General features: G+C 42.3%; 5 protein-coding genes across 7 annotated transcripts in view; 1 reads left to right on the forward strand and 4 right to left on the reverse strand.

The window, feature by feature from the left end:
* The window catches only part of ULK3 (unc-51 like kinase 3), an 11100-nt gene extending 7765 nt beyond the window's left edge, over nt 1–3335 (reverse strand). The window contains exons 1-3 of the mRNA XM_063445890.1: nt 3129–3335; nt 1188–1328; nt 107–227 (exon numbers count right to left, since the gene is read on the reverse strand). Coding sequence (XP_063301960.1) covers nt 107–227; nt 1188–1328; nt 3129–3230 — 364 coding nt within the window. The 5' untranslated portion in view covers nt 3231–3335. The remainder of the gene's footprint in view (nt 1–106; nt 228–1187; nt 1329–3128) is intronic.
* A 2668-nt stretch (nt 3336–6003) lies between these two features.
* On the reverse strand, nt 6004–33035 carry SCAMP2 (secretory carrier membrane protein 2). The gene is made up of 9 exons (XM_063449312.1): nt 32831–33035; nt 16967–17047; nt 14558–14647; nt 13613–13724; nt 11770–11898; nt 10265–10424; nt 8144–8245; nt 7944–8061; nt 6004–7196 (listed from the first exon to the last, which is right to left on the reverse strand). Exons 1-9 carry the CDS (start codon nt 32885–32887, stop codon nt 7050–7052), a joined length of 996 nt encoding a protein of 331 aa, XP_063305382.1. The 5' UTR covers nt 32888–33035; the 3' UTR covers nt 6004–7049.
* Nucleotides 33036–33477: 442 nt separating this feature from the next.
* MPI (mannose phosphate isomerase) lies at nt 33478–51319 on the forward strand. 2 transcript variants are annotated; one of them, XM_063449313.1, is made up of 8 exons: nt 33478–33598; nt 42080–42207; nt 42495–42695; nt 42970–43111; nt 43197–43382; nt 45809–45982; nt 47831–48039; nt 49259–51319. In XM_063449313.1, the coding sequence occupies exons 1-8, from the start codon at nt 33583–33585 to the stop codon at nt 49469–49471; spliced, it is 1269 nt and encodes a 422-aa protein (XP_063305383.1). In that variant the 5' UTR covers nt 33478–33582; the 3' UTR covers nt 49472–51319. The 2 variants fall into 2 exon arrangements, with proteins under 2 accessions (XP_063305383.1, XP_063305384.1); XM_063449314.1 differs by lacking the exon at nt 33478–33598 and adding an exon at nt 35818–35875.
* A 5494-nt stretch (nt 51320–56813) lies between these two features.
* Nucleotides 56814–69152, reverse strand: FAM219B (family with sequence similarity 219 member B). 2 transcript variants are annotated; one of them, XR_010090408.1, is made up of 7 exons: nt 69065–69152; nt 66021–66108; nt 60552–60636; nt 60395–60472; nt 59411–59459; nt 57379–58867; nt 56814–56880 (listed from the first exon to the last, which is right to left on the reverse strand). XR_010090408.1 is itself a non-coding variant. In XM_063445891.1 (6 exons), the coding sequence occupies exons 1-6, from the start codon at nt 69122–69124 to the stop codon at nt 58709–58711; spliced, it is 519 nt and encodes a 172-aa protein (XP_063301961.1). In that variant the 5' UTR covers nt 69125–69152; the 3' UTR covers nt 57370–58708. The 2 variants fall into 2 exon arrangements, 1 of the variants encoding a protein (XP_063301961.1); XM_063445891.1 differs by lacking the exon at nt 56814–56880 and having other exon boundaries at nt 57370–58867.
* Nucleotides 69153–78137: 8985 nt separating this feature from the next.
* LOC134601412 (cytochrome c oxidase subunit 5A, mitochondrial) lies at nt 78138–103767 on the reverse strand. The gene is made up of 5 exons (XM_063445892.1): nt 103499–103767; nt 91090–91206; nt 89997–90118; nt 78828–78950; nt 78138–78314 (listed from the first exon to the last, which is right to left on the reverse strand). Exons 1-4 carry the CDS (start codon nt 103590–103592, stop codon nt 78837–78839), a joined length of 447 nt encoding a protein of 148 aa, XP_063301962.1. The 5' UTR covers nt 103593–103767; the 3' UTR covers nt 78138–78314; nt 78828–78836.
* Nucleotides 103768–144179: the final 40412 nt, after the last annotated feature.

The raw sequence follows: 144179 nt of genomic DNA on the forward strand, positions 1-144179 counted from the left end.
TTGTGGGAGAAGGTGAGAAATGGTTTTCCAACACAGTAACAGAGATTACCAGTGAGTAATGTTTGTGTGGGTAAATAAAACAAAGTGATAATGATGGCATATCTACCAAGCTGCTGAAGGAAGATTTGTGTCGTCTTTTCGGGAAGAATCCTACGAGTTCTGATAAAGTGAGACAGATCTCCGCCAGGACAGTACTCTGTGATTATAAATATGTAATCCCGGTCCCACTGCAAAATAGAAAGCATGCAGGAGAGGCAATGAGTCTAAGGACGGGACGAGAATATGGAAAAAATACTTAGATTACAAGAAATGAGAGCGAGGGAGGAGGTAAAAGCACAAACCAGGGTTATTAGCTAAATTGGCAACTTGCCCCCGGCACATAAGATCAAATTACTCAAGGTGTGCAGTGTTACAGCTTGAAACACTGCACATCCAGACGTTTACCACCATAACCACCTCAAAAAGCAGTAGTGGTCATGATGGTTGGAGTAACGCTTTGAATGGAGGCCTTAGTCTTACTGTATTTTAGAGAATAATGCGCTACATCTGCAGCAGGCGTTATTCAGAGAATAAAATATTAAGGCACATGGGATGTCCATTTAAAGTGGCACTGTTTTTAAAACAGAAGCTTAACTCCAAATATATTTTATATAATATTTTATATTCCTAAACAGATCGGCTGCATTGATCAACAGGACAGGACAGCTGCTGCAGTTTTCAGTTAACTGTTAACTAAAATGATACTATCAAACCCATAAACAATGAAGAATAGCTGAAAAGTTGCTGTACGTGACAGGTTAAGTCATAAAAGTGTAACGTGATCACAAGACGATGGATTCCATTTATAGTAACCTCCCATGTGACTACTCAAGAAAACAAATTTGCTGAAGGAGCTGACGTGCCCTGTGGATTTAGGGTTAGGGGACAGTGTAACCATGCAGGTTGGTGGCTGAACACCTGCACTCAAGATGCTCTGAATGGCAACTTCTATTATTCTGAGCCTGGCTGAGAGTGGTGAGAGTAACAAATCACAGAACATCCTGTGCCTACCTTAGGGTAACACTGTAATAGGCATGGTATTAGGACTGGAGCTGTAATAACCACTACATTTTAATGAATGATGTATTATTTTTAGTTTGTTATTTTTATAATGCTGGAATAATAATTAATCAGGTCTGATTACATACCTGAAAGTCCTTCAACTCAAGAATATGTGGGTGATGAACCGTCTTCAAGATCTCAATCTCCGTCAGAAGGTTTTCCACTGATGCTTTGTTGAGACTTTTTTTGCTGACGCATTTGATGGCCACCACTTCACGAGCATTTCGCTAGTAGACCCAAAATATAAAGGAAAAAGGACAAGTTTGCAAACAGCAGATTTTTGTTTTATATATAAAACAGTGAGTAATGATCACAAAATAATTTTTACACTATTCAATACTGTTGATTATCCAATCGCTAAAACGGTACATAACTGTGCTATGTGCACCTCATAAACTTTATATCATATCTGACTCACTATACACATCAAGATTGATTTAGGAGAACAGAAAGTAAAGGAGCCCCACGAGGGAAATGCTCACGAGAATCTAAAAGGAAGTTATGAACAGTTATTGATGAATTGTGCCAAGCAGTAAGGAAACAGTACTCTATGGGGATTTCATTATCCTTACCTATATGACCCTAATCCATCCCACAGGTGTACAGTGACAGTTTCAGATCATGCCAGCAATAATTAATATTTTCACATCAGATACACTAATCACAGTATGCAATGCTACTTCCACAATAGATTATTATTAAATATATAGGTACAATGCTACGTCCACAATAGATTATTATTAAATATATAGGTACAATGCTACGTCCACAATAGATTATTATTATTAAATATATAGGTACAATGCTACTTCCACAATAGATTATTATTATTATTAAATATCTAGGCACAATGCTACGTCCACAATAGATTATTATTATTAAATATATAGGTACAATGCTACGTCCACAATAGATTATTATTATTAAATATATAGGTACAATGCTACGTCCACAATAGATTATTATTATTAAATATATAGGTACAATGCTACGTCCACAATAGATTATTATTATTATTATTAAATATATAGGTACAATGCTACATCCACAATAGATTATTATTATATAGGTACAATGCTACTTCCACAATAGATTATTATTAAATATATAGGTACAATGCTACGTCCACAATAGATTATTATTAAATATATAGGCACAATGCTACTTCCACAATAGATTATTATTAAATATATAGGTACAATGCTACGTCCACAATAGATTATTATTATTAAATATATAGGCACAATGCTACTTCCACAATAGATTATTATTAAATATATAGGCACAATGCTACTTCCACAATAGATTATTATTATTAAATATATAGGTACAATGCTACTTCCACAATAGATTATTATTAAATATATAGGTACAATGCTACTTCCACAATAGATTATTATTATTAAATATATAGGTACAATGCTACGTCCACAATAGATTATTATTATTATTATTAAATATATAGGTACAATGCTACATCCACAATAGATTATTATTATATAGGTACAATGCTACTTCCACAATAGATTATTATTAAATATATAGGTACAATGCTACGTCCACAATAGATTATTATTAAATATATAGGCACAATGCTACTTCCACAATAGATTATTATTAAATATATAGGTACAATGCTACGTCCACAATAGATTATTATTATTAAATATATAGGCACAATGCTACTTCCACAATAGATTATTATTAAATATATAGGCACAATGCTACTTCCACAATAGATTATTATTATTAAATATATAGGTACAATGCTACTTCCACAATAGATTATTATTAAATATATAGGTACAATGCTACTTCCACAATAGATTATTATTAAATATATAGGCACAGTCATTTTTTAGAAGAAAAAAAGAAAGAATCTGGGCATAGTTTTCAAAGTGAAGCAACCATTCCTGGTTTCCATGGTGATTGCAGCACTTTGACATATGTGCTGAATAATTGCGCTTGATACATGAGCCGCACAATATCACAATATTTCACTCCCCACCCAGGCCTGCTCCTATTACCTTCCTGTAAGCCTTGTACACTGTGGCATAGGTCCCGCTCCCCAGCTTGTCAGTGAGTATGAAGTCCTCCAGGCGAGGTGGGGCCCAGCTTGCCGAGGCCATGGTCCCCCCTGGCTGGGCTACCGGTGCGGTGGGGGGCACATGCTGATCCTATATGGATGTGTCAGGTTGCTCTGCACTTCCGGGTTTCAGTTAAAGGGACATGTGAGCTGCACAGGGAGACTGGCGCCACCTAATGGCGTAAGTGAGAGACACAGACTGCTCTTCCTTTGCATTCAGGGTAAGGCACCCCCTCACATTGTAGGGGTGTGTGATATCCAACTCTTAGTTCAGGCTGGCTGAGCATTTTGGGAGTGGCAGCATTGTGGTATGTCAGTAAGATAACCTGTGCCTTTTTGTCTATATGCAATAAATTTCCTAAACAATTGTAGTAAATTATATATTGAATAGCCAAGTGTAGGTTAAGGTTTAAAAAATATATGTATATCTATAGCGATGGCTTGGATACGTTAAACCAAGTTTTGTAGTTTATATTTTACTTCACCAGATGTTGGAGTTTAGTGAATAAACCCAATTATCCCTTAAAGCAGGAGAAATTCCATTTTAATGTGGTTCTGAAGTGGAAAGTATGGTGTTATCAATGTAATGAATACAGAGACTGAATCCCCTTCATGATAGTCAGTCACACAACATAATGATGAAGCCATGCTACAATGGGCAGGCTTCTAATCAGAAACACTAGGGACTCTCAAGACTATTCCGTAAACTGCATCTATTGATCCAAAGTGAATTTCAAATTTTAGACCAATCAGACAAATTAAAAAATGAACAGATTTGTAGCATATTACACATTTCTCTATTTTGTTCTAAAATTTACTAAATTTGGCAATTTTCTAATTTACTCAAATTTGGTACTTGGTGAATAAACCTAATTAACTCTCCTAAACCCTGTTTTAGGAAAAGCCATTTAATTTTTATTTCTGGCATCTACATATAGTCTATATAGTCCTTAGGTTCCCGCTAGGCTGAAGGGATTAAAACCCCTTCAGCCACTTTCCTTAGTCCAGCGCAAGGCTCCCCCTCCGATGTCAGCTCCCAAGTGGAACCGAATCAAATGCGCGGCATTACTCAATGCTTTCCTATGGATGTTCTGCGTGCTCAATGCGATTTTCCACTAGAGGCTGGATTAACCCTGTAATGTAAACATAGCAGTTTTACAGCTGCAGGGTTAAAACCTGGCACCCAGACCACTTCATTGAGCCGAAGTGGTCTGGGTGACTATAGTGGTCCTTTAAAGCCGAAGAAGCCACTGCTAATACAAGCTTACAATCTGAGGATTTGAGGTAGGCAGATATCATTAGATGTTTGGAAGAACCGGTGCTGTACTTAGCCATTCCGAATGCAAAATCCAGACACTGTTCACACTATTAAACAACGTCCACATTTTGCACACAAGGCTCTAAAGGAGACTGAATTTGGTCCAGATTTCATCTGGTTTTAGCTGGGTGCCTAAAACCTGGACTAGGATTGTTAAAATCCAGTGCTAGCAGGCAGTGACCAAATAGTTAAATAACTCTTGGAAATGTAAGGGTGACTGCGGCAGCTGACTTTCGCTTGCTAGCCAGCTGCCACATCAAAAAAGTAAAAACTGGGCAGCCATGTGGCTGTAGCCTGTAAAATACCAGGGGCGACAGTTTTACCCGTGCCACCACCCATGGAGACAGGATGCATTCGGATCTCATTCATTTATTTTCTTTAAAAATTGTTCTTTTTGAATCCTATACTTTGTATATATTTAGCAAATACAAGTAGTGTTTACCGATGATTCTCAAGCCTCAATTATATCAGACCATACAATGTTGCCGTATTCCTCCTCCCCAGGTACCCTACTCTTCCTGATGGCATCGAGACTGTCTACCCCCAATATCAAGGTAAATGAAGAAAAGTGCAATTCAGTCCCCCGAGGAGAGGATGCGTAATTAATTATAATATTACAATTTAAAAAAAATTGTGATGAATCATACTTCACTATCTAGAAGTCTAATGGAAGAATCAGGATGAGGTGGATGCCTGGAGAACACCACCAACAGAAATGCATAGTGCCTACTGTACAGTTTGGAAGAGGAGGGATAACGGGGTTGGTTTTCAGGGTTTGGGTTTCCGCAGTTCCATTGAAGGGTCATCTTAATTTTGCAGGATATGAAGACTTTTAGACAATTGGGTGCTTTTCCAACCGTGGCAACAGTTTGGGGAAAGCCCTTTCCTGTTTTGGCAGGCCTGTGTCCCTGTGCACAAAGTGAGGTTCATGAAGATATGGCTTGATAAGTTTGATGTGAAGGAACTCAAGTGGCATGCACAGAAACCTGACTTCAACCCCCACTGGACACCTTCGGGATGAACAAGAATGCAGACACAATCCAAAATCTTGTGGAAAGCCTTCCCAGAAGAGCGGCAGCTGTTATAGCCACAAAGCTATCTTCCATATTTTTGGAATGGAATGTCCAACAAGCTTATGTAGATGTGATGTCCACCCTGGAGTGTATGTGTAAAGTGACTCAATATAAAGTGGTTAATGTGCATACATGTTTCAGGAATTTTCACCATGCCAGTGATTCTCCTAAGGGAAATACATTAAATGTTCTAGATCTACAGTGAACTTTCTTGATACAGAAGCACCAGGATTTTGTTAAACCCCGGCAAGTTTACCATGATTGACTCTGGAATGAATGAGCAGCTCTAGACGATTTAGAGGCCAGTTGTAGAATTCTTGGCATGACAATCCAGCAAGTGTTTTTCAAATAGATGTAAGGGTTATAAGACTTGCATCCAATATAATCCTAAGAGGAGGTTTGATTTAAACTACAAAAATCCAGACTTATTGTAGAAAATATTTATTCAGATTTTCACTCATAGTCCGCACAGGGCACTGAAATCATACAAAGCTGGTGCAGTTATGCCAGATCACAGCATTAATTTGTAAATCCCCCCTCCCCTTCCACCAGACGACATCTTTAGTTCATGGCTTCCTAATATCCCAAGTAAACAAGTAGGATGCTGACTGCAGTAAACCAACCTCTCGAAGATTTCCTGCTTCAAATACCGAAATGTTTTAAATGGCAGCAGTATTTTATTTCTAAAACTTCACACTGCTGCAATTGGAATCCTCCATTTAATGTGTTTAAACTGATCTGCGCATCTCAATCTTCAAAAATAGTGGCTTCATATATACAAAAATAAAATAATAATTCCACATTGAGTGAGCTCTGTTTAAAACAAATTTGAAAAATTATATTTCTACATTGATAAAGATACAAGTGGTATTTAAAAATGGCTTCTGCAGCTCACAGATCTAGTAGACACTAAATAGACATGGCAAGTTTTGCAAGAGGGGATTAGAGAATCTACATATATTACACGTTCGGTATTGATCCAAATATAGTTGTTTTACAGTATCAGGCAAATGCAGTATAGTACATTACTGCACAGACAACACAGATGCATTAATCCATTTCACATATCTGAAAATATAGCAGTTTAAATAGATTTTTAATGTGAAAAATCGCTCAATCTGTTCTCATTTTGTTGCCACGACCCCATATAGACAATCTAAAGTTGGGTGAAAACATACATAAGAAAGGTGCCATTCAGCCCCACATAACAAGTCAAGAAAAGCAGCACGTAAATTAGTTCATTGCGGTTGAATATTTATATGTACATATATATTTATAAAGAATTCTAGCATGTCTTTTTTTCCTTCTTGACGGAAAGGGCATGTGGTGGAGTGCTGGGATCTGCATGAGGGAGGCATGGATTGTTCCAGGCAGGAGAGCCAGCCTCCTCTCCAGTAAGATCTGAAGAATGGAATATGGGAAGGGCGGGGAGAGATGGAGGTTGGTGGTAAAACAATAGGAACGCTCAGGTTCAGTTTCCTTGGAAGGCTCCTCTAGCTGCAGCAGTAGCGGCACCAGCGGCTGCATTCTGTACGTTGCGGTTAGTTAAAACTCCTTGTGAAAACTCCTCCTGCGCTCTCTGAAAACTGGCGCCCGTTCTACGATACAGCGAGTGAACCTGGTGGGTAGAAAAAGCCATAGGCTGAATAAATGGCATATTATACAGTCAAAATACACCATTAAATAATTAAAGGGATAATTGGCTATATTGCAATGTATTGTGGAACATTCAACACCTTAAAGATCACATTATTAACCACCTAAAGGGACACTGGTCACGAGAAGCACTACAGCTTGATGTAGTGGTTCTGGTGTCTATAGCCTGTCCCGGCAGTGTTAGCACGGTAAACCGTGCCTTTTCAATTGTTGGCTAGTAACAACTCTATCGGCAGTCACTCAGATGGCCACTATGAATGCTTCCGTTGTGCAGCACTGACATTTAGCATCTCCACGTTCTGCATGAAGTGTGGCTGAGATCATCAAGGTTGACCACAACTGTGATTTTAGTAAAGGAAGGCTCTCTATTTCGTTACTAGCTTGCTTTCGCCTAACTGTATGACCTACAATGCTCTACGTGACACTTTATTACGGTTATAGTGCATATATGTTCTATATTTACAGGTTTAAACTTACATGATTGGGCGAATAGTACAGTGAATTGACAAAACTGAATCTTGTATAAAGGCTTCATCTGCAGGAAATGTGTGTTTTGTGTAAAAAAACTAAATAAAATACAATTTACTAAAAAAAAAAAACCAAAAAAAAAAACCACACCCAAACAAGCATGGATTACAGGTAGTCATTGTGTGCTGATTTAGCAGTGTTCAATAACCGACAAGTGTTAACAGGTTCGGTTAGCACTTACCTTTTTAAGCATAATAAGGGAGAACACGCTTATAAATGTGAAGAATGAAGCCACCACCATCATTATCACAGCGACAGCGAGGTGCTCTTTAACCATTGTTAGAGCCATTATCCATCCACTGCAAAAGACAGAATAAGAATAAGCAACGTAATATTTCAGAAGACCGTGGAGAGTGAAACAGTAAGTAGCACGATTCTCACCTGTCTCCCCAGCCAGGGATTCCAACAGACTGAATGATGTAAATCGCAATCTGGCAGAAGAAGATGATGAAGAATGCAAAGAAGTTGAAAGAGCTATCAGTCCTGTAGAAATAAAGACAATAGCAACATGATCTATTTGGTTGAAATGTATGGTTTTCTTCTATGGATTTCAATGATGCCAGAGCAGAGTAATGAAGACCTACAATCTCACCCTCTAGGGAGCCTTTACAAATGCATATTTCATAAGATATACATTAAGATTTCTCTCGTTTTCAAGTGTGTCCTGGGCATACAAACATTGCATTGTTACAGTAATCTTTTCTTTATTTTCGGAAAAGTGAAGGGAACAGCCGACATACGCACCTTCCCTGTCATCCCTCAAACGAATACTATGTTACAAAGGCTAATCTGATAAAATACAGTGGGAGATTGACATAGTTTCGTAGGCTGAAAAGAAACGTGTCCATCAAGTTCAGCCTTCCTCAAATGTTTTTTTGCGGTTGATCCAAAAGAAGGCAAAAAAATCCAGTTTGAAGCACTTCCAATTTTGTACAGAAGCGGTTTTATCAGAGTCCATACAGATGTTTAAAACAGCAACTAGATGCATACTTGCAAAAACAGAATATTCAAGGATATTATTTTTCAATGTAGGTTAAATGCTTTTTGATCCAAGAATTAATCTGACTGCCATTCTGGGGTCAAGAGCGAATTTTCCTTTGCCTTAGACAAAATCTTCTTTCTTCCAGTCTAAACGCATGACCTCGTGTCCTATGTAAAGTCCTGTTTGTGAATAGATTTCCACACAATGGTTTGTATTGGCCACGAATATATATTTGTATAATGTTATCATATCCCCTCTGAGGTGACTTTTTCTAAACTAAAGAGGTTTACATGTGTTAACCTTTCTTCATAGCTGAAATGTTCTATTCTTTTATTAATTTTGTAGCCAGTCTCTGCACTTTTTCTAGTGCCATAATATCCTTTACAAGGTGCCCAAAATTGCACAGCATATTCAAGATGTGGATATAGATTTAGAAAGAGGCAAAATATTATTCTCATCCCGAGAATTCATGCATGACAATATCTTACTGGCCTTAGCCACTGCTGATTGACATTGCACATTGTTGCATAGTTTGTGGTCTATAACAATTCCAAAGTCCTTCTCATGTGTGGATCTCTAATTCGCTTCCATTAAGGTTATAAGTTGCTTGTGCATGCTTTACCCCGAAGTGCATAACTTTGCATTTTTCTACATTAAATTGAATCTGCCATTTAAGTGCCCAGTCACCCAGACTATCTAAATCCCTCTGCAGCAAAGTAATATCTTGCTCACATTGTATTACTTCACAGAGTTTTGTGTCATCTGCAAACACTGAAACATGACTTTAATGTTTTTTTTCAAGATCATTTATAAACAAAGATTGATACTTTATATTTCACTGTTCTAAACTTTTGGTTATTTATTTAGATACAATTATCCCTGGCACATCAGATTATTAACCCTATATATGGGCGGACCTTTATAATATAATTGAATAGGAAACCCCCTTTTTCCTTCCCCCTTCTCCTCTGTTTTTTTCATTATAGGATCGTACGTCTATCACTATGCCAGAAAGAACCTTTAAACTTGTAGTTTTTGAGCTTATACTAATTTACTGGAAATATAGGATATGTTTTTAACCCTCCAGCTTATTGGGAGGGTTCTCTATATACATCCTTGTTTTGGATAATTTTAATTGTTACAATAAAAGTTATATTTTATATATTAATATTTGGGTCTTTCACCATATCTAAATGGTTTGGTTACAGTAGTGCACAATATAATATTACTAAGAAATAAAATACAATATATAAAAAAAATAATACTATATATATATATATATATATATATATATATATATATATATATATATATATATATATATATATATATATATATATATACACACACACATACATACACACATACATACATACATACATACATTACATACACATATATATACACACACATGAGCAGGGTTCAGCAGTTTGAGAAAGCTGTAAGAGGGCTGTGTGGGACTAACTTTACCAGCTTCACAAACTTTAGCTTGGGAGAGAAATTTAATGTGCCCAACGAACCTGAAGGCTTTATAGATTGGCCGATACCAACAAACGAAGGCGCAGGGTGTAAATAGGAAAAACCACAGGATAGACAACCCGAAATCCACTCCTCCACTTGAATTCGCAATGAAGTACGCCAAGCAGGCCAGCAGATTTAGGAGAAGAGTGAATGAATGTACTGGAGGAAAAAGAATGGATTAATGAGAAAATGTATTACTATAGGATTATAAAAATATAGACAGAGCACCTGCTAATGGACACACTGCTTGGCCATCGAAGGGTGAGAGGGAGTGAGTGAGTGTGTTTGTGTGTCCCCCCAGAACCTTATCAAAAGGGGAAAAAGACTGTAACCAACAGCAGCCCAACCATACAAGAGTCTGCACCTGCCACTGTGTGTCTGCATGTTCGATTCCACAGCGTGTGAAAAAAAAAGAAAAAAAAGGAGCGACGGGTGACACTGTGACCTGCTATGTCAGGTGAGAAACAACAGGGAGGTGGGCCATATATCTATAGGGCAGAGCAGAGCCGGCGCTACCGTCACCTCGGGCACCGGCTCTGTGAGAGAAAGTGTGAGAGATAAGAATGGATGGAGAGAGAGAGAGTCATGGAAGGGAGGGAGCGATGCGGCGGAGAGTCATGGAAGGGAGGGAGCGATGCGGCGGAGAGTCATGGAAGGGAGGGAGCGATGCGGCGGAGAGTCATGGAAGGGAGGGAGCGATGCGGCGGAGAGTCATGGAAGGGAGGGAGCGATGCGGCGGAGAGTCATGGAAGGGAGGGAGCGATGCGGCGGAGAGTCATGGAAGGGAGGGAGCGATGCGGCGGAGAGTCATGGAAGGGAGGGAGCGATGCGGCGGAGAGTCATGGAAGGGAGGGAGCGATGCGGCGGAGAGTCATGGAAGGGAGGGAGCGATGCGGCGGAGAGTCATGGAAGGGAGGGAGCGATGCGGCGGAGAGTCATGGAAGGGAGGGAGCGATGCGGCGGAGAGTCATGGAAGGGAGGGAGAGATGCGGCGGAGAGTCATGGAAGGGAGGGAGAGATGTGTTCTACCTACCTGGCTGAGACTGCAATTTGCAGAGGGACTGAGGGAGCGAGCAGAGCAGACACTCCAGACAGTGGCATTACTACTGAGATAGTAAGTAACTTGAGGTGAAGCTTTTGAGTGAATTATATCTATGTTCCCAGGATTACATATTATTTGCATGAGAATGATACAAATAATTTGAGTTAGTGTTGGTCTAGGTCGGAAGCTTTTTGTTTTATTTTTTTATTTTTGGGCCCACAAACTAAAGGCCGTGTTTATTTGGCCAGAATTAGCCTTTGATGTTGACATTCTTGCTATACATTATACTACAAAAAGATGCAGGGCAGAAGATGCTCACAAAAAAAAAAAAAAATAACTACCTTCTGCTTTGTGGAGCCCTATGTAAACACAGAGACTACCATACTTCTACACCACTAGCCGTTACTGTAAATTAGTGCATGATTAGGTGCACAAACTATATGAAACTGGTCATATACTCACACATCCATAAGTAGTAGAGCATTTTGCATACACGCTGGTAATCTGCAGGGATATCTGCAGCAAAGTCCTGGTAGAAGCAGGGCTTGATGGGGCAAAATGATGGAAGGGGAGGCCAGTTATTTTGTCTCACTAGAGGAGGAGAAATAAAAAATAAAAAAACAAGATTAACATACAAATTCTTATTCTGAAAAAGACAGAAAGGGGAAAAAAAACAAACCCAAAAACTCACAAAAAAAAATAAAAATAAAATAACCAACCAATTTTAAGAGTGAGAACATCATTATTCAAACAAATAAATAGGAAAACTATTCCAAAGTGGCTTTGCTGCACATTTTTACTGCACTATAAAAACACTACATCAAATGCATTTTCTAATACATCAGAATGGTAACTCAGCATCTTCGCTACCAGGAACTGACAGTACACACACACACTGTACCACTGCCGTATTCCTTAACTGGCTAACAGCACTGTGCGTACCCTCACTACTATTCCCCTACTTCTTACCTGGCTGAGAATGCATGCACAAGGCATCGATCCTTTATTCCCTGCCTGGCTGGCTGAGAGTGCTGTGAGCATGCATGCAGACAGTACTTTTCCCCAATTCCTTGTCTGGCTGTAAGTGCTGTGAGCATGCATGCACAGAGCAACGTGCCTCTATTCCCAGCCTGATGAGAGTGGTGTTCACACATATCCTTTGGCAACTGGTTTCTGAGAATATTATTGGAATACATTTTTAAGGCATAATATAATGTGGTAAAGGAAAAAAGTAAATAATAAAAAGTGGATTTTTTTTTTTTATCAAGTTATTTCTTACTGCACAGTTTCTGCAGATGCTGATTAATGGGAGCATTAAACGTGCACACAGTGAGACCATCAAATGATAATGTAGCTATTGTGGTTACTGGCCTGGAGTGTCCTTTCAAAAGGTGCATTGTAAGTATTGTAAGCACTAAAAAACCCAGACAGACTAAATCTATACCCATCTGAAGGTGAACAGACTTTGGGAGTAGTGAGGGACAGGGTGGGGAGAGGGGGGACAGGCACGCTTTAAATGGAATACAACTGGCATTGCCACCACATTTACTATAATGCAGGCACTGCTGTACATGGAATCCAAAAACATGGATGTCCACAACTGCAGGTGTGCTATAGGCATGTAACAGGTTTATATTTGGACGTAAAATATCCACGACATATCAAAGGCTAATTAGAACAGAGAACTAAGTGATTTAACAAGCATACGTCCAATAGGTTATTTATTAAAGAGGGTTGTCAGAGTGAATTTCAAATTCAAAGCCCACGTAACTGAACTGGACGCATAGCTGCCATGCAGAGTTATTTAATAAAGTGAGAATTTAAAGTGACTTACATTTAAGGCCAGGCTAGCCGTACTGAAAACATAGCTGCCTTAGAGATTTTTTTCCAGTTTAACGATTTTGACGTTAGAGGGGCACTATAGTCTCAAGGAACACAAACGCGTATTCCTGACACTATAGTTCCTCTTACTCACCTTTTCCCACTGCTACACAGGGCTCTTCACACCTGGCCCCGACCCACCTTATTGGCTGACCTCAACAAGTCACAATGCTTTCCCATAGGAAAACATTGGATTGGCTGAGATCATCAATTATGATGATCTCAGCCAAGGGGGGTTTGGGGGCAAAGCCAAACGTCACCTTGGCCAATCAGCATCTTGTCAGAGAGATGCATTGAATCAATGCAGAGCATGGAGACACTGAATGTCCGTGCTGCACATTATTAATGGTTATTTTGCATGCATTGACCATTTTACATTACAATGTGTTCAAAAGGTTAATCCTGCCATTTACTGGGTACGTACAGTTTATGTTAACATTTCTCATTTCCTGCTCCTTCCGGTCCAATTCGGCAGCCTTCCTGTCCAGTTCTTCTTGCTGCTGGAGAAGCCCAGCTTGTGCTGCTATCGCCACAGACTGGGGAAAACAAAAATAATAAAAAAATATAATAGAGTTTTTGAAGCAAAATGGGTTCTCTATTGCATTCCATGAACTACATTGGAAGCTCAGAGAGGTAAGTGCCTAAGAAACTATTGTAGGATTGTTGGGGGGAAGGGGGTGTACAAATCCAACACAGATGTTAAACATTTTCTTTCAACAGATTGCTAGAATGAGATTAAAGAAACACTCTAGACACAAAGCATTTCAGTTTGCCCAAAGCCAATGTTTTACAGCTTGAGAAGCATCGGAAAGCAGAGACTGCAGGTCTACGTGGTGGGAAGAAGGGAGGACTTGGGATGCTTGCAGACAGCAGATCTATAGTCTATACAAGCTGTTTTATTTACATACCCCATAGAAAACATGCATGTTTGCCTTGTGGGTAGATCTACTAAACAGTTAAAATAAAAATGGAGTGTTCCTTCAAAGAATTAAAAAGTAAATCAATGTCTCAGTTTATGATCTGTTTATCTCAAGGAGAAATGTCAAAGATACGCGGGTCATGGGGCATTCCTATTTATGTTTGTCTAACTGTGTATATAACACATATTGAGAGTCTAAACTTTACATGCTGCAATAACCATTAATGGGTTAATTGAAGAGGTAAAAAAGTGAAAGTTTTTTTGTTTAATCACAGACGACATTGCTGGCATAACAAATAGGGCAGATAACAACAGGCAAGGAAGCAAGACTAGTTTGGTTAGATTTAAAGATGGGGTTTATTAGAAATATTTTTTTGTCTGTTTCTTACTTCCACAAACATTTTATGCAATGCTCATACATTGAAAATAACACATTCAGCCCAAAATTACCTGCGGAGTCTGTTCTACTGACGGCTGGAGAACAGCAGGCTGGGATGGTGCCACTGGCTGTACCGGGACAGTTTTCTGGTTTGGATTGGTCTAAAAGAAAATCAAAAGGAAAATAGAGATTTAATGGGTGTGACGAAGTGCCCTTCGCCACTTGTGCCTAGAGAGGACTAATTACCAGCCTCTTGCCGTATGACTATGGTCCCTGGGAGATTTTGCCAGTTAGAAACACCATTTGGACTTATTGGTGTTTTAAAAGACCGTTCTGGCCCTTTAAATGGTACTGGCACAGTTCTGCAACTTCCAATAACTGTTATATTCAAACACTGTCTGACCCAATAACTGTCATATATTCAAACACTGTCTGACCCAATAACTGTTATATTCAACCACTGACTGACCTTATAACTGGTATATTCAAACACTGTCTGACCTTACAACGGCTATATTCAAACACTGACTGACCCAATAACTGTTATATTCAAACACTGTCTGACCCAATAACTGTTATATTCAAACACTGACTGACCCAATAACTGTTATATTCAAACACTGACTGACCCAATAACTGTTATATTCAAACACTGACTGACCCAATAACTGTTATATTCAAACACTGACTGACCCAATAACTGTTATATTCAAACACTGACTGACCCAATAACTGTTATATTCAAACACTGACTGACCCAATAACTGTTATATTCAAACACTGACTGACCCAATAACTGTTATATTCAAACACTGACTGACCCAATAACTGTTATATTCAAACACTGACTGACCCAATAACTGTTATATTCAAACACTGACTGACCCAATAACTGTTATATTCAAACACTGACTGACCCAATAACTGTTATATTCAAACACTGACTGACCCAATAACTGTTATATTCAAACACTGACTTCGCCACTTGTGCCTGGAGAGGACTAATTACCAGCCTCTTGCCGTATGACTATGGTCCCTGGGAGATTTTGCCAGTTAGAAACACCATTTGGACTTATTGGTGTTTTAAAAGACCGTTCTGGCCCTTTAAATGGTACTGGCACAGTTCTGCAACTTCAAATAACTGTCATATATTCAACCACTGTCTGACCTTATTTGTCATTTTGTTTTCCTCTGAGGAGTTGTTTTGCTGCATGAGTGCCAGCGGGTCTGTCACAATGGGCATTAATGAAAAAATGCTGTTCCTAAAATGGTTCTGATGGAGACTTTACTTGCCCCAGCATGTCCATTCATGTTTTTGATCAATGAAACTATGCATGCAGATCTAAAAGTCAAACATCGACATTTATATAGGGAATGTAGCATTCTCCTACAGCAAGATAAGAGGACAGCGAGAATGGCCAAGAGAACAAGGAAACACTTCCTGGATTAAGAGAAAAGCATTGTAGAAGCAGCAGATCCCAAGGACTTCCTACAAATTAGAAGCACGAAGAAGTGAATACCTAAAAACTGAGGTTTTATTTTTACGCATTATCTCAGCAATAATAAAAATAAATAAGTTATTTAGCAACCAATCTGGCCGTGCAGGCGTTTATACAGTTAGAGAAGGCCTGGACGTGGGTAAAACGTTAAATTGCTTATTAGACTGAGATCATCATGTGCTGGTCAGAGAATCGCTCTGGTCCATTACCATTTATTACCCAACATCATGGTTTGCACTGTATGTAGCACGGCTGGGCTGCATCGACCTTAGCACGCTTGTTGTGAGTGACAGGCAGAGATCGGAGTTTGTGTTAATTCACCATTTAGTGAATAAATCCAGCTATACCCATATCTTATGTGCACACAGAGAGAGATCAGTAGATAATTTGATAATTTCATGCCAGAACAGGAAACAAATTGGCTTCTGGATACTGTGATACAAAGATCACTGTTCTTTGAAATGGTCATCACATAGGATATGGTTTAACAAGTATTCCAGGATTTAACTACAGGGTAGGGTCTAGTTTGCAAAGCCCTAAACAGAACATGGTACAAATATCCAGACATTCCTGAGGGACCTGTATCTAACTAGGGACAGGGGCATTATAGCATTAGGAACACAGGTTTGTATAGCCAAAACTATAGTGTTCCTTTAACCCCTTAATGACACAACTTCTGGAATAAAAGGGAGCCATGACGGACTATTTCCGTCATGTGTCCTTAAGGGGTTAAACACAATGTGCAAAAAGGAGGAAAAAAATAAAAACACTTTTTCCAGAAAGGGTGTAAATCTCAGCCAGGGGACGTGGGACTACAGCTGTATAAACAAAATGATTTAACTCTTAAATGTCACAGAATAGAGCAATGAGACAGCAAGGGTATTCTGTATACACCAAAACTACTTTAAGTGATATTTATTTTGATTATTTCCTTTGAGCGGCTTCTTTCACGTTTGACAAATGATTTATGTTGACACTTACCAGGCTTGATTTTTCTGTAAATGGGTTAAATTCTTCCAGATTCCCATGGCTGGTTGTGGTTATCTGTGTTACAGAGGGGTCCTGTATAGAGGGAGGGAGGGGGGAAATATATATATTTTATTCCCAAATAATTTTCTTTTAATGGAAAATGTTAATTAAGGAGAAATGCAGAGTTTTGCGAATTCGACAATACATATTGTGGCAAATATAGGCAATATATTTGTCAACCTTTCCATTCATGTCCATTTTTAAGAATAATTATTCAATCATAAATACAACACAAAGAAAATTGGTTCTATACGTGTGCCTCTGAAGCCAATCAACCCCCAACTCTATATTTTCTCCTTCCACCCAAAAGGGAAAGTGGGTTATTAAATGTAAAATATGTAAGGGGGATGTTTGATCCCAAATGTTTGCGTACTTTGGAGATCAGGCAAGTCGAGCAGGCCGAGAGGGTGGCGTTCAGGCATGATCTAGACCCAGTCCAGTCATGGAAATGTGAGCATCAAACTACAAGACTAAAGAACAAACAAGATTCTAAACTAAACCAACCAACACCTAGGGCAGGGATAGGCAACCTTTGGCACTCCAGATGTTGTGGACTACATCCCCCGTAATGCTCTTACACCCATAATGCTGGTAAAGCATCATGGGAGGTGTAGTCCAAAATATCTAGAGTGCCGAAGGTTGCCTATGCCCGATTTAGGTATTGCATAGAAGTACAGGTAATTAAAGTCTATCTGGAAATAGTGTGTAATGGGTCAAGACCCATCATCCTCTGTTGAAAACCATGCCGTGTAATCCAGGGTGTTCTCACCTTGGACCTAAAAAAAATAATGCACTTTTAAGAGAGAAAAAAAAACAAAAATCTCAACACAACTGATATATGTTTTCAGATGATCATTTATACTTCAATTTTGCTAAATTCCATTAGATAAAAAAAAAGAAAAAAAAAAAAGACATGGTACATTAATTTTATAAGCTCAAATATTCAACATGCATTAGGACCCAAGGATAATGGTAATGGTGGAAAACCAAATCTCTTAAAAGCATTCTGTGTTGTATTAAATAGATTATATTCCAAAGGTTACTCCACATGAAATAAGGATTAGTTAATTAGTTATGTAGTATGAGGTTGTATATTCATGAAATATTTACACTTTTGGTAATTGAATGACACTAATCCAAGTTAATTGAACTTGTGTCTGCAGAGGTAACATGCACTTTTTCCAAAGCAAAAAAATGTTATCAAATAAACATACAAAGTCTAGAAAAAGACATTAATCCTATTGTTACTCTACAAATCTAGGTACACATGATGAACAGCTATAAAGGAACAAATATGTATTCCTGACCCTATAGTGCTAAAAAAACAAACATAAAAAAAAAAAAACCATCTAGCCCCCCCCTAAATAAAGTAACATTTTACTTTTATTCCAGTCTGCTGCTGGCTCTACCTCTGATCTGCCTGCTTGGCTGACATCATCAGAAGAATTTAATGCCAATTACAATGTCTCCCCATAGGATTGGCTGAGAGGGTCAAGGAGGCAGATCAGAGGTTGAGCCAGCACAAGCCATACACAGCCCTGGCCAATCAGCATCTCCTTATAGAGGTGCATTGAATCAAAAACTGGAAAGTCCAGTGTCTCTGTGACAAATGCCCGTTACCCTGGAGGTTTGACACAAACTCCTGGAGGAGTGTGGAAGCTAGGCTCCTGCCCACTGACTATGGTCCATATACTTTGTGACAAACTCAACATCTTTCCCTTCGGTTCACAAGACATTGCCCTGGTCTGTTTTATAGTTTTCAGAACAGAAACACTTTCCCTGCGTTCGGTAGATAAATCTAACTCGACCGCATAAATCTACTGAACAACGACCACCCCCCTGGCTCATTAACTACTGAGAAACCACTGGATTAAGTGCTCTCTGTGTGGCCGCCGTTCGTATAAACAAATGCCACGTGCTAGAGAAAACGGCGGCAGCAGGACTTGGTCGTCGAGTATCTGGAACTCTAAGTCAGACACTCGACCGCGTGAACACCGGTGAAACCATAAGAACGCCTGCTTCTTTCTGAGACAAGCCAGGAGAGCGCTGTTCGGTTGGTTTGTTCGTACAAACAAGACGAACAAAAGCTACCGATGAGCCAGGGGAACCATTCGTCTTTTTGGAACTCCTGAAATCGACCAACCGCTACCACTAAAACTCTGGAACAGTTTTGGGCAGATGCCTCCTGAGCGGTCGGTCAAAACTTTAGCCTGGTTGCGATTCGGCTGTGCAACTTGGGCACTCAGATCCAGGCTATCCAGGGATATAACATTTGTGAGGGTTCATATATGTTTATTATGTATTTTTATGGGTTTACATATTTTGTCATTTATGCCTAGTCATGCTGACACTGTAATTTGTAGCCATTTTGTGGGAGTATTCTGGGCATGTTTTCCAGCTTCCTGATTTTGTATATAAGTAAGCCAGTTGGCCAGATTAAACACATTTGTTTCTATCCTTCATCAAGTCTAGGCTGATGTTAGGGAAACTTGGGCTATAATCACTACTGCACTTGGGACTCGGAAGATTTATAACGGTCAGCCGGAGTACATGAGATCCGTTACAGTCTCCATGCAGAGGGTGGAGACACTGCGGCATATTGTGCAGCACTGCCCCAGGAAATAGCCATCTGAGGAGTGGCTAGTGGAGTTATCCCTAGGCTGTAATGTAAACACTGCATTTTCTCTGAAAACACAGTGTTTACTGCAAAATGCCTGTAAGGAATGATTATACTCAGAACAAATACAATATGCTGTAATTCTGGTGACTATAGTGTCCCTTTAAGTTGTTCTCCAAATAAGAGTGATTCACCTATTACACTGTTATAACTTTATTGAAAACAAAAAAGGTACCTATCAAAAGGTATTTACTCTTCTTGAGAAGGACTAGATTCCAGTAGACCCACTATGCATGCATGCACACACATAAGATTTAACCCTTCCACAACGTCATTAAAAAAAATAAAAAATCACTAGATTAAGTCTATGAGAAGCGATGGGTTAAATCTTGCTACTGACTTCTGGAAAAACCCCAGTAATGGACAGAAACAAACATGTATCTCATTTTGTTGTTTGTAAACAAAATGATTTGGAAGAATTTACAACAGGTATCCGGTTCTAAGGTTGAGTGCTCTTTTACTATTGCTGGGACATTATCAGATATGACTCAAGCAGTCAGAGTTAGCCTGAGAAACAACACAGCACAGTTCAATGAAGGGTCATTCACTTAGGCTATGAAAGGTGTTTGTAGATGCCATTTTATTTTTGGGGCATTACGCATGAAATATAGGTTTGGTCTCAAATTAATTTCAGCCAGGATTCAATACATTAATTGCACCTCCTAGGGAAAGGAAATATATATATATATTACAATGTTAAACAAAAATCTGCACACCAGTCAAGCCATAAGACTTTTTCCCGCAGAAATCACAAATTTGCAGTGATGTTACTACCGCAAATTACATGCAAATTAGTTTAACAAAAAATGGTGTGCAAATTTTTGTTTAACATTGTATTAACTATTTGCAGACTTCGGGTGGAAGGGGTTTTCAATCACAATTTCCCCCCTCACAACAACCTTTTTGAGAGATAGATATATATATATATATATATATATATATATATATATATATATATATATATATATATATATATATATATATATATATATATATATATATATATATATATATATATATATATACTTAAAAGCTTTACTTCAAGTTACTTACTATGCCCCCCCAATCGAATACATAGCCTCCCGCTGCCACACTCTAATTTAATACACTGCACCCCCCACCACTAATACACTGCTTCTTCCCCCAATTTAATACCCGACCCTCTCCCTCCCTTCCCCCAATTTAATACATTGCCCTCCCGCTCATGTGCACAGCCCCTTCTTTCCTCCTATTTAATACACTGCCCCACCTGCATCCCCCCAATTTAATACACTGCCCCCCACCCCCATTAAATATACTACACTTGAGGAAGACGTCTCCCAGTCCAGCTCTGCATGATCTGACCACACTCTGCGAGCAGCAGGGAAGGGGTAGTGGCTGGCCTGCTCTGCACGCAGCCAGCCACTCTGTGCACTATAGCACTGCTGAGCAGCCGCCGGATATGACCCCATACGCTGTATGCGCATATGCAGAGGGTCACAGATCTCTGAGCATCACTAGGGCATGCAGCCTACTGGGAAATTTCCCGGTATCCCTGTAGGCTTGTCCGGCCCTGGGCCAGAAAGATACTCATTGTGGGCCGCATGTTTGACATGCTTGACCTAAAACCTGACATGAACCAAAAAGTTTGCATAATTGTAATGAAACCCCAAGAAGCTTTGTAATCCACTTGGAGAGTCATTTCGAATTAGCAATGGATTTCCTTATCAGAGCTCACTTGGTACTTCGCTAGTACAGGGAGTATTCAGGTTTTTCCAGTATATTTTGTCTGTTTGCTTGCAATATCTGTATGCACTATGGCAATCTTTTGTTCATAATAAATATTCCTTAATCAAGTTTTCTGCCTCTGGTATAAGAATCACTTTACCGAAAAGACCCATGTAATAGCACTGTGGTTTCATAGATGGTTTGGCTAAATTGTGTTTTTTGTTGTGTTTTATACGAATCTTTAAATTATCCTAGTGGTTGGAGCTTTTATACTAAAATAAGTGTGGCTTGTGTTAGGAGGGATGTTTTATCATCATTTTTGGTTTAGTGCAGACAGATTGTCATGTTTTACCCTTTCACCCACAGAAGCAAGCCATGTGACATACAGTGTGTCCCAAAAAGTTTCAAATAGAGGACTGCTCTTTACCACAGCTCCACGCCATAACACTTTACAATAAGACATACAAAAACCACAATTTTAAAATTTCTGGGAAGTCAGAAAATAGTTCAAGAAACAAAAACGCTTATGAGAATTGCACAGATGAAGAAACTGCATTTTTGCATGCTAGACACAAGCACGTGGGAATCTGGAGTTAAAGGGAATTTTTCCTCTCTCTTTTTAAAAAAAAAAAAACTTTTCCCGTAATAGTGGTTAATATTTGCACATATTTTGTTTCTGTGCGCCATGTTTGAGGATCATGTTTTATAGCGACAGTACTTGTATGGGTTGTGTGATATATACACCTGCCAATCCTATAGCTTCTATGCAACACCTGCACAATAAGAACAATATTAATAACTGGTGCAAACCTACATTGGATCTCAAAAATCTGCAGATTTATTAGCATTAATCCTGGCTTCCATTTAATTGCAAATTATATTTAATTAGAATTGCAGTCTAAGGTCAAAGCCAGTAAAAATAACTGTTGCCTGCATGTGACAGTCTTGGTCACAGGATGATAAAGCACGTTCCCCCAACTTCACTTATTTACGTCATTCGGCATTTCCTTGTTTTTTTCTTTTAGACTTTAAGCCCTATTATAACTGTTCACATGATTCAAGGTGCCATGTCAAGTTCCACAACTGTATTATCTGCACCACAATCAGCCACTCCCTTCAAAACAAACATGTCTGATTCATGACTCACAGCAGTGACATACACTACACAGTACATAAAACTACAAGAATGGCCGTCCATATAGAAGCAGGCTGACACCTACAGGTCCTTGGTGGCACCAATATGGTTCAGGATCACACCTACGTTTACTAGAAATCTGTATTATTGACATTTATATAGCGCCAACAGATTCCGTAGCGCTTAACAATATTATTAGAGGGGGGATTGAACTATAAATAGGACAATTCCAAGAAAACGTACAGGAACGATAGGTTGAAGCGGACACTGCTCAAACAAGCTAACAGTCTATAGGAGGTGGGGTATAAAACACATTAGGACAGGAAATAGCAATCAAATAAGGTGGGAGTGAAGCAGAGCTGGAGGAGAGAGTAGAGTGCTGCCCTTTATGAGAGAGAAAGAGACAGGTATGTGAGGCAGAGGTTACTCTGGGAGGCCATAAGCTTTCCTAAAGAGATGGGTTTTAAGACTTTTCTTAAACAATTGAAGACAAGGGAAGAGTCTTATGGCGGTAGGCAGGCTATTCCATAAGTAAGAGCCGCCCGCGAGAAGTCCTGCAAGCGTGAGTTGGCCATACGGGTGTGAGCAGCGGACATGAGCTGGTAACAGGCAGAGTGGATTGACTAAGAAGGGGCATACCTATGGATCAGTGCTTTATAGGTATGGGTTAGCACTTTGAATTGACTCCTATAGGATACAGGAAGCCAATGTAAGGACTGAGAGGGGAGAGGTGTGTATGGTCTATACTGTGCCAATATGTTATTTTCCCATATAGATAATCACATTCTAAACAAGCTATGGTAAGTTCTCAAACATACAGGCAGGTGCCTAGATGCAGTCCTTACAATTTATCACATCTTGATTGTCTGGAAAATCTTTATTATTGCCCTACAACTAGAGGAAGGATGTGTGTTCATCAAAAGAAAATCGATTTCCATAAAACAACCTCCAATTAATTAATTCTGTAGCTTTAATATTCATGGCGATTACACTGCTCATCTTTGTAGTATGTTAAGAGACTTCAACTGATCAACTGTTAAATATAGAGGTCTTGTTTCACGTCCCTTACTGGATTTGTTCATAATGGCTGCACTGCTAACAATTTCCAGGATAACTGAACAGAATGATGTCTCCATGTCTCCCCACAAACTGTCCATGTCCTGCCCTTTGCCTCCAGGTAGAGAAACCTCTCGAAGACCACCAACTGTCCCACCAGTGAAAATAGAAATGATTGGATTCTATGTGTTTATATTTTTAAAGTCATGAAGAAGAGAGACAATAAATAAGACACAACTATTGCAAAGCAGCAGGTAGACAAAGTTTGGTCAGCTGGTGATTGCCAAAACATCTGTAAAACAAACAAACACATAACATGCCATATGTTGAGAATAATGGTAGCCAACTATTTAAAGCGGCAGTGTCATCTGTTTTTCAGAAAATAGTATCTCTAGACATATAAATAAAATATATTTACAATTGCAGCAGGGATTCATTTTACGCCTGCCTTGTTCTTTCATATAGATTGTCTTAAGTTCTTGGCGAAAGCAAGATACATATTTTCACAGATCCTGTAGCGTATCAGGATCTTTCATTGATCACTCACCCCATTTTTTTATTTTTTTTAAGTTCGCATGCATTTTTTTTTATGGTGTATACACATTAAAATAGGTCAGCTCGAGCCAGCAGTGTCCCTTTAAATCAATACTAGGTGGCCGAGCAATCAGAGCCACTTATCCGCTGCTGAATCTTTACCTTTGCCTTGTAAGACCACATATTTTCGTTAAATTATTTCGCCATTGATGTTTTTTGAGTAAATAGTCTCAGTATTCCGGATCCACAATATTGTGAACTAGGAATTTAAAGTTTTCAGAAATCTCTCTGTTTTATCACTAGTTCAGTGGCCCTATGTAGGTTTCTTTAAATGATCTCACTGTAGCATCTGATTCTTTACTTTGGGATGGGCAGGAATGAGAGATCCGTAGACACTCCCTTCACAAACCTGACGGCTAGCGTTTGGGTGGGGTCTAGCCAAGCCAGGGGTGACAAGATGTGTGTAATTACAGGGATATGTCCAAGAACAGGAAAACTAGACTTCACAGCAAAGAGCAGGAAACAGGAATATACAAAAATATAGAATCTCTTGCTTATTTTTAATATCAGAAAGTAGAAACAATGGGGTAGTTTAAATATTAATATATTTTTAAGTATAGAAAATAAATCAATCCGCCAATTTGCTATATAATGTAAAATCTAATAACCCCCTTTGAGATTTAGTTTATCTTCAAGTTGTCTGTACAAATCCAGACGAGAGCAGCTTGGAGAGCTATTCCATGTTACATTTCTCAATTCACATCAAATTGCTAGGCAGGGCATTGAAAGGTTAATGAAAAGCTGAAATACCACATGTATTTGGGAAATGTACTGCTGTCCTCCTATAAAACATTTAGGGCCTGGGTTGTGCTGCTGGAATTTTAATTAACCACTTGCTCTGCTTTGACCTTACATAGAAGGTTGAGTATGAACAAATAATCAGTAGGCCATTTAGCACATTTTAGGATGATTTAATCCAGCAAAGGTTCAGTGCGGTCATCTCTGGGGAGGAAAAAAAATAAATACAAAACAAGCAAACATTTAGAGACAACTCTTTGGAATAATATGGGTATGAATAGGAGGTTTTTGAAAAAGAAATCTGTGAGTGAAATAAGAGTGAAGTGGATGAGACAGGAGAATTCTCCCTATTACTAACTGGCTACAACATATTCTACACCAAGCATGTCAAACTGTCTTTCATTGCGACTCAGATAAATCGGGGGGGGTGCAAAAATCACATCAGACTGACACGTGATTTTTGCGCCTGCCTGGACCTGCGTTTCCTCCGCCCACAGCCAGCGTGCGGCTCCATAAGGGAACCGCACGCACAGTACACTGGGAGGGGAAGCGCCACCCCCTCCCACTCTGCGTAGGAGCGCCGGATGTCACGTGACTACCCGTCGCTCAGTCTGACAGAATGGGCCAAGAAGCCCCCACTCTCCTATGTCAGGTGAGAAACAGCAGGGAGGGAGCCATCTATCAATAGGGCAGAGCAAAGTCGGCACTTCAAACACCTCGGGCACTGGCTCTGTGAGGGAGTTTGAATGGAAGGGGTAGGAGTGAGACAGGGATGGAAGGGCGGGAGAAGAGACAGGGATGGAAGGGCGGGAGAAGCGACAGGGATGGAAGGGCGGGAGAAGCGACAGGGATGGAAGGGCGGGAGAAGCGACAGGGATGGAAGGGCGGGAGAAGCGACAGGGATGGAAGGGCGGGAGAAGCGACAGGGATGGAAGGGCGGGAGAAGCGACAGGGATGGAAGGGCGGGAGAAGCGACAGGGATGGAAGGGCGGGAGAAGCGACAGGGATGGAAGGGCGGGAGAAGCGACAGGGATGGAAGGGCGGGAGAAGCGACAGGGATGGAAGGGCGGGAGAAGCGACAGGGATGGAAGGGCGGGAGAAGCGACAGGGATGGAAGGGCGGGAGAAGCGACAGGGATGGAAGGGCGGGAGAAGCGACAGGGATGGAAGGGCGGGAGAAGCGACAGGGATGGAAGGGCGGGAGAAGCGACAGGGATGGAAGGGCGGGAGAAGCGACAGGGATGGAAGGGCGGGAGAAGCGACAGGGATGGAAGGGCGGGAGAAGCGACAGGGATGGAAGGGCGGGAGAAGCGACAGGGATGGAAGGGCGGGAGAAGCGACACGGATGGAAGGGCGGGAGAAGCGACACGGATGGAAGGGCGGGAGAAGCGACACGGATGGAAGGGCGGGAGAAGCGACACGGATGGAAGGGCGGGAGAAGCGACACGGATGGAAGGGCGGGAGAAGCGACACGGATGGAAGGGCGGGAGAAGCGAGGGGAGTGTGCAGCCACACATTACTATGCCGGAAGATTGCAGAGGGACTGAGGGAGTGAGCAGAGCGGACACTGCAGACAGTGGCATTACTACTGAGATAGCAAGTAGCTTGAGGTGAAGCTTTTGAGTGAATTATATTTCTGTTCCCAGGATTACATATTGTTTGCATGAGAATGATACAAGTAATTTTAGTTTGTGTTGGTCTATATCAAACTGTGTGTGTGTGTGTGTGTGTGTGTGTGTGTGTGTGTGTGTGTGTGTGTGTGTGTGTGTGTGTCGCACAAACTAAAGCCTTGTTTATTTGGCCCGAGTTAGCCTTTGAGTTTGACATGCTTGTTCTACACTGTTCCTTACATGGGACAGAGTGATTCTAAAGGACGGGGTTAAAACTACAAGGAATGTAAACCTGAGAAAGGTGTGCTGTGTACCTATTGAGGCCCCATATACAGGAAAATACTATAGTAATAATCTGCAGGCAAAAACCAAGAACCTTCACCCAGAGGCGTAACTAAAACCACTGGGGCTCGGTGCGTAAATTGCCCTGGCTACACACCATGACTGGTAGGAGGGGAGCAGCACAGCGTTTCCTCTCCTGACGGTCACCCAGCAACTACGGGCCAGTGTGGTAGTGCAATGGCCCTGCAGTTATGCCGACAGCCCGACCATGGTAGGTACGCCACTGCCTTCACCATATCACCACAAGAACACAAGTTAGTGTCACTGTGAATGTATTGTGGTTTTTGATTCTTGCATCACTTGGATTTATGTTAGAAAACCTCATGCAATAATCTTTTGTCATCCGTGTAAGATTACAAAACCTCAGTACTTTGAAATTTTGTACAACATCAGTGTCATGACCGCTTCCAAGCTGAAATCACCAATTTCATTTTAGAATTATATTTAGGAGTTAGGATTACACCTGCACTCAACAATCACTAAGATCAAGGTAATAAAACAAAACAAAAAAGCACCTTTATAATTAATGCTTTAAAGAATTTGAAAGAGCTATGTTTCAAATGTTCCTGAAAGGAACAAAACTTGTACCTGAACTACTAGTTACATACCATTGTTCTAAAATGTGCTCATCAAACAGTCTATGGTGAGCTCTGCGTAAAGTATGGAATAGTCCCGACAATCAGGAACCTCTCCCTCTGTTTAAACCTCTGTAGAACTTCTCAATGTTGCTCATGCTATGGTTAAAGAAAGCTCTCAACGCTGTTGCGGAGGGAGGAAGAGACACCCTCGAGGCAGAGTCTTTGGCTGCGACCATAACTGTCTTGCTAAAACCCAGAAAAGACCCGTTGAACTGTAGCAGCTATCGCCCGATCTCACTGCTGAATGTGGACACCAAGCTGTTCATGAAGGTTATGGCATCTAGACTCCAGTCTTTGCCATCTTTGATACACACTGACCAGACGAGGTTTATTCCAGTGCGAGAGGCATGAGATAGCACACTACAGCTGTTCTCAATTCAACACCACGTGAGGAAGTCACGGCAACGCCTCCTATTACTCTCAACCAACGCCGAGAAGGCGTTTGACTGTTTGAACTGGTCTTATATGTTAGTCACCTTGAGGAAAATGGGATTTAAACAGAGACTCCTTGCCTGGATCACTGCCTTGTATAGCAAACCATGTGCCGCGGTAAGGGTCAAAGGGGCCCTGACAGCCAACTTTGGGATCAACAACGGAACAAGGCAGGGGTGCCCCTTATCCCCACTGTTGTTCGCTATGTCCCTGAAACCTCTGCTCCATGCACTTTGCCGGCACCCAGATAGTCGGGGTTACACCCGGCAGGGGGTGGAACATAAGGTCGCCGCCTATGCGGACATGGAGGGGGTTTCGTGGGTCACATTTGAGTACCACGGTCTGTGATATGTGGGGGTTCCTGGTGCCGGGGCCGCGACTTCTCCTTGCAATGATCACACCATCTTCTTACCTACTTGCTGCTACTATACTTAGATTCTTTCTACTTTCTCACACCACAGACTCATTCCCCTGTCAACTGAGGACAGATGAATGGTAGAGCTGAAGGAGGGAATTATGCTTTTGAAGTAACGTATACTTTCTGATTGAACAAGGAGGTTCCGCAATTTAACTTGCAATGTTCTCATTCCTCAACTATGTCTATTGTAAGCAATCATAATAGCGAAGCTGACAATTATTGGAATGTTTACCAAAGAATTTGTAAGCACATATCGACCAAACTAAATGTTGCGAGGCCTGCGCGCTTGCTCTCCTGCCTTACTGCCTAAATACTCATTTATGTTTTACTCTTCTGCAAAACTACTGTACAAATAAAGATTCTCAAAAAACAAAAAATCATTCCTATTTCCTACGGTAGAAGACAAACTTTATTTTAGCTGCTCCCCATTTCTCGATTCCCCTTCTACACAGATTTACAGCTGCAGAGGGCAGAGCTTGTAACAAAGATTGACAGGGAGCCAGCATAACAATGTTCAGTTCCAGGATAAAAAGGTAAATATACTGGTGTAGATTTTGATATTTAAAGTTCTGTCATGTCACCCTCAGAAAAATACAGTATTTCATAAAGATAAACACACTAATTGTTTAAATATATTAAATACTGCATAGAAAATAATTTGCAAAAAAAACTATTGTGAAAATAACACGCTGTACAGCAGCCATCCTTCCTGATACTGACAAATTCCCACAGAGAAATGGCACAATTGCAGGATGCCTGGATCCTCATGTTTGGGTTTTAAAGGGCGTCCACAGGGTAACACAGCAAAAACAACAATATTTCTAAAACAACTGAAGCAAAAACAAGAAAAAGCAAACCTTCACCCCAAGGTATCAGTTAATGTGAGACTGACATCTATATAATTTTTGTACAAGCCAATAGCTAATTAGGTTGTTTTTTTGGTTTTTTTTTTAATTTGCATTGCAGGACTGTCTTAAAATCGCCAAAAAGGGAAATCAAAATGTCTTTAATGTGCAATGTGCCTGGCACACAGGCGTACATGTGGAACTATGGAAGGAATGCCAAGATGTGCATGTGTGCCCAGTAGACCTCAGGTAAGACCTCAAACAGTTTGATTCTTTACAATTGGGGTGCCAGTGCTGTAATGGTTAGGATACTTAGGGTGTTCCTTTCTTAAAGTAGATCTGTAACACTTCATTATTTCAGAAAGATATGACTACGTTGGAATCCAATTGAAATTCCACCTCAACCCAAAGATAGCATGAGACAAAATTGGTTCTACTTTATCTCGTATTAAATCCTGGGGTTGAAAAAAAAGTTGACAAAAAAAAAGACAGAACCCCGTCATCAACTTTTGTGCAATCCCATCAGTAATCACAAATGATCTTTAGAGGTTCCTGCGGTCTTCTTTATGGGATCCTCGATAGACTTCAGTGTTGTACTCTGGTGAAGAGCCAAGAGTCAAAGAGGACCATGTGTCAAGATGATGGCCAGTGCCAAGTAAAACTCACCAACCCCCCTTAACCATATCAGCAAGAACCAGGGTGTTTTGCAAAATGTGTACTGGACAACAGTCCAATAAACTGTGTATTACAGAAAAACAGTTTGACTACGCATGTTGCCAATCCAGGGATACAGTACCACAAGTATAAAAAAAAAAAACACACCCTTTTACAGCATCTGATAACAAGTACACGTAAGGAACAAGCAAGGAGATCATTACAGCAGTTATAAATGGTTATGCAATTACCTAAAACAGTTGTATAATAGTTAACTGTTTGGAGAGAACATACATATACATATATACATATACACACACACATATACATATACACACACACACACACTTTATTTTTTACTACTGTGATTTTAAAATGTAAGTAATTATAAATGTTTTAAACATTTAAATATGTTTAAGTGGAACTCTCTCACGTGGGGCGACATCCTGGGGATGTAGAACATCAAAAAGGATGCTCCAAACACCATAACTGCTACGCCTCGTTGCATTGTTCATGGTGAAAAGATTTTATGGGAGCAGTCTGTGGTAATGGCTATTCGGCCAATTAACATGCTGCTATCTTGCACAAAGATCTTTAACACAACATGATGAAGGTGTGAGCTCATCATATGATGTCCCAGGCTGTTCAGAGCAGGCTTTGTGCGCCAGAGATTCTTCTAATTTTTGTCAGACCAATTTTAAATTGTTCGACAAAGTCAGGGGGAATGCACCCAAAGTTTCCTTGCTCCATAGCCAACACAATAGGCTGTGAGAAACCCTCCTTCCTTGATGCCATTATCTTCAGCTCCTGGCAGATGAGACCATCATTACGCATAAGGCTACATAATAGGGGTCTACAGAAGATCACTATGAGATGCAATAGGTATCTCTTGTACAAGAAGATGCCTGTTCCCAGCAGCCATCATTAAAGCGGATGAGAGAATGACAAGGTGAAGCAAGCTTAAGCTGTTGGAAGTCGTTCCTACTTGACTTTATAATATCTCTTGATTGCGTAGCTACATTTATAAGCAACTATTTGCACGGAGACAGAGCTCACCTTGCACTATAATCTGTGCAAAGAGTAGAAAGTCGGTGCCTTAAACTTTTTATGAAAGGGAAAAAAAAAATAACAGACTAAGAACAAAACATGATCTCGTATGTTATATTAGAACCAAATCATCCTATGTATATGCAAACTACCAAATAGGAAGTAACCTAATGAATGTTTTTTTGTTTTTTACCCACCAAAAGTTGACATGTTGACCACTATAATCAACACATGATGGTGGTTACGGTGCAAAGAGTCTGTAGTAATTTCCCCTTTCCAGATTTGTGTCATACTATTTTTGTACGCTTCAAGACAAGACAGAACTTTCACATAGACTCAGTCCAGACTGACTGCCACACAGCTAATGGAGATTGGGATTTGTGAACATTAGCCCCTATAATTGACACAAACTGGGGACAGTTTCCATGCACTTTAACCACTACAATGAGCAGTGGTAGTTATGGTACTTAGAGAGCCACTCTAATATCAAATAATTCAAAAGAACAGACTGCAAATTTAGGAGTATGTCCCCTGGACAAACAGGGAGAAATGCCAAGGTAATTGTTCTTATACTTCTTGATAATCACATCTAACTGTCAATACAAACTTGACTGTCACAGTTAAAGAAACAATCTAACCAACATAACTACTACTCAACATTGATTATACAGCTAATAGTCTGAACGCTGGGCCACAGTTATGTGACAAACTGTTAGACATGCGACAACATTGGTGCTCTCCCCAGCACCCAGAGACCATCCCCTCTCATTGATAATGCAAAAGTATAAACACCACATTAAGATTTAATTCTGTCAAACTAGAAAGGCAATAATATACTGAAAGTGCTGGACAAACCCACCCCGGCAGTGACTCTCAGCCAATCATTCACGCTGGACAAAATATTGATTAAGGGACAGCGCAAAAATAAAAAAGTTTACATCTTATAAGGCTACTTCAAATCATCTCTCTCTGCAAACAATTGGGATTCAGTCCCACCATTTGGCCATATTGTGTTATGCCCACCACTACTTTACAATACCCCAATATCAATGGCTCTTACACTAGAGTGACTAGACAAATTAAATAGTGCTAAATAAGCTAGTGGACATTCATGCTGGACAAAACTGACATGTTGCTGAGGGGGCGGAGTGGTTGTCAGGTATCATGTTGCTTACACTGTCCATTTAACTCTAATTACTGGTTGTCATCTCAACACTTGAGATCTACGTCTACATGCACGTGCGACCCTTGCCTTTATTTTGCCGCCATGACACCTCAAGAATATGTCATTGGGTAACCTAGCAGCTGGGTGAACCAATTTCTATCACCCACAGCCAGTCCCATATTGGCTTTTAACCAGGTGTCTTGCACCAAGGCCCATGATGTATCAGTATGAACAAGTACAATTCTAGGGGCAAAATAGCAATTATTTAAAGACAGTCTATCAGTTTCCATGGTGACTGCTCCTTGCTCATCACTGGGCTGCAAAACAGTATCTCCATGTCAGTTAACCCATTACACTACTGTTTGCAGCCATATGCACAGCAGCTGTAGAGGACTCGCCTTCCCATGATGCTCAGGGAGTGAGGGGCCCTTGTAGAGCATCATGGGTAATGCCCACAACAGAGGACTTTGCTAAAGCACCATACTGTGCTATAATATCCCTGTATTGCTGTGACCTCCTATTAACCCCTTATGGACAAAACTTCTAGAATAAAAGGGAATCATAACATGTCACATGTCCTTAAAGGGTTAAAGCAGCTCAGTCACGTGATCAGAGTTCACACCTCTCCCTGGCTATGCGGGATCACGTGAGCTGCAGGTTAGCCCCGCCCACCTGCTGTGCCGCGCGTTCTGATTGGCTAAGCGGCGGTGCGGGCTTTCACCTGTCCTGCAGGTTAATGTTAATGAACGTCTTCCTCACCTGGAACGGGTTGACGTCCACGGGGTCCGCGAACGGGTTGGTGTCGTAGCTGGCCATGGCCGGTGAAGGGCTGAGCTCGCGCTGTGTGTCTGTGTGGAGCCTCCCGCCGGGGACTCCTCTTCGGCTGGGAATCTTCCGGGATGTGACGGGGCAGACGATCCTGGGCGGGGTTACAGCGTGGCCAGGAGGGCGGGGCGTGTTATTCATCGCGGCCAATCACAGCCTTGGGAAGGAAGAGGCCGGGCTCGGCGTCCAATCAGGCAGCGAGCAGCTCGGAGAAAGGGGCGGGGCTTGGCTGACAGGGCTCGCGTACTTCCTGCTCGACCAGGGGTGTGGTCAGCGGCTGAGGGCGGAGCTACGCACCTGCCCAATCCCCTCTCAGCAAGCTCAGGCGGGAGGCGGGATTTGCTCTGTTGGCAGGTGAGGGTGTGAGCCATAGTGTGAGAGAGCAGGTGAAACGTGCTGACGTAACACGAGACACTTGGAGTTACAAGCCTTCTTGTAGTTATAAGAAGTAACGTATGACGCGGCTGTCACCATGGTAACCGCCAGTGTCAGGGCTCGGTGCATGCTGGGAGTGGCAGTCCTGTGATGCCATCACCCGGCTGGCTGAGCAGTTAATATCCGACAGTGTGTCGGACGGCTGGCAGGGTGCCCTGCTGACGTCATCGTGCGGCGCGGACTACAAGTCCCGGCATTCCCCGCGGGCGGTGCGCTCAGTCTGACAGGGAGCGGAGGTGAAGGTGGGAGCGATGGCCGAGCCCCGAGGTGGGTAGAGCGGCTCGCGGGTGATACCTGGCTGGGAGCGGGGCGGAGAGCAAGGGGGGGCCAATACTGAGGGAGTGACAGCCCAGCAACCTGACCGAATGGCCCCCTCGGACACACCGGGAGAGCTGGGGGCGTCACGGCGCACGGGCATGCTGGGATATGTAGTCCAGCTCTGCCAGGGGTTATTCAATAAAGGAGGGGAGTGTCAGCAATGCGGGTGGAAGAAATAAATAGAATGGCAACATTGAGGCAGAAATGTCTCCACCCTGGCTGTAGTTATAGTTACAGCTTAATAAACTCTATCTGGATAAAATAGCCAGGGTACAGATCTCAGCTATTTTAACCCAAATTTTAACTTTTGGATTTCAGGTTACTAGACTTTTGTTAATAATTTATTTTCTTTCTTTTTTTTTTTTTTTTGTCTAACTGTAACAATTCCGTTTCCAGTTCAGTATTGGTGAATACAACTTCAGCTGATTGAAGCGGTTATTGGGACCATAGTGTCCGGGTGCTGGCTTTCAGGGGTTCAACTATTCTCCAACTTTTTACCCCAATTAATTTGTCCCCCAGTGTCCCGTGCCATTGTCCCGTAGCTTCCTTCTAGCCTGCACAGTATGAGAATGGGTTTGCTGGGTGGATGATGAAAAAGTGACTGCAACTTAGGAAGTTAGAAAGCCAGGAGATAGTGATGCTAGAACCCAAATATTTGGAGTTAGACCATGGTAAAACTGTTAAATCCAGCACCTGGACATTCCTGCCCCATAAAATGGTATGGGGTTGGGAGTTGCTTTAATACGGCAATTAACTGAAGAATTAAAAAAATAACCGTGTTAAAGGAACTACTAAGCACCATGACTATGCAACCTACTGTAATGGTTGTAGTGGTCGGAGTGCCTTGGCTCCATCCCTGTAGGATCCCGGTAGGATGTAAAACTATAGTAGCATGGTTTGACAACTTACCTGGGTCCTGTCGGTCGGTATCTGTTCCACATCCAGTCTACTCTTGCAGGAGAAGCCAGATGCCACTTTAGAGCAAAGCAGGTTTACAATCATTGGCTGAAAATGTCAGCAGCGCCCTCTCATTAAATGAGTGCAGTCCTTTACTCTAAAGTGACATCTGACTACCGTGGGCTTTGGAGTGTCCCTTAAGCACCACCACAGTAAGATGCTTTGGTACAGTCACAGAGGACAATGTCTTGACCTTCTAATCTCCGAGCCCACCCACTTCATGTTATTCCTTTGCATCTTTTCCTTTCCCTCACTCCTGTTCTAAGACCTAGTTTAAGGCATCTTTATCATTTTCCTTTTCATAGGCACGTTCCCCGCTTCTTACAAACATGCGCTCATCACCCTAATTATAAAATAAGCTCTCTTCTTCAGCCAACTATTACCCGATATATCTCATGCCACTCTCTTTGGTCTGTCATTTCGAAAATCCAGCATCCATCTGCTTCAAATAGTATTCCAAGCATCATGACCACTTCAGTTTTTTGAAGTTATGGGGCAAGAATTACTTGCCCCATAACAACTTAGTATATGCAGTGTTTTAGCTGGGTTGGCTGAAATAAAAAAAAACACTCATAAAGAAACAAAAATTAGGTCCAAAGAAAATATGAATGTAATCTGTTGTGCGTGTACTTTTGAGAGTACAGTATATGAAATCTTGGCTAGCAATCGCTACTGCACACCCTCCCCTTCTTCCCCAGCACAGATTTCCTGTGAGTGTCCAGACACAGACTTAATAGGTTGTAGTACAGCTCAATGAGAAGTCTTTGCAAGGCAGGTGTTCTAGGCAATCACCTGCATCTTCAGCTCTGTGTGAACACACACCTACAACCACACTACATATAAATACTCTCTTAAATTAACATTTGTAGCCTATAATTGCCACCAAAGAATGGATGAATAATGTGTAAGTTAACATCTGCGTTGTGTGAGTATTTATTATTAATATATATATATATATATATATATATATATATATATATATGCGCCAAGTTCCACAGTGCTGTACAATGGGTGGATTAACAGGCGAGGAATTGTAGCCAGATAAGTTGGACGCACAAGAACAGAGGGATTGAGGGCCGGGCTCAATGAGCTCACATGCTAGAGGGAGGTGGGTAATATGACACAAAAGGTAAGGGCAGGGTAGAAAAGTATGTTGCTAGGATATTATTCACTGAGGGCTAGGTGTTGCTTTGATTACAGTTGGAGAAGAGGAATCAGGGTGCTGGGAGAGAAAGTTGTTCAGCTTAATTGATACGCTTTCCTAAAGAAGTAAGTTTTCAAAGATTTTTTTGAAGAAGTGGAGACTGGGTGAAAGTATAACAGAGAGGGGAAGGGCATTCCATAAGAACAGTGCAGCTCTAGAGAAGTCTTTAAGGCGAGCAACAGATATAGGAGTATCAGGATCTTAAATTGAGTCCTGTATCTTATGGGAAGCCAATGTAGGGACTGACAGAGGGGGGAGGTGAGGGCGGACAGGAAGATGAGTCTCGCCGCCGCATTCATTATAGACATAACGGGAAAGTTGTTTGGCAAGGAGCCAGGCTTTAACTCCTTAAGGACTGTGGACATATTAGGTACGTCCAACAAAAAACGGTTCTAAAGGAAATCTAGTGTACCTAGTATCTCTGCGGCAAATATTTTACTTACCCGATCACCGCCGTTCCCTTGCCGGTGATCAGTGTTGCTCCCGGTCTGGGGGGACTGCCTGACAGCCCAGACAGTCCCCCCTAGGCAAAATAGACCCCCGCGGGCCATGTGATCACTCTGAAAGAGCGGTCACATGGCTGCAATAGGCGTCCATAGTGCTGCCTGCAGAGGGACTGCTTAAACTGTCTCCCTGCATCTGTAAAATAAAATAAAAAAGTTATTAAATAAAAAAATGTGTGTGTGTGTGTATATATATATATATATATATATATATATATATATATAAAACGTCATACTAGGTGTATTTTTTTTTTTTTAATAATATATACATATATTAATATAAAAATACACTTAGAGTAAAATTACACGTGTGTGTGTGTGTATATAGGGCACTCCCTCCAGTGGAGTAACGAAATCACCTCCCTTTGTTTAAATATACATAGGGATTAAGGAGAGAGCGCAGGTAACTTTTTTTCTTCCTTTTTTTTTTTTTTTAAACTATATGTATTAGCTGATGTGTACTGTAGTCATTGCTGCCACCCAGGAGTTATGGGAGTGAACGCAGGACTTTTCTTTTTGTATTTGTATTTACTTTTTGTATCACAGCTAGATTACAATGCTGCCGCCCATCCCATGTGTTCCCTATTAAGGGTTAACAAGTATATAGGGGTGTATATAAAAAATACCCCTTTCTGTCTCATTAGAGATGTTTTTGCCAGAAGCTCAAGGAAGCAGGGTGAAAGGTCAGTGTAGGACTCGTCTAAGGGGGTCTGCCTTGACATTGGCAGGCGGGCATTCCCTCCAGTGGCCATTGGAGTAACTAAATGACCTCCATTTTGTTTAAATATACATAGGCATTAAGGAGAGAGCGCAGGTATCTTTTTTTTTTTTTTTTTCCTTTGGTTTTTACTATATGTATTAGCTGATGTGTACTGTAGTCATTGCTGCCGCCCAGGAGTGATGGGAGTGAGCGCAGGACTTTTCTTTGTGTGTGTGTGTGTGTGTATGTAAATGTATGTATTCCGCATATAAAGTTGGCTGCACTCCGGTCTTTAAAATTTTAAATATTTATTGGATCAACAAAAAATAAAAGCGATCAACGTTTCAGTCCCTCCTGGAACTTTGTTCAGGATCAAAAAATACAATGATTGAAACGTTGATTGCTTTTCTTTTTTGTTGATTCAATAAATCTTTAGATTTTAAAGACTACCATACGCTCTCAAAGGCTACATAACCAATCTGGCAAATTTCAATGTGAAAAAACAGAAAATCAAGCCTTATATTTGACCCTTTATATGCAGCCAACTTTATATGTGGACTATACATTTTGGAGCCCAGGGAACGTGCACCCAGCATTGGAAACCCTCTAAGCGTGAGTGCAAGGAATTTGTTTGGATTTATAATACAAAATACCCCTGCACTCCAACTAAAAAAAGAAAAATAGTACCTGGTGCTCTGGTGGCTTAATCATAAACAAAGTGAAAATACCGGCACTCAAGGTTTTCCAGAAGATAACTTCTCCATTTATTGCGGAAGAAAAATTCGACGTTTCAGCTCCACTGGGGAGCTTTCATCAGGACACCCTTATCAAAGAATAATTCAAAATAATAAAAAAAAGTAAAAACTATATATATATATATATATATATATATATAATGAGTTTATGCTAACTGTATTTTGATATTAATATGTATATATAAATCAATATAAATAATATGAAATGTATAAAAATATCCATAATTACATAAATAATTTCATAAACATACACATAGACTTCAAATATATAAATATGCATATATATTTAAATTCTATGTGCATATTTATGTAATATTTTTACATAGTAATTTGAGGGACCTGCCTGACAACCCAGGCCGAAAGTCCAGAGAATTTAATTTGTTAGCACTGTATTTACCCTGTAACTTTCTATGACACCCTAAAACCTGTACATGGGGAGGTATTGTTTTACTCAGGAGACTTCGCTGTACACAAATATTAGTGTTTCAAAACTTATCACAGCGGTGATATCGCCAGTGAACCTGACCTTTTTTGCATTTTTCACACACAAAAGGCACTGATGATATCGTAGATGTGATAAGTTTTACTGTTTTGAAACCATAATATTTGTGTTCAGCGAAGTCTCCCGAGTATAACAGTACCCCCTACAGGTACAGGTTTATGGTGTTTTTGAAAGTTACAGGGTCAAATATAAGGCTTGATTTTCTGTTTTTTTTTTCACATTGAAATTTGCCAGATTGGTTATGTTGCCTTTGAGAGCGTATGGTAGCCCAGGAAATGAGAATTACCCCCATGATGGCATACCATTTGCAAAAGAAGGCAAGCCAAGGTATTGCACATGGGGTATGTTCAATCTTTTTTAGTAGCCACTTAGTCACAAACACTGGCCAAAGTTGGCGTTCATAATTGTGTTTTGCATTTTTAACACACAAATATAAATGCTAACTTTAGCCAGTGTTTGTGACTAAGTGGCTAGTAAAAAAGACTGGGCATACCCCATATTGAATAGTTGTATAATTTAAAAAAAATATATGTATATGTGAGGTGTGTTTCAGAGATTTATGACAGATAACAGTGTTACAATGTCCCTTTTGATACATTTTTAAAATACCGTATATATTTTGAAACAGCAATGTCCTACTTGTACTTATAGCCCAATAACTTGCACAAAAAAGCTAAGAACATGTTAACATTGGGTATTTCTAAACTCACAACAACATTTAGAAACTATTTAGCACGGGTTTTTTTTGGCGGTTGTAGATGCATTACAGATTTTGTGGGTCAAATTAGAACATGTGTTTTTTTTTTTAAATCACATTTTATAATTTGTTTTATAGTAAATTATATTATATACTGAAAATAATGGTATCTTTAGAAAGACCATTTAATTTTGAGAAACTCTATATAATGTGTGGGTAAAGTAGATGAGTAAGAGGAAAATTACAGCTAAACACAAACACTGCAAGAATGTAAAAAACAGCCCTGGTCCTTAACAGTAAGAAAATTGAAAAACGGTCTTGTCACTAGGGGTTAAATGCTGGTAGGGCCATGATATTTTTTCCCAAACTGTTCAGTAAGTTTGGCAAAAAATGGGGGCACCCAAAGTCTCTGCACCATAACTACTAAAATAAACAATGACCTGTAGTTAGAGCTATACAGGATTATGCACTAATCTACAAATTGTCTGGAACTTACCAGGGAACGGCAATTTTATTTTCCATAGACAAATTGGAAACCTTGTCTTAATCAGCTTTGTGTCCAGCTCATCTATTTTGTCCTTTAATATGTAATTGCCTCGCAGTTTCCCAAGATGGCCTTCCTGGTAACAGTTCTCTAAGTGCAGTAGGCAAATTCTTCCAGGTATCTGACCGTTTTCAGCTAAGGCCAATGTCCATGACTCCTCCATAAGAAAAATATTTGGCAAACACGGGTTTCCTTGTAGAATGCAAAGTAAAATTGGCTGATCACTGTTAAGAACACTAGTTCACAAATTAAATGTTCTAAGGCAGGGGTCTGCAACCTTTAAGACAAAAAGAGCCACTTGGACCAGTTTCCGAAGAAAAAAAAAAAACTGGGAGCCGCAAAACCATTGCGACATTTAAAACAATTTTTCTTTTCTTGCCTTTATCCATGGCTGGCCTACCGGGGGTCCAAAACAGGGGCGTAATTAGAAATCAGAGGGCCCCATAGCAAAATCAATGCCCCAAAATGCCATAGAAAATTAATCAGGGCCCCAGTCTACTATAAATCATAATCAGTGCCTGATGTAAATAATAATTAATAATGAGGGCCCAATGTCATCCTCGTCATTATAAAAAGAACTTTTTTTGTCACTTTTTTTTCCTTCTGATTGCTTAAAAAGATGACAACAAAGTATTAGTAACCCAGCTACTAAGGATTATGGCTGCGCTATGCTCAGTTACCCTTTATGTATTATGGTCACAATTGTCCACAAAAGCTGGTTATGCGTAACACATTTCATTTCATTATTATGACTGATCATACAGTTTACTACAGCAGATTTCAAGTAGTATCTATTAACAAGTATTAACATGCCTCCTAACATTTCAAATGGACAAAGGAATACTTGAAGAACAATATATCTTATTTATACAGACCGATTTCTAACCACATTTATTGTAGTTTAAAGACACATTACTGGGAGTATTATTGCTGTGGAGCTCCGTTATACACTCAGACACATTACTGGGAGTATTATTGCTGTGGAGCTCTGTTATACACTCAGACACATTACTGGGAGTATTATTGCTGTGGAGCTCTGTTACACACTTAGACACATTACTGGGAGTATTATTGCTGTGGAGCTCTGTTATACACTCAGACACATTACTGGGAGTATTATTGCGGTGGAGCTCCGTTATACACATTACTGGGAGTATTATTACTGTGGAGCTCTGTTATAAACTCAGGCACATTACTGGGAGTATTATTGTGGTGGAGCTCTGTTATAAACTCAGGCACATTACTGGGAGTATTATTGCTGTGGAGCTCCGTTATACACTCAGACACATTACTGGGAGTATTATTGCTGTGGAGCTCTGTTATACACTCAGACACATTACTGGGAGTATTATTGCTGTGGAGCTCTGTTATACACTCAGACACATTACTGGGAGTATTATTGCTGTGGAGCTCTGTTATACACTCAGACACATTACTGGGAGTATTATTGCGGTGGAGCTCCGTTATACACATTACTGGGAGTATTATTACTGTGGAGCTCTGTTATAAACTCAGGCACATTACTGGGAGTATTATTGTGGTGGAGCTCTGTTATAAACTCAGGCACATTACTGGGAGTATTATTGTGGTGGAGCTCCGTTATATACTCAGACACATTACTGGGAGTATTATTACTGTGGAGCTCTGTTACAAACTCTGACACATTACTGGGAGTATTATTGCGGTGGAGCTGTGCTGTAGACTCAGACACATTTATTGTAGTTTAAAGACATACTACTGTCAGTATTATTTTGGTGGAGCTCTGCTGTAGACTCACCAACAAAATGGAGCTCCTAGAAAAGAGGGGCAATGATGATAGAAATGAGTGACAAAGGAATTTGGGAAATAGGGACTTCTCCTCCTAAATAGGAATACTTGGGATTTATGTTTTATTATATGATATAAATTACACTTTAAAAAAAAAAAAAAAAAAATACATTGTACACTAGTGGCACATTAAATTGGATAAAAATGTCTTTAAGTTCTGTCTGTGTAAGTGTGTGGGCCGGGCTCACACCCCCCCCCCCCCCCCCCCCGAGGCATCACTTCACTTACCTCACACTGGTGCCTGGCACGCTGCTGCTGCTGCTGCTGCTGCTGCTGCTGCTGCTGACGGGAGTCTGGACGGATGTCATCTTCCTCCTCGCAGTCGTAGACCTGCATGCGCGCCGCTGCCCTCCGATCTGACAGCGGGCGGGAAGGAGACGTCAGGACGGTGCGTAACTACAGCGCCCGCCACAGTGGGGAGTGTCAGGGCGCACAATGCGCCTCCTCCCCTCCCTAGTATCCGCCCCGGAGCCGCGGCAAAGGTTCAAAAGAGCCACATGCGGCTCCGGAGCCGCGGGTTGCCGACCCCTGTTCTAAGGCAAAGCAGTATAACATGAGCCAATGAGTTAATCTGGAACTTGGTGGATGACATGGGTCAAGTTTTATTTGCTGTATTCCACATTAAGAACCTGCTGGATGTTTTAATATAAATTGATCATTCTGTTGTACACTAATAGGAGTTTTCATATTTTTCTCAGCAGTCCTTCATACATTTCTCTCCCCTTCTTCTTTCATGGACAGTGTTCCCCTTGTCGTGTGTCGTTCAGGACTATGCATGGGGCAAACTAGGCAGCGACAGTGTTGTAGCACAGCTATGGTCAAGAGGTGACCCCGATCGCCAGATAAACTCAGAAAAGCCCTATGCTGAGGTAACTTTCAAGCGTCCATTCGCTCATTCGTCAAAAGTACTTTTGTGCTTCTAACGATTCCTCAACTTATGTTTCTCCCCCCGTCCACTCGCTGCTTTTTCTCCTTGTATATATATTTTTTCTCTCCATGCCTTCACTGTCTTTTTTATGCTTCCTTTTCTCTTTGTTCCAGTATTAGTGATTCCCGAGTATAACTCAACATTTTATATTTCTTTCTGTTTTCAATATCCGTTATCTTCTTCATTACCTGGTGTATCACTTTCTGTAATTATCCTTCTCTTAAACAGCTGTGGATGGGAACTCACCCCAAAGGAGATGCTCTCATCATAGACAACCGGATTACCGAGAAGACCTTGAGTCAGTGGATCTCTGCTCACCCCGAGTGCCTAGGGTCAGCAGTCAGAGAGAAATTCCAGGATCAGCTTCCATTCCTGTTTAAAGTACTGTCTGTTAGATTAGCTCTGTCCATTCAGGCACATCCAGACAAGGTAAGATTCTGGGTAAAAGGAAATGATTGTCAGTGATGAGGTCAAGAAGAAAGCAGTGGTATGAAAGTGAGGAGTAAAGGTGAAAGGGGCGTTTTAGAGAATAGGTAAGTCAGGAGTGATATATCAATAAAGGCAAAGATAGAATGCAGGAGTTTGAAATTTTACCCTGAACAGTCCTTGCTTCTGTACCTCTTTTTTTATTTATGTTAATCTTCCTAGCCCTCATGCTTTGTTTACCAGTGGCCAGTTATTTAGAAGGTTCTCTTTCTTTTAGACCTTGGCCAAGAAGCTCCATACTCAGTTTCCTCAGCATTATCCTGATGACAACCACAAACCAGAAATGGCAATAGCACTCACCCCGTTTCGAGGCTTGTGTGGATTTCGGCCTATTCCTGAGATTGTAGCTTTCTTGCGAGGTGAGCTCTCTGTATGTTAATGTTACTCTTCAGAAAAATCTAAAGCATACAATGGTTAGAAGCCCATCTATTTTTCAATTGACAGATGTCCCTGAGTTCCGTGCTCTGATTGGCCAAGAGGCGGCTCAGAATTTAGAGTCTGTTGCTGCAAGTTCGGATGAAGCCCAAATACGGAGTGCTCTGCAGAGATGCTTCACATGCATGATGCAGAGCGGCAAGAAGGAGTGTGCAGAACAGCTTAATCTGCTTGTACAGCGTGTGTCCCAACAAGGTAAAAAAAAAACTTAGACGCCTACCAATATTTTCATATTTTAATGCAGTGGTTCTTAACCTTTATTTACCTAACATTATCTTGGTGACCCATTTTTAAAGTGTAACTACCTCAGTGGCCTATTCTTGGATTGTACTGTAATAAAATAAATTTTGCCAAAAATCTTTAGTAACTCAAAATAGAGAATGGGAACAGCACCTACCATCAGGGCTGTCTCTAATGCGGGGCAGCTGCCCCAAGCCCAGTAACACCTGGGGGGCCCAAAGCAACTGCCCCGTGGGCTCCCTGCCCGCAATCAGGACTGAACAGCCCACCGGGATACTGAGAAATTTCCGGTGGGCTGCAACAGGTGATGTAATCAGGGCTCTCCCAGCCCTTTAGGAGTGCTCCAGACCGGGCTCCTGTCTATCTGCCTGCTGGAAGGAAGTGAGGTGAGGTCACTTCCTCCCATGTAACAGAGTTCCGCTGGGTAGGAGGAGGCACACGTGGAGAAGGAGGAGAGGGACTGAGGTAGCAAAGTTCCTCAGACTCCCATTAAGCTCAGCCATCCAGCTCCCACTGGACCAAAGCCACCCTTCTGTAAAGTTAAGGAGACAGGAGTGTGGCTAAATTATGTAAATTGATATTCATATGTATGTGTGGGTATCTGGCTGTGAGTGTCAGTGTCTATATCTGGCTGTGTGTGTATCTCTGGCTGTGTGTGTGTGTGTGTGTGTGTGTGTGTGTATGTGATTGTATGTCTGTTTGTGTCAGTGTGGGTATCTAACTGTGTGTGTGTGGGGATATCTGGCTGTGTTTGTGTCTCTGTATGTGTACATTTGTGTCAGTGTTTGTGTATCTGTGTGTATGTATACCTGTGTCTGTGTACATTTGTGTCAGTTTGTATGTGTATCTGCATGTCTGTGTATGTGCACCTGTGTGTGTATATGAGTGTCCGTGTGTGTAAGTGTGTATCGAAGTGTGGCAATGGATACATCCCATCATTCCAGTACTAACAGTGCACATAAATGCACTACTACATTCCAACGCTAACACTGCACACAAATACACCCCTGCATTCCAACACGAACACTGCACACAAATACACCACTGCATGTGTATCTGTGTTTGTGTTAGTGTGCATCTGTGTGGCAATGCATGCATTCCTATGCCAACACTGCACACATATACACCCCTGCATGTGTACCCGTGTGTCTGTGTGTGGATGTGCCAGTGTTTTTATCTCTTTGTGTGTGTATACGCCAGTCTTTGTGTCAGTGTGCATGTATCAGTTCGCTAATGTGAATGTATGTCATACATCCCAGCAATCAAACACAACATGCAGACACACCCCTAGGAACATTACCTACAAACACACCTCTGAATTAAAGTTTAAAAAGTATATAGAAACACACCCATTCAGTCAAACACCAATACTACACCCTACATGCGCACACATACTCTATTCAACAGCATGCTTAGATTCAAATTAACAAACACTCCTCAAAATACAGCCCTGCAAGAATGACCAAATGGTAGATCCCCAGCTGGCATAGCATCGTGGGAATTGTACAACAGATGAGGATCTATCTTTTCTACACTCTTGCGCTAGAGGAGAGGTCCAAAAAAATGTCTTGCACATGGCCCTCTCTACATTAGTTCTGCCACTAAGTTGGGATGGAGGGCATGGTTGCATGCCAGGGGGTGGGAGTGTGTGAAGGAGAGGGCAGGGTTCAGGAGGCACAAGAAAATGCTTACCCAGGGTCCTAAAATAATTTGTTGCGGGCCTGCTCACTAAGGGGGCCCATTCACTTAGGGTCACCTGGTGGACATTTTTCAGCAGGGGCCCGGTGAGGCTATGTGGGCATTTAACAGTAGCCTGGGAGGAAGTGAGGGCCTGTCATTTCCTTCCAGCTAACTCAGAGCCGCGCAAGAGGGTAGAGGGGGGAAGGGGGGGAAACCAGTGTGGAGGGGGGAAAGCTGGGCCATAACTCCCAGACACATCAGCCAGCAAACTGGACTCCAGGAAAGCCACCCTCCAGCACAAGGTAAGAATCTGGAGGGTGAATATTGTAATACATTTTAGCACTTCTTTATAAAAATAGTGTCCCTTTTTTCAGGTGTACAAAGGCAACGTTTTGACCACTGCAACGCTGCTTAAGAAGACCTTGATAACCCTTGCAGCAGTCGAAACATTTTCTTTGGGCACCTGAAACAATATTATAAGGAAGTGCTGTAATTTATTGCTATACTCTACTAAACCTCTTTAGTAGACTTATTTGAAATAAAGAATGTTTGTTTTACCTACTTCAGCCAATTTTTCACACTTCTAATACTGAGCTTGAATTGCTGTGGGTATTTTCTGTTTTGACTTTTATCATTGGTGGCTTGAAACCCTGCTAACCCTTGCCATTGCAAATAACTTTATGCTGTTCTCTATCTTTCAGCTCAGAGCGGAGGAGATGTCTCTCATTGTATCGGAGACCTACTCCTCAAGCTGCATTTGCAATTTCCTGGGGATATTGGGTGTTTTGCCATTTACTTCCTCAATGTTCTAACTTTACACCCTGGAGAGGCTATGTTCCTTGGAGCCAACGAACCCCACGCTTATTTGGAGGGAGGTGAGTGTGAGAAAACACTTGTAGAAAAATGTTGGCTTATGAGGTTTTTTTTTGCCCAAGTTTTTTCTTCAACTTTCTTGAGACTACAGAACCATGAGACGTCATAATACATACATTTGTAGAATGTAGTTTGTAGAATGTTTCCAATACAAATGTTTACATTTGGTTATCTGCTTCATCATTTTATCTGATACTTGTAGATATCACAGTTAGGAGTTTAGAAAATGGGAAGGGACATTAATCAATTAATTAAAGGAACACTCAAAGTACCATAACTACTTCAGTTGACTGTAGTTGTTATGGTGCCAGGAGTGCCCTGGCGCCATCTGTAGGGTAAATAGTCAAAATGTTTGCAAACAATTTAAATGACCACTAAAGTCTCCCAGTACACTTAATCTCAATAGCATTAGGAATACAGGCTTCAATTCCTAAGCTATAGTGTTCCTTAGTTTGATGTTGAGGTTCTCCTTGCTAAAAACAGTGCTCATTGCAATTTCTAAATTTCTATTTAACAAGGTACACCAGTAAGCTGGACCCGTACTTTAGTGAACAATAAAACTTTCACCCAAAAGTGGTCAGTGGGTGTGCTTGAACCACCTTGACTTGTGGTGAGTTAAACCCTGTTTGGATCACTAGAGGGCGCTTCTTCATAGAAGAGTGACTACCGTACATGTATTTATTTACACTGAGATTTCTCTTGTTTTCAAGCATGTCCTGGGCATATATTCTAATGATGATCACTGTACCATTAATATTTTACAAAATACGAACAGACTTCGTATTTCCATGTAATGTACTTAGTACTACCATGTAATTTACAGTTATATGCACATTAATGCAGGCTCTCCCTTTTACTTCCTAAAATATACAGCTAGTATCGACTGATTTAGGGCTCTCCCTTTTCTTCCTGCAAAGCACACCAAGTGCTAACCCACAAGTACACGGAAAACTTATCTAGAAAAAAACATGACAACATTTTGAAATATACCCATTTTTACTTTTCAATTTTTGTTTGTAATATTCACAACACAAATTGCAAAAAAGGAATAAAAAAACTATGAAAAGCACAGTGTACACACTATATACATTTTTAAATTACAACAGCAGTACATATGAAGTGTCCAGGGCTCTACGGGTGGCTGCTGACCTTTTCTTTGATCGTCCAGCAAATGATATAATGTATGGAGTAAAGAACTAGTCATTGCAGAACACTGAGCAATGGCGTGTTTCTCCTACGTTCGTGAAGTAATTTACCCGAACGTGCTGTTAATATCAGGATTCACTGAAAACCCTTTCCCTAAGCATCTCGATCTAGTGGTCAGTATGTACAGAGTAGACGACACAACCAAGAGCATGGACTGTCTTAAAAGGTATTTTTGTGATACCATATCCTGTATGGATAACAATGAATTAAAGATTTAATATGACTAAATACTACTCTCTATGTCCCTATACTTCCAAGCATATGCATCATGGGGCAGACATTGGAGTTCATAGGTTGTGATCACTGTTGACCAAATACAGTAGCACCACATTTAACCGCTTAAGGATCAACGAGCAAATAATTAAAACAAACGGCCTTTAAAGAGACTTTATCAAATTAAATGCCCTACGCAGAAATGGCAACTGCAAATTAAGCATGGCATTCTGTTTATCTCCCAGGGTCATGAAGGACCAGATTATAATGATGGCACTTAATATCTTTGTTCTTGGTTAATTTATTTTAGTGGTAATTTCTTTAATATAATGGGTCTTGTTTCTCATGCATATTTAAAAGTTGCTCTTTTATATTTTTTTTTTTATATTTTCTATTTTTTTTTTGTTTTTCCTATTGCATTCAATTTATAGATTGTGTGGAGTGCATGGCTTGTTCTGATAACACCGTTCGTGCCGGTCTCACTCCAAAATTTATAGACGTCCAGACTCTGTGTGAGATGCTGACCTACACTGCGGCTCCAGCCAGCTCCAAACTCTTTCAGCCAACACCAATCAGAGAGGACCCCTATGCCATAGTCTATAATCCACCTGTGCCAGACTTTACAGTCATTAAAATAGAGGTGAGAATCCACACTGGACACCACTAAAATAATGACCAGTAATATGGGAACTAAATGTACAAATGCATACACAGTGCTGGGTATTTTGACTATTTCCCAGAATACCGTATAACTGTATGTAAATGAGCCTGCATTGTATATGACTTTTACATTTTATCTGATAGTGCTTTACTTAAAATGGTATTTAACCCTTATTTTCACGAGCCAATGATTTATCCTCCCTATATATTCTATTCTGTTGTATTTGGTGATGTTGTCTGTTAAAGATTTAGTGGCAATAAGTATAGTAGGCAAGATCTTTTCAGCTTCTTTTAAAGCAGGGTAATGTAAGGCTTTGTCTGGAGAAATGATCAACGAGAAACCTGTAATGAGATGAATCTCACCAAAAAAAAAACCTCTCCAGGAGGAGGTTATGAATGTGCAATTGTGGAAGTGTACCCTGCTGGCTTCTCACGGCATCAGCATAAAGGGGAAAGGTTATCCCGGTGTTACATCCAGTAATTCCGTAGCATGCTTGCTGCAATCACTGACACAATGGCTCTCTGCAAGCTCAGCACAGAAGCCAACTGATATTGATACTTTAGCTTTCCTACTACTCCACACCCCCCACTCCTGGTTTAGCTAATAAGATTTCATGAACATAAATTGAGGATCCCCCCTCCCCCCACATACAGCCAAACCTTTATCCTCCTCTTACATGCACACAATGAGAGATTCTCTCTACCTAACCTAGCAGGAATAAGCACAGGTGCAGAGTAACTCTGCTTCACTTCATCCGTTTTAATGTATTCCCTGCTGAATTCCTGCACGTTGTTCCTTTCTTTATCTGTGACGGGATTGTCTGTGCATTGTTCTGTATTGGAAAATGGTGCATACCAGGAAATCGCATATCTCTCCTGCTGTCAGAATGGTATTCAAGGGTAGAAGATACAGTAACAGTGGAAGAGCATGTACATTCAGCCACCTGATTTTAGTGTTCACTTTACCTACCTCATCGCCTTAATGGATATTATATTGTTTCACAATTTAGTTTCCTAGATCTTTGCTACTTTCTTGCCCATTTGTCATGTACTTTGGAAGGCAGTTACTAATTCTTGAAGTGTCACTTCCAATAATATTTGTCCTTCACTGTATATTCCCACCTCTATTGTAAAATTTAGGATCACAATTTTGTAAAAAGTTTCAATTCTATTAATGGCTCTTCTCTCTTTCTTTGCAGGTACCCCCGTCCGTGTCCCAGTACAAAGTGGCGGGCTTAGAGTCGGCCAGCATTTTGCTTCTGGTCAAAGGCCAAGCCACCATCAGTGGGTCACAGGAAGGGCTTAGTCTTCACCCAGGCTCTGTTCTCTTCATCTCTGCTAACGAGTGCTTAGTCCTCAATGTTGGTGCCACGGAACCCCTCCTGATGTTTAGGGCCTGCTGTCTCCTTTGATGTAGCAAAGCCCAAGCATACCTTAAAACCTAGTTTTAGAAACCCTTTACGCCTTACGCGGTGCATTTTGACTGTGTCTCCCTGAATATCAAATAAGAATTGTATCAGAGTAGAAAGATCCCCTGCTTGGTGTTGGTTTAATAGATTTTAAAGTAGAAGTTACCCCGTATACCTGCGTAAGGTCATGCTGAATAAATCATTAGCTTTTCATGGCCTGCTTATATAACGAAGGGATCCTTTTGCATTGAAGACATCCTATATAAGAGCCTTAGAATAGCAGCTTAGATGGCCTATGTTTGAATGGAATTCAAAGCAGGTTCAATTGTTTTGCAAGCATGTTACCTGCAAAAACCAGTAGCATGGAAAAGAGTTAATCGTCATATTTCCTAAAAGAAGACCTCCTGCCCCGAGTATACAGCAGAATGCAGCTTTTAACAACCTATTTTAATAGAAGCCACTTACACTCCATAAGATTATGCTGCAAATGTCCTACTGAGCTCAGGTTTCTACAATGATCTGTGTGTTAATGCCTGTTTTTACATATGTACAAAGCACAGGGGCAGTATTGTCACAAGAGGATATTAAAACATTGCCAGGACAGGATTTATGTAGAATGTGCCTTTAGCTGCTGGTTAATTTTGGTGCTCCTTTATTTCTAGTTAGTGGATTCAATGATCACCTAGCATTACGCCTAACTATTTAATGGTGCTGTAAAATGCAGAACTGCTTGAAGTGTAACTAAGCCAACCTATCTATAGGTAGACTTAAAAATGCCTAAAGCATACACTGTGGTGGGACGTGGCGGTAGCTTTTTCCACCCATATCCAGTGTGGTTTATTGCATGAGTCTATTTTAATTTCTGCTCACCCATCAGAGAAGCTTTGAATCATACACTGGTTGTCATTAGGAATGCAGTCTGGATTAGAAAAAATCCATTAAGATTACTGAATTTAAATGTACAATTATCATAGTTACAGAAGGCAAAATTGGCTGCAGTTTGGTTAATTTCAACTGAATGAGCACATCTGCCGTAGTACCAGCTGATGTCTGCTTTAAAATCCGTAATCCCACTGAAAATACACTTTTTGTAACTTTATCAAACAATGAATTGCAGATGAATTCCCTATGAATCTATCAGTTTAAAAGCAATTTTGCTAAATTAATTCACTTGTGTTTTAAAGTAATGCAGCCTGCGCGCAAATAGTTAAAATTATTTTAACATTTTTTTTTTAAACAAAAATATACACATAAAAGCAATAACCTGAATAATTGTTTTAACTATTCGGTTATAGTAGCTCAAATTGTGTCAAACCTTTCTCCCATGGAGTTAGCTATCAAATGGCGCTAATGACAGCTGCTGGTCCAGTTTAATTATTACTGTGTTTGAGCAGTAAGTAGCATTTTTTTCATCACTGGATGCTGGTTTCACTTGCCTCTGGGGCTAGGCTGGAATCTGGTCTCCAGTCTCTAATTTGGAGGCTGCATTACACAAATATGGTAATTATTGGCCAATATTGCACTCCAGATGAACCAAGATTCTTTTTGGTAATCAAGAGTGTGAGAATTCGGTCTTTAGTGAATAACCTGGATCCTATTTCTGCCTAAAAGCTCCTAGGATATTACCAAGTCTAATAAGCACATCAAACTGAATAGTTTATGAATGAGAATCAAATTCTGAATATAATATTGTAAAGCTCTGTGGAATAAGTTGTCTCTCTATATAAATGCCAAAATTAATAATCATCATAACAGTATTTATTTAAAGACCGTATTCCAGCCGAGCAAATCCTTAACAGGACACCATAAATATCTGATGCAGGCCTTTTACTGCTCACTGTGTGCCCAGAACTGAAGCAATCACCAAAATGGGCATCTTTTCATTAGCATAAGACCGTCCAGATTTGAGATCGCTGTCACACACCCAGGTTATTCTGCATCTCGGTGACACCAGGGAAAATCACCCAAATAGTATTAGAAGGGTCACTGGAGCCAGCAGGTCTGTAAACATTATATTAACCAATACTGGCTAAACAGCTAATTTTCAAATATAGATCTCATTATTCTGGTGGCATTAATGCTACATCTCTTGTTAAAGGCTTTTTCGGGAAAGGTGCCATGCATGCATTGAATGAATGAATGTAAAAGTGTGTTTTCACACAACTAGCAGCAAATTATTTAATATTGAAATGGTATAGCCTTGACGGTACATTGCAGTACACAGAGCATAGTGTGCTACGGGTGCTGCATCAAAGTCGCCCTTGTTCCTGAGCCGGAATAATGAATTGCTGTGACATGTCTCAATTAATAAATGGTTGACCTGAGATCTTGTGTGGTTTCTTTTAACTTTCCTTTTACAATTTTAATAGGTTTTGCCACTATCCCTATAATAACCACATCTATATACCAGGAAAAAACAAAAAAAACAAAGGGCATTGAGTGAGTGTAGTTAGACTAGACACCCACCTTGGTTTAGGAGGAGGAGCTGGAGGGAGGAGAGGGGGATTTCCCCAAGCCCTCTTCAAGGAACAATGTAGGCACTATAAAAAAAAGTTAATCTTACTGAAGTTGTTATAGTGTCCTAAATATGTACCAATTCCATATGACAGCCATTCAAAGATGGGAAATCTTCAGTTACAAAATCCAGATGACGGCAGTGATATCCTAAGACAGGGCAGACAGACATTTACAGTACCATAACAACTACAGCAAGCTATAATGGTTATGGTACACTGTGTTCCCTTTATGTATCCTAGTAAAGGTACGTGTGGCATATACAACACATATTACTGGGAGAAAGCATTGCAAACACTTTGTGAATCTAAATATTGATGGCTGTTGGACCATAATATCCTTTATATACAGATTGTGCCAAAGATTCCGATTCCGTAAGGAATAATCAGTAAACCTGGCAGAAACAATTCATCTACACAGACACAGTGGAAGGAAAACGGTAGTCAAAACGCAGTAGATTATTGCTATTTATTTCTCAATAACCTCTCCAAAACCAGAGAGTAAGTATAGTACAAAATAGAGTTAAAGCAAGAATCATTGCATCTTTACAAGATTCACTTCCAACTTACATAAATTCACACATCAACATATAGGAAAAACACATTGACCGCAGTCTTCCAGAGAGGAGATGGGGTATTAATAGGAATAACATCTTACAACAGCCCTGGGCACAATGGCTCCTCTGGTACAAAGTACAAGACATTCAAACATCTGCTCGTTCCACACTAAAGTAAGAATTGTCGCGCATTCAAATGAGCAACAGACTTTTTTTTGTAACTTTTTTCAAAAAAAATTCTAGTTAAACTTTTTAGGCCTTAAAATTTACAATTGTTGGGATTTCACAGTGAATGTCAAGTGAATTTCAGTTTAGTAATTAACTCTGTTGATGGCTCTGTGCAATGTCTATACTTCCATGAAGACCGTCCCAGAGCAATTCCTCCATACCCACATAACTGCCGAAAAGACCGAACCCCTACTGCGTGCCATAACCTTTCCCCTATGTCTCTCAAACATCGATATCTAATGTTCCTGTCAGAATTTGTAACAGGATGTCCAATTTGTTGCTAAATCGCCCTTTATAACATCGTAAAGCACCGTGGAATAAATTGGCGCTATATAAATGCCAATAATACCACTACAGAGATGTATGTAAAACTTCTGGCTAAAACTGCGCCATGTAGCGTAAACATCAGTCGATAACTGCAAGTTCATTCGTCGCTCTAAACGCTTGAAATCGCCCTTGCCTGTTTTCAGAAGGCCTTTGACGGGGTTCACTGGGAGAACACGTGGTAGGTGTTGCAGTAATATTTTATTACCTTTAACTATATTAGTGCCGTCAGTGTTTTACTCCTCTGGCTTTACCTTATGCACATTCTAGAAAATGTGAGAATTCCCTTTTTTTTGTGACGGGGATTTATTGCACAAGCCATAATGAGCCGATACAGAAAGTCATATTAAGGTGGCACTTGGTCCCCACCTGTTTTGCACATATTTGTTTCTAAAAATCCTACATCTACACATGGTGGTCCAGTTCCTTATTAGCAAACTGGTGGGAAGCTTTCAAAGTAGCGAACCACGTAACTTCATTAGCGATCTCTGCCTAACCAGATTTTACATATCTATACAATGGGCATTCCTTGTATTAAATAAACAATATCGTCACATTGGGTTAGAGTTCAATCAACGTCTTGCATTAAATTCTTTGTCAATTCCTTCTATGGCATCTGTAACGTCGACAATAGATGCAAATAATGGTTGGGAGACGTCCCATAGCAATGACACCACCTACTCATGCAAAGGAAAAGGACAATGCCCTCACTTGCTATTCTTTCTCTTTACCTTTTAGCTAAAATATGCATTTTCTATATCAATTCACATTTCCCAGGGGTTTATTTAATTGAACTGAAAACCGAATTGCAGAATTTAAGCTAAAATAGTGGAATTGCCAAGATTTTTTTATATATATTTTTTAAAATAACACACCTCCAACTCCATTCTAGTCACAGCCGGTTGGTGATCAATTCACGATTCTGGATTTAGTAAATTAACTCCCCAAGAAAGTCTGGTTACAATAATGATATGGTAAATAAAGTTACAATGTAATCGACTCTGGGCCTTTTACTTTCACCGGTAACTGGGTGAAAGTATGAATGGCACTCTATGAAAAGGTGTGTTTGCGTAGGTTTACACAATCATTAAACAATCAGGTTTTGCAGGTATTTGCTGTGACATTGCTATCCCAACTGCAGGTTATGTACAAACATGGGAAGAGGTTTGTCATCTGAAAAGAATTATGTTAAAAGGGAAAGTCTAAGAAACAAAAACCGCTTCATTTTTTCTGCAGTGCCCATGCCTACCAGTGGCTGTCAGACAGAAATAGATTTCATTATTAAATATATTGGATATCCAGTGTCAGCCTGTAGAGTAAGCGGATGCCAGACACTGTGTGCGCCCAATGCTTCTCATTGGATCTGTAGATTAACCCCTTAAGGACACATGACATGTGTGACATGTCAGGATTCCCTTTTATTCCAGAAGTTTGGTCCTTAAGGGGGTTAAGGCTTCAAATGTCGACGTTTCAATACTTCTCTGAAAAGCATGATTGGAGAAAAAAAAAAAAAGCCATCGCTGGGAGGATCCGGTTGTAGTGAGGAGTCTGTCCCAATGCTGATAGGTAGGTTTAAAGGCTAATGTTAAATTAAACATAGGGACATGCATCTTAAACCAGACAGCTGAGCCTTATTTCACTATTTTTTTTTCCTTTTTGCATTTTTTTGGTGTCAGTCACACTGTGCCCTCAGGGTAATGAAGCATTGTTATGTCACTAAGGTGTTTGAAAACATGATCTGCCAGTTTGAAAGTTCAGAGTTGCCTCTGCTCTAAAATTATACAAAAAATAAATGAAATCTAGATTTGCTTTTTTTCCCCCATGAGAAAATAGCTAGTTATCCCTCTGCACCTTTCGAAATGAGAGTAAATCTAATTATACAATAGTAATAAATTATACTGCTCTGCCATAAACAGAGCTAATGATCTGGGTTGTTTGTACAAACCAAACATACCGCCATAAAGAAACACAAGAGGCCTAACAAGTTTGCAACGTTCTGGAAATTCCTTGTCAGTTGGAATTCCATTAGAGACAAATGGAATTATTCGATATATGCATGCTTTATATAAATCTATTTTAAAATGCAGGGGTTGTAGTTTCTCTTCAACAAAAGGTACTTATTTAAATAGATTTAAGATGGAAAAAAAAATTTAAGGGTGTGATCGGTTACCATTAAAGGCCGATAAGAGCTAGCGCTTGTTGTAGTGGTTATGGTGCTTTAAATGCAGTCCTCCAGCTGGTTTTAAATGTTGTATAACATATTGAGTGACACCCAAAATGTCACCTTAAGTGGAGTTACTCATAATTAAAACTGCAGGTCAACATGGCTTTTAGCTCCGTGATTCAATACGCATTGTATTCAAGCAGTTCCGAGAGAGACACGGTTTACCTGGTTTAACCTGTTTTTTCTCAATGATGGTAAAACGTTTCCCACCTATGATAGATTTCAAACACTATCAAAGCAGATTAGAGAATGCCACATTATGTTCCAAGCAAGTCACATTCTCTAACATGCCTTGATGGTGTTTAGAACACAGAACACTTACCTCTACAGCCAATTGCTCAAAGCTAGTTCCAAAGCAAGAAAAAAACAAACCGACATAAAACAACCTGTGTCTCCTCAGGGAACTGGCTTTGATCTAATGCCCCCTTCCTCCAAGAAACACACAATAGAAAATCCTGCAATACCAGTATTGTGTGTTCAAGCATATTATTAATGAACACACTGATCACTGATATTACACAACACAGGAAGGTCTGCCAGGGCCATTCACTTGTCTATGGATTGTCTAGAAGTCCGAGCGAACTGGAAATTTCAGGCCCAAAATAGTGATCATTTAAAAGAAACCTGCATATTGTGCTGTTATGGTTGAGGTCTCCAATTATTTATAATAATGCCCTTACCTGCCCCATTATCTAAAACTGTGCTTATTAAAAGGGACATTTTAAGCGCCTACGTTTAATGTAGTGCTGTGGGTGCAAAGATCCTGAACTCAGATAAATGTGAGCATTGCCATATCTGAGAAATTGTATTAAAGACACTTCCCTCACCTTGATCACCTTCAGTTTCCGTAGGCTGTGGGGTTATCACAACCAGCATGATGACAACAAAGGCAGCTAAACCTCCTCATACAGAAGCATTAGGGTAATGCTTCTCCACGAGAGGTCTGTAGGATAGCACAGAGTTTGCCGCGCATGTGCCTTAGGGTCATAATGCTTCTACATGGAGAAGCAGTGAACTGCCCTGAGATCATGTGAAAGGAGGATCTCAGAACAGCCGGAGAAGCATCCGCGCGATTCCTCTGGATGAAAGGCAAACATAAAACTTTCCTTTTTTGTTTCATGGGGGGCGGTGGGATAATATAATGTAGTAATCAGTAACATTACAATAAATATACTTATTTATAACAGATTTTCCCTTTAACCTCCTGTAACACACCCTCTCATCTGAGCCCTGAACAGATCGTGGAAAAGAGCAAAGATTTACAAAGAGAAAAATACACAGTACACAGAGAGGAGGGGAGCCCATCTCACTTGCTAGGCTTGCCCTCAAAAGATCTTTGACATAAAGGCTTAGCACAGTCTTAACTGTGATGTAATGACACTTGTGTCTGTTTTGCAAAATCAAGAAAATTTGGTTTAAAAATGGAGGAATGGCTCTGCCCAAACACAAAGACCAAAGCAATCAATTACTAATAGTTTGTAACAGTCCCGCCCAACCCCCCTTAACATCTTACTACAGACAGCCCGTACTGAGATTCATTGGCAGATGAATCTTTAAAGGACCACTCTAGGCACCCAGACCACTTCAGCTTAATGAAGTGGTCTGGGTGCCAGGTCCTTCTAGGATTAACCCATTTTTTCATAAACATAGCAGTTTCAGAGAAACTGCTATGTTTGTGAATGGGTTAAGCCTTCCCCTATTTCCTCTAGTGGCTGTCTCATTGACAGCCGCTAGAGGCGCTTGCGTGATTCTCACTGTGATTTTCACAGTGAGAGCACGCAAGCGTCCATAGGAAAGCATTATGAATGCTTTCCTATGTGACCGGCTGAATGCGCGCGCAGCTCGTGCCGCGCGTGCGCATTCAGCCGACGGGGAGGAGAAGAGGAGGATCAGAGGAGGAAAGCTCTCCGCCCACCGCTGGAAAAAGGTAAGTTTTAAACACTTTCCCCTTTCCAGAGCCGGGCGGGAGGGGGTCCCTGAGGGTGGGGGCACCCTCAGGGCACTCTAGTGCCAGGAAAACGAGTATGTTTTCCTGGCACTAGAGTGGTCCTTTAACGAAGGGACATGGGTTAGTAATATACATCTCACAGCATTGCATTGATTTTAAACAGGCATGTATTAGACTGGTATACACAATTTATATTAATATTTTAGGGTCACTTCAAGACACCCAATAGAAAAAAAGCAATATATTATAATTTATACAGTTTGCATTAAAATATTTGGTTTGATAGTGTTGCACAGATTCAGTGCTGTTCCCTTCAAGCAGGAGGTGAAGAAAAAAAAATATATATATATTATATTTTACACAAACACAGAACAGAAAGGTTGCACTCACTTGAACATGCGCACTTTTGTCATGGTGCTAGTTTAGGCAAAATTATGGGGGTTTAGTTACAGTATATGATCATACATTGCATAAGCCTGCCAACGTCAATATACCCCATTTATGGGAGATATATACCATACACTCTAAACCTTTCTAAAATAGGTATAAAAAAAATAAATAAGACCTTTCTTGTTTTAAAAGATGTGATTACTAATAAATTCTCTGTGTTTTATAATATTGTTATAATATATGAATACGGGTTGTTTGAAGAGCTCTGCCGGTCAGTGCAATTTGATTGATTCATTGCTCTTTATAGCACAGTTTGTGTTCTTTATACTGTTAACTACCTCAATAAACAGCATGGCTCCCTCTTTTCAAACAGGAAAGATTGATTGCAATTTCAATGTAACATTAGAGTGTCTTGTTTGTTCACAGACCTCACAGTGTAACTTGATTTGAATCTTTCTCTGCAATCAGTAACATGTAGGGAGTCTGCCATTCAGAAAACCATATATCTAGATGTATCTAAAGGTAGAACAAAGCTAGATGACGGCCCATAGATCCAGAACACCAAAAGCTATACTAGATACTGAGCTAGCAAAAGAGTGTGAGTCATACGTTAGGCAAAGCAGATCCAAATTCAGCTTAACGTTACAACTAAACATCACGATGTGTGTCCTCTCTTTGGGCATCAAAAGGTAAGATTTGGACACACTTGAAAAATCTATTTTCTCTCTTCTCTCCAATCATAAGCATATGTTCTCTTTGTCAGTATGAGAGATGAATCCCACCAAGAGACTGCAGGTAGAAGACTTTACGCATGCCCAACACGTGGGCAAAAAATGGAAACACTTCACCAAAGGTTTATCTACTGCACGTGTAACACAGACAAGTTCTTGGTGAATGTTCTGTAACAAGCAAGGAGCACAGCCATCTACCAGGCATGGTAAGCAAGGACTACCTCCTGCTTCCGCACTGCACTCCACAATGACCTTCAGATAGAAGAGGTGATGCTAGAGGGTTCTTTCTGAACTTGGGGGAAGGGGAACTTCCTCTCACGAGTATTCACTGGATGCTGCAGGACCAGGACTCCCCTAGGCAACAGGGACAGGACACGGAACGCACAGGTTTTGGTGGGATCAAATCCAGGTCCTCATCGTCTGGAATCTCATCCAAGTGATATCCGTCCTGAAGGAGCTGCCGATTCAGGTCTTGGGAAACTTGCTGTGGACACAAAGAATAGAGTTAAAGTTCCAACTGAGCATGACGTGTTACCAAACAGTGCTATTAACTCCAAGGTAGCTTTACATTGAAAGGTAAGTAGCATTTAAACATTACCTGGAACCTACACAGCACACACACACACACACACTATGTAATATCAATATATGTAGGGGGGAAGCATAGTCCTAGAGTAATATCAGCATAGAGGATCAAAAAGGTGCAGGTGCAAGAAGCCTCTGGTTTTATTTAAGTATAGCCATTTTTAAAATTAGTAAGCATAACTTTAAATCGTTGGGTTCCTCCATGACTCCAAAATGGCAATCAGTATTTTCAGATTTATTTTCAAATTATCACAAATCCCAATCAACAAAATTCTGTTAAAACATTAATTTACATTATATTAAGGAAATGCCCAGAATAAACCTAGTTTAGTTAATTCGGTATAATTTCCCTCAGCCAAACATTTTGGGTTGGTTTTTTTTTACACTTTGATAGGCTGAACTTAATGGATTTGAACTATATATTTATTTGTTTACTCCTTACCTCTGCAGAGGAATAGCCAGAGGAACATCTAGACTCCAGCTCTGCATCACTGAAAGAATGAGAGGGGATACAGGAAATGAGAGGGGAACAGAAATGGTGTGACAGTCCTAAAGTTATCCCTAAAACAAATGGCCCACAATTCCGACTGCACTCCTTAGCCCTTCCCTTGATCACTGCACTCCAAGCTTCCATTAACAGGCAATGACATGTCATCTACTCCCTTTGATTTGACCAATTAAACAGCTTATATGTAGTCTGCTGTTCTAAGGAGACTACTTCCCCAGCATTATCTACCATTCTAGCCCCTCATATATCTTGACAGATCCATAGGTATGCCCCTTCTCGGTCTCTCCGCTCTGCCTGTGACCTTCTCCTATCGGCTGCTCGCACCCCTATGGCCAACTCGCGCTTGCAGGACTTCTCGCAGGCGGTTCCCTTCCTATGGAATAGCCTGCCTGCCTACCGCCATCAGACTCTCCCATAGTCTTCAATCCTTTACAAAGTGCCTTAAAACCCATCTCTTTAGGAAAGCTTATGGCCTCCCAGAGTAACCTCTACCTTATATACCTGTCTCTTGCTCTCTCATATAAGACAGCACTCTACTCTCTCCTCCAGCTCTGCCTCACTCCCACTTTATTTTATTGCCATTTCCTGTCCTAATGTGTTTTATACCCCACCTCCTATAGACTGTAAGCTTGTTTTAGTAGGGCTCTCTTCAACCTACCGTTCATGTAAGTTTTCTTGTAATTGTCCTATTTATAGTCAAATCCCCCCTCTTATAATATCATAAAGCGCTACGGAATCAGTTGGCGCTATATAAATGGCAATAATAATAAATAATAATAATAATAATAATTCCTGAAGGTCTCCTGAAGTTCAAATATCTGCAGTGCCATTATAGACAAATAGTGAAAAAAAAATTATACTGAAAATTCTTACACTGGTTTGGCGGCACATCACATATTTAGCACAAAACAGCCTCACCTGTCCGAATCCAGAGAAACTAGTGTTTCGTCAGAAGCCTGGCTGAGAGCCGCGTAGCCTTTATTGAACTTTACAGACCTGTAAACAGGAGAGAAGACATTGTAACTGTGTAACTAAACAGTCTGATACTACTTTCTGCTCCATCAGATAAACATACTTTTTAGAAACAGTTTTTCCTTTCCCAGGTACTACCAACATGCCCTTCTTCTTTAATGTAGCCCGGGCCAAATCTCTCTGTCTTTCTGGGGGGAAAAAATAAAAAAAATTGAAAAAAAAAAATGCTGAGAATATTCACATTGCCAGTGGTGGAACAAGTGTCATGCAAAGTACTAAAAATACAATCATAAAAAGCAAGTTTATAAAAATATTCTACTTTGTTATTATTTTAAAACTTCATCTAATTTGTGAGACTGCACTATGAATGACTAGAACGACCCAGCAGAGACAGAGAATAAACACACAAATATCCCTGTGCTTAATCTCCCACTACTCCTGGTCAGCAGCAATCAGTCCAAATACATAGAACAGAAACCAGAAAGAGTTACCTGTGCTCTATCCCAAAGCACGTTTAAATAACTGGAGGTTTTTTAGTATCATTTCAAAAGGACATTTAAGTGTAAGCTCACATGCCACGCAAAGCAAAACCTCTTAGGGGAGTCCTACACTAACAATTCACTTTGCCGTCTTCAGCTAAAACTCTCGAATAAGACAGAAAGGGTATGTTTATGAACCCCTACACACTTATTAACCCATAATGGGATGGGTGGCAGCACTGTAACATGGATGTGTAATACAAAAGCTATTACAAACATACAAAAATAAAAAAAAAATAAAAAAAGAAAAAAAAACTTGCTCATAGCCGTTTCCCGATTTTAGTGCGGGCTACGCAGTCCAAAAAATGCTTTAACTCTGTTAGGATGGCATAGCACGCACGGACGATTGGTTCCAACCTGCAGAGTGGATACTCCCCTTCCATGGCTGGGGACTGCGTGGAAACTGAGACTGTCCAGCTACAGCTAACCCCACCCATCCGATCTTCGTCGCAATGACACTGATTACATGATTGGCCAGATTACACCATTTCAGGCAGGGGGTCTGCCTGGATTGTCGGGTAGATACCCCAAGATACAATTAATAAAAACAGAATTATGGAAAAATAATATATAAAAATATGATATATGAGAATAAATATCTCATTTAATTCTACGTGCATATTTATGATTTTTACATAAATGTGATTTTATTACTTATATATTGGGGGACCTGCCTGACAACCCAGGCAGAATGTCCAGAGAATTTAATTGACAAGCCCTATATTTGACCGTGTAACTTTCCAAAGCCCTATAAAACCTGTAAATGGGGGGGGGGGGGGGGTTCTGTTGAGACTATAGGGTTATTAGGTCCCCCCTCCCTCGCGACCCCCTTCCGCATAGCTGAAGTGGTTAAAACCCCTTCAGCCACTTACCTGAATCCAGCTCTGGAACTGCAATGTTTAAATTGCAGCACTAAGTGCAAAAGGGTCACAGCACCCAGACCACTTCAATGAGTTGAAGTGGTCTAGGTGCCTACAGTGTCCCTTTAATATGAAAGAGGAAAATTATGGTTGAACAAACATATAGCTCTAATTAAGGTTTTGTTTTTGGTCAGAACATGTACAATTGCCTCTGTCCTTATGGTGTTAAAAAAATTATTTATTTTTAAATTTATAAATTATCTTAATTTAGAAAGTCCATGTCTCCTATCCAACATTTATACAATTGAACAATAACCTATAAAATTACTGAATCAAGGCCACCCCTCCCAACCCCCAGCAAACATTTTATTTCCGCATAAAGCAAGGTTAATGATCTTTAACACTGGCTGCATCCGTAGCATGAACAATGACCGTCCATTTAAAGCATTTCCAGTGTTTTACCAGGAAGTGTTTATTATCTGCTGATAAAATGAAAGCTTTGTGAAAATGACAAAAATCAATCTGTAATGAGTAACATATTCAGAACGGAGACATAACTTGCCAATGTGCTTTCAACTCTGTATTCACAAGACTTTACTGTCCCTAATAGAAATACAGCCCCACCTGTTTGTCATACAAATTATTAAAATAAAGCTTGTTAGTGGTTACTTTAACCTTTCCAGTGCAGAGTCTCCCACTCCGCCTCCCACGACATCATCGAGGAATCATGACCTCGCCCAGCATATCCATACTTTCCTATGGGGGATTTTATGTCACGTGACATATAAACACGCTGAGTATGACAGCCACTAGAGGAGGAGTTAAACCTGCAAGGGAATTATTGCAGTTTATCAATAACTGCAATAATTACAATTGCAGGATTAAAAAGGGACTGGGGAACTGCACTAAGACCACTTCAATGAGCTGAACTGGATCCAGGTGCCTATAGTATCGCTTTAACCCTGCAGTATATATATATATACATATATACATATATATATATATATATATATATACACATACACACACATACATACATATACGAGGGGGAAGCTATAGTGCCAAGAAAACGAGTTTCTCTTCCTGACACTATAGTTTCCCTTTAAATACATACAAATTATGTTTATTTTGAATAGGTAACTGATGCTGTCAAAGGGTTAATTGCCATGGGGCCACTGAATTGAACATGAATTTACATGGGTTGTGATCTCCTCTATTACACACAATTGCAAATCACCTGGTGAAAAAATTATTATTACTGGGTTTTTGAATGTGTTAACATATTCTGGACAGGGATACAGTGATACACTAAATACACAGGACACGGACTGAGCAAGTAAACCCAGCAGGGACCCGCTCCATCGAGAGCTTATAATCAATTCATAGGAAGGGGCTACATACCTCAGCAAGAAAAATACATTTTCTTAATTATCATTAAAATCCTTAATTCATTAAATTTTTAATAGAAATGGCAATATAAAAACTTTTTTACTATTTGATTTATTGCCACCCCCCCTCAATCATTTTCTAAGTTGGGTGGATTTGGGATAGAATATTCACGGCCTGTGTTGCTTGCCTTTCGAATCTGCATGAGGGGAGCTACGTACTGTTCCACCAGTCAGTGGGGATATCAAAAAGATTTCCTGATTTGCTAGGCCAGTGTCCCTTAAGGCCCACAGGGAGCATAGAGTCTGCACCTGCAGGGTAGCAGACCACTCCCCGCACACGCTCATAGTCCATGGTTTGCTACCAAATCATGGAGTCAAACAGGATTGTAGGTGGAAACCCATCTAGCATCCGGATTTATAAAAAAAAAAAAAAGCCGCAGGAAGAAGTTGCTCAGGGTCTGCCTAATCTCTTCCACCAAAGTTAGAAAATTCAGGGGGGGTGGGGAAGGGGAGGACGGGAGGAGGAAGAAACCAAAGTTTACTCTTCTTCATTAAATTAAAAAAATGCCAGTTAGATTCAAGCTTGATTAGATGCGTTTTCATATAATCAGCATTATTTTTTGCATTTTAAATGTAAGATAAAGGTAACCACACAGTTACATGTAAAATAGCAGATGGTCTTACTAAACGGATTACTGACAGCCTCGATGATGGCAATCTGCTTTCAGGAACATCCACCAATAGAATTTCTCCACGTTTAAAAAAAGCATTAGACGTTTATTACACCTGCAAGAGCTTTAAATGGCTCCTGCGTCTGTGTGCTTTATTGGCAATGTTAGGAAACTGTTACAAACCGAACCATCAAACAGAGCTTACGTGAATATCAAACACTTTGAAATTATACAGGATTTTTGAACAAGAAATACCGTAGTTCTAAATACGTTGTTTCTCTTTATCAATAAAAAGGAAAATAGGAAGGGCTGAAGATGATAATCTGTCATTAGTTTTGTAATAATCCCTTCCTCGCTGTCACTATGATCTGAATGAGAATTTGGTTCTCGCCTTTTTTTTTTATGGTTTTGTAGATAAGATTTGACATTAACTCGTCATAATCAATATTAATAAAAAATGCAGGTTAAAGATAGAACGGCGCAGATAGCATATAAAAGGAGATCCACACGTTCTTACCACAAGTTTCATATATACGAAAAGGCACTTCCTCAGGTACCAAGAAGAACATCAACAATAAATACTTCATCCAGCATGGGGAAACCCCCATATATTACTATCAACAAATCTCAAGGACTCTTGCGTTTTTCAGACCATCTTGCTGCTTTCGTTTTTAGAAGGACACTTTATTCAAAAACATATCGTCCGCGGTGGACAGTTATCAATTCCATGTCTGTATCCCGGTCAGATTACATGGCATGGAAATTCCCCAGCAGTATTGTCCCGATAATCCTTATTTTGAGGCTCATTTATGAGAAACAATTGTATCTGTATTTATAGGGGTATTCTTGCAACTTTAATTGAACCAGTTGCTTAAAGGCACACTCAGCATTAAAACGACTATAGCCTAATAAAGCAGTTTTGGTGTATAGATCATTTCCCTGCAGTCTCACTGCTCAATTCACTGTCATTTAAGAGTTACCATATATACTCGAGTATAAGCCGAGTTTTTCAGCACATTTTTTGGGCTGAAAAACCCCAACTCGGCTTATACTCGAGTCAAGTGTCTGTATTATGGCAATTTATATTGCCATAATACAGACTGGGGGCTGTGGGGGCTGCAGAGCGTTTACTTACATCTCCTGCAGCTCCTGTCAGCTCCCTTCTCCTCCGCGCCGGTCCGTTCAGCACCTCGGTCAGCTCCCAGTGTAAATCTCGCGAGAGCCGCGGGGTCATGGTATGGCTCTCGCGAGACTTACACTGTGAGCTGACAGAGGAGCTGCACGGACCGGCGCGGAGAAGAAGGGAGCTGACAGGAGCTGCAGGAGAGGTAAGTGCTTCCTGCCAGCCCCCCTCCCCCACTGAACTGCCAATGCCACTGGACCACCAGGGAGTGAGAGCCCCCCTCCCTGCCATGTATCAAGCAGGGAGGGGGGACGAAAAAAATAATAAAAATATTAATAATAATAATAATAATAATAATAAATAATAAAATAATAATTTAAAAAAAAAAAATTATATAACAAAAAAAAAACTATTAAAATAAAATAATAAAAAAATAAAAATGCCCACCCCCCACCAAGGCTCTGCCTCACACACTGCACTCATACACACACACAGCATTCATTATATACACACACTGTAAATAAATATTCAATTTTTTTTAGGACCTAATTTTATTTAGAGATTTACCAGCAGCTGCTGCATTTCTCACCCTAGTCTTATACTCGAGTCAATACGTTTTCCCAAATTTTGGGGGTAAAATTAGGGGCCTCGGCTTATACACTAGTATATACGGTAATTCATTTTATTTACACAACTCTAGTCACATCTCCCTGCATGTGACCGACTAAGGCTAAACACTTCCTGTAAAGAGTCATCTTATGTGTAAACTTATTTTATTGCACAATCTGTTTAATTCTTATCTCCTGCTCTGTTATTAGCCTTCTACACACAAATTGCTTCATTAAGCTAAAGCTGTTTTTTTGCCTATAGTATCCCTTTAAACAAAAGACACAACTGGACCTAAATGTTTATTTAACACGGTGACTAAGCACAGACACCATCATCACACCATCAAGGCCTCCCAATATCACTAACCACTTTCAATACTCACGGAACCTGGCTTGTATTGATGGACCCTTGCCCATCAGATATGGACCTTTTTTCTCAATGCTGGGGCCCTTCGACTCCATTGCCCATTCCTGTTAGACAGAAAAAGGGGGATTTAAGGTTCTTTATTCTTCCTTGCGCAATTCAGTTATTTAGAAATTAATACAATTGGTACCCTAATGTGGGATTGCTATATTTAAGGGCACCAGGTTAGCGTGCCATTTTTATTTCATCAAAAATAGCAAAATAAGCTCCATTATTTTGTAACCTTAAATATGGCGATCCCACTCAAGAGTACCTCATTGGGGACTTATCTATTAAATAGTGCAAAGGCCAAATTAAGAAAATGGCTTTTCTTTATTTTGGTCTCTCAGCAGCTTAGTAGATGGCTCATTGGTACCTTGACATGGGCTTGCCAAAGTGAAGGATATCAAATTAGTTCCATCTACTAAAAAACATAGCTCCCGCCTTAATTTGGTATCCTTAAATATGAAAATCCTACACCAGGCAGGGAACAAAATGAGAGCTATCTACTAAACAGCCAAAAGGCAAATATTAAGAGGGGATATGAGCATTATACAAATATATTCAGGGACAATACAAACCATTGTCTGGAAATCTATTCATAAACAGGACCACACATAGGACACGAGGTCACACATTTAGACTGGAAGAAAGGAGATTCAGTCTAAGGCAAAGGATTTTTTTTTTTTTTTTTTTTTAACAGTAAGAACAATAAGGATGTGGAATTCTCTGCCTGAAGAGGTGGTTTTATCAGAGTCTATACAGATTTTTAAACAGCGACCGGATGAATACTTGCAAAAACATGTTCAGGGATATCATTTGTAACATATGGGGTAACAGCTTCTTGATCCAAGGAGAAAGCCGACTGCCATTCTGGGGTCAAGAAGGAATATTTTCCTAGTTTGTTGCAAAATTAGAAAGCACTTAAAATATAGAGTTTTTTGCCTTCTTTTGGATCAACAGCAAGAAAGGCTGAACTTGACGGACGTGTGTCTCTTTTTAACCTATGTAACTATGTTAGTAGATAGCTCCCTAATTTGGTATCTTTATGTGGGATTAACATATTTAAGGATACAAAAATAGTGAGCCATCTACTAAGCACAACTTCCTGCCTAATTTGGTACCCTTAAATGTGGCACTCTCTCATAAGGGCACCAAATTAGGGACTTATCGAATTGTCTAAACCACTGAAATATTCACTGGCAAGCTCTGCATTTCATCTGATGGAAATTCCAAACTATTGGCTGAATTGCATCCAAAACCGATTAAACAGTCCTACACACCGTCTGTAAGTAGCTTAAATATATAAAAATATGCCACAAACTGCCACTAGACTTAAAAATTAAACAAAATAATAAGACAAGCATAAGACTAGTTGAAGAAATTGTAAGATAGTGTTCCAATTAAGGTGTCTTTGGAACACTGGAGTATCAGGACCATTTCTTCAACTGGTGTTTACTTGCTGGGCAAGTGCTGTCCCTGGGTCCGGTAAAGCACCCTTTTGGCTCAAGTGATAGAGTGCAGTTCCTTTTTTTTTGTGTGTTGTCCAAGCATAAGTGACCAGGGAGATCACATTGTTCAGAATGCCTCGGGAAATCTCTTCAATGCTGACAAGCCAGCTTAACTAACAACTCTTTAGGTAAAGGTCCACAGACATCACAATAAAGGGTGCAGGTTCAAAGATTTATTGTGGTAAAAAAGACAAAAATAAAATACAATGTTTTGGTCGTGAGGCCTTAACTCCTTAAGGACCAAACTTCTGGAATAAAAGGGAATCATGACATGTCACACATGTCATGTGTCCTTAAGGGGTTAATCATGTATGAACAAACACCTCTTGAGCTTTATCCAGAGAAACTGACTGAAAGTGCTGAATTTTTAATTTAAAGGCCAGACCAACCGAACGGAGAGCCCAGATGACAGAGCTGAGAACTTTTCCAGTTCAGCTAGTTTGACATGAAATTTTAAATTCACTTTGAACTCTCACTTATGTGAATAACCATGAGAGTGGCACTAAAACCTCTGATTTTAATGAGATCGTTATGGTGCACATATCATGGTTTCACTAACCCAATATTAAAAATTAGTCCTTTCATTTCCTGAGGGAACCTTGATAAAGTTCTACTATAAAGATTACAAATCATAATTTTGCAATGACACTGTACAACATTTTCAAATTTGACTACTGTATATAATTGTTAATTTATTTTATGCAATCATCTGCTATCAAAGTGAGCAATTATGTAGAAAACCACTCTGCACAAATTATTTAAATACACATTCCCTTGAAAACATTCTGAAAAAAAAAAATAAACTCAATATTAATATTTCTAAATATATGTGTGTTATTGGCAGCACAATAAAAGCAATGTCCTAACATTTGTAGCCATTTATGCTACTGGGGATATGGGGAGAGAAGAGAATTAACCAGCTCAGTAACTTTGGGATTCCTGCCTGCTGGATAAACTCACTTCCTTCATGCCCTGTATGTCAATACTGCCAGGGCAGCATTTTTCATGTACTGGCCAACAGCAAGTAGATCTGGAGAAGTCTGTATAACGAATTAATCTGGGGCAAAGTTCTAAAAGTGGAGCAATCACCATGGAAACCAAATGGAATGTCACTGCTCCACTTTGAGAACTTCCCACCCAGAATGACTCTTTTTACTCAGACTATGCCAACATTAAACACATGCTGGGTCTGGCCAGGAAAGCCATGGGTTGGGGACAGATAAGGAAGTGACTCATCTTAAACCAGAACAGAAAAAAATAAACAAAAATTATAATAACTTAACCCCAATGCAGCCACTGCCTGCCCTGACCATGCTGCCAGACACCTGAACCCCGGCATGCCTTCTCATGCCAACCAGCAATGGCTGCCCCCTGTACCCGGTGTCAGCTGGGCATTGATTGGCACCCCTTTCCCCCCTAGATACAAATTAGGGTAAATGTATCAATAATGGGTAAGTGACTGGAAGCAGTTAGAGGGAGACATGAAATAATGTCGGGGATCAACAAGTGCTACCTGTTTGGGGTCCCCAGCTCTGGCTCCCCGTCCTGGGTCACCGCCAATCCCAGGCTCCATCTGGCTGTGTCAGGCCGACGGGTTAACCCACCCATTGATCAGACCGCACCGGGACAGCCAATGAGCGCCCGCGCTTCCCTTCACGTGACCAGTAACCCCGCCTGCGGACGGTGAGTTGGGGAAGCCATCTTGGTAGAGGCAGGCGATGATACACTTAATCATCTAAGTGTGAAAGTCAGCGCAGCTAGTCTCATTAAAGTCCGTTTAGCAACTTATGGCATGTTGTAAAGTGATTGCAGAGCTTGATTGAATGCTCTGTCACTTTGTTTAGGAAGCTCCTTATACTGCCAGGAGCCTGGAGGGAGCAGCAGGTTGGTTTGGGGAGTGAATGATAAAGTTACACAGAGAGGGTTAAGCACTAAAGTGTGAATTGCTGGGAATTCAAAGAGAATTAAAAAAATAATAATAATTATATTTTAGGACATGAAATAGAACAGGTAAAATTCCTATATAATTTAAAATCCCTAAATTTTCTGTTATGCTATTCTAGCCTAAAATGTAAAAATGTTGTTGAATTCAAGATATATTGCTCGAGTATTGGCATAAATGCCCTGAAACTGGTTACACTTGATACAATTTTTTTTTATCTCAGTCTTCCTGACAGCAAGTGACAAAGCAGGTCTGTTAGGTGATCAGAGAGACAGGTGGAAATTGCTGGTCACATGGAGCGACTGTGTGACTTGACCGTTCTATGGAAGCTGACAACTTTATCAACAGGAGTTTATGAGACTATAAAATTAATCTGAGTAAACAAAATGGTAGCTGACCCTACCCACAGGTTTGGAAGTGTGGAGCCTGTTATGACACCAAAAAGAGGATCAACTCGACCAAAAAAACGGTGAGGGATCATCTTGAAAGGAACAAGGTAAGCGCTTCACACGCTCCAGGTTATTGGAGTGCCAACCTTCCCATGGAAAAAGGTTTGACCAGCCTGTTCAGCACGATTTAATGAGAATGTTTTACATTCTCATTATTTATACAAAATATTTAAAGGGTCACTCTAGCACCATGATTAAACCCCCCCTCTCATAATATTGCAAAGTGCTACTGAATCTGTTGGCGCTATATAAATGGCGATAATAATAATGATAATGATCACTTCACTGACTTGAAGTGATCATGGTACCTGGAGTATGTATGTATAGTGTTTTGCTATGCAACACTGCACATACGGCAGCTCTGGTGCTGGAGGTGTAACCCCACCTCCAGCTGTGTCTTTGGGGCATCATTAGCCAGCCCAGAACAAGAGTGAATCAGGTGCAGATTTGGCATCAAACACCAGCATATTGGCATCAGACAGCCCATGGCTGCATGTCCTCCCTTATACCTGCTCTTCCACTCCGTCGACTGAAAGTGATGTCAGCTCTGTAGGATCAGACTAATGGAAGGGCAGCACAGCAAAGGGTAACGCTAACCAAAACCAATGTTTCACGAAAGCAATATTCTATTAGCTCTCTCTGCGGCATCATACTAAGCTAAAGTGTACTAGAATTGCATTTTATATAGCACTGAAAATAGCCGTTTAACAAAGCAAATCTTCATTACTGTTAGTTCAATAAAAAAAAAAAAAGGTATTACAAGAAACGGCATTATTTTACATCCAGTCTAGAACACTACCAAAATTTAGTCAACACTATTTTAGTTAACTACTGCCACCTAGTGGGCAAACAGCAGTAACAGCTGTCATTTTGCCATGTACATGATGGGGATCTATATTACATCGCAACTTAAGTGTGGTGTAAGTACAGAACAGTATATTAACAAATTAACATTTACAATAATTTCACAAAACATGGTCTCAGATTGTATAGCTCCTACCAAAAAAAACCCCGCAATACCTCTCGGTGATTTTATGATATAGGTATGGACAGTACAGAGTGGAAAAACCCTTAGAGTTATTCACTATCGCGAGATTTGCTGGAAACTCAGAGTGGATTTCAAAATGTAGGCCCAACATAGCCAAATTAGGAAAAAAAAAAAATCTGTTCTGTTTTGGTTTTCAATTGGAAATTCACTTTGAATTCCTGGCAATTCTCATATTAGTCTGCAACTGTCCGTGGGCACAGGTATCGCTAGGGATTTTGAGAGATGCCAAGTGTAAACCAACTTCCCAAAAATATAAAAATCCAGAAAGAGAGGGTTTTTATTTTTTTAAAAAGATGAAAGCACATCTCCATCCTGCACTCTCCCGGAACATCACTATTCTGTTACCCCCACGATTTTCTCCAGAGCAGTATCTCTTTGAAACTCAGATTCAAGGGACACTGATCTCCAGAACAACTACAGCTTTTTGTATTTGTTCTAGTGAGTATAATCATTACCTTTAAGCTTTTTGCAGTAAAAAAAACAATTTTTTTCCCCCAGAGGAAAATGTATTGTTAACATTACAACCTAGTGATAACTCCACTGGTCACTCCTCAGAAGGCTATTAAAGGTGCTTCCTTGGACAGTGCTGCACAATGTGCAGCATTGCCATTCAGTGTCTCCACCCTCTGCATGTAGACACTGAACTTTCCTCATAGAGATGCATTGATTCAATTCATCTCTAGGAGGAGATGCTGGTTGGCCAGGAAAGTGTTAGGCTTGTGCTGGATCGGTCCCTGATCTGCCTCCCTGGCAGTCTCAGCCAATCCAATGCTTTCCTATGTGACAGCATTCTGATTGAATCACCAACACTTCTGATGTCAGCCAAGCAGGTAGATCAGGAGCAGAGCCAGCAGCAGCAGACTGAAATAAAAATAGGGTTTTGCTAGATTTAGATGGGTAAAGGGTGGGGGTCAGATGGTGTTTTTAACACTATAGGATCAGGAATATGTTTGTGTTCCTGACCCTACAGTGTTAGGTTTTGTTTGACCAATTCAACCACCATAACCACTACAGTGCTCTCATGGTACTTTTGCCAGGAGTGCTCCTTACCGGAGGTCCCCCCGTCCACCACAATTATCAGCGTTTAGGGGAAACAGGAAGCTCCTGCTTAGGATTCTCTATTTGTTCTCTAGCTAGGCACAGCTGATCACTGCATAGAAACATAGAAACATAGAATGTGACGGCAGATAAGAACCATTCGGCCCATCTAGTCTGCCCAGTTTTCTAAATACTTTCATTAGTCCCTGGCCTTATCTTATAGTTAGGATAGCCTTATGCCTATCCCACGCATGCTTAAACTCCTTTACTGTGTTAACCTCTACCACTTCAGCTGGAAGGCTATTCCATGCATCCACTACCCTCTCAGTAAAGTAATACTTCCTGATATTATTTTTAAACCTTTGTCCCTCTAATTTAAGACTATGTCCTCTTGTTGTGGTAGTTTTTCTTCTTTTAAATATAGTCTCCTCCTTTACTGTGTTGATTCCCTTTATGTATTTAAATGTTTCTATCATATCCCCCCTGTCTCGTCTTTCCTCCATGCTATACATGTTAAGATCCTTTAACCTTTCCTGGTAAGTTTTATCCTGCAATCCATGAACCAGTTTAGTAGCCCTTCTTTGAACTCTCTCTAAGGTATCAATATCCTTCTGAAGATAGGGTCTCCAGTACTGTGTACAGTACTCCAAGTGAGGTCTCACCAGTGTTCTGTACAATGGCATGAGCACTTCCCTCTTTCTACTGCTAATACCTCTCCCTATACAACCAAGCATTCTGCTAGCATTTCCTGCTGCTCTATTACATTGTCTGCCTACCTTTAAGTCATCAGAAATAATCACCCCTAAATCCCTTTCCTCAGATGTTGAGGTTAGGACTCTATCAAATATTCTGTACTCTGCCCTTGGGTTTTTACGTCCAAGATGCATTATCTTGCACTTATCCACATTAAATGTCAGTTGCCACAACTCTGACCATTTTTCTAGTTTACCTAAATCATTTTCCATTTGGCTTATCCCTCCTGGAACATCAACCCTGTTACATATCTTAGTATCATCCGCAAAAAGACACACCTTACCATCAAGACCTTCTGCAATATCACTAATAAAAATATTAAAGAGAATGGGTCCAAGTACAGATCCCTGAGGTACCCCACTGGTGACAAGCCCAAGCTTCGAATATACTCCATTGACTACAACCCTCTGTTGCCTGTCACTCAGCCACTGCCTTACCCATTCAACAATATTGGAATCCAAACTCAAAGATTGTAGTTTGTTGATAAGCCTTCTATGTGCAACAGTGTCAAAAGCCTTACTGAAATCGAGGTAAGCAATGTCTACTGCACCACCCTGATCTATAATTTTAGTTACCCAATCAAAAAAATCAATAAGATTAGTTTGGCATGATCTCCCTGAAGTAAACCCATGTTGTCTCTGATCTTGAAATCCATGTGTTTTTAGATGTTCAACAATCCTATCCTTTAACATGGTTTCCATCACTTTCCCCACTACTGAAGTTAGGCTTACTGGCCTATAGTTGCCCGACTCCTCCCTATTACCTTTCTTGTGAATGGGCACAACATTCGCTAACTTCCAATCTTCTGGGACTACTCCTGTTATCAATGATTGGTTAAATAAATCTGTTAATGGTTTTGCTAGTACACCACTAAGCTCTTTTAATAGCTTTGGGTGTATTCCATCAGGTCCCATTGACTTATTTGTCTTTACTTTTGACAGATGAAATAGAACCTCTTCCTCTGTAAACTCACGTGTAATAAATGACTCATTTATCCTTTTTCTTAACTGAGGTCCCTTTCCTTCATTTTCATCTGTAAATACCGAACAAAAATATTCATTGAGGCAGTCAGCTAGACCTTTATCCTCATCTACATACCTTCCTTCTTTTGTTTTTAATCTAACTAATCCTTGTTTTACTTTTCTTTTCTCATTTATGTATCTAAAAAAGGTTTTGTCCCCCTTTTTTACTGACTGTGCTATTTTCTCTTCTGTGTGTGATTTGGAAGCTCTTATAACTTGCTTAGCCTCTTTCTGCCTAATCTTATAGGTCATTCTGTCTTCCTCACTCTGGTTTTTTTTATAATTACTAAAGGCTAACTTTTTGTTTTTTACTATTTTGGCTACATCTGTGGAGTACCACAGTGGTTTCTTGAATTTTTTGCTTTTACTGACAAGCCTAATGCAATTTTCTGTTGCCTTCAGTAGTGCAACTTTTAAATAATCCCATTTCTTTTGGACTCCATTTAAATTGCTCCAGTCTGATAATGACTCCTTTACACATATTCTAATTTTGGAAAAGTCTGTTTTTCTAAAGTCTAAAACTTTTGTTTTTGTGTGGTGTGACTCAGTCACTGTTCTTATATTAAACCACACTGACTGATGATCACTGGATCCTAAACTTTCACCTACAGTAATATCTGATACCAAATCTCCATTTGTTAACACTAAATCTAGTATGGCCTCTTTACGAGTTGGCTCCTCAACGACTTGTTTTAGAGACAATCCCAGTAGGGAGTTTAGAATATGTGTGCTCCTGGCACAAGTAGCTATTTTTGTTTTCCAATTTACATCAGGAAGATTAAAGTCACCCATGATGATAACTTCCCCCTTCATTGTCATTTTAGCTATTTCTTCAACTAGTAGATTATCTAACTCTTCAATTTGTCCTGGGGGCCTATAAATCACACCTACACGAGTTACTGTGTGATTACCAAATTCTAACGTAACCCAAACTGACTCTATGTTCGCCTCACTAACCTTTATTAGGCTAGATTTTATGCTATTCTTTACATACAGGGCCACCCCTCCCCCTTTCTTGCCTTCCCTGTCTTTTCTATATAAAGAGTACCCTGGTATTGCTATGTCCCAGTCATTTTTCTCATTATACCATTGCACCATCAGGTTTAACTCATACTGAGCATGCAGCTCACCTGGAGCCTGTATGAAACCATAACCAGGGCCGGCCTTAGGGGTGTGCGAGCTGTGCGGCCGCACAGGGCGCCATGGAGCAGGGGGCGCCGTGCGGCCGCACAGCCGATTTAAAAAAAAAAAAATTTTTTTTTTTTAAATTTGCAGCGGGGGCGGAGCTTACCGTGCGGCGGGGGCGGAGCTAAAAGCGCCGGAAAACTGCTGCAGGGGAAGCAGGAAGGAGTCCCTGCTTCCCCACCAGTCACCAGGAGCTGCACTGCCTCCACAATTAACTCCACAGGTAACTGTGTGATTGTCATGTGAGTGTGACTCTCTGCCTATGTGTATGACTGTCTGCCTCTGTGTCTGTGTGTGTGTGTGTATGACTGTCTGCCTCTGTGTGTGTGTGTGTGTGTGTATGACTGTCTGCGTGTGTGTGTATAACTGTCTGCCTCTGTGTGTATTACTGTCTGCCTCTGTGTGTATTACTGTCTGCCTCTGTGTGTTTGTCTGTGTGTATTACTGTCTGCCTCTGTGTGTGTGTGTGTGACTATCTGCCTGTGTGTTTGTCTGTGTGTATTACTGTCTGCCTCTGTGTGTGTGTGACTATCTGCCTGTGTGTTTGTCTGTGACTATCTGCCTGTGTGTTTGTCTGTGTGTGTGTATATGACTGTCTGCCACTGTGTGTCTGTGTGTATTACTGTCTGCCACTGTGTGTCTGTGTGTATTACTGTATGCCTCTGTGTGTTTGTCTGTGTGTATTACTGTCTGCCTCTGTGTGTGTGACTGTGTATGACTGCCTCTGTGTGTATGACTGCCTCTGTGTGTATGACTGCCTCTGTGTGTATGACTGCCTCTGTGTGTATGACTGCCTCTGTGTGTATGACTGCCTCTGTGTGTATGACTGTCTGCCTCTGTGTGTATGACTGTCTGCCTCTGTGTGTATGACTGTCTGCCTCTGTGTGTGTATGACTGTGTGTCTGTATGACTGTCTTCCTGTGTGTGTGTGTGTGGATGTCTTCCTGTGTGTGTATGGCCGTCTGACTGTGTGTGTGTGTCACATACAACCAATACACGCATATCACACACTGTTAATATACCCATTACAAATATCACACATAGCATACACATCACACACAGTCATCACACGTACTATTACATACACAGACAACACAAACATAACAGCATACATGGATGACGGGGGGGGGGGGGGCGCTGTGAAGATTTTTCGCACAGGGCGTCTAAATGCCTAAGGCCGGCCCTGACCATAACCACTACATAGTGATTGGAATGTTCCTTTACCTTATGTCCTTTCTTCAGTGTCTTGGTTTACTAGGTTACCCCTTCAGTCTCTCTTTACTCATAGAAGTTTCTTGGGTACAGCAAGTCATTATAGATATGGACGAGTAGTGAGCACAACTGACTTATCTTTGTCTATTAACACATAGTAAAAATGTACTTCCTTCTTTTAGCTAGTTTTATGATATATGACATATCAATTCTAACAAATGGACATTTCTGTTTATTTAGCATACCTTTTATAAACCCTCTTTACTAGCAAATAAGGTTGAAGTCCACCTGTACTGCTCTTGAGCTCTCAAGTACTCAAGAAAATTAGCTTGCTTGCATATGTTTCGCTTATCTGAACACCTGCCACAGTTTGCCAATTGCCATCTAATTCACTACCTCTGTCCAAGGGAGTAGGACAAAAAAAAAAAAACCAAAACAAACGTCCACAACTGGTGGTCACTGACAAATATAGAAAGCTTCTTATGCTGTCCATTTATAGATTTATAAAGGACATGAGAATTTAGTAACAAATGAAAGATATTTTGTTATAACTTACACAATTCCTTTGCTTTTTAGCAAAATAAATTGGATTGTTCAACTGCAATACACATGAATGAAACACAATACAACTTAGTAATGCTGTGAGGATAAAGGACTATTTTTAGATAAGCTTTGCAAATGATTTAATATTTCGAGAAATATTTTTTAAAAATGTAAACCTAATATTCATCTTAAAAATATCCAAACATATTAAAGGGATACTATAGTGCCAGAAATACGAAGCTGCATTCCTGGTACTATAGCCATTCATGGGACACATGGATAGGTGTGGGGGGTAAATGGGCTCGGAGGGGGGCTCGGAGACACATGGAGGGGCTGGGAGGAGCCAATGAGACACAGGGGGAAGCAGACACCTGGGAGGGGGTAATGAGACACTAGGAGAGGAAATGACCCATCTGGAGTGGCTGGAAGGGGGTCAGACACCTAGAAAGGCTGGGGGGGGGGGGGGGGGGGTAATGAGACACATGGAGAGTCTTAAACGAACCAGAAACAAGTGCAGTGCTACATTTAACAAGTGCAACATGTGGTTGAGGAGGAAGATAACTGATGATTTGATGAAGATTTCAATATGGTATGTCTTCTTTTAATGTTCTTACAACATATGTATTTGCTATGCTTTCATCTTGTATTTGTACTTCATAATTAAGGTTTTCAGTGGAAAAATTTGTTGGTCAGGAACAGAACCCATGTTTATTACATTGCGGTCTATGGGAAATTAGTTCTCACTTTATGAACGCTCACTTTATGAACTTGTAAAGTCGAGAACATGTATATAAGTTTAGATCTTATGGCCACTGCCTATGCTCTGACATATTGAACTTTGTGTTCGTTGAAAATAACTTATGCCAATGCTTGTCCTTTGAACTGATCTTTAATACAAAAAAAAAAAAAAGACTACTTTGGCAATATTGGGTGCGGTTTGCCTGTCTTCTGACAATATTTACATTCATCAATGGAAGGAAATTCACCTCCATCCTGCACTCATACCCCTCTCCCCCCCAATTTCCCACAAGCCAAGTGGCTCAAGTCCATATAGACCTGTATGTACAGATCTTCCAGGACAGCTTAATCAATAGGATTCTTTGGCTGCAGGAGGTATGGTTTTTCTGCATGTCTAAATAATTCGAGTAAATTGCACATAAATACACACACGCATGCACTATAATTGTCCAAAGCTTCTTGGGCAATGGAGGCTATATCTATCTCTATAGCTATATATATCTGCACTCAATTGCGCTATTAAATGTATTGTCCTGCATGTAACAGGTCATTCATGGTTAAGGTCAATTCCTAAACCGCAGCATACAATAGAACTCCATACTGAAAACACACCACCCTTGCTGGGTTGTAGCACTCAGAAGCCAGCACACATGAAGTTGAAACAATGTCCCTTTATTAGGTCCGACATAATATTACACACAATAGGACTCCATAAAAGAACAAATTGTTGCATTTTCTTTTTTTCAAATAAGGTAATACGTTAATGTCTTTGCATTTCTGGATGGCTGTGTACAATCAAGTAGCATTGAAGATAAAATATTTGGATGGATCCCCTGTTAGGAAAAGAAAAAGGAGAGTTCAATTAATAGATAGCAGGAGATGAAACAAAGTAAACACACTGTGCTGTCAGATCTGATTGAAAAGGAACCATTTTTTCATGTTGGCAGGTGAGGTGTGGTTAGGGCGGCATAAACAAAAATGATTTAACGCCTAATCAGCAGAGAATTAAGCAGTGAGACTGCAGGGACATTATCTATACACCACAACTAAGCCAAATATTTTATTTTGTCCTTGAGTCTCCATTTAAGATAGAGTTTTAATATATTGTACACTGATCCAGTTAATTGGATGCAGATGTGTGTTTACAGATACCTTAAGAGAAGTCAATACTTTGCATACACTTATTGCATCTTATATGTTAAATATCCAGATCAACCTACTAAAGTAGGGGTTTTGCACTATCATTTCTGAAGTACAAAGAAGGACTACAATGTAAATCACGTTTTCACTGCCCAATATTTTGTGTGTGCTGAATTTAGCAAATGCAAACTATTAGTTGTTCTCACCTGTAATGCTCATGCCTTATCCAAGCCCAACTCTTCTGGGGTGGAGATACCAAGCTCATCTAAAGTTGGTCTAAGCTCTTGAATAACATAGGGGTAGATTTCCTTATGAGGTCCAGCCTTGTCCTGAAAGTACGAGAACACAAGGACAGACATTTAGGTGAGACGAAAAATACTTAGATGAATGTCCTATTTAACACGATACACATTCTGTTACAATCATTCCATCAAAACAAGAGCATTTAAAGAAGCTTGGAACAAAGAAAATGTGTTTAATCAAATTAAACACAGATACATTGTTGACACCTGCAATTGGAACTTTACGCAAGTTTGAAAATTTAGAGGACTCTAGGATAAATCCACAAGAACACACTGTCCAGAATAAGTCCCACAAGGCCCAATGACTTGTGATCGACCAGACTGCATTGCTTCAACAAAATTCAGGAGAAAGACATCTTGGGCAATGTCTTCCAGATAACAATTTGCCCAGCATTTTAAATAAGAGGCATATAAATTATAAATAGTTACAAGGGGCTTCTGAAATCCTCACCAACCAAATGTCATGCTTCACATGTTTGATTTATATACAGTTCTATGTGAAATTTAAACTTTAAGGCTCTTTGAGATAATCTTAAGCAAAACATTAAAATAATTGGATTTTTTTTGTATCATCCCAGTGACCATTAAAGTGAAAGCTCACTTGACCCTGTCAAAGCAAACTGAATGTTACATTAAAAATTCACCTAGCGGGGCGGGGCCAGGCCGCCGAGCGAGATGGTCGCATGTCAGACCAGCTCCTGAAAATTCAAACGAAACGAGCAAGAAACTCAGGCTTTTGGCATAAAAACTGCGGTATACCTCATCGGGTGGAGAGTACCAAACCCAGGGTGAGGCTGGCCTGACTGGTTTCAGTCCCCTGGTGGAAGAATCCTCACTGGCGCCAACGAGGCCTATTCCGCCGGTGAGTGGAGCAGGCGGCCGCTGCTCCGCTATCCTGCCCATCGGTGCTCAACCAAGGGCCAGACCAGTTGGGAAATGGCCCCACTCCCCCCCCCTTGGGACCGGGGGGGTGATCCCGGTCCTCACCCCAGCATGCCCAGACCACCCAGGGAGCAACAACAGGGCCGCCCTGATCCGACACCAAGACGCAGCAGTCAAGATGGCGGAGGCCATAGGTGACGGCGCCAAAATCGGCAGCGAGGTCCAGAAGTGGCCCACTCTGCTCCCCCTGCAAAGAACATACCTGCGGGCCGACCTGGTAAGAGGCGACACTTTCATGCTGTGGCCGTCAAGGAATCACTCGCGAGAGACCCACAACCAGAGCCACAGATTACTCACCGACACAGAAACCGGTCCACGCTGAGACACCCAAGCCACACACTGCCGGTCCGAGGGAACGACAACTCACATCACGGCAGCACAGACCGGCACAGGGGGCTCCCACTCATCCCCTAAGAGGCACTGGCTGATACCAAAGAGACTGGGACGCTATGGGCTGAGTGCTCACTACTGCTCAGGTTCCTCTACTCTAACTGGACTCCCATGACGGTCTGCCACCATTACCTTTTCCCTCTCGGTTTCCTAGCCTGCTCACACGGGGATATGCGGGGAGAGATGTCACAGATAGGTTCAGGCTTGCTTGGATCTGAGCCAGTCCGGGCATAATTATTCCCATGTTACAGCAGAGAAACTATTTATGATTTTACTGTCTGCATTCTATGTCTCATAACATGCATGTCTATATTAAGCTTTTTGCAGCACAGGAGGTCAGATAAGCATTTTATGTAGTACCATGGGCGAACCGAAAGCAAGCTAACATGCCAGCATGTACTGATCTTCTCAGTACACTCTCACCCCTACCTAAGCTCACCCGCAGCATTGTTATTTTATTTTATGTCAATGATTGTTATTATGCAGCTAAGCACTTACAGCACAACTAACTGAGAGAAAGGTACTCTCTTTTGCTAGCCTTAGCACTTAATGATTGTTAAACGTATGCTGATTCTGATAGTCTATATGCCAGACAACCCTCAGTGAAACAAATCGTACCCCTACATACACCGGTGTTTATGCTCCATTTGCTAAAAATGCCAGTATTAGCGACGAATATAGCGGGAACACCACATGCTTAAGCTCATTAATCTACCATTATCATTAAAAAATTGTGCATGCATTACAGTTGCCATATGTGAAATGTATGTTGAATTTGCGCACGTGACTGCTATTGTGGCACCACGGCTCATCTGTGAATTCTTGCACACAAAAATAAAGAATTTAAAAAAAAAAAAATTCACCTAGCCGCTTCCAGCTAAAAGTTTTTATAAACCTATACACACTTATTAACCCTTAATATGGTACACATGGCGTGGGCGGTAGCATCGTAACATCGCTGTCAAATAGAAAACAACATTTTGTGTGTGTAATCCTATTTGTATTTTGCCCTGTCACAACTATTGTTCACTACCTTTTGCAACATGGCAATGGTGACATAAGCTACAGCTATCAAACAACATTTAGATATATCTCCTTGCAAGAGATGGAAAATGTGGTATTATGTATGGTATGATGTAAAGGTTGCGGTCATGAAAAAACAGAATGCGGCCATTGATCAACTGAAGGGGGATCAGTTTTAGCAAAAAAAAAAAAAAGTTAAAGGGGGGCATCTGCACAAGCCTCTGTCACTCAATCGCTGAATAATACATTAGGATCTTCAGCATTACAGAATTGTGACACTAGTCATGAACACCAGGCAAACCCTTTACTACAGTACGTCACTGTGCCAATTCTAGGTGCAGTGTGTGTATAATTTCTGATTTGTGTGCTCTCCAGTCCTGCTGCTTGCTTCCAACTAGGTGGATGTGGATATAGACCCTGTATAGCGCCCTCTGTTTGTAGAAACAGCAATATGTATTGTCTGAATAACAAGACTTGTTAATTTGCATATTCAGGTATATTTGTATACTGCCAATTATGCAGGCAGGAGAGATATTTTGTGTTAATTATGGTCTTCCCCACCCCTTTATAAATACATCATTATGTTATTTTAAAGTTCCTTTATGTTGTCTGATAGTTGTCACAGTAAACAAAATGTATGAAAAACAAGGGGTTGGTTGCACTCACTGGAACATGCTTAAATGGGGTGCTGCTGGGGGCCAATACATACAGTAAAAAATGAAAATCCAGTGCACTCCCTATCTACTAAACAGCTATTTTTGTGCTGATTTTGAAATTTTTATTAAAAACACCTAATCTAGGCAAAAAATAATGGGGAAAGTAGCTGTTTAGTAGATAGGGAGTGCGCTGGATTTTCATTTTTACTGTTTGTATTGGCCCCCAGCAGCACCCCATTTAAGCATGTTCCGGTGAGTGCAACCAACCCCTTGTTTATAAATATATATTTAGGAGTCTAGCTAGCTCCTTGGTTCTGCACCCCTCCCTGTCACAGGTGCCTCATCCCAGGACCCTATTTAGCCTTGTACTGCAGAGAACTCGAGATGGAAAGATTTCCCCAAGTGAGTAGCTCATTTAGCAGCCAGAGGAGGACCTGCCAGATATGGGGTACATTGACGTTGTGGCCGACTTATGCAATGAATGATCATATAATGTAACCAAATCCCCATTATTTTTTGCCTAGATTGTGTTTTTAATAAAACTTACAAAATCAGCACCAAAGTAGCTGTTTAGTAGATAGGGAGTGCACTGGATTTTAATTTTTTACAGCAAACTAAATATAATGAGCATGTGGGCTAGTTTTAAGTAAAAATAAAGCTGTGTGTTAGTTCCTTTTGGAACGGTGTGCCCTGTGTGGATTTTTAGGGATCCCAGTAACAAGAGTCTTCGAACCTGTTGGCTGGCTGCATGCTCCCTTTAACCCAGGGGCAAAAAGAGAGCAAGGCCTGAGAGCCGCAAGTCTCTCTTTATAAAGACAGGAGAGCTATCATATTGCAGGCAGAGGTCCATACCGGCTTTAAAGAAGCTGCAGAAAATAAGGCAAAATAGACGATATCTGCATTGAAGGAAAGAGTTCCAGAGAGACCTCAGTCAAGCTTCGCTGACTGGGGCTGAAGAGTTACTGGGCCGGCAAATGGCTAGAAAGCAGACTGGCCGGAGGTACTCGGTCGAAGAACAGGAGCACTGTCACAAGCATGTATTCAGTTTTATTTATTTAGAAATGGCAGAGGAGATGGCATAAATACATTGATGCTTTTTTTTTTTAGGTCTGATACTTTACTTGTACTGTAGAGTTCAAGGACAACATTTGTAATGTAGAGATTAAATTATTAAGCTACATGAGTTTTGTGCAAGTAAAAGTGAGGTGGGGTATTTTTTACAAGCTAGCAATCAACCCAAGGAGGTTTGTGAGTTATCAAATTCACCAGAGCAAATATATACAACAACGCATAAAAATCTTTGTTCCCTTCTCTTTTTTTCAATTTGACAATTTTTATTTTGTCAGGAATCAAAGTTCAAAGTAATGGGGATACAGAAGAGAAGAAGGGTGGGGGGAAGACATAAACGCCATCGATTATACAGTTATGTTACGTTGTTTGATACATTGTTTGATACATTGATCACCCCTGGACCATTAGGCGTAGTGTGTGGTCATTTACATTACATTACAGTGTCACCTTTTGTTACATAGTAGCTTAGTACCAAGTAGTTAATGTGATACAGCAGTGTATATATCATAGCAACTGTCTACAATTTATGACAACTGTCTACATTATATATGGCGTGCTTATATATGGCGTGTGATTTTCCTTTTTTGGAACAGGGCGGGGGTACAGAAATAAAAAAACAAATAAAAGAGTACAGGGTTACAAATGATCAGTGTTTACACAACATCCTTGGGTTTTCCAGTACCTCTAGCTCTTGTGTCTAGTGTCGTGGTTTACAGGGTGCCCCCTTTATAACGGTGTGTGTCTCTGTTAGCTTGGTGACTTGCCCTCCGGGTCTTTGCCTGATTAATGGCTTATATCAGCCTCGGGGTTACCCAAGTTGGGTCCTAAATCCCCGTCTGTCTGTACCTCCCGTGTAGCTGTAACCCCTCGCGTGTATTGTGTTTGGACATTCCTCGTCCCCTCTCTTCTGCGGGGTGCAAACCTTTGCTCTTGGTTAACGTAAGTGCGTATTGGACTCTGTCTTTCTGGCCGAAATATCTCCCCCCCTCCTAACTGAAACTGTACAACTATTTACACATATTTACAATGTGGGTATTCACCTTTGCGGGTCTCCGGGACCCGAGCGGTTCAGCGAACACAAGAGTGGTTGGGTGCTGCTGCGGAGCATGGTATATAATTCTTTTTTTTTTTCTTTTTTTTGTATTATGCGTTTCGCGTATCATTGCCTTCTCGTGTTGTGCGACCTTGTAGGTAGTTATCCCATTTCCCTATAGCTTCTTGAACCGACTTCCCCGAACTGAGGTGTTTTCATGCCATTTGTTCATAGTCCAAGTTCGTGGAGATTTGGCGTGTCAGTGCTACCCATAATGGTGCCTCCCCCTCCTTCCACGCTCTTGCAATCAGAGTTACTGCCGCTATTAGGATATGGAACACTAGAATGGAGTCATTGTGGTCAAATTCCTGTAACCCTATAAATAAAAGCCCAAGTTCCGGTGTAAGCGTGATTCGTTTGTGCGTTATGTCAGCAATAAGTCCCTCCACTTTGGTCCAATATGCTCGGAGGCGCGGGCATGTCCACCAAATATGGAGCATCGTTCCCTTGTCTGTGCCGCATCTCCAACATTTGTCTGTTGACCCTGGATATATGCGTGTCAGTCTTGCGGGCACCATGTACCATCTATATCCCAGTTTCCTAATTTGTTCGAGGTGTGAGGCACATGTTGTTCTCCCCTTGTGTGCAGTAAATGATGCCCTCCATTGTGTTTCTGTAATAGTGGTGCGTAGGTCTGTCTGCCAGGCCTGCTGGTGTGTGGTAAGGGTGGGGGCATCGTGAGTGAGCATCACATTATAGCAGAGGGAAAGTGCCTTTCTCGGGGGGGGGCGAGGCCCTCACACACTCGTTCGAAGTGGGTTCTAGTTCCCCGTGGGTCGTTGAGGCTGATTTGGTCCTGCAATATTGACTTGAGTTGTAAGTAAGGGAAAATTGCTCTTTGTGGGAGGTCGAAACTGGTCAGTAAGTCTGGCAGTGGCAACAATGCTCCTCCTGAATACAGATGTCTAGTGTGGGTACAACCTCCCCTCTCCCACATGCGATGGTCAAACGTCGGGTGTGCTAAGTGTATGCTACGGATAGGTGCCACAGGTGACCATGGTCCTCCAGAGCACAGCCTCTGGCGGACCAGGTCCCAGACTTTAAACATCACATTCGTGGTGGGCAAAATTGAGTCCAATCTAGGCCTGTGGTGGCGTGGTATCCAGAGCCAAAACTTCAGTTCTGTCTGGCCCAAAAGGACTCAATCGCCACCCATTGGGGCGGGTTTCGTTCGACGTGGGTCGTCAGGACAGATGCTACTATGGCTGCTCTGTAATATAATCTGATATTGGGTGGACCTAGTCCCCCCGCCTCCACTGGGCGGTGGAGAATCTCAGTCGCCACTCTAGTCCTCTTCCCAGCCCACACAAATTGCACTGTCTGTCTCTGGATGGCGTCTAAGTATGTCATAGGCACTTTAATCTGTATCGTACGGAAGAGATATTGAAGTTTTGGCAGTATTGACATTTTAACTGCTGCTATTCTACCTCTCCATGTCAGATATCGATTTTCCCAGGCTTTTAGTGTGTTTGTGATTTCCAATTTTAATGGTTCATAATTGGAGCAGTATAGGTCGTGTATGTTTTTAGTGAGTTTTATCCCCAGAAATGAGATATGGTCGTCCCTCCAGTCCATGGCGAAGGCGTCCCGAAGTGTCCTCACATTTTCCCCCTCTTCCCCCACCTCCATGGCTTGGGTTTTAAGCACATTCAATTTATAGTAGGAGTTATCTCCATATGTGTGTATTTCTGTCATTAGGTCCGGTAGGGATGTCTCTGGGTGGGTAAGGGTCAGCAGCACGTCATCGGCGAAAAGGTTTGTTTTATATTCAATGTCCCCTATGTGAACCCCCTGTATGGATTTGTTCTGTCTAATCCGCTGTGCTAGTGGTTCTAGGGCCATGACATACAGTAACGGGGAGAGCGGGCATCCCTGCCGCGTTCCGTTAGTTATCTGAAATGGCTCTGAGAGGAACCCCGCGATCAGCACCTGGGCCGTCGGTCTGTGATACAGTGCCCGTACCGCTGAGAGGAACGGACCTGGTATGCCAAATTTGCGCATGACCACCTCCAGAAACTTCCAGTGTAGGCGGTCAAACGCTTTCTCTGCGTCTAGGGACACCAGTAGTCCGCCCCCGGCCTCCCTCCTAGCCATGTGGTACGTTATGTCCAGAACCTTACGGGTGTTTTCCGACCCTTGCCTACCCGCCACGAAGCCCACCTGATCCGTGTGTATCAGGTGGGGTAACATCGCCCCCAACCTGTTCGCTAGTGTTTTCCTAAAGAGCTTTGCGTCAGTATTTAACAACGAAATTGGTCTGAAGTTTTGGGGGGGTGTGGGGGGTTTGCCTGGTTTGGGTAGGGTTATGATGTGGGCCGCTAGGATATCTTTGTGCAATGCCTGATTCTCAACTGCATTTCTAAAGGCTCTGGCTAGTTGCGGGGTCAGGACTGTAGCGAATGTCCTGTAGTACGAGTTGTCAAACCCGTCGGGTCCCGGCGCTTTCCCTCCTCTGTGATATCCTCGGCGAGTGTTTTGCTTTGTTGGTGTGTCAGTTTCGGGAGATCCATCGTGGACAAATATGCCTCAATGGTTTCCGCAAGTGGTTGATGTGTGCGTGGGTCGTCTTTTAAGTTGTATAGGGCGGCATAGTAGCCAGCGAAAACATCGCTAATCCCTTTGGGGGCCATAATTTTCTCCCCCGTGGGCGACATTAAATATGCTATCTTTTGATTGGCTTGTTTAGCTTTAAGAGTGTTAGCGAGAAGCTTACTCGCTTTGTTGCCTTGTGCATATGAGGTGGCTCTGAGTCTTCGCAAACATTGCCCGGTCTTTTCTAAGGCGTGTTGGTGGAGCTTCCTAGTGACCTATGCTATCTGGGTTTTGAGTTCTCGTGACGGGTTAACTTGGTTTTGAGCATTTAGGTGGTAGAGTTCCTTTTGCCATTGCAGGGATAGCTGTTTCTCCCGTTTATGTACGTATGCAGTTTTGCTGATGAGGATTCCTCTAGCCAGGGCCTTGTGTGCCACCCAGAGCGTACCCGGGGAGATGTCAGGTGTGTCATTTTCTAAGAAATAGTGTTGAAGTGCGTGTCTCAGTTCCTGTGCAAATTTTTTGTCTTGTAACATCGTGGGTTGTATCTTCCAGGGGCTCCTATGTGTAAAGTCATATTGGTCTTTCAGCTCCAGCGTGACCGCTGCGTGGTCCGACCATGTTAGGTCTCCCACCTCACACTTTGTCACCTGGTCTAGGGCTGTCCCTTTTATTAAGAACCCGTCTATCCGGGAATAGGAGTTGTGTACCTGAGAGAAGTGGGTATACGCGCGTTCACGTGTATGCATGATTCTCCACACGTCATACATGTGGTGGAGGGCTAGGAGTTTCTGTAGTTGTTTGCAACTTTTTTGGAGGGTCTTAAGCCTAAGTCTGGAGCTCGTCAGAGTCGTGTCTACCATGGGGTCTAAAATGTGGTTGAAGTCTCCACAGACGATCTTAATTCCCCCTTGTAAATGTGTCAGTTTCTGTAGTATGGAGCTTAGGAAGTTTCTCTGGTTGGTGTTTGGTGTGTAGACGTTGGCAATAGTGTAGAGCATGTTGTTAAAGAGTCCTGTAATTATAACATACCGTCCCTGATCGTCTATGTCCGCAGAATGCAATGTAAAGCTTATAGAATTGCTGATTAAAATAGATGCTCCTTTCGATTTGGTTGGTGCCGTAGAATGAAACTGCCAGGGATATCGTGATTGTAATGTGTTAGGGTGATCGTTCTTTCTATAGTGAGTCTCCTGGAGACACACTACGTCCGCCCGTATGTTCCTAAGTTCCCTCCCCAACATATGTCGTTTAACCGGGATATTCAATCCTCTAACATTCATGGAGCATATTTTCATGGGGGGTTGTAAAGGAATGTTGTGCAACAATACCTATAGATTACGTCTATATTGGTCAGGGGGGACACCCCTCCCAGCTCTCTCAAGCGGGCATCCAACCCTCAAAAACGTGTGAAGTGTGTGTTCGCTGTGAAAGCACCGCTTTTTCCCAGTAGTTCGACACAGAGGCCAAGTCTCCTCCTAGTGAGGTCCAGGGCGGAGAGTCGGTCCCAGCTAGGCCGCCCACACGGCCGTAACATTTAACATAAAAACAATATATGTTTAACCAATACAACATAAACATTAAAAAAAAAAAAAAAAAAAGAACTTAACTGCCAGGATAGTGGCTGGGCACAGTGGAGTGGTGCCCCGGGGCGGAAGCATTTGGCTTCCTCCCAGAGAAAAGGTCATTCCGTACTTTGGCCATTTAGGAATGGTATATTATGGTAGGCTCTGAGTTCTAGTAAGAGAAGGTTGCTTAATCAAAAGTGAAAGTTGGGCTCAGCAATGCATTCTATCTAGGTGATCTTTTTTTTTTTACTCTTTATTTTATTTATTTATTTTAATTTTATTTATTTTTTAATTTTTTTTTTATTATTTTTTTTTTTTTATTTTTTTTTTTTTGGGTGGTGAGCTAGAGCTAGGGTGTACATCTGGGGCATACGGGGACTTTAACCAAAGGTGGTAGCACCCCTCGGGTCTTTATTCCCCTCGTGTTCAGCTCCCGTTGATCAGTTAGGGGGTCACCCAACCCCCTGGTCTGTTGGCATATCTCCTGCCCACCCCCCTTTCCCTGCCCAGGGAAGAGATTAATATACTTGCTGTGCAATTCAGCCCTTCTTATGACACTTGAAACAACATGAAAGTCCCTTCATCAGTCTCTTGGATTTCTTCCAGTCCGGGGACAGTCTTCTCTGCTGCGGCTCTGTTTGTGTACTGGTCGGGTCGTCCAGTCCCCAGCTTCGGAGTATCCGGTCTCCTTCTTCTGGGCTGTGGATCATGGTCGTTTTCCCGTTCTTGGAGACCAGCAGTTTTACCGGGAATCCCCATCGGTATGCCAGGTGGTGTGACCGTAGCGCTGTCGTGACGCTGTGGAAGTCCCTGCGCCTTTTCAAAGTGGCTGCTGAGATATCCGCAAATAGGAGGATATCCCTGTAGGGATCCGGTAGGTTTTTCTTTGCTCGGCTCGCTCGCAGTATCTCCTCCTTTGCATGATAGTAGTGCATACGCACCAGCACATCTCTCGGTGTTTCTGGGGGCAGGAATTTAGGCCTCGCCGCACGGTGCGTCCTGTCCAGCAGTAGGATGTCTATCAGCAGGTCTGGCGCCACGGAGTGGAGTAACTCAGTGATGTAGGTCTGGAGATCAGCCTGTGTGACTGTTTCTTTAACTCCGCGTATGCGGATATTATTGCGGCGTCCCCTGTCCTCGAGGTCCGCCATTTTAGACTCGTGTGCGTCTATTTTGGCTTGTAGTGATGTGAGCTTACCTGCGAGCTCATTGTGTGCGTCGGCCATTTCCGCCATTTTATCCTCCACTGTGGAGGTCCGGATTCCCAATTCACGGACTTCGTTCCTGAGGTCCCCCAGAGCAGTCTGCAGTGTTTGGAGCAGTTTAGTGGAGAGTGCATATAGCATAGTTTGCATAATCTCCTGTGTGAGCGTTGCTGCAGGCGGTGTCACCGTGTGTGGTAGCTCCGGTTCCTCTTCGGCGCCATCTTGGTCTGAAGTCTGGGCCTGTTGGGCTTTGTGCTGGCTTGCCCTGGAGGCAAAAAAGTTGGATTTTTCTGTTTTCTCGGACTTGTCAGCGGTCAGTTTAGTTTTGCTTTGAGACATGGTCGATAAAGTATGTTCGGCAGAGCGTTAGTGTTCTGGATTATGTCCGTTTTCGTACGGAGCTCTCAAGCCATGCGACCTCTCCGTTCAGAGTCTAGGACACGCCCCTGTTCCCTTCTCTTTAACACACACCGAACTTTCTAGTCTTGTTACAAAATACCCCCAATACAATTTACAAAATACAAACCCCCTCCCCTCCCAAAAGAACATACATTGATAGTACTAGTCACACCCAAGGCTTGAAAGACACTCACCTTCACAGCTTCTAGAATGCGGACTGTGCTTGCAAAGTCATTTAACCGTCTGCATGCACGCAATGCAGCATCAATAATTTTTGGTTCTGGAACCAGATCATAACCAATTAGGGTGTTCACGCCTTAGGAGAAAGGAAAACATTGTTTAAATAAAAGAGTACGTAGATAACTATTCCTAAATAGCATTTTTAAAGGTCAAAGTTGACATCTCCAGTTAGAGTGCGATGGGGCACAGTGAAAGTAGGTTTATTTACCTAAAGTGGTCCCTTGCAGCTGCTATGCTTTGCAATGATTTGAAGTGGTATTGGTGCCTAGTTTACCCCCCCTTCTGCTTCCGGAGAGGTTGGCATTGCCCCTTTAAAAGATACTGCATAGCACCTGACACATTGCAGGAAAAAGCACAGTCTGCATAGAACTAGTTTTATTTGCGGTTTACGTCACTGTCCTGTAGATACAAAGGATTGCCGTGTGACAATTCCAGGAAAATTAATTAGGACTTAGTGATACTTATCCTCTAGGTACAAATAACCTTCATTTGTGTGTGCTGATGAGCGGTCTTCAGGGTACAATGCATCTATTAATAGAACTTAGACAAGCAATTTATTTGACTGCATTTGCTTCAGCAAAACCCAGTGTTAAAGAATTATAAAAATAACGAATGAATCTAAGGATGTCACTAGTTGCAGATGATGCTGTGAGGCACACCAGATGAGCAGCTAATTGACACCTCCATGGTTCTATAGAACTTACAAGCGCTCTGTAATTAGGAAAGCTAGCTGCTCAAATTAAAAAGTCTTGGAAAGAACGCATATTACCAGCTACAGAATTCTGTACCTCTGAATATTTTTTCTCATTTCATTCACATGTGAGAAACTTAGGGACTACTTTGTGACTATGGACTACGGCACAGCTAATGTAACTTAGGATGTGTATCACTAGTCAGCTTGGAGAAAAATAAAAGTGAAGAGTCGGGAGGAGGGGGGAGCGTGGGCTGTATACCTCTTTTCTGTCCTAGTGACTTAAACCATTAAATAATTTCACATGCAATATCTGAGATGACATGTCATTTTATTAAAACAAAAAGTAAACTCACCTTTCCTCAGCTCCCAGGCATCAATGTCTGGCTTGTTGAAGTACGTCACCCAGCGTGCATCAAACTCCTCGTCTGATTCGTGTTTGGCATGAGAATAACAGCGAGCAGCTACTGCAGCTGTGGACGAAAAAAGGTAGTATTAGGTCACAGGAAACAATTGCTACCGCTGCTTTGCTGTAAATTAGTAGTTGAAACAAATAATTGCATGAACTTTTTTTGAAGGGCAAAAGACCCCAAATAAAATGCATTTTGTTGACATGAGGGAAGGGTTGGTGGTTTAAGTTTTGGAAATTCACGGTTATTTATTGCAGTTGATAACTACAACTTTAATTTCCAACATTTTGTAACAAAATCTATTATTGGCCGGCTCTGAAGGAACTTCTTTTGTATTTATAACTGGTCTTTAGGGGTTTATGGTGCCTACAATCAGTAACTATAACCAAGGTGGATGAAAATTGATGGGGGAAATAAATAGGATTTTCGTTTAATCCTAGTTAATTGAACTTATACTCAACAGAAGAAGGTTGGTCTCTAATAAGGTAAATTTCCAAATAGGGATTAACCCTAAAAAATAGTAACACAAAAAGAAGAAAAACTCTGGTTCCTATCTGCCATGGGACAGGAATCAAAGTAATGGAAATACCCTTAGAATCAAAATTAGAATATCAAATATAAGTAGCAGGTCTAAAGTATGTTAAAGTTTAGAACACACTATAATATAGGTGAAAAGACCATAGGACATATAGCCTCTAAAGTAACTGGGAAATTCCTTTATTAAGTATAAGGGTTTGTTCGTAGTGGTACATTAACTAAATGGCTAAAACTAATAGGAAATAAAAGCTAGTATCAGAGAGAGTAGAGATATATATAGTGCTATTGAGCAGTGCCCTAAGAAAGAAAATGTGATTCACATGAGAAATAGAAACATTGTAATCCCAGAGAAATTGTTACATATCAGGCACCTGCTGGATTGTTAGCTACTTATGTTAACAGCTCTAACTAATTAAAGGGACACTATAGTCACCAGAACAACTATAGCTTAACATAGTTGTTCTGGTGAGTATAATCATTGCCTTCAGGCATTTTCATGCAAACACTGACTTTTCAGAGAAAATGCAGTGTTTACATTGCCCCTAGGGACACCTCCAAGTGGCCACTCCTCAGATGGTCACGGGAGGTGCTTCCTGGCTTATTGCTGCACAGTAGGCAGCTCTGCCATTCAGCGTCCCTACGCTCTGCATGGTGACGCTGAATTTTCCTCATATAGATGCATTGATTCAATGCATCTCTATGAGGAGGTGCTGATTGGCCAAAACGGTGTTTGGGCCCTGCCCCTTGCTGATTTTAGCCAATCCAATGCTTTCCCCATGGGAAATGGATTGGCAAAAAAAAATAAAAAAAAAAAAAAAAAAAAAATCGACAATTCTAATTATGACACCACAGGGACGGGGCCAGCGGACCCGTGGAGAGCTGAAAATAACGTGAGTTTTTACCCATTCTGAGGGAGCCAAGGGTGGGGAGGGGGGGGGGGGGGGCGGCAAGCCACCTAAATGGTGGGTTTTCACTATATTGTCAGGAATACATGTTTGTGTTCCTGACCCTATAGTGTTCCTTTAAGCACAAAATTCAAACAGCCTGCAGTGACTGGCCGTATGTGGAGATGGTATTGGAAAAGATACAATGATCACTTAATCCAAATATACAAGCCCAAAGTGTAAATAATTCTATGGTAGTGACACATCGAGTTTAAACTAGACAAAAGGTTTCTAAATTTGGTAAAGCATCCCCAATATTATTAGTAACCTCCTAGTTCCTCTGGATCACAACAAATATTCCTTGTATTACCAGAAATATGTCCCATTCGGGATAAAAAGGCTCCCTCCTCCTCCTCCTCCTCCTCCTCCTCCTCCTCTAAATACCTCGTAATCCTGCCTATCGCATGTTTCTATGTTTCTATGTAGGTGAGATTCAGAATCCCTAACCTACATGGACGGCAGAAAAATATCGGTTCCCTGAATAAAACTAGAAAACAAATCCCCATAACCAGTGCATGATCTAAACAAAATCCATAAATTATCTACAGTGTAACTACCCTGAGAAAAACGCCCAACACGTGTTTCGGCGCTAAGATACCTTCTAGTGACAGTGACTTAGACGGCCGCTAGAGGTGCTTCCTAGTTCTGTGTGTGCAGCACTGGCATTCAGCATCTCCATTCAAAGCATCTGTAAGAGGAAATGCTGACTGGTGCAGTGTCATTTTTTGCCACGCATGTGCAATAGCTTTCTATTGTTTTCCAATGGGAATGCATTGGATTGGCTGAGATCGTCAAGATTAAAGGACCACTCTAGTGCCAGGAAAACATACTCGTTTTCCTGGCACTAGAGTACCCTGAGGGTGCCCCCACCCTCAGGGACCCCCTCCCGCCAGGCTCTGGAGAGAGGAAGGGGTTAAACTTACCTCTTTTTCCAGCGCCGGGCGGGGAGCTTTCCTCCTCCTCTCCATCTTGATCGCGACGTCATCGGCTGAATGCGCATGCGCGGCAGGAGCCGCGCTCGCATTCAGCCGGTCGCATAGGAAAGCATTTACAATGCTTTCCTATGGACGCTTGCGTGCTCTCACTGTGATTTTCACAGTGAGAAGCACGCAAGCGCCTCTAGCGGCTGTCAATGAGACAGCCACTAGAGGATTTGGAGGCTGGATTAACCCTCATTATAAACATAGCAGTTTCTCTGAAACTGCTATGTTTATAAAAAAAAGGGTTAATCCTAGAGGTACCTGGCACCCAGACCACTTCATTAAGCTGAAGTGGTCTGGGTGCCTAGAGTGGTCCTTTAAGAATCCCAGATGGAGAAGGGTCCAGTCGTGGCAAGACATTGGAGAAAAGAGAAGTAAAACACGCTTTTAACTCCACAGAGGAGGATGGGGGGTCCGGGCACCTAGTTTAACACTATAGTGTTAGAAATACATGCATACGCAACAAATGTGTTTCATCCTGCAACATTTGGCACTGATCTTTGTTTTAGATTGCTTGTCCATAGTATAATTTCTTATAAGAACATATATTGGAAATGGCTTGAAATATCTAAGGCAGTGGAATGTATAATGTCTTGCTGCAGTTTTATTTTGCAGGGATAAGTGAAAAAAATAAGTCACAACAATGATCAAACTACTTTTAAGTATTTAACATCATCCAAATGGAAAAAAAGTGAAGCAATCTGAATGTAAACCTGAAATAGGGAAATGCTGTGCCCATGGTGAAAATTAGAATAGACAACTTAAATCCTCTTGTTAATGTGTACTAGAAGCTCAGTACCATAACTGATCCTGGAATGAACTACCAACAAAATGTGTCCTTAATTAAATCTCTTTACATACAGGGTGAGGTATTGCATAATCCAGGCCATACACACAAACACAGAGACAGCATATAGAGGTGGTTACTAATAGGGATCGACCGATTATCGGTTTTACCGATATAATCGGCCGATATTCGGTATTTTCGGCAATATCGGTATCGGCCAATTCAGATACCGATATTGCCGATAATACCTCCTAGGACCGCTGGGCTTATTACAAGCCCGGCGGTCCTGGGGGAGCAGGCAGCAAGCGTTTACCTACCTTCCCTGCAGCTCCTCCAGCTCCCCACTGAAAATCTCGCGAGACCCGCGGCCGTCAGAGCCGTGGCAACGCTCCGCACGGCACACAGACCGCGAGATTTACAGTGGGGAGCTGGAGGAGCTGCAGGGAAGGTAGGTAAACGCCAACTGCGGGCCCCCTCACTGCTCAGCCAATACCCCCCTCCCTGGCCAGGCAACAAGCAGGGAGGGGGGACAAAAACAAGACAACATAAATATTAAAAATAAACAAATATTAAAAATAAAACAAACATTAAAAATGTAAATTAAAAAATGCCTCCCCCCCCCCCCCCCATTTTACACAAATCACATCCCTTCCGGAAAACACAAACACACACACACACTGTATTTTATATACACACACACTACACACTCTGTATATAATGCAGAGTGTGTATATAGTGTAGTGTGTCTATATAATGTAGTGTGTGTATAATGCAGTGTACAGGGAGTGCAGAATTATTAGGCAAGTTGTATTTTTGAGGATTAATTTTATTATTGAACAACAACCATGTTCTCAATGAACCCAAAAAACTCATTAATATCAAAGCTGAATATTTTTGGAAGTAGTTTTTAGTTTGTTTTTAGTTATAGCTATTTTAGGGGGATATCTGTGTGTGCAGGTGACTATTACTGTGCATAATTATTAGGCAACTTAAAAAACAACAAATATATACCCATTTCAATTATTTATTTTTACCAGTGAAACCAATATAACATCTCAACATTCACAAATATACATTTCTGACATTCAAAAACAAAACAAAAACAAATCAGTGACCAATATAGCCACCTTTCTTTGCAAGGACACTCAAAAGCCTGCCATCCATGGATTCTGTCAGTGTTTTGATCTGTTCACCATCAACATTGCGTGCAGCAGCAACCACAGCCTCCCAGACACTGTTCAGAGAGGTGTACTGTTTTCCCTCCTTGTAAATCTCACATTTGATGATGGACCACAGGTTCTCAATGGGGTTCAGATCAGGTGAACAAGGAGGCCATGTCATTAGATTTTCTTCTTTTATACCCTTTCTTGCCAGCCACGCTGTGGAGTACTTGGACGCGTGTGATGGAGCATTGTCCTGCATGAAAATCATGTTTTCTTGAAGGATGCAGACTTCTTCCTGTGCCACTGCTTAAAGAAGGTGTCTTCCAGAAACTGGCAGTAGGACTGGGAGTTGAGCTTGACTCCATCCTCAACCCGAAAAGGCCCCACAAGCTCATCTTTGATGATACCAGCCCAAACCAGTACTCCACCTCCACCTTGCTGGTGTCTGAGTCGGACTGGAGCTCTCTGCCCTTTACCAATCCATCCATCTGGCCCATCAAGACCCACTCTCATTTCATCAGTCCATAAAACCTTAGAAAAATCAGTCTTTAGATATTTCTTGGCCCAGTCTTGACGTTTCAGCTTGTGTGTCTTGTTCAGTGGTGGTCGTCTTTCAGCCTTTCTTACCTTGGCCATGTCTCTGAGTATTGCACACCTTGTGCTTTTGGGCACTCCAGTGATGTTGCAGCTCTGAAATATGGCCAAACTGGTGGCAAGTGGCATCTTGGCAGCTGCAGGCTTGACTTTTCTCAGTTCATGGGCAGTTATTTTGCGCCTTGGTTTCTCCACACGCTTCTTGCGACCCTGTTGACTATTTTGAATGAAACGCTTGATTGTTCGATGATCACGCTTCAGAAGCTTTGCAATTTTAAGAGTGCTGCATCCCTCTGCAAGATATCTCACTATTTTTGACTTTTCTGAGCCTGTCAAGTCCTTCTTTTGACCCATTTTGCCAAAGGAAAGGAAGTTGCCTAATAATTATGCACACCTGATATAGGGTGTTGATGTCATTAGACCACACCCCTTCTCATTACAGAGATGCACATCACCTAATATGCTTAATTGGTAGTAGGCTTTCAAGCATATACAGCTTGGAGTAAGACAACATGCATAAAGAGGATGATGTGGTCAAAATACTAATTTGCCTAATAATTCTGCACTCCCTGTATGTATATAATGTAGTGTTTGTCGTGTGTGTGTATATAGTGTGTCTATATAATGTAGTGTGTGTATAATGCACACACTACACACTGCATTATATGCACTACATATACACACACTGCATTATATACACACTGCATTCACTATACACACACACACACACACACACTGCATTCACTATACACACACACACTACGTATATAATGCAGAGTGTGTATATAGTGTAGTGTGTCTATATATAATGTAGTGTGTGTGTATATAATGTAGTGTGTGTGTATATAATGTAGTGTGTGTGTATATAATGTAGTGTGTGTGTATATAATGTAGTGTTTGTCGTGTGTGTATATAGTGTAGTGTGTGTGTATAATGCACACACTGCATTATATGCACTACACACACACACTACATTATATACACACTTTACAAACACACTGCATTCACTATACGCACACACACTGCATTCACTATACACACACACACTGCATTCACTATACACACACACACTGTATATAATGCAGAGTGTGTATATAGTGTAGTGTGTCTATATAATGTAGTGTGGGTGTGTATAAAGCACACACTACACACTGCATTATATGCACTACACACACACACTACATTATATACACACATGACAAACACTACATTATATACACACTTTACAAACACACTGCATTCACTATACACACACATACTATACACACACATTACACACACTGCGTTCGCGATGCACACTACACACTGCATTCACTTTACGCACACTACACACACACTCTGCATTCATTATATACACACACACACTACACAAACAGTCACTGCATTAACTATACACACTACACAAACACACCCTGCATTCATTATATACACACTACACAAATATACACAGCTCCACTGTCTAAACACACTGCATCCAGTGCATGTGGCTTGTATATTTTGTGCATTTACCTTTAGAAATAGTTTATTTTTTCAAAATGGTAAATGTACAGAATATCGGCAAGTTATCGGCTATCAGCCTGAAAGTTAACAGATTATCGGTATCGGCTCTAAAAAACCAATATCGGTCGATCCCTAGTTACTAATTGGATATTTGCTGCATTCATTAAATCCACTGCTGATAATTTGTCACAAATCAGGGAGTTAAGCAACTATGTAATGTTACATGGCAGGACTACTGAAAGTAGTGTTTGCAAACATGATAAAGGTGTAATGCGAGTCAGTGATATTGGCACTGACGCGCATTATACCTTTATCATGTCATTAGTAGCCGATGACCGCCAAGTAAGTACCGTGCGGTATACAGGTGTGACTGGTGGATGTTAAATTTGTGTGACAAAATTGGTCATCGATTTGGTAAGCTGAAACAACCCTAGCCAGCACCAATGTGAATGCTACAGTCAGCCTCAGATCACATGGATTTCTTATTCTAATATGTAGTCCAGTGCTGTTAGCCTCTCATTGTCACACAAAGGTGGATGGATAGGTCAATATTGCATTTGCCAAAGAAACAAAATGCCAGGCAGCAACAGCTGATGCTGTCAGTCAATGAGCCAAGCCCAGCATTGTAGGTCCTAAGGATAGCCAACAGAAGTGTCTTTTTCTGGATGTAAAGCCTTGTAGACACCAGCTGAGAAGTCAAACAGTCTGACTACTTACACTAATGGAGGTGCCAAGGCACTTGACGCCATAACAACTACAACTCACTATAGTGGTTTTGGTGCTTGGAGAGTTTCTGTAATGGTTAAATGTAAGAAGAAAATTTTAAATGTATCTGTATCAGTCACGGTTTACCTATCTGGCGATGCGTCACCATTAATTTGGGTCTTCGATTAATGTTTCACGCCAATCCAGTTAGCTTTAAGGATGTAACTGCACATAATGCAAGCAATTTAATTGCCTTTCTTAACTACTCTAACACGCAGGTAATTCCATGATTAAGCTAAACTGTCAAAAACCCTCAGATGTAACTGCCTGCAAGCACAGAAGCCACTCAATTAAGTTGTTTTAGTGTTCAAACCAAATCAAGTTATCACCAAAAATACAAAAAGAAAAATTACTGATCCAGAAGTGGCACTTACATAATAGGCTTCTGACGAAGTCAAGACTTTTACCAACATGTTACTGCACAGACTGCAAACTCTACATCAGACCCCTAAATCATGTTGTACAGAATCAGCTTCAGACAAGAGCACATTTATACTGTATTTCATTTTACAGACAAAACTACCAGTATAGATAGATATGTGAATAAACATGCATTTGTCGTCTCAAATATTTAATCCCCCCCCCCTTGTTTGGACAATGTAAAACATTTCCTTGCGAATGTCCAACACCATGCCTCTAATGATTGTCAGACCATCAGCCACTAGAGGGTCTTCCTCATGAAGACTTTAGGAAATAAAATATCTTCACACCCAACTTGATGACACTAAACACTCAGTACTACTTTATGAGAAGCATCCAACTTGTGGACCCTGGCATAAGCTGCACATATCACCAATGCTTTTAAATTTAAAGTGCCCAATTGAAGAGAAGTCACCATTACAGATTAATTCAACAGAGATAGAGTCGCTATCTTGAGACTGTCCCCAAACTGGCATATAGGCATGATTCATTGACAATTCTAACTAAAGTGAATGGCAACCTGTGTGTGCATACACAGAACTTTTAATTTTTATTTTGTAATGGTAGACATTGCAAATGCAGTCATCAAATCCTGATATTACTTATTAGCAAATATTCTGGCTTTCTGCCTCATGCACATATTGACATGCATCAGGAGCAGTGAAGCACGCATGAACACGTTTCAACATTTAGTTGAAATCATTATTCCACTATAATTGAGACACACTTCGCTGGCAGTCATTGATTTCAACTAGAAATAAGGGAACAGGCATGCATACGACATATGCACTTGCTCACACGTTCTCCCACAGTAAGTCATGGAAGACAAGACATTGGCTGAGAGACTAAAGTCAGTTTATGGTTTGCATAAAAAAAATACAAAATACTGCTGAGGTGGGTCAGATGCCTCAGATAGACCTGCAATAAGCAAAGCAACTTATTTTTGATGCATTATGATATGTATACAATGCTTGACCTTGAAGGAAAAGATCAATGCAGAAATTAAAATGACACTCCAGACACCAACAACTTAAGTGCATTTGGTAGGTTTTGGCCTCGTACAAATACTCTCTCTTCCTCTACATGTAAACCTCACTAGTTTACAGGGAAACTCCAGTGCCAGGAAAACAATCAGTTTTCCTGGCACTGCAGGATCCCTCTCCCTCCCACCCCCCAATCCCCAGTTGCTGAAGGGGTGAAAACCCCTTCAGTAACTTACCTGAGGCAGCTGCAGTCCCACGTCGCTGCTTCTTCCTCCGCGCCGCTCCTCCTTCTGACTGCGTCGGCCGAAACTGATTCCGCCCACCAGCCGGGGAGACCTAATGCGCATGCGCGGCAATGCCGCGCATGCGCATTAGCGCTCCCCATAGGAAAGCATTGAAAATGCATTTTAATGCTTTCCTATGGGGAAATGAGCGACGCTGGAGGTCCTCACACAGCGTGAGGACGTCCAGCAACGCTCTAGCACGGGTTTCCTGTGCTAGGAACCAGGAAGTGCCCTCAAGTGGCTGTCTAGTAGACAGCCACTAGAGGTGGAGTTAACCCTGCAAGGTAATTATTGCAGCTTATAAAAAAACTTCAATGATTACACTTGCAAGGTTAAGAGTAGTGGGAGTTGGCACCCAGACCACTCCAATGGGCAGAAGTGGTCTGGGTGCCTGGAGTGTCCCTTTAACCCCTTAAGGACCAAACTTCTGGAATAAAAGGGAATCATGACATGTCACACATGTAATGTGTCCTTAAGGGGTTAAGCCTAAAATAAAAAACAAAGTTGTGCAGATTTGTTCATTATAACTCCAGCTTGACAAAGCATCTTCCATTTTAGAAGTACTCTATTATTCTGCACAGCCAATGAGAGAGCAGCGTGAGAGGACCTGACGATATTTTATTATTTATATAGCGCCATCAGATTTCATAGCGCTGTACAATGGATTTCACTCTGACCCAGAGCAAAGTCACCTCTTCCCATTAGCATGGCTCTGAAATACTATACAGATAATAAGGACAGTGATGTGACTGTGGAGTCAAGTCAGCAGCTCAAACTCATCATTCATTGCTTAATTTCTAATCAAAAAAAGGTTTTGTAAAAGGGGAAGGTAGGGTTAAAGGTATGGAGTTATGCTGCAGAAAGCAAACATTTGTTTTTCTCTTTTTGCGCAAAAGATTTAAGCTGGAAGAAAAAAACAGCATGAATACAAATCTGAACACACTTTATGGAATGAGGAGGCATAGTAAGGAGAGGTTTGAAGTGCAACATTCTGCTAAACTTTTTTGTGTGCAAAAACTAAGGATTTTAGCATGCAAACAATACAGCATATTAAAGCTGTTTTAATTTCACCAGAAACTTCAGTATTTCATACACATAAAATGTTTACAAATACCCATTAACGGTGTTGGAATTACACTAAGAATTACAACGCAGTGAAAAGATAAGAGTAGGAAGTTTCCCACGTCAAATTCTGCCAATTCCCCCAGCCGTCAGAATAAGGTTGACTATCACCGATTGCCTGATCAAGTCTATGGAGGCTAATGTGGACTTGCAGAATCCCCCATAGTCATCGAAGTAGTACTCCCGTGCATGTGATAGTAAAGCACGATAATGGCTCCAGGCGGATGAAGTGCCAGGAGCTGAAGATAGAGTTAACTATTCTCAACTGTATCACTGCACCCAAATAGGGATGTCACCTTAGGGAGTGACTGCAACATATGCAAAGAGTCCAGAAGATGACAGTTATTTTAATGAAGTTAAAACCTATCAAATGCATTCAAGTAGTATTGGTGAGTTACCTAAAACAAGGTATACAAAGGCAGGGCATTGCTATAATATACATGGGAGGTGGGTTACATTAAGAGACGGAGAGCACTATGACATCATGGAAAACCGTAATTTGGATCTATGCAGCACACAATGCAAAGTGCACTAAATCATACCCCTTAATGAGGGTGCATCATTAGGAAGAAAACAATATGGAAACTTGCTTCTTGATATCTGAATTTTAGTCTCCTTATATGGATCTTTAAAAATAATAATAGTTGCCCAAATGAAGAACAAAGGGCCAAAAACCTACATGACAAGCCTACATAATTGTATTCGGTCAATAAGAAAGGTTTAATCTTATGGAGCATAGAAGTGTTGGAATGGACAGAGTAGAATGGCAGTGCAGTTCAATTAACTGAATTTATAGATGTACTTTTTTACCTACAAAACTATACTGGTAACAAAAGAAAAACTGATCTATACAAACAATGCAGGAGGACTAGCCAGGCAGCAACTCTGCTGGATGTCAGTGATTATTATATATCTATACCAAGCGGAAAGAGGAAATGAATCAGTGCAAGCCTGCAGCTCTCCTTCATAAAACATATCTAGTAGTTCCTCAAAGTCACCTTGCTTCCGGGTTTCATGCACAGCTCCATCAGCTGCTTTTAAAAATACACGTCCCACTATATGGCTTACTATATGATTTGCACGGAGCAAAACTGCATTCCAAAGGAAACTTCACAATGAAAAAAAAACATACATTTCTAAAGTCATGTCACAGACTTGCCCCTTAAAAAAAAAACAAAAAAAAAAACACTTGCTACAGGGAAGACATGTTTATTTTAAATTGAGGCCTTTGTCTGGTCTCAAACAATTGATTAGAAACACTGTCAATGAATATCCAGATTCAGTTATGATTGTGCAGTTTAAATGTAGTTAATTTGGGCGAAATTGCAGCCATTACATGTGCAACCTACAATGATTATTAAATATGGGGGCTATGAACATTAATTTACATCTGCAATGCAACAACGAGTGTGCATCATGCAACAGAATGTTTAAGAATCAACAATAGAACGCCTGCCTGTCTGCCTGCAGTGGTACTTTAATTGGAATAATTACATGGATGTGCCTTGTTTCACATGCACCATGTCAGCAGCAAACCTAAAACCGATCAAAGGGGGGAAAAAAATAAAAAGAATATAAAAGCAGTCTGTTACAGGAGCACTGCACAATGGCAACCAGGTAAGGAGAGAAATAAAAACCAATATAAAAGCAGTCTGTTGCAGGAGCAATGCACAATGGTAACCAGGTAAGGGAAGAAATAAAAACCAATATAAAAGCAGTCTGTTGCAGGAGCAATGCAAGCTGGTAACCAACCTACTCATTTATTTTAATGTTTAAATTATATATAGTAACACTAAGAGATCCCCATAGAGAATAAGCCATTCACAATGACAGTGGGGACACAGTGACACTTCCATTCTGGTAAATGACATAGAAGGGGAATAGACCGGGGGTTATTAGAGTGTTGGCATGGGAGGGGGGGTATATTCTATCAGACCCCCAGATCCCCCCATTGAGCTGCAGAGGCTGACATGAAGCTCGGGCAGCAGCCGGCAGAGAAGGCCGCAGGTGAAGCCTGCTCCGGTCATTACAAGGGCACAGCGGCCCGGGGCCAGTGGGGTCACATGGGGCGGGGAGGGGGGGGTCACAGGGCTCGGACCCCCGGGGATGGGGTTTGCTGTCCGGGGGGGCACCGGGACCCCCAGCCTGCAGTGACCGGGGTCTGCCAGCGTGGTGTGCCCCCCGGGGGGCGCTGTGCCCTCAGTCCCCGGTTGAAGGACACGGACGGCGGGTGGCCGGGGGGGAGGAGGTGCCGGCTGGCCGGGCGGTGGTCTCACCTGGTGTGCATGCCGGGGAGGGCTGCAGGCGGCAGCGGGGGAGGCTCCGCAGACCGGCAGACACACAGCGCCGGAGGACAGCGGCTCCGAACATGGCGGCGGCGGCTGGAGGAGAGAGAGAGAGAGCGCGCGGGCTGACGGGAAGGCTGTGCGGCTGGCGGAGGGATCCGGACCGGAAGGAGAGAGAGAGAGAGAGGCGGCTCGCGCTCAACCAGCACGCTCCCGGCACCTCGACAGCAAGACAGGCAAGGGGAAATGTGGGCGGAGCATGAGGGGGATGGACGTCACTGCACCAGAGAGACAGGCTGGGACTGAGGGAGTATAGCGCCACATGCTGGAAGGAGGAGCGCATGACAGGCCTCCTGTCTGTAGAGCAGTTTGAAACAGATTTAAAGGGACACTCCAGGCACCCAGAACACTACAGCCCATTGGAGTAGTCTGGGCGCCAACTCCCATCGCCCTTAACCCTGAGAATGTAATTTGCAATACTTACCTGCTAGGGCTAACTCCTCCTCTAGTGACTGTCTAACAGACAGCCTCTAGCAGCGTTTCCCAATTGGTGTTCAGCAGAACCCCAGGGGGTTCGCCAAAAGTAAAAAAAAAAAAAAAAATGGCAGTGAGCAGTGATCTCCCTGCTCAGCTCCCTCGCACGCGCACAGCAGTGATGCTGCAGCCGGAATATGACGTCACTCCGCCTCCGGCATCACTAAGAGGCGAGGGAGCTGAGCAGGGAGATCACTGCTTCCTCGCCGCCCGCACGCCATCCACTCAGCTGCCCAACTGGACCACAGGGACTCCATGCCAGCACTCCTAAAGGTAGGGGGCCTGGGTGGAATAAAATGTAAAAAAAAATAATTGTATGTGTGTCTGTTAGGGAGTTTGTATGTGTTTGTGTGTCTGTCAAAGAGTATATGTGTGTTTGTCAGCGAGACTGAATGTGTGCTTGTCAGTAAGTGCCTCTACCAATCGATGCTCCTAGTGCTCACCGAGGACTCCAAGCACCGTACACCCCACAAACCGCCGCAGCTTGGTTGGGGTCTCACCGTCCTCCACCCACCCTGGACCCAAGACCGGGATCCAGCTTTCAGTGGGTGAACCTCTCCTACTCCAGAGAGTATAGCAGGAACAGCTCTTATAATCCAAGGGAGTTTAATGAGTATAACAATCCCCAGAGTGAATATAGCTGTCCCCTCCACACATGAGACGATGCTCTATGTTGAGGGTGAATAGGAACGTATTTTAATAGTGCCACAATTGGCCTTTTATGACAATCCCCATGCAAGGTGCACTCCCACATGGACCTTTTGGGGAACTACAGTACAAAGTCACAGACCAATAATAACAGTGTTACAATGCATGACACACATAGCATACAATCCCTCCCCTCTGCCTGGGAGATAATTGAGTCAAATACTGTATGAACTCAATTATCTCCAGGCAGAAAAGACACATATTATAAAACCCCCAAAGTACCACAAAAACACATAATATCCCCACACATAATATCCCCATGTTACATCCCCTGACAGCCCTGATCTGGGTGACCAACATATCCAAAAATCACCCAGATCAGTTCAAGGGTTCGGGAATTTCCTGAAAGTCACATTTTGACCGACCGCAGGCATGGTCCAATGCCCAAAACAGTTCCAGAGAACCAGGGCTTGCGGTCAGTCTAGTTCGGTACAGAGCTTCGGTACCGAAGAGAGCTTGTTCCTCTCATCCAGACGAATGATTTCACCGAACAGTGCCCTTCTAAGTTGTATAGAAATGAACGTAGTTGATGATGGAAGTTTAGCGGTGTTTGGGAGTTTCTGTGTCTGATTTTAGTTCCACGAGATTCATGCCCAAACACCGCTGCCTGCGTTCATGCGAACAAGATGGCCGCCACCTTGTGGTTGTCTATCGGAATTGCGGCCACCCAGAACACTATTAGAACACTGCGGTGAGAAACGTTCCAAGTTGTTAATAGGTGTAAATAAGCTCCAGGGTGATCTCTGGTTCATGCGTTCCCAATTGCACGAACAGAGTCTTTTTAACATTATATTTCACAGGGTCCATAGTCTGTGGGCAGGTGGCTGGCAAACAAGCTCCTCCAGGATCTCGTGGCAAACTCATGTAAAAGGGTGAGTTTGTCACAATGTGTTTGTATATGTGTCTGTAAAAGAGTATGTGTGTTTGTCAGTGAGAGTGTATGTGTGTCTGTCAAAGAGTATGTGTGTGTGCCAGTGAGAGTGTATGTGTGTCTGTCAAAGAGTATGTGTGTCTGAGTGTGTCAGTGTGTGTATCTGTGTGTCAAGGTTTGTGTATGTGTCACTATGTGTATCTAAGTGTGTGTGTGTGTATGAACCAGTGTGTATCTGTGTGTGTATGTGCGTATGTGTGTGTGTGTGTGTGTGTGTGTGTGTATGGCAGTGTGTGTGTATCTGAGTGTGTCAGTGTTTGTATGTGCCAGTGTGTATCTGTGGGTGCAAGTGTGTGTATATGTCACTGTGTGTATCTGAGTGTGTGTGTATTTGTGACTCAAGATGTGTGTGCCAGTGTGTATCTGCGTGTGTGTATCTGTGTGTCAAGGTGTATGTCTGTGTGTTAGTGTGTGTCTGTGTGCCACTATGTGCCAGTGTGTGTGTGTGTGTCTGTGTGTCAGATAGATATACACACACACACACATAGATACACACTGACACAGAGATACACACACTGGCGCATATAAACACAGTTATACACATCTTAAAACACCGGCACATACAAACACAGATACACACACTTTGAAACATAGATACACACACCTTAACACACAGATACATACACACACAGATACACACTGTGTGTCAAGGTGTGTGTATCGGTGTGCCACTATCTGCCAGTGTGTATATCTGTGTGTCAGATTCATACACACTGGCACATACAAACACAGATACACACACCTTGATACACAGACACATACAAACACAGATACACACACCTTGACACACAGATAGATACATACATACATACAGACACTGTGTGTCAAGGTGTGTGTATCTATGTGCCAGTGTGTGTGTGTGTATCTGTGTGTCAGATATACACATACACACACTGGCACATAAAAGCACAGATATACACACCTTGACACACACCGACACATACAAAAACAGCGCAATTCATTTATTTTTCCTGGGGGGTGGGGGTGGGGGGTAGAGGGTACCTTGACAGAGGGGGGAAGCTAGTAGTGTGTTTCTAGGTGGTGAACCTGATGGCAGCTCTGGTTATTGATTTCAGGAATATATAGGGATCCAACACGCAGTGTGTAGTAAAAATTATATAAAATGATAACGTATACTGGACTTTAGAGTGGCCGGGCTAACTTCACAAGGATAGAGAGTAATCAGGGACAAGCCGAGGTCACAGAAGCCAAAAATCAGGAATAGCGAGAATACAGAAGCCGAGTCAAATTAGAACAGAAGGTAGAATCGCCAAACAAAGCCAAAGTCACAACCAAGAATACACAATAGAAACAGCGCGCTATTTGGAACAATAATGAACCACAACAGGTCAATGTCTTATGCCCTGGGATCCCCTTGTTTAGTGGCTCTTTAAATTTGTAGCCACGCACCCAAACCGGTCAAATTCTAACATTTTGGCGGGCCGGGACATCACCAATGTCATGACATTGGTGCACACGCCTCACATTATAAAAATAAGCAAGCTATTGCTGCCAGCGTGAGAATCACTGGAGAAAGGATAGAGACTTCGGGAAAGGTCCCTCTCCACGTGTAGGACGTCTTCAGGTTGTGGCACGTGCCAACACACAAGATACCTTGACATTGACGATCTCAGCTGGATTAAAGCCGTGGGATCAGCAAGACTGGCTTGTCAAGGAAAAGATAAGTAAACATGCTTTACTTACATAATAATATAAAACAGAGTTCAAAATTTCCACTTAAATTAGCGACTGAAAATCTTGCCATGGTAAGTATGCTATGGCTTGAAGTAGTAAGTAGCAAAGCTAGGCTTAAAATTCCAAGCCCTGATCTAAGTGTCCTGCCCCCTCAAACTGAACACAGCGATCTATGCGTAGCCCCGCCCCTCAGACTCAACACAGCAATCTGTACAAAGCCCCGCTCCTCAGACTGAACTCAGCAATCTGTACAAAGCCCCGCTCCTCAGACTGAACTCAGCAATCTGTACAAAGCCCCGCTCCTCAGACTGAACTCAGCAATCTGTACAAAGCCCCGCTCATCAGACTGAACACAGCAATCAGTGCATGGCCCCGCCCCTTAGAGTGAACACAGTAATCTGTGCATAATGCTACACACACTGCTGCATATACTTCTAATACACACACATTTACACACACACTACACATGCTGTGACACACACATTACTACACCTCCTGTTATCCACATTGTTAAACACACACAAACATACACAAGCTGCTACCCACACTTTATGTACACACTCATACACATACACTACTACACACGCTGCTACCCACACTATATGCACACACTGATACACATACACTACTACACACACTGTTACCCACACTTTATGCACACGCTGCTACCCATACACTACTACACACGCTGCTACCCACACTTTATGTACACACTGATACACATACACTCAGGGCCGGCGCGTCCATAAGGCGGCACAGGCGGCCGCCTTAGGGCGCACGGGCTCTGGGGGCGCAAAATTTCAGTGACCGGCAGGAGGGAAGCTCTCCCTCCTGCCAGCCACCATCTCGGCCCCCGGCGCGGCTGTGCTGTGCGGAGATCAGGCGCGGCGAGGGAGCTCTAATCTCACCGCTCTGCTCCCTCGCGCGCTGTCTGCGGATTACCGCGGGAGCCGAAATATGACGTCATATTCCGGCTCCCGCGGTATCAGCAGACAGCGTGCAAGGGAGCAGAGCGGTGAGATTAGAGCTCCCTCGCCGCGCCTGATCTCCGCACAGCACAGCCGCACGCCGCTCAGCAGGACCCCAGGGAAGGATGCATCATCCACACCAGCTCTCCAGGTAAAGAGGCTGGGTGGAAAATGTATATTTATTAAAATAATTAGTGAATGTATGTGATGTGTGTCTGTGAGTGTCTGTGAGTGTCTGTGTGTGTGTCTGTGATTGACAGTGTGTGTGTGTATGTGAGTGTCTGTGTGTGTGTCTGTGAGTGTCTGTGTGTGTGTCTGAGTGACAGTGTGTGTGTCTGTGAGTGTCTGTGTGTGTCTGTGAGTGACAGTGTGTGTGTCTGTGAGTGACAGTGTGTGTGTCTGTGAGTGACAGTGTGTGTGTCTGTGAGTGTCTGTGTGTGTGTCTGTGAGTGACAGTGTGTGTCTGTGAGTGTCTGTGTGTCTGTGAGTGACAGTGTGTGTGTATGTGAGTGACAGTGTGTGTGTGTGTGTGTGTCTGTGAGTGTCTGTGAGTGACAGTGTGTGTGTCTGTGAGTGACAGTGTGTGTGTCTGTGAGTGACAGTGTGTGTGTCTGTGAGTGACAGTGTGTGTGTCTGTGAGTGACAGTGTGTGTGTCTGTGAGTGTATTTGTTTGTGTCTGTGAGTGTCTGTGTCTGTGAGTGACAGTGTGTGTGTCTGTGAGTGTATTTGTGTGTGTCTGTGAGTGTCTGTGTGTGTCTGTGAGTGACAGTGTGTGTGTCTGTGAGTGACAGTGTGTGTGTCTGTGAGTGACAGTGTGTGTGTCTGTGAGTGACAGTGTGTGTGTATGTGAGTGACAGTGTGTGTGTATGTGAGTGACAGTGTGTGTGTATGTGAGTGTCTGTGAGTGACAGCGTGTGTGTCTGTGAGTGACAGTGTGAGTGTCTGTCTGTGTCTGTGAGTGACAGCGTGTGTGTCTGTGAGTGACAGTGTGTATATGTGAGTGACAGTGTGTGTGTATGTGAGTGTCTGTGAGTGACAGTGTGTGTGTCTGTGAGTGACAGTGTGTGTGTCTGTGAGTGACAGTGTGTGTGTCTGTGAGTGACAGTGTGTGTGTCTGTGAGTGTATTTGTTTGTGTCTGTGAGTGTCTGTGTCTGTGAGTGACAGTGTGTGTGTCTGTGAGTGTCTGTGTGTGTCTGTGAGTGACAGTGTGTGTGTATGTGAGTGACAGTGTGTGTGTCTGTGAGTGTCTGTGTCTGTGAGTGACAGTGTGTGTGTCTGTGAGTGTCTGTGTGTGTGTGTGTGAGTGTCTGTGTGTGTGTCTGTGAGTGACAGCGTGTGCGTCTGTGAGTGACAGCGTGTGCGTCTGTGAGTGACAGCGTGTGCGTCTGTGAGTGACAGCGTGTGCGTCTGTGAGTGACAGCGTGCGTCTATGAGTGACAGCGTGTGTGAGTGAGTGCGTCTGTGTGTGTGCATGTGAGTTTAGGAGTGTGTCTGTCAGTGTATGATGAGTGTGTTTGTCAGTGTATGAGTGTGTGTCTGTCAAATCAGTGAGAGTATGTTTGTCATTGAGTATGTGTGTGACTATCCGTGTGTCTGTCAATGAGTGTCAATGAGTCTGTGTCTGTCAGTGACGTCTGTGTGTTTGTCATTGAGCGTGTGACTGTCAGTGTGTACAGAGTGTAGCGGAGCAGAGCGCAGTACAGGAGCTTCTGTTTCCTGTACCTGGCCAGACTGACAGGAGGTGCTCACAGAGAGAGCACTCCCTGTCAGTTCGGCCGGGTACAGAAAACTGAAGCTCCTTTAGGGGATCTGCTCCGCTAGGCAATGCAACAATAGAGGTAGAAGGCACACCAGGAAGGGGAGTGTAACCACTAACGGGGTGTGGGGTGCACCAAGGGACAGGGAGGGAATGGGAGAGAAACACCAAGAGACAGGGACAAGAGGGGGGAGGGGAGAAGAACACTAAGGGGCAGGGAAGGGACCACTATTGGTCGGGGAGGGGAGAGGGGCTGGTTAAGAGGCACATAGGTGAAGATGTTTTTTTGGGGGGGGGCGGAAAAATGCATCTTCGCCTATGTACCTAAAAATCCAAGCACCGGCCCTGCATACACTACTACACACGCTGCTACCCACACTTTATGCACACACTGATACACATACACTACTACACACGCTGCTACCCACACTATATGCACACACTGATACACATACACTACTACACACGCTGCTACCCACACTATATGCACACACTGATACACATACACTACTACACACACTGCTACCCACACTATATGCACACGCTGCTACCCATACACTACTACACACGCTGCTACCCACACTTTATGCACACACTCATAAACATACACTACTACACATGCTGCTACCCACACTATATGCACACACTGATACACATACACTACTACACACGCTGCTACCCACACTATATGTACACACTGATACATATACACTACTACACATGCTGCTCCTCACACTATATGCACACGCTGCTACCCATACACTACTACACACGCTGCTACCCACACTATATGTACACACTGATACACATACACTACTACACACGCTGCTACCCACACTATATGCACACGCTGCTACCCATACACTACTACACACGCTGCTACCCACACTATATGCACACAATGATACACATACACTACTACACACACTGTTACCCACCCTATATGCACACACTGATACACAAACACTACTACACACGCTGCTACCCACACTATATGCACACACTGATACACATACTCTACTACACACGCTGCTACCCACACTATATGCACACATTATACACATACTCTACTGCACACGCTGCTACCCACATTATATGCACACATTATACGCATACACTACTACACACGGTGCTACCCATACTATATACACACACTGATACACATACACTACTACACACGCTGCTACCCACACTATATGCACACACTTATATACATACACTAATCCACACGCTGCTACCCACACTGATACACATACACTACTACACACGCTGCTACCAACACTATATGCACACACTTATACACATTCACTACTACACATGGTGCTATCCACACTATATGCACACACTGATACACATACAATACTACACCCGCTGCTACCCACACTATATGCGCACACTGATACACATACGCTGCTGGGATACACACGCTGCTACCAACACTATATGCACACGCTGCTACCCATACATTATTACAAACACACAGTGCTGCATGCACACACTCTACACAAATACATACTGATGCACACATACATTAATATACACATAATACAGATAATGTGAATAAGGAACACCACACACACAAAAAAATACAGCTTTAAATTTTACAAGGCTACCTAAAATAAATCACCTGAGCAGGCAAATATGGGGTTTCAGTTACACCATATGACCATATGACACACTCAGACACTGATAGACATACACTCACTCACTGACAGACACACACAGGCATTCACTGGCATACATACACTCACTCACTGACAGACACACACACAGACACTCACTGACAGACAGACATACGCTCACTCACTGACAGACATACACACTCACTGACAGAAGACATACACTCACTGACTGACAGACACACACTCACTGACATACATACATACACTCACTCATTGATAGACACACAGACACACACTCACACATACACTCACTCATTGACAGACAGACACACACACACACACACACTGACATACATACACTCACTCACTGATAGACACACACACACAGACACTCACTGACAGACACACACACATACACTGACAGACAGACATACACTTACTTACTGACAGACACACAAACACACACTCACTGACAGTCATACACTCACTCACTGACAGACAGACAGACAGACACACACACACACACAGATACTCACTGACATACATACACTTACTCACTGACACACACACTCACTGACAGTCAAACACTCTCCTCACTGGTGTCCAGTGTGGGGCAGCTCCTCACTCCTTCCGCCCGCTGTTTAGTATGCCGGGGCTGGAATTACGTCAGATTCCAGCTCCGGGCATCACAGAGGGCGTGCGAGGGAGGAGTGAGAGGTTGCAAGAACAGCCTCCCTCGCCGCCTGACTGCTCCTTCCCCCTCTCTTCCGGTCACCGGCATTTGATGGCAGAGCAGGCAACTGCCATCAAGGTAAGCAGGTGCCTGCTCTGCCTTACCTAATACAGCTTCGGGGCGCCCTGAGGGGGCAGATGGCCACTTCCTGGGCCCCCTGTGACAGGGCTCCTCTCGGCGTCCCCACGTTCGGGCGCCTTGCTGATCAGCCTGGCGATGGGGGCGGCTCGAGAACCGCTCGCCCAGCGCTGCAGCCCCAGAGAGGGGGAGCCCACCAGCCTAGTTCGCCTAACGGTGGTGCCGGCCCTGAATCCTCATATTTGTTTTGCTAAGATAGGTTTGTAATGGAACGCCTGGCACCTGTTGACGGATGCTCCTAGTTCTTTCCGAGGGCTCCAAGCACTCCATAGACACCATAACCACCGCAGACCCCACGAACCGCTGCAGCTTGGTTGGTGTCTCGCCGTCTTACACCCACTCTGGACCCAAGAACAGGGTTCAGCTTCCAGTAGGTAGACCTCTCTTGTAATCCAGAGAGCAGGAACAGGAACAGCTCTTACAAGAGCTAGTGCTTATACTCTGGGGAGTATAGTGATTATAGCAATCCCCAGAGTGTGGTTCTCCAATCCCCCAAACATGAGCCAAGACTTCATGAAGGATGGAACAAGTCTGCTTTAATGCAAGCAAGCACTCACAATTTATACATACATTTAAACCCCCAACAGCCTCATTTACATACAATAGGTTACATAGATTACTATAGTACAAGGAAGGGTGGGGTCAGACAATAGCAAGGGCTGATGGGACGTTGAGGAGGGACAAAGCAGCTAGTTTAAACTGGCCTGGCAGTGTCCCTGGGACAACACCCTGCTGGAGAACAATAGGACGGGAAAAATAGGGAGAGGAAGAGGCACAGACAAGCAATACACTCTGAGAGATAATTGAGTCAGAAACTGTACAAACTCAATTATATCCAGGTACAGAAAAACACACAATTTACAAACACCCCAAAAGTACCCCCAAGATTCATGGAAACCCCACAAGAGTTACATCCTCGGGTAGCCCTGATCTGGGTGACCAACATATCCAAAAAATCACCCAGATCGGTTCAGTGGTTTGGTTTTTCCATGGAAGTCACTTTTTAACATGTGTTTTTGCAGGGCCCATACTCCTGGGGCAAGAGGCTGGCAAGCAGTCCCCTCCAAGTACCAGTGGCGAAGGTGCTTTCGTCACAAGGTGATTTTAAGTAGTCTTGTAACACTGTTGCACATAGAAGGCTTATCAATAAACTACAATCTTTGAGTTTGGATTCCAATATTGTTGAATGGGTGAGGCAGTGGCTGAGTGACAGGCAACAGAGGGTTGTAGTCAATGGAGTATATTCGAAGCTTGGGCTTGTCACCTGTGGGGTACCTCAGGGATCTGTACTTGGACCCATTCTCTTTAATATTTTTATTAGTGATATTGCAGAAGGTCTTGATGGTAAGGTGTGTCTTTTTGCGGATGATACTAAGATATGTAACAGGGTTGATGTTCCAGGAGGGATAAGCCAAATGAAAAATTAGAACTAGAAAAATGGTCAGAGTTGTGGCAACTGACATTTAATGTGGATCAGGGCCGGACTGGCCCACCGGGATACTGGGGAATTTCCCGGTGGGCTGGTGGACTTGGGGCCGGCAGTGCAGCATTTCACACATTTTTCCCTCCTGTGAGGTTTTGTGTGAGGCTGGGGCAGATAATTACCTAAGTGGCTGCTACACAGTCAGAGGTGGCAGCCACCTCCAGCAGGGAGGAGAGAGAGTCTCCCACACTGCCAGCTCCTCTGGACAGCCTGTCTGGTATGATCCAGCCCCCGCACTGGAGCTCCGCCCACCAGCCTCAGCCTGGTGAACTTTCACACAGGAAGAGGAAGTACAGGAAGCAGCTGAACCGGATCCACACTGCTAGTGACAGGTAATTGTATGATTGATACTGAGAGAGAGAGAGAGTGAGAGAGAGAGAGTGTGGGTGAGAGAGTGTGAGAGACAGAGAGAGAGTGAGAGAGTGTTAGAGAGTGAGAGAGTGTTAGAGAGAAAGTGTGAGAGAGAGAGAGTTAGAGAGTGTGACTGAGAGAGAGAGTGAGAGTGTGAGAGAGAGGGAGATTGAGAGAGTGAGTGAGAGTGAGAGAGAGAGTGTGAGAGACTGAGAGAGAGAGTGTGAGTGACTGAGAGAGAGAGTGTGAGTGAGAGAGTGTGAGTGAGAGAGTGAGAGTGAGAGAGAGAGAGTGTGAGAGAGGGAGAGAGTGTGAGAGAGGGAGAGAGTGTGAGAGTGTGAGTGAGAGTGAGAGTGTTGTGGTGGAATCTCGGTAAAAATAAATTTAGTAGGCCGAGATTACCACGTGGCATGTGTACGTGCACATGCTGACGTATCGATCAGTTGGTTGCACGAGGCAAGATACGATCAGTAGTGTACGGAGCATGTGCAAGAATACAGGATGTAGTATTCCCCTCCTCCATTGTGCTGGACAAGCCATGCGGTCAAGCAGGAAGTTAATTCTTATTTGTATTGATTGGTCAAGAGAATGTGCGGGTGGAGCTTAATATGGGAGGAGTTATGTGCCTATATAAGGAGCCTGCACTATTGTCCGGGGCTCAGAACTTGCTGTATTTTGGTGACATTAGTCCCTCTGAGTCCCGATCGGTGATCCAATAAAGAATCTCTTCCTTCCTGAAGAAACCTGTGTCCATCTCTCTGTGCTTTGCTTCCGTCAGTTTCTCCGGTATCATTTGGTGCATTGGCCGGGAAGCTCATCGTTCAACGGTAGCTGAGAGGCAGAGGCGTGAGACGGTCTATCTTTGCCCACGTTCTCTACGGCTGCACCCCTGAACTTCTGCGTGGACCTCCCTTCGTCTCGGCGCCACTGGTCTGTTGTCCAGGAGATCATCGGCCTCTACGTAAGAAGTGCTGGGGTGTCCCCGTCGATGAGTGTGAACTCAGGTTCAGGAACGAGGAGGTAAGACAACTACTGTTTTAGACGGCAGACCCACTAGGGGTATACCGATTGTGCGGTAGGCCCAAAAGGGGTTTAAATCTGTGTAAGGAATCTGCCCCCTCTGTCGCAGGGAAGGAGCGAAGGCGCACCGCTCAATCGAACGCTCTTTAGTAAGACCGTTTGATTTGGTTAGTCAGGCGGGGTCCTGTGTAAATAGCCCTAGCCGGACACCGGTGTCTTGTCTAGACTAGCGTTCTAGGGTGTATATTACGTTCGCTAGGTCGGAGGGACCGGGAGACTAAGCGGCGCCTGTGTAAATTCGGTTCGCTAGCTCTCAACCTATCTTGGCTAAGTGGGAAGGCGTGTAAATTTGGAACCCACTAGATTTTTGATAGTAATCGACTAAGAGGCGCCTGTGTAAATTCGGTCCTCTAGCTCGCTATATGTGGTGCTTGGTCAGTGTGGCTAACCAAAACGGGTGTATATAGTTTTAGGTAGTCCATTCAAGGTACTGGCCAATAGTTTAGTTGGGATTGTAAATGTGTTAAAGATTGTTAGTAAAGTGTATATCTTGTTAGATAGCGCGAGCTCAGCCGTCTAGCGAGAGTGTTAATAGTGTGTTGCTGTATCATAGTGCACGGTACCATAACCCTGTATATTTACTGACACTGTATATAAGTACTAATCATTGTCGTCTATTGCATGTTTAACACCATAACCACTAATAATTGTATTGTGACCTTAAATTGTGCTTTGACCTATGTTAACCGTACTGTAACCGCTGCTTGTAAAAGACGATGTTACTGGGGTGTGTTATAGACGGGTAATTCATATATAGAGAATTATAGCGTGGGTGACTGTATAGTTTCGCCAAAGGGCATAATATTGATTATTTAGTGACTGGTGTAACAGCTGTGTATGCACGGGAATTCCTTGAGTGTTTATTGTGTTATCGTGTACGTTTCACTTGGTAACCGTACCACGTGGTGCTGTTGCCAGAGGAAACGGGTGTGACTGTTGAATAGAACGCGTGCATAGTATTCGTTGTCAACGACGTTCCATTGATAAGTATGGGCGCGTCGGAGTCAACGATTCCGGATCCCTTAGGTTGTATGGTGAAGCATTTTAAAAAGGGATTTAAAACATGTGATTTTGGGGTTAAAATGTCTCCTGTACGTTTGGTCACTTTGTGCACTAGGGAGTGGCCTACTTTGGTTGCGGCATGGCCACCACGTGGCAGTTTGGATCCAACTCTGGTACAGCGTGTACACGTGGCTGTATCAGGTAGGCCTGAACTTTACGGGCAGTTTCCTTATATTGATTGTTGGAGACAGGCCGTAAATGACTCGCCAAAATGGATTCAGACATGCCACGAGGAGCAATGTCGCCTCATGGTGGCTAGGACTTGTTTGTCCACTAGGACTGGTGTTAGGCCCATTTTGGACACGCCCCCTGAGTCCGAGATCCCTTTGCCGCCCCCTTACTTTCCTTTAAGAGGAAGTGACGCGAATGCAGGAAGTCCTGCACCCCTTCCCCCATTGCCCCCATCCACTTCCGCTTCCTCCTCCAGTACAGAATCCACCCCCTCTCGTACTAAATCTCCCCTTCCGGAACCAGAACCAACCCCCATTAGATCTGAATATCCTGATTTGGCGCCACTTCAGACTTCCGGTCAAGCTTCTTCTAGCTCGGCTCGAAGTGTTCTATTTACTAACTTTTCCCAAAACCAAGTTCCCACATCCTCATGCTTTATTACCCCCCGACCGGAACCTCTAACTGACGCCCCTTCACGTAGCCCTATACTAACCCGACAACTGACCGGTACCCAACAATTAAAACATTATCAGATGCCTCTTCGTCTGAATCCTGGGTCAGCCTATATCGATGTCGCAGGTCAAATGGCACATGCTGACCCAGTCTTCGTATATGTCCCGTTCACGACTACCGATCTCTTGAATTGGAAGACCCACAACTCCTCGTATACTGAGAAACCACAAGCTATGACCGATCTGTTCACCTCAATAGTTCAGACACATAACCCGACATGGGCTGATTGCCAGCAGTTATTAATGACTTTGTTTAATAATGAGGAAAGGACAAGGATTAATCAAGCGGCCATTAAAGCGCTAGAGGATAGAGCCCATGCTTTGAATCAAGCCAATCCGGCAGCATGGGCCGCAACACATTACCCTAACACCGATCCCGACTGGAATGTAAATGGCGCAGATATGGTTCAACTCAGAGCCTATAGAGACGCAATAATTGCTGGCATGAAAGCCGGAGGGAAGAAAGCCATAAATATGTCGAAGACAGTTGAGGTGATTCAGAAAAGTGATGAAGCGCCCAGTGTCTTTTATGACCGATTATTGGAGGCATACCGCTTGTATACCCCCTTTAATCCGGAAGACGCTGATAACTCCCGAATGGTGAACTCCGCCTTTGTCAGCCAAGCTTACGGAGATATTGTAGCGGTACTTACCTTATCCGGGGGCCGGCCGCGGTCCTCTCTTCAAGCCGCGCGCGGTCCTGCGGCTGCACGAGCCGCGCGCGGCTCATCCGACTGCTCAAACAGGAAGGCGGGCAGTGACCGCGAGAAGCGGTCACGTGTCCCGCCTGCAGCTAAGAGCGCGCCGCGAATCTCGGGCGCGCTCTTAAAGAGACAGTGGGAGCCTAAATTGCAAAAAGGCTCCCATTGGCTCCTGTCACGCCAATCACCCCATACACTTACCTGTTGGGGGAGTGGAAGAGACAGGAGCCAATCACGTTAGTTTGAAGGCTACTTATACTTACCCTTTTCCCTTAGTTCCTTGCCCTATCGTGGTTTCTGCTACAGTTCCCTTTAGTGCTTGTTGTATTCAGTTGTGTTTCTCCGTATTTGACCTTGGCTTTGTATTCTGACTTCGTTTTCGCTTTATCCTTGTCTGTACTGTTTGCCGGCTTGCTGATTCCTGTGTACCAGACCCCGGCTAGTTCTCGTTTACGCTGTCTCTTTGTGCCCTTGACCTCGGATCGCTCCTGACTCTGTACTTCTCCTTTACGTCGAGTCCGGCCACTCTAAGGTCCGGTAGACGTATCTCTCCTCTGTGCTGTCTTCTGTTTTGCTGGATCCTGCGTGTAGGGGTATATACACGTTACATTACGATAGGGCCATGGACCCCGCAGATTTAGCTCAACAGATGGCGACCCATGAGGCTAGATTTGTAGAGCAGGATCACCGTATGGATCAAATAGCTCAGGCTCTCCAGACGCTCTTAGCTAGAACCATTCCAGCAACCGCACCTAACCCTCCTGCACCCCTGCTTCCTGAAGTATCGACTATGCCTAACGCTACAGCACATTTAACGCCTCCTCCTAGGTATGGAGGGGATTCTAAGACATGCAGAGGGTTCATTAACCAAATAGAGTTTCATTTTGAAATGTATCCACGTTCATTTCCCACAGAGAGGTCTAAAGTTGGGTTCTTTATGCACCAACTTACCGACAAAGCACTTGAATGGGCAAACCCTATTTGGGAGGCTAATGGACCTATGGTGCATAACTTTCACAGTTTCCTAACAGCTTTTCGTAGAACTTTTGATACTATGAAAAGGTCTAAGAATGCCGCTAGAGCATTAATGAGAGTTAAACAGGGTTCTAGGTCTGTGGCTGATTACGCTATACAGTTTCGTACCCTTGCCTCACAGGTCGATTGGACCAATAATGGGTTAACTACGGCCTTCATGGAAGGTTTATCAGACTCTATATTGGATGAGGTAGCAGCTAAGGAGCTTCCTATTGCCTTAGAGGACCTTATTGACTACCTCATCGATATAGATAATAGGATTCGTGACAGGCTCTATACTAAGAACAGGAATAGACGTTTTGTTACACCTATTCAACCCAGAGTTAATATACCGGAGAGTGTTAAAGTACCTGAAGAGGAACCTATGCAATTAGGGGTTGCCAAACTCTCAGATACTGAGAAATTACATAGGAGAAGGGAGGGACTCTGCCTATATTGTGGTAAGAGAGACCATATGGTAAAGGAGTGTCCTCTGCTCCCGGAAAACTCTCGCACCTAAGACCTTATAGGGGACTGGCCTTGGGTGTGATTTCTAAGTCTCCTACTTTGCCTCCTAACCGACTGCTTCTCCCTGTTTCTTTACATATGGGAGAGAGTTGTATAGTTGAAAACATAGACGCCCTGGTTGATTCTGGGGCAGCTGAGAATTTTATAGACTCTGGTTTTGTAAAGAAAAACAATATTCCCATCAGGGAGAAGGAGATACCCTTGGCCGTTGAGGCCATAGATGGTAGACCATTGATATCTCCAGTTGTTACTCACGAGACTGCACCGCTACACATGTACACAGGGGTTCTACACTATGAAACCATTCGGTTCCAGGTCATCACCTCTCCCTCTTCACAGTTGGTATTAGGGTATCCATGGTTACGTGCCCACAATCCCATTTTTGACTGGGAGACAGGGCAGATAAAATCATGGAGTGAAGCCTGCCATGAGTCATGTACTATTGAAGTCACGCCTGTGAATTCTATTAACGTTCCTACTGTTCCTCCTTTATCTACGGCTATACCCTCTCAGTATTTAACTTTAAAGACTGTCTTTGATAAAAGAGAGGCTGACAAATTACCGCCTCACAGACCCTACGATTGTGCTATTGATTTGTTGCCTGGTACTATACCTCCCAAGGGCAGGGTGTACCCCCTATCGGTTCAAGAAAACCGTGTCATGGAGGAGTACATTAAAGAATCATTAGAAAAGGGATTTATTAGGAGATCCTCTTCTCCGGCTGGAGCGGGGTTCTTCTTTGTATCGAAGAAAGAAGGTGATTTAAGACCTTGCATTGATTATAGAGGTCTTAATAAAATCACCATCAAAAATGCTTACCCTATACCGTTAATAACAGAATTGTTTGACAGGCTCAAACATGCTACGGTATTCACCAAATTAGATCTTAGAGGAGCATACAATTTGATACGTATAAAAAAGGACCACGAATGGAAAACAGCCTTTAACACTCGGTCAGGTCATTATGAGTATACCGTCATGCCATTTGGGCTTTGCAATGCCCCAGCAGTGTTCCAAGAATTTATTAATGATGTCTTAAGGGACTTTATTCACTCATTTGTTATTGTGTACTTGGATGACATTTTAATATATTCTACAGACATTCACACTCATCACAGACATGTTACGACAGTTCTGAAGACCCTTCTTGCTAATGGTCTTTATTGCAAATTAGAAAAATGTCTATTCGACCAATCCGAGGTCCAGTTTTTAGGGTATTTGATTTCCGCTGAGGGTTTTCGGATGGATCCCCAGAAGCTCGCTGCGGTCATAGAATGGCCTCTGCCACAAGGTCTGAAAGCCATCCAGCGTTTTCTGGGTTTCTCTAATTATTATAGACGTTTTATCAAAGGTTTTTCGTCTATAGTAGCGCCTATTACTCGTATGACTAAAAAGGATGGCAATACACGTGTCTGGTCTACTGAGGCACTTCAGGCTTTTGACTTTCTTAAGACTACGTTCGCCTCTGCCCCTATTTTACAGCATCCTGTCCCCTCATTGCCATATATACTTGAGGTTGATGCTTCCGATATAGGGGTAGGTGCTGTCTTATCCCAAAGAGAGTCTCCTGACAAGCCATTGCATCCTTGTGGCTTCTTTTCTAAACAAATGTCCAAAGCAGAAAGGAATTATGATGTGGGTAATCGCGAACTCCTTGCTATCATTTTAGCACTTAAAGAATGGAGACATTTGTTAGAAGGCACTAAGGATCCCATCCTCATATTTACGGATCATAAGAACCTGTCCTACCTTAGCGAAGCTAAAAGATTGTCTTCCAGGCAGGCTAGGTGGTCACTGTTCTTGTCTCATTTTAATTATATAATAACCTATAGGCCAGGCGACCGGAACACTAAAGCGGACGCTCTGTCCAGACAATTCGAGACTATTGACAAACAGGAGATTGATGTCACTCCTGTCATTCCCCCAGACAGGATAATAGCAACTACTATATTGTCTATTTCCTCGTCCCTCTTGCAGGCCATACAAGCGAAACAGAGCATGGCACCTGGCGAGAGGCCTAATGATAAATTGTTCGTTGACGTTCCCGAGAGACGGGATATTCTGTCACTGTATCACGATACTAAGACTGCTGGACATCCTGGTATTTCCAAAACAGTGTCAGCCGTTTCTCGGTATTTCTGGTGGGATACCTTACGTAAGGATGTTACTGACTATATAAGTGCTTGTTCTACTTGTGCATGTATGAAAACCTCTCGTAGAGTTCCTTGTGGGCTGTTGCATCCGTTACCCGTTCCCGAGAGACCTTGGTCTAATCTATCAATGGATTTTATTGTTGAATTACCCCCTTCGAATGGTAACACAGTCATCCTAATGATAGTAGATCGGTTTTCCAAAATGGCTCACTTTGTGTCTCTTCGCAAGTTGCCCACTTCCAAGGAACTGGCTCTTATCTTCGCTAAAGAAGTGTTTCGATTACATGGTATTCCCTTATCTATTGTATCCGATAGGGGTAGCCAATTTATTTCCAGGTTCTGGAAAGCCTTTTGTTCGGAGATGGATATTTCCCTCTCATTTTCTTCCGCTTACCATCCCCAGTCTAATGGAGCTGCTGAACGTGCCAACCAGTCTCTGGAGCAGTACCTCCGTTGTTTTGTGTCTCACCATCAGGACAATTGGTCTGACCTGCTTCCTTGGGCTGAATTTGCTCGGAATAACGCCACTCATGATTCTTCCGGCAAAAGCCCTTTTTACGTTGTCTATGGCCAGCATCCCGTTGTTCTTCCGGCTGCATTCTCCTCACAGGGCATGCCAGTTCTGGATGAGCATTTGGCTGGTTTGCGTAATACTTGGGAGCAGGTTCAGCGTTCTTTGGTGGACTCTGCTGCCCGCCAGAAGGCTCAGGCTGACAAGCATCGCAGAGCGGCTCCTTCCTATGTTGTGGGGGACAGGGTTTTGCTTTCCACACGGAATATTCGCCTCCGGGTGCCTTCTATGAAATTGGCTCCCCGCTTCATTGGTCCTTATCGCATTATACATAAGGTTAATCCCGTTTCTTATGCCTTGGGTCTGCCTAAAAATCTGCGTATACCCAATGTATTTCACACCTCGTTGTTGAAGCCTTACGTACGCAACCGCTATACCCGGAGTACACCCCCTCCCCCTCCTGTCTCTGTGGAGGGTCATGAGGAGTTCGAAGTGTCTGCTGTTATTGACTCTCGTTTCCTCAGGGGTCGGCTTCAGTACTTGGTACATTGGAAGGGTTATGGGCCTGAGGAGCGCAGTTGGATTTCTGCGGATGCTGTTCATGCTCCCCGCCTTGTACGTTCTTTCCATTCGCGTTTTCCTGCCAGACCTGGTCCTGCCCGCCCGGAGGGCGTGTCCTCAGGGGGGGGTACTGTAGCGGTACTTACCTTATCCGGGGGCCGGCCGCGGTCCTCTCTTCAAGCCGCGCGCGGTCCTGCGGCTGCACGAGCCGCGCGCGGCTCATCCGACTGCTCAAACAGGAAGGCGGGCAGTGACCGCGAGAAGCGGTCACGTGTCCCGCCTGCAGCTAAGAGCGCGCCGCGAATCTCGGGCGCGCTCTTAAAGAGACAGTGGGAGCCTAAATTGCAAAAAGGCTCCCATTGGCTCCTGTCACGCCAATCACCCCATACACTTACCTGTTGGGGGAGTGGAAGAGACAGGAGCCAATCACGTTAGTTTGAAGGCTACTTATACTTACCCTTTTCCCTTAGTTCCTTGCCCTATCGTGGTTTCTGCTACAGTTCCCTTTAGTGCTTGTTGTATTCAGTTGTGTTTCTCCGTATTTGACCTTGGCTTTGTATTCTGACTTCGTTTTCGCTTTATCCTTGTCTGTACTGTTTGCCGGCTTGCTGATTCCTGTGTACCAGACCCCGGCTAGTTCTCGTTTACGCTGTCTCTTTGTGCCCTTGACCTCGGATCGCTCCTGACTCTGTACTTCTCCTTTACGTCGAGTCCGGCCACTCTAAGGTCCGGTAGACGTATCTCTCCTCTGTGCTGTCTTCTGTTTTGCTGGATCCTGCGTGTAGGGGTATATACACGTTACAGATATTAAGCGCAAGCTACAGAAATTAGAAGGGTTTGCAGGTATGTCTATTACCCAATTAATGGAGGTAGCGAATAAGGTATACATGAATAGGGAAACAGAAAGTAAGAAAGAGGAAGAGCGCAAGATGCGTAAAAAGGCAGATATGCTAGCGGTAGCGATCGCAGGCGTAGATAGACGGGGCCCAGATAGAGGCGATAGTAGATGGAATAGTAGGAATCAGTGAGTAGGAATCAGTGCGCGTATTGCAAGGAAGAAGGGCATTGGAGGAACGAGTGTCCGCAAAGAGAGCAGTACGAGAGAGACCAACCCAGGGCAGGTTACGGAAACTTTAGAGGCAGAGCGAGAGGTAGAGGAGGCCCCGGAGGGAGTAATGGTAATAGAGGGAGCAATGGGAACAGAGGAAGTGTTAGGGAAGATAGGTATTTTCCAGCAGCGCAAAGGTCCCGCGATAGAGAAGGTAGGGACTTTGTAGGATTGGCTGACACGGTCATGGAGGACTATTGATACAGACCGGGCTCCATCCCCCTTGGTCGAGCGGAGCCTATGGTCGATGTATCAATAAGGGGAAAACGGAGTGCGTTCATGATCGACACTGGTGCTGAACATTCGGTGGTGACTAATCTAGTTGCTCCTCCATCTGGAAGAACTATTACTGTAATAGGAGCAACTGGAAGAAGTGCTGAAAAACCGGTTCTTAAAAGTCGACTCTGTACATTGGGAGGCCACGTAGTAAAACATCAATTCCTTTATATGCCTGAATGTCCAGTCCAATTGCTGGGACGTGATATGCTATCCAAATTACAAGCGCAGATTACGTTCCTACCAAATGGAACAACATCTCTAAAGTTTAATGGACCTTCAGGTATTATGACATTATCCGTACCAAAGGAAGAAGAGTGGCGACTTTATACAGCGTTGACTAGCCAAAACCCTAGGAGTGATGAATCCTTATTCAACATACCAGGAGTTTGGGCAGAGAACAACCCACCAGGACTGGCCCGCAATATTCCACCTATTAAAATCGAACTAAAACTTGGGGTTTATCCAGTGAGCCTAAGACAATATCACATCCCGCAGAAGGCTAAGAAGAACATCCAATCTTATCTGGATAAGTTCATACGGTATGGTATCCTAAAATTCTGTACTTCCCCCTGGAACACCCCATTGCTGCCTGTTCAAAAGCCCGGTACAGATGAGTATCGACCTGTACAGGACTTGAGAGCAGTCAATGATGCGGTTGTTAGTATACATCCAGTTGTGCCCAATCCATATAACCTGCTTGCTTTAATTCCGGGCGGGGCAACTTATTTTACAGTCTTAGACCTCAAAGATGCCTTCTTTTGCCTCCGAATTGCCGCAGAAAGCCAATGTATCTTCGCTTTCCAATGGGAAAACGCTGTGACGGGCTCAAAACGCCAAATGACTTGGACAAGACTGCCCCAAGGGTTTAAAAATTCACCTACCCTATTTGGTTCAGCTCTAAGTCAAGATCTACTGGATTTCGAGTCCATCCCAGGAGAGTGTGTATTGTTACAATATGTAGATGACTTGTTGATAGCAGCAGTTACAAAGGAAATATGTCAGCAAGCAACGCACGATCTGCTACACATTCTCTGGAAGGCAGGATACAAGGTGTCTAGAAAGAAGGCTCAGTTGTGTTTGCCAACTGTCAAATATCTGGGATTCCATATCTCTGAAGGCCAAAGAATTATGGGGCCAGAGAGAAAAGAAGCTGTGTGCCAAATACCGATACCCAAGAATAGAAGACAAGTGCGAGAATTCTTGGGGGCAGCAGGCTTCTGTAGGATATGGATTCCCAGCTACGCGATACTGGCAAAACCTCTGTATGCAGCTATCAAAGGAACAGAGCACGACCCCTTCTTATGGACTCAAGAACAGCAAACGGCATTTGAAGATGTGAAGAAGGCTTTGATGAGTGCCCCAGCATTAGGTCTACCTGATCACACACGACCATTCTACCTGTATGTACATGAGCAAAGAAGAATGGCTGTGGGAGTATTGACACAGTACTTGGGATCATGGCAAAGACCTGTCGCCTATATGTCTAAGCAACTGGATGCAGTGGCCAGCGGACTTCCACCTTGTCTAAGAGCCGTAGCTGCAGCCGCCCTGCTAGTAGCTGAAGCCGATAAACTCACTCTGGGTCAAGAACTTTATGTACGAGTTCCACATGCAGTACAGACGTTGTTGGATTACAAAGGAAATCATTGGTTTAGTAACAGCCGTATGACCAAGTATCAAGCAATGTTGTGTGAAAACCCAAGAGTGCATTTAGAGACTGTAAACACCTTAAATCCAGCTACCCTTTTGCCACAACCTACTGAAAGTCAACATGATTGTTTGGAAGTGATGGATGAAGTATTTTCAAGTAGACCAGATCTTCGTGATTTTCCCATCCAGAACCCCGATGTTCAATATTACACCGACGGCAGTAGTTATGTGAAAGAAGGGATCTGCTATGCAGGATATGCAGTAACAACAATAGACAAGGTGATAGAAGCTCGGCCACTGGCAAAAGGAACATCAGCACAAAAGGCAGAATTGATAGCACTGACACGAGCGTTACAATTGGCTGAAGGTTTAAGAGTGAACATCTACACGGACTCCAAGTATGCGTTTTTAACCACTCATGCCCACGGAGCTTTGTATAAAGAAAGAGGACTATTGAATTCAGAAGGCAAAGAAATCAAGCACGCAGCTGAAATCCTACAACTATTGGAAGCAGTGTGGGAGCCGAAAGAAGTCGGTATTATTCATTGTCGAGCGCATCTGAGAGGAGATGGTGATGTGACCAAAGGAAATCGGATGGCAGATAGTGCAGCTAAGCGTGCCGCTGAATCGGGAAGACAGGAGTATGTGGGGCATATAGCTGCTCTTATACCAACTCCATTGTCTCAATGGACTCCAGTTTATACAGCTCAAGAAGAGGAGTGGTTAAAGACTGAACCTGGAAAGTATTTGGAGAACAAATGGTATCAGTTAGAAGATGGAAGAATAGTCATTCCAGCATCACTAGCGGTAGAAATTGTCCAAAATTATCACAACGGGACACATTCTGGGAGAGACAGTACTGAAGAATCTCTCAGAAAACATTTCTACATACCAAGATTGTCCAACTTGACTCAGGCCATTGTACGAAGATGTGTAACGTGTGCTAAAAATAATGCAAGACAAGGACCAGTAAAGCCACCAGGAGTCCAGTTTATGGGGGGACTCCCCATGTCCGATTTACAAATTGACTATACAGTAATGCCTAAATCGGGTGGCCATCGTTACCTGCTGGTAGTTGTGTGTACCTATTCAGGCTGGGTAGAAGCATGTCCTACTCGTACAGAGAAAGCAGGAGAAGTTGTGAGATTCCTGTTACGAGAAATAATACCCCGATATGGACTACCCTGCTCTATAGGATCGGACAATGGTCCAGCTTTTGTTCATCAATGCCTACAACAACTGACTCATATGCTTGGTATAAAGTGGAGGCTTCATACGGCATATAGACCCCAGAGTTCTGGTAAGGTAGAGAGAATGAATAGAACTATTAAGAATCAGTTGGCTAAAATGTGTCAGGAAACCCAACTTAAGTGGAACGTTCTCTTACCCATAGCTCTATTGCGAATCCGCAGTACACCTACCAGAAGGATGGGCCTCTCTCCTTTTGAAATCATGTATGGGCGACCACCTCCCGTACTTGGTAACTTAAGGGGGGATTTGAGTCAGTTGGGAGAAGGAATTACCCGGCAGCAGGTTGTAGAGTTGGGTAAGACTATGGAGGAGGTACAGAAATGGGTACAAGATAGATTACCTGTGAATATGTATCCCCCAGTTCATAGTTACCACCCAGGGGATCAAGTGTGGATTAAAGAGTGGAATAATGTACCGTTAGGGCCCAAGTGGAGAGGTCCTTATGTTGTTCTTTTGTCTACCCCTACAGCGATAAAAGTGGCTGAAGTGACTCCGTGGATTCATCACTCCAGGGTTAAACCAGCAGCAGTCGATTCTTGGCAAGCTACAGCAGATCCAGAGAATCCCTGCAAGATCCGGTTAAAGCGCACGACTCAGTCGGAGTGACGAGGAACCTTGTGGATTACAAATTTTATTGTTTCAGAGATTTGGTAAAGTGAGTGTTTAGACGGCCATAATAAAGCCTGTCCGCTCACCAACGTGTGATTTAAAAGCCAGGAAAGTCTCGAAGGGACCCCTGTGAAGACGAGCAGAACTCCATTCCCTGCAGCCCTTACATCCTGGAAGCTGAGGTGCCTTCGCACGGACGAAGACTGAGGATGACGACGAAAGATGTGCTTATAATAATGTTTATTTATGTGTATTTTTATATTCAGGAAGGTAGAGGTACCAACACTCCTAGCTGTGAGGTATGCATTAAGACTACAAGAACAGGTAACCATATATCCCAGACCCTAATTTGGCATTCGCAATACGAGTGTAAAGGAGATGTATCAAGATGTAGATACCTAAATATAGAATATAGTGTGTGCCATTTAGAAGTAGGAGAACCTAAGTGCTTCAGTCCAGAGTATCAACCCCGTACAATTTGGTTGACTCTCAGGAATGGAGATCCTCAGGGGACCCTAATTAATAAGACGGTATTAGAATCCGTATATTCTTCAGGTGTTCTGCTATTTGATGCGTGTAAGGCGATATCAAGTGGTAGAAAGCCGTGGAATGTATGTGGGGATCTTAGATGGGAGAGAACGTATGGGTCTAATGATAAATATATTTGTCCCAGTAATAAAAATAAGTATGTGAGTCCTAGATGCCCAAATAGAGATTATAACTTTTGCCCATATTGGTCTTGTGTGGGGTGGGCAACTTGGGGACAGACAGCAGACAAGGACATGATTGTGACTAAGTTGCCTACCAATCCATACTGTAAGTCTATGGAGTGCAATCCAATCCATATACTTATAAATAACCCCGACAAGTTCTTAGATAAATATGGTAATTTATTTGGGTTTCAAATATATGGGACGGGTTTAGATCCTGGGACAATATTGTTTATTGGGATAGAGACTGATACGGTAACCTCCCAAACTCATCAAGTATATCATTCCTTCTATGAAGAGATGAGCATAGATAATAAGATCCCCCATAATGCTAAAAACCTGTTTATTGATTTAGCTGAAAGTATTGCCGGTAGTCTTAATGTTACCAACTGCTATGTGTGTGGAGGTACTAACATGGGAGACCAATGGCCTTGGGAAGCAAAGGAGGTAATGTCCGGTTCTGAGGCAGTTGACCAATTAATATCTACACAAGCCGATTATCATATGAGTGTTAGAGGTAAATCTGAGTGGAGATTAAAGACCTCCATCATAGGTTATGTTTGCATAGCAAGGAAAGGAATGATGTATAATACTTCTGTAGGAGAATTAACTTGTCTAGGGCAAAAAGCTTATGATGATGATACAAAGAAACTTGGTGGTCGGCTTCAAATGTCTCAGAACCATCTAACCCGTTTGCTAGATATGCCAATTTAAAGGATGTGTGGTTTGATTTATCCATCACATCTAACTGGAGAGCCCCAGCAAATTTGTACTGGATCTGTGGTAAGAAAGCCTATTCGGAGCTGCCACAGGACTGGGAAGGGGCATGTGTGTTGGGTATGCTCAAACCATCCTTCTTCTTGTTACCTATTGAAACAGGTGAGACTTTAGGTGTTAAAGTGTATGATGTGAATCATAGGAAGAAAAGGGGACCCATAGAGATAGGTACCTGGGAAGATAATGAATGGCCTCCCCAGCGTATTATAGATTATTATGGGCCAGCCACGTGGGCAGAGGATGGTACCTTTGGTTATAGAACCCCTATTTATATGCTCAACCGTATTATAAGATTACAGGCAGTGGTTGAGATCATTACTAACGAGACATCACAAGCGCTCAATCTTCTAGCGAAGCACAATACCAGGATGAGGACAGCAGTATACCAAAATAGATTAGCGTTGGATTACCTTTTGGCAGTAGAGGGAGGTGTATGTGGGAAGTTTAACCAGAGCAATTGCTGTCTTCAAATAGATGACGAAGGGCAAGCAATAGCTGAGCTTACTAGCCATATGGTTAAACTAGCGCATGTGCCTACTCAGGTATGGAAAGGGTACAATCCAAGTAGTTGGTTTGGTAGCTGGTATGAGTGGTTTGGAGGGCTTAAGGCAGTGGTAGGTGGAGTCCTACTGATTTTAATGTTGTGTCTACTCCTGCCGTGTCTTATACCCTTAGTAGTTAGGTCTGTGCAAAGCCTGATAGAAAATATAGCAGAGAGGAAGGCTGCTGCACAGATAATGGCAATTTATAAATATAAGGCTCTAGATCAGGGAGAACCAATGCAGGAAGATGAGTGTTGAAGATTCACATCATAAGATAAGTCTGGTCTGATTCAAGGTAACTTGCGGTGTATGCAAGCCAAGGTTAAGTGATGCCTCAAGTAATTGTGAAATATCAAGAGGCATCAAAGGGGGGAATGTGGTGGAATCTCGGTAAAAATAAATTTAGTAGGCCGAGATTACCACGTGGCATGTGTACGTGCACATGCTGACGTATCGATCAGTTGGTTGCACGAGGCAAGATACGATCAGTAGTGTACGGAGCATGTGCAAGAATACAGGATGTAGTATTCCCCTCCTCCATTGTGCTGGACAAGCCATGCGGTCAAGCAGGAAGTTAATTCTTATTTGTATTGATTGGTCAAGAGAATGTGCGGGTGGAGCTTAATATGGGAGGAGTTATGTGCCTATATAAGGAGCCTGCACTATTGTCCGGGGCTCAGAACTTGCTGTATTTTGGTGACATTAGTCCCTCTGAGTCCCGATCGGTGATCCAATAAAGAATCTCTTCCTTCCTGAAGAAACCTGTGTCCATCTCTCTGTGCTTTGCTTCCGTCAGTTTCTCCGGTATCAGTGTGAGAGAGAGTGAGAGTGTGAGAGAGAGTGAGAGTGTGAGAGTGAGTGAGAGAGTGAGAGTGAGAGAGAAAGTGAGTGTGAGAGAGAGAGTGTGAGAGAGAGTGAGAGTGTGAGAGAGTGTGAGAGAGAGATTGAGAGAGTGTGAGAGAGAGAGTGTGAGAGTGTGAGTGAGTGAGTGAGTAAGAGTGTGAGAGAGGGAGAGTGTGAGAGAGGGAGAGTGTGAGAGAGGGAGAGTGTGAGAGGGAGAGAGTGTGAGAGAGGGAGAGAGAATGAGAGAGTGTGAGAGAGAGTGTGTGTATCAGTGAGCTTGTGGTGTGCTTGTGTGTATCAGTGAGCTTGTAGTGTGCATCAGTGAGCTTGTGGTGTGCTTGTGTGTTTGTCAGTGAGCTTGTAGTGTGCTTGTGTATCAGTGAGCTTGTAGTGTGCTTGTGTGTGTATTAGTGAGCTTGTGTGTTTGTCAGTGAGCTTGTGGTGTGCTTGTGTGTATATCTGTGAGCTTGTAGTGTACTTGTGTGTGTATCAGTGAGCTTGTGTGTGTATCAGTGAGCTTGTGGTGTGCTTGTGTGTATCAGTGAGCTTGTAGTGTGCTTGTGTATATCAGTGAGCTTGTAGTGTGCATCAGTGAGCTTGTGGTGTGCTTGTGTGTTTGTCAGTGAGCTTGTAGTGTGCTTGTGTATCAGTGAGCTTGTAGTGTGCTTGTGTGTGTATCAGTGAGCTTGTAGTTTGCTTGTGTGTGTATCAGAGAGCTTCTGTGTGTCAGTAAGCTTGTGTGGGTCAGAGCACTTCTGTGTTTGTCATTATCAAGCTTGTGTTAGTCAGAGAGGTTGTGTGTGTGTGGTGAGCTTGTTTGTAGTTAGGTTGTGTTTGTCACTGAATTTGTCTCTAGTGTGCTTGAGTGAATGTCAGTGAATTTGTGTACGGCAGTAAGCTTGTCTGTAGTGAGCTTGTGCATGTGTCAGAGAGCTTTTGTGTTTATCGGTGAGCTTGTCTGTAGTGAGCTCTTTTGTGTCAGTGAGCTTTTCTGTAGTCAGTGTGTGTGTGTGCCATTGAACAAGTGTGATTTATTAATGTGGGACATTCTTTTAATATATATATATTTTCTGAAATTATACAATTGACACACTGATGCCGATATGCTGATATTGGCATGGAGTGTTTCCCTGCTTAAAGAATTGTCCCCAAGCAGAGCCAGTCACAAAGGACAGGGAGCGTCCTTGAGGGTGGTGGTTATAGCACTGTAACACCCATGGATCATCTAGAGCGAGGGGCTGCAGGTAAGACAAAAGTCTTCTTCAAAGTGCATACATATAAACAATACAAGCATACTATGTGACACAATGAATTAGAGGGCTGAAATAATTTTTTTCCAGGGCTGCTTTCTGTTCCCAGTCCGGCCCTGATGTGGATAAGTGCAAGATAATGCATATTGGACGTAAAAACCCAAGGGCAGAGTACAGAATATTTGATAGAGTCCTAACCTCAACATCTGAGGAAAGGGATTTAGGGATGATTATTTCTGATGACTTAAAGGTAGGCAGACAATGTACTAGATCAGCAGGAAATGCTAGCAGAATGCTTGGTTGTATAGGGAGAGGTATTAGCAGTAGAAAGAGGGAAGTGCTCATGCCATTGTACAGAACACTGGTGAGACCTCACTTGGAGTACTGTACACAGTACTGGAGACCATATCTTCAGAAGGATATTGATACCTTAGAGAGAGTTCAAAGAAGGGCTACTAAACTGGTTCATGGATAAAACTTACCAGGAAAGGTTAAAGGATCTTAACATGAATAACTTGGAGGAAAGACGAGACAGGGGGGATATGATAGAAACATTTAAATATATAAAGGGAATCAACACAGTAAAGGAGGAGACTATATTTAAAAGAAGAAAAACTACAACAACAAGAGGACATAGTCTTAAATTAGAGGGACAAAGGTTTAAAAATAATATTACTTTACTGAGAGGGTAGTGGATGCATGGAATAGCCTTCCAGCTATAAGTGGTAGAGGTTAACACAGTAAAGGAGTTTAAGCATGCGTGGGATAGGCATAAGGCTATCCTAACTATAAGATAAGGCCAGAGACTAATGAAAGTATTTAGAAAATTGGGCAGACTAGATGGGCCGAATGGTTCTTATCTGCCGTCACATTCTATGTTTCTATTTTTCTAAAATGTAAAGCTGTATTTTTTTGTGTGCTCTTCCTTAATCTGTATTTTGTATACATTTTGGTCCTTACTGCAGCAACACTTCTGAGAAATGCATGTTCCGGGTGTGCCCCTAGTTTTTTTTTCTAGTAAATACACCCATAGACATGGACTCAGGCATTTATACACACTGCTACACATGCAAACACTACATCACACACTCACTCTATATCAGGGTTGTCCAAAAGGTAGTTCCCCAGATGTTGTAGAACTACAGTTCCCATCATAGTTTGCATGCCTTCAGATTAGAATGGAAGCTGTAGTTTTAAAACATCTGGGGATCTACCTTTTGGGCTCAATATGTTTGTGTGTGTATATAAATAGTGGCGGGGTCGCAAAGGTTGTGAGTGCGACCAGGCATTCGGTGTTCCAAGAGACAGCTGGCAAACTTAGGGCACCCCACAAGGGGGGTGCAAAAGCCACCCTGTGCTAATGCAGAGTAGTCACCTGTCCACCTACTCTACCCAAATGTACAATGTCCCAGGCAGTGAAGGAAACCTGATCTATATTTTCTCTGGTAGCATTGCTCCCTTGCGCTCCCTTTAGTGATGCTGGGAGATGGTCTCACTCGGGTCCTAAAGGTCTCATTTGGGAGCATTGTCAGGAAGTGCTAGAAGATCAGAGCAGCCCCACTATACACCAGGCAGAGGATTCACACCAGCTCCCATAATTAAGGAGGCTGGGTGGGCCTAAAAATTAAAACCAAACTTAAAAATTGATTTGTAAGAGTGGGTGAGAGAATGTGCATTTGTGTGAGAATATATGTGTGTATATGTATGTATATATGTGTGAAAATGTGTGTCACTGAGTGTGTGTCTAACCTAGTCCAAGGCTTCCTGATTCAAGCCTCAGACTGCAACGAATGTTTGTGGGTAGAGCTAACAGGCGTTGCATTCAAGACTTTGGGATTAAATGTTCATTAACAATTTGATCCCTTGAGGTAAGCCAGCACTCGGGGTCCTTGTAGCACCATAACAACCTAATTCTGATGTAGTTGTTATGGTGCCCCACATGTCCCTTTAAAAGCTAATTTTATGACAGATTGCAATAGATCCATGTTTAGATAAAAATTCTGTTTTTGTCCAGCTCTAATAATCCAGAGTCTTTCTAATGGAGTTTGCAGAAAGGTATACAATGTAATCACTGACATTTCATGTATTTCAATTTTTTCACAAGCAACTATTTATTCATTCACAGAATTTTAGCATAGTCCTTACTTCATGTGGTAGCTATGTATGTGTTTCAAAAATACAATACACATTACATTTGTTCTGGGGTTTAAGTATTACTGCAGCAATAGAGAAGATATATATCTGCCACATAAGTCTACAGATAAGCCAGTGTCCACAAGGCACGTTTCCAGCCTCCCTTTGGAAGAGTATATCACCCAAAATTGATTGCATCGAATAAATGGTTTGACAAGCTGAAATCTTTGCTGTTTTTGCAGTCAGAAAATAGGTGACAGTGCATTAACATGATTAGTCTTGTATGTACATAGTGGGCATTGGATAGCATTCCCTTCATCCCCCATAAAACCATAACTTACCCCTTCAAATAACGACAGACAACTTCTTGGAGAACACAGGCCACAGCATTTATTAACACAACCAAATACTGTATAACTCCTTTAACATATAACGAAATAATAAATATCATAAATTAACATAAACAATTTGCATATAGTCATACAGTAACCGAAGAAACTGTCCTTGCCAATCTAACTTCCCCAAGGCTCTCACCTCCCCCCCTCGGCATAATAAAAACATCTTCCTTTTCAGGGCTCCCCACCAACTCAATGGGGCCCAACCATAATGCTCCCCACTGGTCAACTTACAACCCAGTGGGGGCACGTCCAACCTGGTACCTCCTCCAGGTTCACCCCGCCTCGCTGTGACAACCCTCCGGGCCCATTGCAGCAAAGGGTGGGTGGGTGGGTGGGTGCGTGGGAAACTTGTTGCTGGCCCGGCTCCTAAGTGGCACTGAGGTCAGTCCGATCTGCAGGGCCGCCACCAGAAATTTTCGGGCCCCTAACTCAGCTCAGGGTCTGGGCCCCCCGGGGGCCCACCTCCAAATCCCGCCCACAGGAATACACACACACTGATACAAAAGGACACAGATACACACACACAGATACATACTAACAGACACACATACTGAAACAGACATATAGGCATACACACGCATATAGGCATACATACTGACACACACATACTGACATACATACATACAGACAGATACACACACACACACACACAGAGCTAATTTTTCAGCCACCCTCCGGTTCTTACCTTTTCTTTGCAGGAGGGTGGCTGAGGCTGATGGGAGTCGGCTGCCGGGCCCATGACAACCGTCATTGTTGTCACCCCCCTGATGGCGGCCCTGCTGATCTGTCACCACCCACTTCCTCACATCTCACACTCCCACGTGTAGCATATAGCCAATCATGCATCATCCATCCCACACTCATACATGTGCCCCTGTCCGCTAAGCTGCGCACTCTGGGGCCTTGTATGTACGTAGTGTGTCCAGGGAGGGAGCCACAGGGAGGGAGCCATAAAGGTTGACTGTAGCGGAGGCCTGATATTCCACAGGTTAACTCCACTATAGATCCCAGTAAGGCTCAGGAACAAGTAGTAAAAACACCATGAAGCAGTAATTCCAGCAAACAAAGTAATCCACGAATATCCCCATACAGATCCCAATGACTGGACGACACACAGCATCAGGAGCAGAACTGACTTTTAATCCACACAGTCTCCTTATAAAGCATTCTCCCATGCAAGGGAGGGATTCACATTAATCAGTACAGTATCCAATGGTGTAACCGTTACCTCCCACACATCTCCTCCCCTCAGTATGACACTTAATCCCATTATACATACTGTAGTTTCCCCCGAGTTCTGAATGTACCCCAAAACCAGCAGTTACAATAATACTGGGGGTACCCCCTGGTAGCCCTGATCTGGGTGACTAACATATCCAAAAATCACCCAGATCGGACCAGGGGTTCGGGAGTTAGGTGGAAGGTGTAATTTGACCGACCGCACACGAGGTGGAATCGGAAAAGAGTTCCATGGGTTTTGGCCCGTGCGGTCGGTCTTTGTTCGGGAGGTAAAACACACATCAAATACTGCCATCCACGATTAATCTTGTATTCGTATGATTCCCCTTGTTCGGTACTTTGAACCTACCGAATGGGAGGCTGATTAGCCTTCCCGTTCGGGAGTTATGGAGCCATGGAGGTCTCAGCGGAGTTCGGGTAATCGAGTGTCCGATTTGAGTTCCAAACACTCGACGACCAAACACCGCTGAGATTTTCGTGCGTAAGATGGCCCAGATACATCCCTAAAGTACCGATTAACCTGCGGTTAGAAAAGTGTGAACGCTTAATAAGGTACACACTTCTCTCTGGGGTGGTCTATTGGTTCGATAGTTTATATTCGTATGGAGTACAGATGGAAACTACCGAACAATCATACGAATCCCACATACATTTTAACCATAGAAACAGAAACAACACACAAATTGCAATATTATTACAGTCTTTTAGGACAGCCCTGGTACCATCTGCTACAGTGACCAGGGAGGGAGCCACACCGCTGGAGAGGGGAACCTCACCGCCAGGCTGCTGGGGAAGGAGGAGGCCACCGTCTGCAGCAGCACCATTACCAGCCCTGAGGCACCCAGGATGGCTGTAACAACCAGGATCCAGCATCCAGGGCCCCAGGTAGAAAATCCAGCAAGCCCAGCAACAGGAGGAGGCAGAGAAACTTGTTGCTGGCCCGGCTCCTAAGTGGCACTGAGGTCAGTCTGATCTGTCACCACCCACTTCCTCACATCTCACACTCCCACATGTAGCATATAGCCAATCATGCATCATCCATCCCACACTCATACATGTGCCCCTGTCCGCTAAGCTGTGCACTCTCCCTGGGGCCTGCCTCAATGCAATATGTTGCCTCCCTTTAAAATAACAAACATTTTTTGTTGCATCCTGATTGTACGCTACTTATATATTCAAGTATTCATAGTTTGTCCACGCTGGAGACATGTGGTTGCAGTATGTTATCTGTTTGACACATGGCTGCGATAAGGTGTTGATTGTCATGATTTAATCTGAAAATTCAAAGTGAATTTGAAGTTTTAGGTTTTGGTTAAAGCGTAGGAATAGGCAACCTTTGGCGCTCCAGATGTTTTGGACTACACCTCCCATGATGCTTTGTCAGCATTATGGGTGTAAAGCATTATGGGAGATGTAGTCCTCCACATCTGGAGTGCCGAAGGTTGCCTATCCCTGTAAGACAAACTGGAAAAAAAAACATCTGCAATCAGCTATGTATTAAGTTGAGCTATTCTGGCCTAAAATTTGAAATACACTTTAAAACGTTGATTTCCAAGCTATAGATACAGCATTTCTTGAATGAAAGGATAGTGCAGTTCAAGCACAGAGCCATTTACACAAATATTCTGGAGGAGTGTCCAACCCTGTTTTTGTGTTGTGCTAGAGGCTTCCCCAAACTCCGGCCCTCCAGATGTTGCTGAACTACAACTCCCATGATTCTATGAATGAAATCGATAGGCTGGAAATCATGGGAGTTGTAGTTCAGCAACATCTGGAGGGCTGGAGTTTGGGGAAGCCTGTAAGCTAGACTTATCCCGGAATCCTAGAGCCATACAACAATCAGTATAGGCGCTATACAATACATACAGTGAACTCTGTATTATCAACTGGATACAACTAACATTTCCTATTTCAATGCATTAAAGCAGGGGTCCTCAAACTTTTTAAACAGGGGGCCAGTTCGCGGTCCCTCAGACACTGCTGGGGGCCGGGCTATAGTTTCCCCTTTTTTAAAAAAACAAATTCCTATATATAGTGAAACAGACACATAGACATATAAAGACACACATACACATACTAACATACTTACAGACACAAACATGCATAAGGGCATACATACACACATACATACTTAATTACACATACATACTGACATACACATACATACAGAAATACATATACATACAAACACATACATACTGACACACATACACACAGCCATACATACACACACTGACATACATACAGATAGATAGGCAGACACATACTGACATACATACACAGACAGAAACAGACAGATACATACTGACATAAATACATACACACACACAGACATACATACTGAAATACATACATACAAACACACTGACACACACACACACACACTAAAATACATACATACTGAAATACATACATACATACATACACACAGACACAGACAGATACATACTGACATACACATACTGACATACAAACACATACATACATACATACAGATAGACACATACTGACATGCATACACTCATACACACAGACACAGACAGATACCTACTGACATACATAGTGACATACACATACATACATACCAACACATACTGACATACATACATACACATACTGACATGCATACATAGAGATAGACACATACTGACATACATACACACAGACATACAAACACTTACATACATACATGCATACATACAGACAGATACATACTGACATACATACATAAAATATAAAGAAAAAATCTCCTTAGGTTGTCTAACTAAGGGACAACCATAAGGAGAAATACCCAGTCCAATTCCGTAAGTATGATAAGAAAAAATAATAAATAACTTTATTAATAGTAATTGTATATAAAAGTACAAGTCTAAATAGATAGAGAATTGCCCACCATCAGAACATAGGAAAAGTGGCTAGAAAATAGCCTACTATGAATATATATAAATATAGTCCTTCTGAAGGACTATATTTATATATATTCATAGTAGGCTATTTTCTAGCCACTTTTCCTATGTTCTGATGGTGGGCAATTCTCTATCTATTTAGACTTGTACTTTTATATACAATTACTATTAATAAAGTTATTTATTATTTTTTCTTATCATACTTACGGAATTGGACTGGGTATTTCTCCTTATGGTTGTCCCTTAGTTAGACAACCTAAGGAGATTTTTTCTTTATATTTTGTGTCATTTTCCCGAGGGTTATCCCCTCCTTACCCAGTCTAGGTGACCATTTTTCACCTTTTGAGTCGGCGACAGGGTTGAGGTTTTCCTTCCTGTCTTCTGGTCTCTTAAGGTTTCATTTATATGACATACATACATACACACACACACACACACAGACATACATACTGACATACTGAAATAAATACATACATACACATACATCCATACAAACACATACTGACTTATATACAAACACATACATACAGGCATACATACACACACACACACACAGACATACACACTGAAATACATACACACACAGACAAACATACATACACACAGCTACATTTTCTTACTTTTTTTGCAGGAGGATGGCTGTGGCTGATGGGAGTCGGCGTGCCTCGCAGCCCGGCTGTGCCTCTCTTCCCTCCCGCGCAGAGGGAGCTGGGAGGAAGTGACGACCACTTCCTCCCAGCACTGCTTTGCGGCTGCAAATTTTTAAAGGGGCCCGGTCGCGCTATCGGGTGGCCCTGAGTGCTGAGGCCGGGTTCAGGACCCTGGCGGGCCGGACCCACCCACGGGCCATAGTTTGAGGACCCCTGCATTAAAGGAACACTGTAGTCACCAGAACAACTACAGCTTATTGTATTTGTTCTGTTGAAAAGAATCATTACGTTCAGAGAAAATTCAGTATTTACATTATAGCCTAGGGATATCTCCACTGGCCACTCCTCAGATGACTGCTAGAGGTGCTTCCTGAGGCAGTGCTGCACAGTGTGCAGGACTACCATTCAGTGTCTACACCCTCTGCATGGAGACACTGAACTTTCCTCATAGAAATGCATTAATTCAATACAGCTCTATGAGGAGATGCTGATTGGCCAGGGCTGTGTTTGACTTGTGCTGGCTCTGCCCCTGATCTGTCTCCTTGACAGTCTCAGACAATCCTATGTGCAAGCATTGCGATTGGCTCAGACCACCACTTCCGATGATGTCAGCCAAGTAGGCAGATCAGGGGCAAAAGGCAGCAGCTGCAAACTAAAATAAAAGTAAGATTTCAAACAATGGTGATTACTGTGTCAAGTGCGCTTATAAATATAATAGAGTGATAAGAAGCAGCTACACACTCTAGTGGGTGCTCTCTTTCCCCCACTAAATATAAAGAACCAGAGTGAGTCTAGTATAGTCTGGATAAAAATCCCAACCGTACTAGTCAAATGAGTGGAGCGCTATATGTTTACACTTACCCTAGATTAGGGTTAAATCTCAGATATATGTTGATACATGTAAATAGAACAGAAAAATACAACACAATATAGTGTAAATCTGTAGGTGAAAGAGTATTGTGATAATTTTTCAATAATCAAACTCACATGGATTAGAGCCTCAGAAAGGACAGGCTCAAATCACTTCCACAGTAGTGTCGTATGGAGACACTGCACCCTTTAGCTGGAATGAGTTTCCTCAGGGAGAGAAGGAGAGAAAAAGGAGAAACCTCCTAGTGTACTATGTTTCAACATAAATTGCACATGCAGTAGTTATAGTTGTGCTCACCTTATTCTGAGCCAATGAGAACCTGGCTCTAGATGGTAGACTTGGGTGCCTCTGGAGGGGGGCACCTACCCTTCTTTAGCAGCAAGATAGGATAAAAAGACAATGGGGTATAATAAAAGAGGAAATTTATTTTAAATATAAAATCAAAGATAGTAAAATAGTCCTGTAATAATAAAAAGTAAATAAAAAGTCCCAGTTAATGGCTTCAGCTCCGAGACGCGTTTCACCCACGCTAAGTGGGCTTTTTCAATCGGGTTTGGTGTATCCAATATCTTGCTGTCTTTAAATCTGCCGGTCTTTTCATCTGGTGGGCGGTCCTTTAATTGCATAGTCCAATCGGGTTCCTGTTTGTAGTGAGGTGGAATACCTCACCTGTGATCCATTAGGGTGATCGGGAGTGGCGTGGTGTCATAGTCCGCGTCACTTCCGTATTCACCGCGGCCATTTTTCTTATGGGCAAACACCCTGAGATGGAGACCGGAAGTGACGCAACAGAATAAATCCGTTCGTCACCTCCAAAACGAGCAGGTTCACTGGCAATTTAAAGTATAACCTGCCCATACTCCCTTATAGGGAACCTCCATTCTCAGCACATATTCAAAAATAAGGGGGGAAAAGGGCAAGAAAAATGAAAGAGAGGAACATGTAAATATATTGTAGATATCTTCACATACAAATGATATAATATTGACAATGTGAAACGCGTCTCGGAGCTGAAGCCATTAACTGGGACTTTTTATTTACTTTTTATTTTTACAGGACTATTTTACTATCTTTGATTTTATATTTAAAATAAATTTCCTCTTTTATTATACCCTATTGGCTTTTTATCCTATCTTGCTGCTAAAGAAGGGTAGGTGCCCCCTCCAGAGGCACCCAAGTCTACCATCTAGAGCCAGGTTCTCATTGGCTCAGAATAAGGTGAGCACAATTATAACTACTGCATGTGCAATTTATGTTGAAACATAGTACACTAGGAGGTTTCTCCTTTTTCTCTCCTTCTCTCCCTGAGGAAACTCATTCCAGCTAAAGGGTGCAGTGTCTCCATACGACACTACTGTGGAAGTGATTTGAGCCTTTCCTTTCTGAGGCTCTAATCCATGTGAGTTTGATTATTGAAAAATTATCACAATACTCTTTCACCTACAGATTTACACTATATTGTGTTGTATGTTTCTGTTCTATTTACATGTATCAACATATATCTGAGATTTAACCCTAATCTAGGGTAAGTGTAAACATATAGCGCTCCACTCATTTGACTAGTACGTCGGGATTTTTATCCAGACTATACTAGACTCACTCTGGTTCATCTAAAATAAAAGTAAGATTTTATTATATTTAGGGGGGCCAGGGGGACTAGATGGTGGTTTTAACATTATAGGGTCAGGAATACATGTTTGTGTTCCTGACCTTATAGTGTTCCTTTAATATTCATTATACTAAAGCGACACTATCACCCTCATGCAAATTGAGTATTTCATAAAGATAAATAAAATACTCATTGATTGTGTTGGAATCTCAATGAAATTCCAATTCAGCCAAAAGATATACTGAGACAAATTAAGGACTGCTTTGTCTCAGTAATTTTCTTATGCCTGACACTTCTTGACACTGGGCAGAGCTACTGCCGTCTATAAGGAGTCTATAAGGAGTGTCAATTCCCACCACTGGTCAATTCCCATTGACTGGTTGTGCCAGTGAAGCTCCAGGAGCAGAAATGGACCAACCAGAAGATTTTGGTGACACCTGCGGGGGGCAGGTTCAGGTAAGTTAATCTCCCTTTGGCCTACCGCACCACTGGCCACCGGGCCCCCAGCAGTGATGTCACCGTCGGGGGTCTTTTGCAAATTCTGCAAAGTCCTCAGATGGTCACAGTTCCACTTAATATTCCATTCCCATTCTGATACTGACATCTGCTGGAAGAATTGCTTATTCATCAATGACAGGTGCAGCGATGTAATGTAACAACAGAACCACTCTGGCACAATAAGATTAATCTCCAAACTCCCATTGGGAAAACTGAAATCAATCTTTTATTGTATGTTCATGAAGAAGTATCTCGCATAAAGGGAGAAAAATCATTGAGAAGTGAAAATGATCATTGTATGTAGCTATAAATGTGTTACGTGGCCATGCCTAATTGCCATGATATACAATGTCTCCCAACAGTCCTGAAATCAGGAGGACAGTTCCAACTTTGGATTCTTGTCCGTCATCCCAGGTTTGTCCCTCGTAAAATATCACCATGTAATTGTTTTAAAACAGCTATTTTCAGTCATGATCATCACACAACAGGAAAACACGACATTTTTAAATTCCCAGCTAGCATTTCTCTTCTTCCATTTCTTTACCTCTCACTTTCTACACTCTTCTGTTTCTCTATTGCACTAAACCTTAAATTTGAAGGCATCCATATTCTTTTCTACTGGAGCTTTTCTCTAATGCATAAAAACTAAATCTGCCACTTGTCAGTAATATACAGGCTTATTTTGATCCTCCCTACATCATGGCCATATATATTGTAGGTTGTGTAGCAATTCCAATGTAATCTACATTATGCAGCTTCTGCAATCATATTCTTCAAAGACAGTGAGGTTTTGTATGTTTGCAATGTCCTCCCGGGTTTGGCACACAATAAAACGTAAAGACTGATTAGGAGTCGGATTAAAATCTCTATCCCCGTATCTCCCAATAGCAGCTGTGAGCAGGGATACATTCTCCAATAAACGATTGTCTTCTGGACTAATAATCAGACTCAGCTCATCCTGCTCTTATAATCTCTTATCTAGCGTGACTTCCCTCTGGAAATACAAAGTCCTTCGTTTTATACCAGAAATACAGGGAGACAATATACCGACTTTACTGTTTGTTGATGTGCAGTATGTTTAAACACAGAAGAAAAATGGAAAATAAATAATGGCCTGCTAGTTTAGCTGTTTCCTTCTTTACTTACCTGGCAGTTAATCTGCGCTATCTACACTATAGCCTCACATTATATTCCATATATTTCTATAGAACCCCACCCCCCACCGAGAAAGGTTTGCTATCTTGTCTTTAGTACACTTTACTAGCTTTCTGGAATGTGACTATAGGAATTGAAACATGCAACTGGTTATCCATTAAACAGGGAATTGTGGATGGAATTTCAAGCTAATACCGTCAATTCTTATACATTTTTTAGTGAATAAGCCCTTTTCTATTACATTTCATTTTTCAGGTTTCATAGACCTTCAATAATTTCTCAGACTTACCACCCACTCTGTATCATGTTGGTCTGTTTTGTCAATCACAAGTCTCCATCTCAAATAACAGCCTAGTAGTGCCCATTTTCACATTTTCCTGATCTTTGACTCTTAAATCCCAGCACAGAGAACTATGAATGACATACAAGAAGTTTGAAAACTCTACTACATTTGTACTTGTGGTTAGCTGCACACACTAAAATCTGAACCATGCTCCTATGAGGTTGATTGGTGGGAAACATGCATCTCAGCCCAAGAATGGTGTTAGAGGATGTAAGTGCAAAGATTTAGATTCTAGAACCAAGAAAGAATTCCTACGAAGCTCTGCTTTTCGTTCTAATGTCTTCTAGTAAGTTATGATAAAATATTATGATCACTTTGTACTTTATGGTGAGGCCCTGTCTTTCATTTTCAGATGTTTACATTAATACTCCTTGGTATGTCCACTTGGACCCTTAAACATGCTTATTCCAAGTATTCTTGACCACAAGAATCAAGAAACCCAACGCTTGAGGACACATGGCTACCATCAGTGGTGTATTTTAGATTTGTGCTGCCCTAGGCATGGCTAAATTCGGGAACCCCCCCCCCCCCAATGTAAATTTGCCCCACCAATTTGTGTGAAGGCCACTTTTTTTGACTGACATACACTTACTGACAGATACAGAGTCATTGGCAAACACATACAGCCTTTGGCACA

The sequence above is a fragment of the Pelobates fuscus genome, chromosome 3, assembly GCF_036172605.1.
Source record: "Pelobates fuscus isolate aPelFus1 chromosome 3, aPelFus1.pri, whole genome shotgun sequence".
Taxonomy (NCBI): domain Eukaryota; kingdom Metazoa; phylum Chordata; class Amphibia; order Anura; family Pelobatidae; genus Pelobates; species Pelobates fuscus.

Bases quoted from the DNA above. Each gene is read 5' to 3' on its own strand.
- FAM219B (XM_063445891.1), bottom strand. From the start codon at position 69,124: ATGGAGCCTGGGATTGGCGGTGACCCAGGACGGGGAGCCAGAGCTGGG. The intron at 66,109-69,064 runs GTAGCACTTGTT...TCTGTCTAACAG, and splicing joins GAGCTGGGGACCCCAAACAG to GAATGGGCAATGGAGTCGAA. The intron at 59,460-60,394 runs GTGAGGCTGTTT...TCATTCTTTCAG, and splicing joins GTTTCTCTGGATTCGGACAG to TGATGCAGAGCTGGAGTCTA.
- MPI (XM_063449313.1), top strand. The intron at 42,696-42,969 runs GTAAGATTCTGG...TCTTTCTTTTAG, and splicing joins TTCAGGCACATCCAGACAAG to ACCTTGGCCAAGAAGCTCCA. The intron at 43,112-43,196 runs GTGAGCTCTCTG...TTCAATTGACAG, and splicing joins GATTGTAGCTTTCTTGCGAG to ATGTCCCTGAGTTCCGTGCT.
- SCAMP2 (XM_063449312.1), bottom strand. From the start codon at position 32,887: ATGGCCAGCTACGACACCAACCCGTTCGCGGACCCCGTGGACGTCAAC. The intron at 17,048-32,830 runs GTGAGGAAGACG...CCCTCTATACAG, and splicing joins TGGACGTCAACCCGTTCCAG to GACCCCTCTGTAACACAGAT. The intron at 8,062-8,143 runs GTGAGAATCGTG...TGTCTTTTGCAG, and splicing joins ATCCCTGGCTGGGGAGACAG to TGGATGGATAATGGCTCTAA.
- LOC134601412 (XM_063445892.1), bottom strand. From the start codon at position 103,592: ATGTTCGGAGCCGCTGTCCTCCGGCGCTGTGTGTCTGCCGGTCTGCGG. The intron at 90,119-91,089 runs GTGAGTTTACTT...CTTTCTCCTAAG, and splicing joins TGCCTGGGAGCTGAGGAAAG to GCGTGAACACCCTAATTGGT. The intron at 78,951-89,996 runs GTGAGTGTCTTT...TCGTACTTTCAG, and splicing joins GCATTCTAGAAGCTGTGAAG to GACAAGGCTGGACCTCATAA.